Consider the following 144179-nt stretch of genomic DNA (forward strand, 5'->3'; position numbering starts at 1 on the left):
AAGTCTCTTATTCTCTATGTGGATTAGTTGTTGGGTCTCTCTCAAGAAGAAGCAGCTTCTCTGGTGAGGGTTAAGTGGTGTCATTTTAATGTGATGTCCATTTTACAGATTAGTAATAGTAGGTTTTCCCCAGGGCCCTAGCCACAGGTTCTTGGTTTTCTTGGCACTCTCAGGTGTGGGTTCCCCTGAAAGTTCACTGAGGGAAGTCAGGGCAGGCAGTCAAGGCAGGAATCTGGAGGCAGGAACTGACGCAGAAGCCATGAAGGTGTGTTGTTGTTTTGTTTGCTCCCCATGACTGGCTCAGCCTATTTTCTCATACGACACGGGGCCATCTGCCCAGGAGTGGGTTGGGCCCTCCCCTCCCACATCACTCATTAATTAAGAAATACCCCCACAGACTTGCCTAAGGTCAATCCAGTCTTATGGAGGCATTTTCTCACTTGAGATTTTTCTCTACCCAGGTGACCCCAGCTTATGGCAAGTTGGAAAACCAAACACAAACAAACAAAACTATAAAATCTTGCCTTGTTTTTTCATGTCTCAGTTTCCTCTTCAGAAGGACACAGGGAATAATAACACATTACTATTGGTCAACATGACCCGTAAGGCTAATGGAGTTTGTAGCCTGGAACCTGCCATGTAGTGGGTATTAAGTAAATGGTAGCCATTGCTTTTCCTATGAAGATGGTGCCAGAATTAGCTAGGATTTAGCACAAATTAACACTGCGTCTTCGCAACAACTTTGTGACGCTTGTCAAATGGATGAATGTAAAATTCAGTGTGATCCCACAGATTGTCCAAGGTCAAATCCTAGTAAGATGCAGCTATCGGTTGACCGATCCTCCAGGTGCTCTTCCCAATGCTGTCAGCTGTGAGCATTTAGAAATTAAAGGGGGGGGGGAACCCAATTACGATACTTTTCAGTTACTTCCATGGCTTATGGTGACCACTGAAATCAAAGCATTTTGGGGGTTACGTCTCAAGCCCCTTGAGCCATACTCCAGTTGATCTTGCTCAGTTTTCAGCAGCCCAAAGAGAGATGCATATAGCTAAGGGCCTTCTCTGTAGGTGAGGGGGGAACTGTACTCAGAGCAGTTGGTTGGTTATTCATAAAGAGCCAGCAATTAGGCTCTAATGAGATAATCAAAGCTGTGCCAAGGGAGACAGTGACCGATTTGTACTGTCAAGGGGGAACGCTGAGCACCAGACATTTCATACATCCACGCTTCTCCTGATTCAAGCACATCAGAATTCATTTAGTTAGTAGTGGGCAGAGGCACCCTACTGGCTCCCTTAATTACAACACTGGGGCATTCTATATACACACTAGAGGAATGCTATATCTGGAAACTCATAAATCACGTGACTGTATCTCCTCATGGGTGGACATTTGCTTGCAGACCAGGGCAGATTTTTTTTTTTTTTCTTTCTGGACATGCAAACTTCCTTCATTTAATCATTAAGCATGAGAGCACTGTGTTACTTGGGGTGATTTTTTTTCTCCACAACTCACAATCCTCCAGTATTTCTGTTCTTTCCCAGACCAAGGCTGAAGTACCTTTCTTTCTAAGCACCTTGTGGGGATGGATTCTGAGCTGGCTCTCCTGAGTTTCGGATGGGACCTTGGAGGTAGTGGGATTCTATTCATTTCTGGCACAAGTGAAGAGAAAAAGAAGAAAAGAAAAAAAATCCCAGAGCTTCAACAAGTTTTTATTATTATTTTTTACATTTTGTCTTTTATTAACTTTCCTGATATTACATGGCTAGCTAGTAAAAGGTTAATATATGAAAGATTAAGGCTGGAGGCCACACTGTGATGAGGAGAGCCGGGCTGGCTTTGGAAGCCCATGCGGCTATTTGGGGAATGGGAGAAAGGGAAGAATTCCTGGTGTCTGGTGTCCATGGTTGTCATAGGTTGGATAGCACAGTTGATTATGTTGCAGGGTGTCAGGTGTGGAGGGGTGCTAACTAAATACTATAGTTAACATAACCGTCTTTAAATATTGCATCATAATTTTCAATGCAAAGCAGGACCACTTCAGCTCAAACCAGGTTCAGAACCGACCTGGGTTTATGGTCACAGCTCATCCCGATGAGATGTGCTCTTGTTGTTAGCAAGTTCAGGAGGATGCCAAGAGCTTTTTCTCTCCTTTATGTCCACCTCCTACCTTCAGCTCCTACCCTGCTAGGCTGACAGGCTGCCCTGTTCAGGAGGCGGAGACTTTTCTTTTCTAGCATCCCTATCTTTCTAGAACAGTGGCTCTCAACCTTCCTAGAGCAGTGGCTCTCAACCTTCCTAATGCTGCGACCCTTCATACCGTTCCTCATGCTGTGGTGACTCCCAACCTCATAAAATTATTTCGTTGCTGTATCTTCATAACCACATTTTCAGCTGTTATGATTCATCCTGCAAATAGCTGAAATGCAGGATATGTGACTCTCCAAGAGGTCATGACCCGTAGGTTGAGAACTACCGCTCGAGGGTCTTTGGCTGGGGCCATAGCCCTGATCTAGCTTGTTTCTGGTCCCAGAGAAGGGTCTACCTAAAATGCTGCTGCTGCTGCTGAGTGGCACTTGATCCCAGGACTCCCAACTCTCCATCAAGTGCCTACATTTTCTATTTATTCCAGGCCCAAGCAGAAGCAGGCACCTGAAAACACAGACTGATTAAGGGGTGTGGCGTTTCAGGGTCCTGCTTGCCCATAGACCATCATAGTAAGGTGTCTCTGCAAGAATGGGGATGGGCCAAGGTTCTTTGCTGTTTGGCATGGCCTGGGGGAGAGTCTTCTTGGTTTTTTTTTTTTTTTTTTGTTTTTTGTTTTTTGTTCTGTAAATAACTCTAACAGAACCCAAGTGATTAATTCTCTCTCCACTTTTAAGGGTGGGTTTTAGCCTGCACCCTGATTTATTTCTCAGGTTAACCTGTCTCTTGACTTCACATACGTCTCAGACTTGAAGAATGAGTCTCTTTTATGCTCGTGCCCCACACTTTGGATTTGCTCTTAAACTATCGGCTGTTGAGATAAAACATATTTTATACCATAGGCCTTGAGATTTGACCTGAGTCCTCTTAGCAAGTTTCCATTACAAAGGGATTTTTGCTCAGTGAATATATAAGCAGCAAACACAAAGTGTTTACAAAGCTACTATATTTTCACTTGTATCCAAAGATATATATATATTTTGTGTGTGTGTAACCAAGTTTCCCTTTACTCAAAATGGCATTCTTTTCTACAAAGATTTCTTTATTAATTGTTTTTATATGTTTGTGTGAGTTTATATACACCATGTTTACGCAAGATCCTACAGAGGCTGGGCGGGGGGAGGGGGGTTAAATCTTCTAGAACTGGAGTTACAGGCAGTTGTGGGCTTGCTAATGTGGGTTTTGGGAACTGATCGTGGGTCCTCTGCAATATCAGTAAGTGCTTTTAACCACTTTTATCAGACTTTATACTGGGAGTCATAGGCCACTGAAGACATCCGTGCTGCTGAATGGAAGGAAGCCAGTATGAACATTTAGTGTTGCCTTCTGAGCACTAAGGCTAAGCCCTTGGCTTTCAAGGATGCTCTAGGGACCAGGCTGAGCCACTTGTATCACAAGGCTCCAGGTTGCCTATCCTGTAGCTGCTACAGACTCGGCTCCCCACCCCTACCCCCAACCCTTGCTAGCATTAGGGTTTTTTTGGGCAAAATTCCACTGAGGCAATATTTTACAAAAGCAATCGTGTTGGATATATGACATTATTAAGTAATTTCAGGGAAAGAATAGAGGTAGAATATTTTTAAACAGCACCATAATACATGCCCTCTTTCAGCCCTGGATGCCTTCTCCTCCCTCTCTCCCTCCTACAGTAAGAAACAGAAGAAGAGTGGAGAGGAGTGTATGGGAGGGTTTGGAGTAAAGAGAGGGAAGGAAGAAATATCATGAAATAAATTAAGAATAGACAAATTTAACTTGAGAAAAGACATATAAGCTTATTAACATGAATATACACATGGATACACACATAATACAGAATTTAAAGAAAAACCAGAGGGTTGACACTTCAATACACTCTTCATAGGGGAGACAGAATGGTGTGTGTGTGTGTGTGTGTGTGTGTGTGTGTGTGTGTGTGTGTGTGTTTGTGTGTGTATAGGCTTTGAACTTTTTCAAACCTACTTTATTTGGGATTCCTTAAAGCTTATACCTCCCTTCCAACCCATCTACCCTAGATAGGAGAGAAAAGAGGTTAATGGGAACAGGAGAAGTAGACCTTCTTAGACTCAGTTCCTTGGAGCGATTCCACTGGCATAGTCATCAGGAGTCCAGCAGACACGTTAAGCAGCAAACCAGCAATACAGCAAAGGTGAGTGCAACCTCAGCAGCCAGAATCCAGAGCAGCAGCCGGAATCCAGAACTTCCGAAGCCTCTCTGGAAGTGTAATTATGTTATAATCTCAAAAATAAAAATAGCAAACACAGATTTGGGGGGGGTGGTATCTAAAATGACACATCAGTTTGTAAGCCATCTGTGGCCGGGGACAGCCAGGAAGGCAGCAAGGTTCAGCTGCTTTAGGGCTGCCAAGTGCATAAGAGGAGAAGACAGCTACACAGTCGCCTGGTTTTGATTGGTTTTTAATCACACCAGTGATTATGGCTATGGTCCACTGCTTAAGCTTTCTTTTCTAGAACCCCGTTCATCTTTGCTGTTGGTTCATCCTCTGTTCCCAAATCTGACCTCACCCCCGAAGTTCTTTCCAGCTGTGAAGTACCTTCCTTTCTCAGTCCATGAGAGTTGGTGTGGGGGAGCCCTGAGCTGGGCCTGGTTTCTGAGCTTATCAGCACGAATCACTGTAGTGTGGGGGATTTGGTGTGGATTACTGGCCAAGGGATTCGCTGAATGTGTTTAAGCGCATAACCGAGGGCCCTGGGACAGGAGCTTATTGTAGTGCAGGAGTGGAGTTGTGGATCCGAGCTCTTTCTTCAACCCTTTTGTACGTGTGTCTCCTCAGTTTACCCCCCATCATTTCTTTTTTTTTTTTTTTTTTTTAAAGATTTATTTATTATACAGCGTTCTGCCTGCACATACATTATCAGGCCAGAAGAGGGCACCAGATCTCACTATAGATGGTTGTGCGCCACCATGTGGTTGCTGGGAATTGAACTCAGGACCTTTGGAACACCAGGCAGCGTTCTTAACCACTGAGCCATCTCTCCAGCCCAAAACCATCAACTAAGGAGTCAATTCAGAGCCGTATTTTTTAGTAAGGGACTAAATTCTTTGCTTTATTCCCCAAGGATCCATCTGGCTTTTCTTTGTCCCCTCAAATGACAAGAACGCTGATGTGCTTGCTGCCACTGCTCATGTTTCTCATCCCTCTGGCCGCACAGACCACTTCTGGACCATGAGTTGTAAGTTATATTGTCAATATGACACACATCTCCAAAGATTGGCTCTCTTATTTTGTTTTATTTTTTTAGGAGATGGAATGTTGCTTTTGGTTTTGTGGTGATCTTTTTCTCACTGTTAAAAAAAAAAAAAAAAAAAAAAAAAAAAAAAAAAAAAAAAAAAAAGATGTTCCAGTTAATTGAATCCTCAGGAAGCCTTAGCTGTTTTCTCTTGTTAGACTTGTGACAGAACACCACGCTAAGTGGCCTTCATGCCTGGAAGCCCCAGAGGCATTAATTAGTTAATAATGAGACTTTTATGGTTTGAGAAAGTTTCATTCATCTAGCTGAATTTACACTGGCTGAACTGAGAACCGAAGGAAAGGGCTCAAAATAGAACAAACCAGAGTATTTCTTCTGAAGTCTGTGCTGAGAGAAGAGCAGAAGGGAAGGTTGTTTCACAGTGAGGTCAGTTGAGAAGCCAGTAGCAAGACCAGGCGTGCCCAAGGAGCTTGCAGGAAGTGATGAGATGACTCGAGTTTTGTTCTGTATTTGTATACAGTTGTACATTTTCAGCTGTGGCAGTGGCTCTAAAAATAAGCAAAAGAACCGTCCCTCTTACGGAAGGAAAGGGAGAGGGGACAAGGACAGACACCTCCCTCTTCTCCATCCCCTGACACACACTGGATGGGTGTGACAAGGTGGTGTTCTTTCTGAGGCCTGTGCTTCCTGCATTGGAAGCTTCATTTAAACCTTCCCACAACCCTATTATAAAGCAGGCACATTCACATCCCATTTTTAAGCCTCTAAAACCACATAAACATCCCATTTTATTTGTTTATTTTGTGTTTTTTGAGACATGGTTTCTCTGTGTAGCCTTGGCTGTCCTGGACTCACTTTGTAGACCAGGCTGGCCTCGAACTCACAGTGATCTACCTGCCTCTGCCTCCCGAGTGCTGGGTTTAAAGGCGTGCGCCACCACGCCCGGCTAAACATCCCATTTTAAAGACTCTAAAACTGAGGGCTAAAGGAGTTGAATGTCCATTGTTGTACGACTAGGAAGCAGAGAACTGATCTGCCTGATTTTAGCCCGCGTGCTCTGGAGCACGTCTGCGTTCTTGGCTCAGGTGGTCAGTCCTGTGTACCAGTGTACGAGTCAGACCAGTGCCCTGTCCAGCTGTCATAGAGTGGGAAGGCAGCTTTAGGTTCACAAGGAGAACAGAAGGTCACCTCTGAAACCCGCCACCCAACTCTGCCGCCTCTCACAGGGCACAAGATGCAGACCTTTGTCAAAACAAGATGCTGGTCCTTTTAGGTGAATTATTTGGAAAAAAGCTTAGTAATATGACACGGCACACTGAACATTGTGGATGTCCGAGTGCACATGGATGTTTAAAGACACATGGAGGGCCTTAAGTAACTTTAGGGCTTCAGTGCTGGAAGAGAAGACTATTAAGGTTCAAGAGGCATTCCTGTAAGTATTATGATTCTCTGACAGTGATGCCTAGAGAAGAGGAAAGCTTGACCGGGGCTCTAGTATGCTATTTGAAGAATGCAGAACTACTGTATCTTAGAGAACAGAAGGAAGTTACACAGTAGAAGAGACTGGAACACAAGAGAGCAGCAGTTGTTATTATTGGTCACACTCTGGCTGCACACCCATGGGTGAGCCAGGTACACAGGGAGGAAGTACTGGAAACACCCGGAAAGGCCCAGAACCGGCAGACACTTGCTTCCCACACACAAGACAGTGTGTAGCTGATCAGGTCATTGTCATCTGTGTCAACATCAGGATAACAGAGTGTGTTCAGTGGCACTAGCAAAATGTTTGGTTTAAAATCTTAGTAATGAAAGTCTAGCTTGTTAACCTCTTGTGTTATAGAGGGAGGTGACTGAGTCCTTTTGAGCCAAACACGATTAGAGATTATAGTTCTATCTGAGAAAGATGGGACAGGGTCCCTACTTATTTGACAGGGCTGTGCCCATCTGTATCAGCTGCTTCTCCAGCGCAGAAAGTGGATAAGGGGTCTAGGGAATCTCTCTGTGAAGTGCTACTCAGTTGAATTAATTCTGTACAATACTCTTTCACTTTTGCGCTCTCTCTCTCTCTCTCTCTCTCTCTCTCTCTCTCTTTCTCTCTTTCTCTTTCTCTCGTATAAGTGTGTATGTGTACACATTTTGGGGTGGTGGTAGCGGCCATTTCTCATCATCTAGAAATGAAGAAACCCAGGAAACAAGATAAAAATTTTCAATGTCCTTGATGACTTAAGCTCGAAAGTCATGCTCTACCTTCTAAAGTATCACAGTGTTCAAGGAAATGAAGGGACTTCGAAGACGTGAGAGAAGTTACAATACATCCCATAACTTGGTGGAGGAAGCTAACATCTGCCTTACTTCCTTTGTTACTGTGATGAAATACCTGCCCAAAGCAAGCTGAAGAGTTCATTCTAGCTCACAGTTCAAGGTTATAGGTCATCACTGTGGGAAGCTCACAGTGGGCAAGGGCTTGGTATACCAGTCATCCTGCAGCCACAGTCAGAGAAAGATAGATGCTTACGCTTAGCTCACTTTCTCCTTTTTGAGCAGCCTAGGACCTCAGCCGAGGGAATGGTGCCACCCATAGTGGCAGTGTCTTCCCATCCCAACCTAATTAAAATGACATCCGACAGGTGTGCCTGAGGGAGGGACCTGTCTCTCAGGTGATTCTAGATTCCATTAAGTTGCCCCTTGAGATTAACTGTCACAGCTTCACACTGTCAGCAGAGCACGCACAGTGGGATGTCTGTTGGTAGGGAAGTATTTAGAAACTACCTGCGGCCGTGAAGCCATGCAGAACTGTTCACAGGCTTCATACAGGTAACACTCAATGTTTCTTAAAGGAGAAATCTCCATATATTCTCATTTGGTTAAGACATGAAGTTATCGTTAAAAGAGCATTGGAACTGTAAATTTGAGCTTGTATCACGTGCCCTTACTGGACATCCACATACTAGACCCCTTGAATTAGAAGAATTAAAAATTTTTTTTTTACCTTGAATCCATCTCAAATTTATAAAATATTGAGAGTACAAAGATTTCACCTCTATTCATCTATCTAGTTACATCCATTTTAACATTTTGCCTCACTTTCTTCTATGTCTTCCTCTCATTTAACTTTTTTAGTCCCCTAGCATTGTCATCAAATTCACCAAGGTTAAAATAGATATAAAGTTACTACCTAATATGTAGATAGGATTTAAATTTCCTAAGTTGCACTAGTAATGTTTTCATTTTGATTTTTTTTTCCTCCCTGAACCAGCATCCCAATCTGGGACCCCAGGCTGTATTTATTTCTCATATATCTCGCTATGTAGCCTAGGCTGGCCTGAGTCTAGTAACATATCTCAGACTGGCCTTAAATTCCCCATTTCACTGCCTCTACTATCCAAATGCTAGGATTGCAAAAGCAAGCTACTCTTCTGGCACTGCGGCACTTCTTGTTTAAGATAGTCCATGCACGATTTTATTTCTATTCTCAGAGAATCACAAAGCAATAGAATCTAAGCCACAGTGGTGTCCTTAATGGACGGGAGGGTCTGTTGGACCCTGAGCCAGGAGGGTGGAGCCCATATAAGTCGGCAAGGAGTCTGATCGCAGGGGGAGGTCTGGCATGGATGAGGTACGTTCTGAAAAAGCCGGTCAGCACCAGCAAACACGGAGCCCCATGTTGAAATAGTGTTTATGCCATCTGGACCCAACCAATCCTGAAACTCATACTATTGCGAGCCTCCCATGATTTTGGCAGAGAGTTGTTGCTCTTGGCTTCAGGCCCACTTCAAGGAGTCCAGTCCATCTGTGTGGACTCAGACTTCTCCACCTCACGTGGACCTGGGACAATTCTTGCCAGTCCTAGGACTTTCTGTGACTTAGTCTCCTAGTTCTTAAGCTGGGGGAAACTAGGAAAGACTGAGAAAGCCCTGGCCTTGACACTTTCTAATCGCACCCTTTTCAGCAATTCTGGCTGACTTATCATGTATCTTCAAGTCCTTTATGCACTTGAACTTGACCTCAGTTTTCTGATTTGTAATATAAGGGATTGTGGCTGAATCACCTTCTGGTTTTTGTATTCTGGGAAACCTTTTTTTTTTTTTTTCCCTAAATCTTTAAAGTGCGAATTAAACTCACAGATCAAGATAAATTACCCAAGGGGCTGGACGCATTATAGAAACGAAGCCCTCAGAGCCCTAGCAAGCCTGCTCTTTGGAGCATACTTTCTTTTTACAGCTGCGGAGAGAGCTATCTGCACGCAAGCTATAACTTCATATGACTTAATGGTAACCATGGCGACCACTAAATATTCCTTCTAGACCTTGCATCTGCACAGCTCACTGGAGCAGAGGAAATAAATGTAGCTGCTTTGAAGAAAAAAAAAAAATGATAAAAATAATCCCAGCTAGCTACAGGCTGGGAAAGAAAGGCAAGATCTTACACATGAAGGTCAAGCCATTTCCTCTCTTTTTCTGCTCAAGGCTTTTCTAAACCTGAGGAAGTTTGGTACCCACTGAATGGGGAGGCCTCAGGCCCAAGGGCTGATCATTAGGAGAAGCACCCAAATAATTTTTAAAGAGTATTCTGGGGTCCCAACAATATGCGGCGTGTTAGCGTGATGACCCCTGTGTTGAAAATTAGCAATGTGAACGTTAGAACACAAGGAAACACCCCTTCCCCCCAGGAACCCAGCGGCTGGGATGTCAGGTTGTGTTATTGGTTTAAGGGAAGAATAACTACAAGACTGGCCAAGGTCAAGTGGAGGCCTGATGAAACAGCGCCCAAGAATGAGGAGGTTTGCCTGAGAAAGCAGGGGGTGGGGAAACACGGAGGCAGAGAGAATAGCAAAGAATAATGCTCAGTGGACAGAAACCTGCCCAGGGCAGCCGGGCACATAACATCTGTGAATTAGAGTGGAGGATAGGTTGATAGCATCTTGGGTAAACATGGGGCACCAGCCAGGAAATTAAAAAACCCACCAGAACAGCCCAGGGCAGCCATGCAGAAATATGAATGAACCCATCAGTCATTGGCGATAGATGCGGGTATGAGGCCCTGGGGATGGCGTGGTCTGTCTCAAGAGATTAGCCCATTATTAGCAGGAGAGAAGACATATCCCGAGCTCTCACATTTTGATTCAAGCAAGAAATTTGGATTTGTTTAAATGTAAAATTTTCTTAATTCTCAATGCAGACACGGTATGGCTTGCTGTTTTGCACCCTCTCAACTTTCAGGCGACATTTTGAGAATGAAGGTAGAAAATACTAAAGAAATGACTAAGACCGCAAACCTTACCAGTTTTATCAGATTGATGTGGGTGTCCATGATGGTCTCTGAAACCTTACTCTTTGGTTGGTAGTTATGTAGTGCGTAGTTTGGAGAAAGTTGCCTACAGAAAGAGAAATTTGGTATGGCAGATTTGAATGTGGGGTGCAGAGAAATATACACCACTGCCTGTCTCCAAAACAAGACACCTTTTAAATGGCTGGTCTGTCTTTCATGGCACCCTTCTTTGCACCTACTTCCAACCTGAGTTGCAATAGATTTGTACAATGTTGATAAAACTGGATACTGCAGTAAAACATAGAACTCACTCGACGCTGAGCCACTCGTTTGCTGGGCTCCACAGATAAATGAAAAACACTCGGAAGCAGTGAAGAGCAAAGGAACGGATGGGATAGCCAGTGTCTGAAAGAAGCCAAAAGCCAGCACACACAGCCTTGACCGCAAAGGTACCTGTGGCTGTTGCCAAACAGAACTGAGCATTTGGGCTCTCATAGGAAGCAGAGGATCAGTTGGTCCTTTTGAAGACCAAGGTGGCCCTACAGGTCACTGAATAACTAAGGGGAAATCTGAGAACTTGAGGAAATAAGAGTAACTTGTAATCCCAAGTCCAGATAGAGCTGAAGAGACGTTTCACAGAGTGAGGCCAGCCTCCTGGGAAACGGTGTCTAATGCGGAATTGCTTTGATGTAATATAGGAGTCAAAGAGAATTTCTCCTCCTTTTTTTTTGAAGGATTGAAGCTTCAAATATGATGAAATAAATTGAGAACAGACAAATTTAACTTTAGAAAAGACATACGAGCTTATTAACATGAATATGCACACGGATACATACATAATACGGAATTCAAAGAAAAACCAGAGGGTTGAAGCTTCAATACACTTTTCATAGGGGAGACAGAATGGGGTGTGTATGTATATAGGCTTTGAACTTTTCAAACCTACTTTATTTGGGGTTCCTTAAAGTTATACCTCCCTTCCAACCCATCTACCCTAGATAGGAGAGAAAAGAGGTTAATGGGAACAGGAGAAGTAGACCTTTTTAGACTCAGTTCCTTGGAGCAATTCCATTGGCCTAGTCATTAGGAGTCCAGCAGACCCGTTAAACAACCAACCAGCAATTCAGCAAAGGTGACTGCAACCTTAGTAGACAGAATCCAGAGCAGCATCCAGAGCCCAGAACTTCTGAAACCTTCTCTGGAGCATTTCTTTCGAGGAGCATCTCGAAGAACAATAAACAGCCAAGTGATGGAAAGCAATGCCAAAGCCGAAAGGCCCAGCCTATAGTTTGGGTATACATACACACACACACACACACACACACACACACACACACACACACACACACACACACACACACACACACACACACACTCTCTCTCAGAGTCCATACTAGGATGTTTATCAGCTGGCAAAGACCATGTCTCTGCAAGAGGCAGTTCCTCTTTTAGTAGACAAGTACCTCATGTCCTCTCACAAGTCTGTTTTCAGTGGATAGACACTGCACACCCTCATACAAGTCTCTTTCACATCCCACACTTGGGACCAAAATAGAAACATGTTTACATCCATGACGTGTGTGTGTGTGTGTGTGTGTGTGTGTATGTAGGCATATCTAAAGGGAGAGCTAATATATGTTAGCATAAATAAGTGGGCCTTGCCCAATTTGGTTTTAGAATGTCTTACAGGAGCTCAGGTGTTAGCTGCTTGCTTTCCAGCTTCGTGTTACTGAAAGGCGATGTGAAATTTATGAGGTGGGAACTCTTGGTGGCCTACTAGTCAATGCTACCGTGTCTTTGGAGGGAATTTCAGAACACAGGCCATGGGGTAAATAGCTTTGCTGTGCCATGTGCACCTGCCATGAAGTACTGCCTCAGACCCAAGGTAACTGGACCAGTCAGCAGTGGACAGCAACATGGATGGACACTGTAGAGGTCCTGGCAAATAAGGACCTTAAGCAAGGCACTTACCCTCCCCTCTGGCTATCATGCTATTGACACAAGGGACTCCAAGAACTCAGAATTTTCCTAGGAATCTCATGCTTAAGCCTGGTACCAGCCAGGAGCTTGTTTCTTGTAAAAAGATTTCACATACTGTAGCTCTGACGACTTATTAGACCCCCTCCCGAGAGAGTCTGCCGCTGAGGCAATGACAGGTTGCTGATGAGAGGGACTGCATCTTGACCCACTTGGCTGTATATCTCTATTTAGTCTAAATCTCAGCAGCAGCAGCAGATGGAGTTGTCCTTCTAGGGGACACTGAACTTTCTTATTTGGTCACTGTATTAGTCACCTTAGTTACCTTTTTGTTGCTGTGATAAAACACCATGGCCAGTAACAACTTAAGGACTCATGGTTTCAAAGGTTAAGAGTCTGTCATGGTGAGGAGGCATAGAAGCATGCATTACGCATGGCCCTGGGGGACAGGAAGCTGAGAATTCACATTTCAACCATGAGCCCAGAGAAAACTTGAAACACGCTGAGGCTTTAAAAGCTCTCAAAACCTGCCCCCAGGGACATAGATCTTCCAGCCAGCCTTCATCTCCTAAACCTCCCCAAACAGTGCCATCAACTGGGGACCACATGTTCAAATACAAGCACCTATGGGGGACATTTCTCATTTAAACCAACATAGCCATGAGGTCTAAATATCCGACTTTCATATTCCTTGTCTCTTTAACTAATCAAAGACAAATGGCTAAGCATTGCTTTTTAGGGCTGTCAGGGCTCAAACTCTGACCATGAAAAGTTTGGAAGCAAAATCTTTAAAATGGAGTCCCATATAAGCCTTTTCTCTTTATAAATTGATTTTTCCCCCAAGGGCTTATTTCAGTTATGGAGAGATGACTAATTCAAGTCTGAAAAATAGACAATAAGTGGTCTTAGATAAAGTTCCTCAGGGCTGTAGGTGTGACGAATGGCTTTCAGTCTCTCTCTCTCTCTCTCTTTCTCGCTCTCTCGCTCTCTCACTCTCTCTCTCTCTCGCTCTCTCTCTAGACCAGGCTGGCCTCAAACTCACAGAGATCCACCTGCTTCTGCCTCCTGAGTGCTGGGATTAAAGGTGTGTGCTATTACCTCCCAGCTTCAGTCTCTTCTGTAGTATGAATTTCGTCTTCCTTTGTTGATGAAATTTCAGCAAGAAGTCTTCCTTGTTGATCCAGTCTTTGGGGGCAAATAAGAGAGCTTTACAGAGAGCCCATTCCTGCCCTGCAAAAGAGAAGCAGCTTTGAGAGAACAGATCGGGCAAGACAGAAAGACTTTGAATCTGCATCTTGAGCTAAGCATATCAGACACCATACATTGGGGTATCATTTGCTGATCCCCAATACCATGGTAGCTTGCAAGCACTATGGCAAGCAAGTTTTCACAAAAGTAATGGAACAAAAAGACTCCCAGAGTAAACCATACTGGGGTTGTTTGGCTCATTGCACGAGCCTAGGGCAAGAAACAAGGAGAAAGAACAAAACCCAGGGCGGGGTGCACATACGGGGAAAGACAGCAGGCTAGCTGTCAGAATACAGAATGTCCTCAGTATGCTCACGCTTTGAAATCTTGGTTCTCATTTGCTGGTGCTCAGGTAGGCTGTGGACCTTACTGAATGGGTACCTGCCTGGAAGCATTCCTTCGAAGGTCTGTTCTGACATCATCCAACCCTTGCTTGATGGGAGGCGAAGACTCTTTCTCTGCTACTTACTTCTGCCTCAGCCTCATTTTCCAAGCCTGCGGGGCCCCAGGGCCCCAGTAGACTGAACTCCTTGAAACTGTGAGGCAAAATAAATGCTTCCTGGTTTAATTTGTATCTAGTCCCATTTGCACAGAAGCTTGAGCCGATAGCATATTGCCCAGATCTGATGCTACTCAGCGTTGTAAGATCCCTCTTGGCTGCATCACCTTTTCTCCTCGTGATGTGCATCTGAGGACCAGAATTAAGGAATAGCAGGAGCACCCCCAAAGATGCTGGGAAGATGCCTAAAGCTTGGGCGTATGTCTTCTTCGAGGAAGGAGTGTGGGCAAGTCTATCTGGGCTCAGCTGAGGCTCAAATTTACCCGATGAACACTTGTATGTATGTTTTCTCTATGTGGTAGGTATATGGGATGGCATAGCCCTTGGCTAGTAAGTGGTATATACGACTTGGTTAATGGTTAGATGTATAGTTGATTCTAGTGTGTATAATGTGTCCTGGTCAGGCTTGTGGTGGTGGTGGTAGCATGTTTTAGCTATTTCTTAGGACTTCTGCAGCCAGGAATAGAATGCCTGCTTCCTGTGAAGGGTATGTGATATTTTCCATGAAACTGGAATGGCTCCATATAGAAAACGAGTCTGAGTTAGATGGGTCTAGGATGAGTCCCCTTTCTTAAGGAAGTAGATCAGCACCATTTGTGTGTAGTCTTTAGACCCATAAACACTCTAGACGTGCAAATACACGGCAGGATGAGAGCTAAGAGAAATGAAGGGCACACCCATGTACAAGGGCGGAGAGACCAAGCCGCCTTCATCAGGGAGGTGGAAGATGCTGTGTAGAAGGCGCTGTGCTCTACAAGTCCTTGCTGAACTTGGAGAGACGACCTAAACCGCTACATGTATTTAGAGAGAATGATGGGGGCAAAGCCAAGGACACTGCTGCCATTCAGGGTGTATTGTCTAATCTCCAGTGTGTCCACTGCAAAGGACAGCGATGTGAGGGAGGCTAAGGTGTGGGCCACCAACTCAAGAGCACAGCTCCCCAGACTGGGACTTAACAGCATCCTGCTACCTGCTCCTCTTTCCTCGGCACTTCTAGGGGGTTTGCCTGTGTGCACTTTCAATTTCAGATGTCTAATTCCGACTCAGAAAATTGCTAGTTTCGACTCCTTTGCCAGATGGCTGAGGAAAGAGCAATTGACTGTTAGCGCTAAATGTCTGTGTCAGAGCCCAAAGCAGCCGATTCCAATTAACATAAAGAGCGGAGCGGTTTCTCCTAACAAATGGAAGCCATGTAATATGAAAGGGTGAAATTGTAAAAGTGAAATTATGGGATGTAAAGTGGGGAGAATGTGACCTCCTAGCAGGGAAAGGCAGACACTTGTCTCAGATGCCCGCCGCACAGTTGGGGTGCTGGGGGGGTCTATGGAATGAGAGGGGAATATCAATCAGTCTCTATGAGAGACTTTAATATCTGAGGACCCCCTGTGCCCTTGGTTTCTTTCTGCTTAACTGAGCAGAAAGAGAGTAGATCTGGGAGTCACATGGCAGACATGTTCTGTTTGTTTGGGTGGACTGAGCCCGCCATGGCTGGTTCAGTGCACTCAGATGTAAGGCATCTCATGGGAGAGGTAATGGTCTTTTTAATAGTTGAGGTGGATCAAATTCCCTGTTTTTAAAGTTTTTTAAAAAATAGGTATTCTTAGGGATGAAAATTTTTAAAAATTTGACAGACTGTTAGTCTATTCCTCTATCATCTAGTGTTTCTTTGTTCCTTTTCATAGTGCTTGCATATGTCAACATACATATTTTCACTTCCCTTCTGTTCTTTTCTCCACATAGGTGGCATATTATATATCCCATTTTGCCCTTTTTGGGGGCCGCTAAACGATACATTTTTGGGTCCTTTCCATATTGATGCATGGAGGACACTGCCTCTCCTTCCCTTATATTGAATTCTATTAGATGAATCCCACGGTTCACTTGGCTAGGGTTGCCTTATGTTTGGACCCTGCATTTCCAAGTTGTTGTTGTTGTTGTGTTGCTATAGTAAGCATCCCTCCAGTATACAACTTCTGCAATTGTGGGCTTTGACCCCACTGGGGTCACCTGACTTAGTGTAGGTAGGGGTCACGAAGAATGTTGCAACGGTGAAAGGTTTGTGCGTGTTCAGTCACTGAAAGTGAATTCAAAATTAAGCGCATAATCTGAGATGTGCCCGGCCGTGCTCTTCCATGTTGCAACATATGACCTCATGACAACACGGGTCCTGAACATGCCGCACACTGTCTGATGTGTCTTGGCTCAGATTAAAGATTTCAAAAGTAACTTTTATTCTCCTGCCTCAATTGTTGTCTGGGAGGCTTACTGCCTCCTCCTTCTTACCTAGGCCTAGTCCCAGAAGCTTCTAGCCTCCATACAATCTAACCTAGGCCTAGAATGTTTTCAGCCTCTGAGACTCACTGCTGAATAAGCCCACCCTTTCTTGTTCTTTCTGAGCTCTGGGCTGGCTGGTTCAACTCAGCTGTTCTGGTTCAAACTCTTCTCCCAGCTGACTTATTCAGTCTGGCTTCTCTCTTGGCCTGGAATTGCTCTGCTTGGCCTCAAGCTAACTCACCAGTCTGCTCTAATCCTCTGGCTTCTTCTCATTTTCTGGCTTATTCTGTCATCACCTGAGTTCTCTCTCCCTGCAACCTATCTCTCTATTACTGTCCTGATAAAAACTGCCTCCTCTCTCTCTGAAAAACTGCCTAAGTAGCTTCCCTTTCCTCTCTCTTCTCTTGAGAGTTGAGCACATCCCACTCTGTCAAATCTTTGATTCATCACCTTTTCTGCCACTCAATTAGACATCACTTTCAAACATGGGTGCTTCCTTCTACAAACTAATTTTACCTTCATTGTTTGGAATGAAAGGCAGTTACCATCACACCTGGACCTATGCTTTTCTTTACCTGAAACTTGCTCTATATCAGGCTGGCCTTGAACACAGATCTGTTTGCCTGTCTCCTGGATTAAAGGCGTGTTTGTATTTTAGCTAGACCACATGGACCTAGAAGATCTTTGGATGTGATCTCTTGCCAGAACAGTGATGTTCTGAATTGACATTCCTCTACAAAAGACTATGAGTTGCAGTGTCTTTTCTGCATAGCATTTTCTGCCGTTATAGAAACATGGTTTAGTAACAGAAAACAAGGACTTTGAAAAGGGTTTTTTATTTTTTAAACCTTCACTCATAAAAGTGACACCATGTGTTGTCAAATCACTAGGCACTGTGTCTTGGGAGTGCATTTTGTTAGAATGTTTGATTTTAAAACTTACCGTTTGAGTTGGGGACTTGAATTTTGTCTTGGCATTGGGACAGAATTTCTAACAAAGCCGAGCTCCATCAATTTCTGCTATGTGATGTGGTGTGGTACTCTCCGTCTGATAGTTGTAAAACCAAAGTAGCAGTGGACTCAGAATAATGTTGAAAATGGTCTGGGTCCTGTAGTGCTGTGTGTTCACCAGACTTTAGCAACAAACCGTCATTTCCACCTCATTGGGATGCAAACTTACACTCACCTTTAACTAACAACCAAATGATATAGACATACCAAAAGATGGCAAAATTATATCTATACATACATTCATATATATATATTGCGTGTATATGTGTGAATGTATGCATATGCATACCAAAGGATTATCTTAAATTAAGATTTGCTGTGTGTTTTATTTGTTATGTGTATCTGTTTTTATGGTCATGTAAAATTCCTTGGGTGAATAAAGGGGCTGTAACTGGAGAAAGTTTAGGGAGCCTGGCTCTAGTGGGTACCTTTATACCTACAGCCTGGGCTACATCTGCAAAAGTAACCACAGGACACATTCCCAGGGGAGGCATTTTGGCTCAGATGCATCTGGGATTTGGGTTATTAGCAGGTACTTCCATGGGTCTGTAATTTTGCCTTCCTTCCAGTACCAAGGGAAAAGATTTTTTTCTTGAATCTGACTTGTTTATTCATTGATCTGGACTACTAAAAAGCTACAAACTCCCTCTGCCCCCCAATAACCAACAACCACCCACCCCACCTATGGGGGCCATTGTATTTATATACCCTCTGAAAAATTCCCAGAATTGCAAATGGCATACAATTGCAGAAACTACCTGTAGCTAGCAAAACCACGCATCTACTAGACCACAAGGCAGATCGTGGTCATCTGCTGTGGACAGTTAGAAGCAGCCTATATCCTCACATTGGGGATTAAAATGAAAATATATTCTTATGATATTTCTGTTGTTGTTGTTGGTTTTTGTTCTTTGTTTTGTTTTGTTTTGACAGGGTTTCTCTGTGTAGCCTTTGCTGTCCTGGACTTGCTTTGTAGACCAGGCTGACCTAGAACTCATGGTGAGCTGCCTGCCTCTGCCTTCTGAGGGCTGGGATTAAAGGCATGGGCTACCACACCCATTCTCTCGTTTCTTGAGGGGGTAACATAGGTTTTGTTTTTTTTTGTTTTCACGATCTCTCAGAGAAGGATTAGGACACGAGGATGGCCAGGTTAAAAAATAGATAAATACATAGACAAAAGTAAAACAAGGCAACCCTGGGATGGTGGGACCAATAGTACACTAACTTCATTGACAAAGAGACACTAAAAGAGTTGCTTAAAGGAAAGTAGACTGAAACTCAGCTGTCTGCGAAGCCCATGAGTATTTTGCCTGGATTATATTTGATTTCGAACTGGACTGTTAATGACTATGGTTAAGAAACCCTGGACAAACCCCCAGAGTCTGAATCCTTGACTGCTGCAAGAGAAGCTGATTCTTAACCCAGTTGGTTTGTAGTTCTAGGAGTGGGGTAGTGGGCAGCCAGGGTGGAGAGAAACAAGGGAGTCCCACCAGGATCCTCGGGAAGGAGTGGCCCCATTTAAACATGTCGATGCTGTGAAGAGCAGAGAAAGGCTCTGTTCATATTGGGGAATCAGAACCCTGCATCTTGTGCAAGCCCGGCTCAAACTCTCAGGGTGTAAGAGCTGAAACGTTAAAGGTGGATAAGTGTGTCTGACTTGCTTCAAACACAGGCTTTTGGAAATCTTTCTGGCCAGAGCTCTCAAGGTGAGCCAACACCGGGGAAGAGCCAGGCCTCTGTTAAAAGCATTTATCCCAAGTGTATGCCAAATACAAATGGGTGTAGCTCAAGGAAGGAGTTTGGGGGATCGTGAATGTGAGGTTCCCCAAAACACTCTGTCCTAGTCCCCAGACCAGCAGGGAAGATGAACCACTGTCTCTCTGATTATGTTAGGAAACCATAATCATTCTCCTTGAAATACCGAGGGCCACTGTCAAATTGAGCTAAAGACGGTAAAAAGTAGAATGCTTTCCCACCAGCCTCTGATTGCTTGGCACCAGGCAGAGATTTGCAGGGACAGAAGAGATGGCAACGCTCCCTTCCTAGAGACAGGGGGTCATCCACCTAAGAGGCTCCGGGACCAGATGTTCCTGCCTGCGGCAGTTTGAGCACATTTTCGGAGTGAAACAACTGCCTCTTTGTCTTGTTGCTCAGAGTTCATTGCTTTGTGTTAACATTGAAGTTGGTGTCTAGGCCTTGCCTGGAGAGAGTGCTGCCATCCTGAGGGAGCTGCTTTTTGTCTGTGTGACACATGACACATGCTATTAAGATGACTTGCCACGCCTTTCCTCATTAACCCTCCTCTTGCTAACAAACATTGGTCCCCAGCAAAGAACCCCCGAAGGTGGAGAAGAGAAATTATATTTTTCTCATCTTTGTTTTTAATGGCACAGTTGACCCAGAGACAAAGCGATGGTCCTGTGGGGCAGTTTGTGCACAGTGCCTTCTCTGGCTGGTGGCAAATGGGGCTGAGGTGACACTGTGGGTAGTATGTGTTTGTCTTGTTTTTTTTTTTTTTTTAAATAACAAAATACTTGAGCCAGGGAAACTTTATTAATAAAAGAAGAATATTCAACTCTTAGTTCTGGGCCTCAAGGATATAGCACGGGATCCGGTTCAACTCTATTGTATCCGCGTGTGAGCTTGTGTGGGCTGGAGATCTATCTCCCTTGGAGATGACGCGAGGTTCCCACACCACTTCTCAGTGCCTTCTATCCCTTGCACTTCTGTCCACCCACCCAGCACTATTACCTTTGCGACCAAGTCTCAACACACAAATCCTGAAGGCAGAGTGGTTCTCACCCTTCCTAATGCTGAGACCCTTTAATAACAGTTTCTCATGTTGTGGTGAACCCCCTCCCTCCCCAACGGACAGCTAAAGTAGGCCCAGGGGTGTCAGCCCTGTTCACCCCAAGACATGAGTCTGACCCATGGGCAGAATGAATTTGGAGGACAGTGCATCCCATAGCCTCCAGGTAATACCCACAATTCAGCCACACTTCGATGGTAGCATCAGGAGACCCCTAAACAGAACCGAGTGAAATCTACTTGAATTTCTGACCTGCAGAACTGTGAAAAAAAAAATACTGGATGTTGTCCCAAATTCTTCAACTTGTGGTGGTTTGTGCAGAAACAGGTAACCAGACATAGTCACCAGCCATGGTTTTGTTTGTTTGTTTGTTTTTGTTTTTGTTTTCAGAATCACGATTTTCTAGATTCTAACCTGTAGACTCCTTTGCTGCACTCAAAACTGAGGAAAATTTCTTGGCGGCCCCTCTTTCTTCATTTTCAGCGGGTGTAGGACACTGGCGGCGTGACACACTTAACTCTTTCTGGCGCTCAGTCTGCCTCACCAGTGCACTTTGTTTGAGACAGGTTTTCATGTAACCCAGAGGCTGCCCTTCAACTCTGTATTGACCTAGCTCACCTTGATCTCTAATCTTCTTGCCTCGTCCAGCTTAGTGCTAGGCTGTGCCACTCAACCCAGCTCCTCGGGGCATGCGAATTTATGTTCCGATGTCTGTCTATTTGTCCGGAACCCCCACCCCCTCACAAATACAGACGTTAAACACAGGGAAACTGAGCTTGTTTATGTAGTGTGCCATCTGTGTGCTGCCTGGACACCTGACCGTGCCATATTGTTTCTGTGATTTGCCTCTTCTGTTGAGTGATATAACCATGAAAGTAGCAATGCTTTTCCATTCTTTCTTTTGAAACGTCATGTGTGTAGAAGGCCTTATACCTGGTAAGTATTAAATCAGCACTAGAATATAGATGAAGTCTTTGCGTAGCAGCAGAGTTTTCATGGATGGGTGTCCTCTTTGTTAGTATGTGACGCATATCAGAGACATTTGACTTAAAGATCTCATAATCAGAAGAAAAAAAAAATCACTAACGGAAGTGTGTAAGAACAGACATAAGCTCCTGCTTCCTCTTTAGTAAGCCAAGTGTTACTGGCATTTTGCTCAATTCACATCATCTTCAAAGTTCTGTGGTTTCAGAAACACAAGAGTAACACTCATTATTCTGTATTAGAAATCAATATGGGGCTGGAGAGATGGCTCAGCGCTTAAGAGAACTTACTGCTCTTGCAGAGAACCCACGCTCAGTTCTTAGCACCCACGTGGCAACTCATAACCACCTGTAACTCCAGTTCTCAGGGGGTCCAACACCCTCTTCTGGTCTGTGCAGGCTCCTTCACACAAAAGTGCGCATAAACTCACCCAGCCCCACACATAAACACATAATAAATAAATAAGTATTTAAAACAAACAAAAAGGCCAATATGCAATGCTGGGACAGTATAAAAACAGTATAGCTTTTATTATCTGCAGTTAAGTAAGTTCAGTTGTTACATTTTCTCATCTCCAATAACCAAAATATTTTAAAATATATATTTGAAATATACAACATATAGAGAATATGTACATATATAATTACTCAAGTCAAGCAAGTTAGCCTTTCTACAGTATTATATAATTTCATTGTGTGTATGACCGAAATACCAAGGGCTTCACTCTTTTAGTTATTTTTCCACCATCATTATTATCTGTAGCTTTCAGGCATGCATTAGATCTCTACTCTTATTTATCCTAAATAATCAATAGATTGGTCCTTTTGACCTCTATCCCCGCCCCATGACATCTTTTTATTTCTGAGTATTTGAGCTATTTTATTTTAAAGTTTCAAATATAAGTGAGATCATGCAAAGTCCCTCCTCCCCCGAAACCTCCATGCCTAACTTAGTTTATTTGAAACTAAACAACTCTAAGAGAGAAAAGCGAAGAAAAATTCTTGATCTGATTTTGGTAGGATTTTTTTTTCAATGCTTCATCAAAAGCACATGAAACAAGAGTGAAAATAAACAAATGGACTACATAAAAAAAAAAAAAGAAAAAAAAAAAGAAGAAGAAAAAAGCACACAGCACAGAAAACAATCAAAAACTTGCAAGGCAGTCAGTGGGTTGGGAGAAGATGTTGGGGAGCCATGCATTAGCTAAGGTTGCATAGCAGAATAAAATAAAATGGAGTCCACAGAGATGGGAGATTCCAGTCAGCCCTGACACTGCTGCTGGGGAGACAAAAGTGCAGTCTGAGTTCCAGCTCAGTCAGGCAGGTGTAAGGCTGTGAGTGGCAGAAGGAGTCCTGTTATGCATTGTAGGGAAAGAGTGCTTTGTCTGGACACTGAGCACACCCGTGACTCAAGTTCAAGTCCTGAGTATGCAGGCAGGGGCTCTCACCACATGCTGCAGGTGGGACCTGGGCATGTGCTGCACGCATGCATGGAGCATGTATAAAGACAGCACTTCACGGGACTGTGTTCATTTAGACTAAACGGTTTAGAAAATCATTTGAAGGAAAATACAAACTATGTTAAGACTCATTGACTTCCTCCCCTAACAATGGGCTTTACTGCCTTTATTTAAAGAATTTACTCTTTACAAAATTTGGAGCTAGAAGATGATATTATTATTATTATTATTATAATTATTATTAGTATTATTATAACAACAGAAGCTATTTTATTTGTGAAAAAGACAAAAGGTCTTTGGTGAAATTGTCCATTTAATCCGTGGGCCCTAGTCATGAAAATGCATGTGTTAGCACCTAAGTGCCTAGCGGTTGGGCTGTCTCCATTGCCTGTTCAGAGTTCAGAGATACCTGTTGCCCCCACGCTGTTTTATGATGCTCAGAGGGCCAGTGCTGGGGAACTGAGGCTCTTTATGTCTGATCAGTCCTTATCTCAGCTCTGATTTAAAATGTTTATTGACTGACCTGCTCAACTCCGCTGTCTCTGGTTAGGTTTGGCCCATTTTTCTCTTAAAATAATTTTGTGTCTGGATCTAGGACTGGTTGTTGTCCTAAAAATGGTATGCTGGTAGAGAAACCACTCAGTATTATTAAGATGAAATGTGTAAGCTTTGAAAGAGCCGTGGCACTGTTCAGAAGCCATTAGCTTCGGGCTTTAGACTGGTCCTTCAAGTCCATAGGTCCAGGACTTGGCCCATAAAGGAGATTGTTTTTTGTTTTTTGTTTTTGGTAGTTTTACAGGATTCATTTCTTTAAAAATGTGGGCAAAGGTTGGCCTGGTGGCACACACCTTTTAATTCCAGTACTTGGGCAGTAGAGGCAGGTAGATCTCTGAGTTGAAAGGCAGCCTAATCTACATGTTGACTTCTAGGCCAGCTAGTGCTCCACAGTTTTGTCTCAAAAAACAAAAACAAATAAGACACACACACACACAAAGTTGGGCAGGAAGGTGTTGTTTGGTCTTTTCAGTTCCTGTTGCTGTGTCTCCCTCACAGTGGGCACCTTCCTCATATTAAATACTGATGGGGGTGAGGCTGGGGCTTCAATCCCATGAGACCAGGGGGCACTAGCTGGCTTTCAGCTTGGTTCCTTGTTCCTCCTGTGCTGAGTGTGACTTGCTCCTGGCACTTTTCAGGATATCCAGGCAAAACACAATGGGAAAGAACCAAACCTTCCCAGAAATTTGCAAAGCGCCTTAATCCACAAGTGGTTGTCCTTGTGACCACACTTAATCTTATCATCACTTGAACTGGGGGGGTGAGTCTGCTGAGGATAGCTAGTGTTTACACACTCAGTGGGCATAAGAATCACACTGAGCAATCTTATCACTTGACTTTTGGGTCATTGTCCACTGCACCTCAACTGGAACTGCCTGCCTGTTCTTCTGAAAAAGGCGATGACCCAGGGAACACCATTCATTTGTTCCTTTATTTGCTCAATAACTCTTATGTAGTATGTGTGAGGTCCCAGTTAGATGCTAATAGACACCAGCAGTGCAAACAAATCTCATGACATTTATGTCGCACCTGAGAGGACTGACAGTAATTAAAGTAAGGGATATGAATTATTAAGGTTGAAATGGGAGTCCATTAAGAGGAAGGTATGTGGTGAACTGAGTAACCCAGGTAAGGCACATCAGTGTCTGGCCACCCGGAAGCCTTACCTTTGCTACAGTGACTTGCCTTTGAGCTCCTCCTCTCCCCAGGCCAACGTTATCTATCATTCAAGGGGTTAAAAAAGATAAGTTGCAGAGCTTTTGATGCAGCAGTTATCTTGAGGTTTAGTTCTCTCTACTTCGTAAGTGATGAAAACGGGGGGGTGGGGGAGGCTTGTTCCCACCTCAAGCTTTGGTTGTTAGGTCTTCTCTGGGGTTGGAATGTGAGGAAGCCCTTCTTTTCTCCAGAGAGTCCCTTTAATATGATTCTTGCTATAGGTAGCTTATTGTATATATGTGCAATAGTATACATGTCTATGTAAAAAATAAAAAAAAAATGCTTAATTAATAAAAAAAAAAAGAAAAAGTAAAAGCTCACCATGGCCCACCTCCTTCAGAGTAGTTTGCTCTTCATAGTGTCATGATTCCCATCTTTGATTTCAAATTAGGCTTTATATTTACATAAGTAAAATGTTCTAAGTATGAATTTTTTAATTCTACTGTGAATAATATCTTTACTTTCAATTCAATTAGAAACAAACAAACAAACAAACAAACAAAGAACTTGACATTTTTGAGAACTTCTTCCATACCTACTCGTCAACCATCAAAATGTAAGTTCTTACTAGGCCAAATTTCCAAATGCCACCTTCTGTGGTAATCTAGAGAAATTCCCTCACTTTTTTTTTTTTTTTTTTTTTTTTTTTTTAAATCTAAAGGACTTTCCATTACAGTCTTGCAATCTTTTTTCAAAACCAAATCTTTCCTGGAAGCTTGGTTGACTTCCTTCTTCTAATCAACACTTTATCCTTAGCACTTATGTCATAAATTGGAACGGTCTTGCCATATTCCATGGTTTGCGTGTGTGTTTCTCTCCCACTTAAAAAGCACTTTACAGGCACTCTCTCTTGTCCTTCCATTCACTGTTGCCTGTGTTTGTCCACACTGCTTCATTAGACAAATACATTTCTTGGGAGACAAAAGTCAGCATTTATCCCCCAGCTATTACCCAATAGGTTATACTCACTATTTTGTCTGTTCACAGTCGCTAAGGTCCTTCCCTTGACCTTTTGGTCAATTTGTTCAAGTTTTGTGCCCGCTGCTTGTCATGTGGACTTGAGTTCCCATTTGAAGGCATGTGATCTTTAGATGCTGTGTTATCTGTGAGTTCTATTGTAAAGCCCAGCGTGAAGATGGAACATTGGGTTGCTGGAGGCTAAACAAAGACAGGGTTGTATTCCACCCCCACCCCCCCAGAAAGATCTCCTGGCCTACGAAGTGGTGAGGCATGCTGGGGGATCAGAGGAAGGTGTCTGTAATTGGAGTCTGAAAGCCATGAAAGAGATGTGGAAGCAATGGGTTCCTGAAATTAAGTAGTCTCATTGACAGGAAGAAGACGAACTAAGGGGCGGGGGGGGGGGGAGTTGAGAAGACCCAGGTCACCGTGCATCCAAGCCCAGACTGAAAACACAGACATGAGCAAGAGAGTTAGTTGGTGGGATCAAGGAAAGAAGACTGAGTTTTTCAAGCATCAGCTGAACTTACTGGGTTACCTAAAAAAAATTTTTAGGGCAGTAAAAATCAAATACGAATGTTTTTAGTATATATTTTTATGAGCTATCCTTCTAACCAACCTTACCCCATCTTTCCTTTAATATCTAATAACATGAAATTCACAGAACTTTGGTGTTTCAGGCTTTGAACTCATGAATATGCTCAAGCCAACCACCTGATTCTTCGGGCTTTTTGGTTACTTACCTATCTACGTTAAAAATCTCTGACTTGATAAATTAACAAAGTAAGCCACAGGAGAAATTAGAACCCATTATCTAATATTAAATCACATCACTGGGTGTGGAAACACCAACATATCCACACACACGGAGATGATAACGTTGACATTAGAGCTGACGGTGCTTGGTGCACTTGAGTCAAACAATGTGGGCCCCAGTCCAACCTCTACTCTTGACTATATGATCTGGCCAAATGACAAGTGCTGATTTTGAGTCTTAGTTTTCCCATCTGTTAAGTGAGGGTTGGTAATAATAGTGTTTGCCTCAGAGAGGTATTCAGAATTTTAAATATGTTAGTGCATGTAAAGCCCATGGGGAAATGCCTGGCACACAGTGCTGGGTGGATTCTATTATTAACCATCCCGTTCCCTGCTACCTGCTTTTGCTGTGACTTCATGTTTGATAGTGTTTAGGTTGGGGTGGGGGAGGGGGAGTGAAGATTTATTGCTAATCAGTTTGGCAGGCATTAAAAGTTGGATTTTCTCTTCCTGAAGAGTTACGTGTGTGCCTGTGTACGTATTATGGTTTTTATAAAGTGTGCATGTTAATTTCTATGTTGCTCAAGAGTAGACTGAATTTTCATTTTCAATTAATGCTGGAAATACTCTGCTCACGGGGCAGGTTCTTTCTCACCTTAATCAACAGGATTAGAATGTTATCCATATGTGGGAGCAATTTCCATGAGCATGTGAGCCCATGGGGCTCCCTTTATATTAGGGCCAAAGGAACGTTTTAATTTTCTCTCTGTTATGTTCAAGACACATGCTGAACTGTATTGGGAATACCACTATAAAATAAAAGCGCTCTTGCAAATTCAGCACCGCCTACACGCAGCTAATCAAATAGAACGAGAGGCCCAGAGCAGACAAGAACAAAGCTCATAAATATTACACATTTTTTATTAATAACATACAAATGAACTTAATTAAAACTGCATTTTTCCATAAGTTACAGTCTCACAAATCTATTCCCCTGTCTGAGGGCTGGGAGTGGAAATGTGCTGGCGTTTTTAATACAAGGAGACTCCCTGTGGCTTTAACACGAGGCTTGGTTATTTTGCCACCTCTCACTCAAATATCTCCAGTCTCATAGGCCCAAGTGTTTACGTCTTCTGTTTCGCTGGTACTCAGGCATAAGCATCTACATGCTGTCCCCGGGTTCCTCTGAGCTCCAGAGGAGCATCTTGGTGACAGGGCTTGACACTTTAAAGATTTGAATGAGAGGCCGGAGAGAGCTCTCAACCAGCACTTAGTGCGCAAGCCCGAAGGCCCGAGGCTAGTCCTTAGGTCTTTTTTTTTTTTTTTTTTAAATATTTTTTAAAATTAATTTATTCTTGTTACATCTCAATGGATATCCCATCCCTTGTATCCTCCCATTCTTCCCTCCCTCCCATTTTTCCCTTATTCCTCTCCCCTATGACTGTTCCTGAGGGGGATTTCCTCCCCCTGTATATGCTCATAGAGTATCAAGTCTCTTCTTGGCAACCTGCTATCCTTCCTCTGAGTGCCACCAGGTCTCCCCCTCCAGCACTCCTTGGCAAGACCCAGCTATTCCGCTCCTTGGAATATATCCAGAAGATGCTCCAGCACACAACAAGAAAATTTGCTCAACCATGTTCATAGCAGCCTTATTCATAATAGCCAGAACATGGAAACAGCCTAAGTGTCCCTCAGTAGAAGAGTGGATAAAGAAACTGTGGTACATATACACTATGGAATACTACTCAGCTATTAAAAACAAGGAATTCCCAAAATTTGTGGACAAATGGATTGAACTAGAAATGATCATAATGAGTGAGTTAACCCAGAAGCAGAAAGAATCAAATGGTATATACTCACTTATACCTGCATACTAGCCCAAGGGGCTTGTCCCACGAAAGCCTTCACTTACCAGGAAACTGGGTCCTCAGGTCTTTTTATGCCCACATTAAAAAGTCAGGTGTGAGCCAGGCATGGTGGCGCGTACCTTTAATCCCAGCACACGTAGAGACAGGTGGGTTACTGTGAGTTCGAGGCCAGCCTGGCCTACAAAGTGAGTCCAGGACAGCCAAGGCTACACAGAGAAACCCTGTCTGGAAACAACAACAACAACAACAAAAAACAAAATAAAACAAAAGAGTCAAGTGTGGTGGCAGGGTGGTGATGGGGGTATGTGGGGTGTGTACTTGAAGTCTTAGCTCCATGAGGTGGAGACAGGAGGAGATTCCTGGAGCTCGGTGGCTAGCTGGTCTTCCTAAATCAGTGAAGTCCAGGTTCAGTGAGAGATCTTCTTTCAACAAAACAAGGTAGATAGTACAATAAAAGAAACTTAATATCATCCGTCCCCCCGCCCCCTGAATTCCACATGCACACATGTACATGTGAGAGGATTGTCATAGAAATCTCTGAATCACTCTCTGGCTTCCTGTCTGCTGATACGATTCCTCGCTCCTGTTAGCGCTTTAACATGGTGCTATCTCCCAGGAGGTCTCCTCCTTGCCAGAGCTGATGGTGTCAGTACCACACTCTTGTACCTCCAGCGCTATGAGCTAAATAAATCTTGTTCCTTATAAGCTTACCCAGGGTATCAGTTCCTTTTTTGTTCCTGTGATAAAATTCCCTGACAAAAACAACTCAGAGAAGAGATTATTTTGACTTCTGGTTCCCTAGTAATAAAGTCCCTCATAGAGGGGACTGGGAAAGCATGGCAGCCGGAGCAGGAAGCTGGATGGTGATGTTTGCGGGCGTGCATGTGTGTGTGTATGTGTGTGTGTGTGTGTGTGTGTGTGTGTTTGTATGTGAGAGAGAGAGCGAGACAGAGACAGACAGACACACACACACACACACATACACACACACATGAAAGGGGAAAGGGAGGGGAAAAAGATGGCTGGGAAGAGGGACAGCTAGGGCTACACAGAGAAACACTGAGCACTGGCTGCTCTTCCAAAGGTCCTGAGTTCAATTCCCAGCAACCACATGGTGGCTCACAACCATCTTTATTGAGATCTGGTGCCCTCTTCTGGCATGTAGGTGTACATGCAGGCAAAACATTGTATAGATAATAAACATTTTTTTTTAATTAAAAAAGAAAAACAACAACAACAATCAATGAATAACAAACAAACAAACAAACAAATAAATGAAATGCCCTCGATGTGAAATCCCGACTTCTTTCTGCATTACCACCCGGCTTCTCAAGCTTGCATCCTTACCCCGCATCCCTTGCTGGTCCTTTGGCTAGTAGCTTTAACAGCACTCATTCATTTTCATTTCTTTTGAACGGGTTAGCACATAACATACCTTTCTTGACTCTTTGTGATGCAAAGGAACATTTTGGCTGTCTCAAAGTTGTAGGGATAGTTGGCAAATAAAAATGGCTGGTGTGGTGTGGGGCACAGAGTGCAGAGCGTGGTGGTGAAAGTGACTCAGAACCTGTGTGCCTTTGAAATGAAGGCACAGGAAAGGAACTGAGGCCCTTGAGCAAACCAAACCAAATTAGCTTGGCACGGAGGAAATGACTTTCCAGATTAATAGGGATGAGGTGGCAGGCGCATGGTAAACACTCCTCTTTTCAAATGACCTCGTGTCATTTTCTCAGGGCTGTGGGCAATGGGTGTATAACTTAAAAGCTGATTTCACAGCAGCAAGTTCTTGCGATGAGCTGGCGTTTTCTGGGGGAAAAATTAAAGCTATAGTGCCATGTCTCCAAATCCTAAGTTTAGCTTATCCCTTGTCAAAAATAGAGAGCATAGTGTAGAGAGGATGCCCTGTCACCCCAGACATCCCTGGAGAATAGGATGTCCTGCTTCAGAGACTTTTAGAGCGGGTGTCTTTATGGTGTTGGCTTGAATTCTTTCTGCAGGCCGGCCTTCGGGCGAGGGGGAGAGCTTGGGCTGTCCTGAGTTTATTTTGTGTTCTGAATCTGATCAGATTACTTTCTGGTGGTCTACCTTCTTTCACTGTTATTACACTCGGAACTCTCGGAAGAGAGAGTTGTGTCCCTTTCAGCCTGTGCTGGCGGAGCTTTTCTTGGGCAGGGATTTGTGTGACGTGGGCATTTGAGGTGTTTTAGGAATGAATGACCAGCAGGACTTTGTTGGTGAGAATGTGGAGTTCTAGACTATGTCTGCCTGTTTTCATCTGCTTTCAGTCTACCACTTTATTTGGAAGTGGAATTAAAGTGAAAATAATTCAGTAAATATAAGGGTAAATAATAATAATAATAATAATAATAATAATAATAATAATAATAATAAAAATAATATCCATATGCTATCATGATTCAAACCAACCTGAAGCTACAACCCTGTGTTAGGAATGACGACCCGCGCCCCACACCTGGAACCCAGATCTTGAGAAGGCTGATGGCGGAAGGTGTCGACCTCAAGGCCAGTCTCGGCTATCAAAACCAGTGACCAGTGACCAGTAAAATAGAAGAATTAAGAAAAGAGATATTATGTAAATTAGTTTTCCCTTTGTATTAACTACTGCTGCCCTAAATGCGGGTCTATCAGTCTGGTACTTTTATATAAGAAATATAATTGCAATTATATACTTAGAAATATATAGCCAAGGCTTTAATCCCAGCATTTAGAAGGAAGAGGCAGAGGCAGAGGTAGGCAAATATCTGATTTTAAAGCCAGCTTGATTTACAGAGTTTCATAACACGCAGGGCTATACAGAGCAACCCTATCTTGAAAAACAAACAAACAAACAAATATATATTATTATATTATAATTAGAATATAAATATATAAAATTCACATGTTTATATATTATGCATAAATATATAATTAGAGCATATACATATATAATTAGAAACATGTATATGTAAGTTATATAATTAGAAAAACAGTTATGCCTGGTGTTATTAGGAAGCATTGCTTCTTTTGTAGAGAAGGTAAGACTACAATTAGTTGCCTTTTACAACAACAGCAACCATCACTGATAGAGTCTGAGTCCAAAAGGGAGTTGATGTAAGATTAAACAGGCTTTGTCCAATTAGAGTATGTTAGGATCTAAGTAGGAATTCCAGATGGATGAAGTTCCTAGTGTGCCCATGTGTCCTCCCTCCTTGTGTATTGCTCTCAGTGGCTGGAGGCCTGCTGACCCCGCTCCCCCCCCCACAGGAGGGAGAGGGGAAGGGAGGGGAGGGAGGGAGGGGGGAGAGAGAGAGAGAGAGAGAGAGAGAGAGAGAGAGAGAGAGAGAGAGAGAGAGAGAGAGAGGGAGAGCGAGAGCGCTCTGTCCTTGTTTCTCTTTCCTGTGGTAGTGGATTTCTTGCTTTTTCATACCTCCTTGTTGCTGAGTAGACCAAGCTTGTCTGTGCATCCTTGCTTACCAAGGATGAATAAAAGCAGTTTGCCAAATACCCTCAAGATGAGCCAGCCCTTTCAGTTGTTCAGGGTTAGTGTATATGTGCCATTGTCCCTCTTCTTCCTCTTTCTCCTCATCCTCTACTGCCAAGACAGCGTGTCACTGTGTAGCTTTGGTTAGCCTCAAACTCATAGTGATCCTCTTGCCTCCCTGGCTTGGATGTATGTTGTTCAAGACTCAAACACCATGGTGTGGGAATTGGGGTGTTCTGACGTAATTGCAAACAGCGCTTATTGTAGACAACAGACTAATTTTATCCATGTGGCACCTGTTCGCTGAGCAGCTCATATATGCTACGTGTTAGCTACCCAGCAGTGCGTAGTCTTTGGCTGCAAGAACTTTATATCCCATCAAGGGACATAGACATTGAGGTGCAGCAAAGTTTGCTTCATTTTGCTGAGTGTTTCGGGGCGGCAACTCCTTCCTCTCTGCAGCCGGAGTCTTTACAGTGAGCCATTGCTGTAGCACGCCCAACTGTTCTGAACATGTGTAACTCGGTGCCGCTTGAGTACCTCCGTGTTGTCAGGCCCACCTACTCGGCGCTCCTACTCGGCGCTCCGGCTTTGAGTGGGGCTGAGGTTGGAGCCTTCTAGTTTCTAGTGCTGTGTATCTCCATAGATCTGTTTATTTTCCACAGTTCAGTTTAGGAGACTGAGGTGGTCTGAATGAGAATGTCCTCATAGGCTCATATGTTCGAATGTTTGGTTCCCTGTTGGTGGAACTGATTGGGAAGGATTCGGAGGTGTGGCCTCATGGGAGGAGGTGTGTCACTGGGGTGGGCTTTGATGTTTCCAAAGCCTGCGTCATTCCCCGCTAGCTTTCTTTCGCTGCCTCCTGCTTGTGGATCAGACATAAGCTCTGCTATTGCTCTACTGCCATACCTGCCTGCCGCCATGCTCCTTGACATGACAGCTATGAACCGGACTGCCCTCTGCACCAGTGAGCTCCAAATTCAACACTTTCATTTATGAGTTGCCCTTTCATGATGTCTAATCACATCAGTAAAAAAAAAGTAACCCAACCAGAAACACATTGACGTTGCTCTTATTAAAGCTCGCTTTTCTTTATTTTATTCTTGAGACAGGTTCTTACTATGCCGTCTTGACTGGCCTGGAACTAGCTATGTAGACCAGGTGGGTCTCCAACGCATAGAGGTCCCCCTGCCTCTGCCTCCAAATGCTAGGATGGAAAGGACATGTCACCAAGTCAGGTGAATTCATTGCCGCTTTTAACAATCCCCTGGCTTTCGCACTCCGTGAATCTTTGGACAGCCCTACTCTCGGTCTCACTTGGTTTGGAATGTGGACACGAATGAGTGCTTTTCTGAGTTCCCCAAATCTGAACACTGAGAAGCAAATTGGTGCTGATGCCATAGACTGATAAGATCTAGTATCCAGGCCTTTGGTTTGCAAGTTCAGCTGCAAGGGGGTGGGGGGGGGGAGGAGGACCATAGTAGGCCAGCAGGGTGAATCCCACTCCCTTCACAGCACTGGGGAGAGCATACTCACTTTTCTATCTCATACAGTGAGCTTCCATGTAAAAACCTGACCTTATAAAGCCTTAAAGCCAAGGCCTTAGACTAATAGCATACTTATATTATACCATGGTTCACAGTAATAATTAAACATGTACACACAGAGACGCACATATACACTCACATATACACACATGCACATATACACCATATATCTGTACACATGCACACACATACACATGCACGCACGCATGTATATATACATATACGCATGCACATCCTTTCCATCCTAGCATTTGGAGGCAGAGGCAGGGGGACCTCTATGAGTTGGAGACCCACCTGGCCAGTCAAGACTGCATAGTCAGAACCTGTGTCAAGAATAAAATAAAATAAAGAAAAGTGAGCTTTGATAAGAGCAACGTCAATGTGTTTCTGGTTGGGTTACCTTTTTTTTTTTTTTTTACTAATGTGATTAGACATCATGAAAAGACAACTCATAAACACACACATAAGTTCTTTGAGACAGGATTTCACTTTATAGCCCTAGAGCTCATGGCCACCTCCTGCTGTAGCCTCTTCTGTCCTGGAATAATAGGCATGTACCACCATGCCTGCCTGGCTAAATATTTACACTTTATGTTACAGAATGGCATATGTCTTATGTACGAGAGTACACTGCCCTTATAGCCTGCAATGGAGTCAATTATATTAATTTCTGTTTTATGCCACTAGGAGCAAAAGTTCAGTTGAAGCATTCTAAATTGGTTCTGCATGGTGTGAAGTCTGCACAATTCTGTGTTTGGCTGGCTATGCTCACTTTACCTAAGGGATGCTCCCTAGATAAGCTCTTAGCTACCAATGACCTGACATTCTCCCAATATATCTTCTTCTTTATGTTGTCACTTTCACAGCTTAACATATCATTTTTTGTTTTTGAATGAAAATAAATTAGGCTTAAGATAATTATGAAATTACAATCTCTTCCAGGAAGTAGTTTTCATCACAGATAATTTTTACAAGACTTTAAACAATGACAAAATAATGTATTACCTTCCAAATTGGCAAATGTTAGTAAATATGGCTCTTAAGGCTCCTATGATGTCTGTCTGTCTGTCTGTCTCCTTCTCTCTCCCTCTCTCTCTCTCTCTCTCTCTCTCTACACACACACACACACACACACACACACACTATATATATATGTATATATATATATATAACCAGATGTTGAAAGCACAGTCATCCTGCTGCAGCCTCTAGTGCTGGGATTCTAGGTGTATGTTCCCACACTCGGCACTGAGATTACTCTTACACTGTGCTACTATAACTGAACTTTTTTGTTTAGTGGGAGAGTGTCTTAGTCAGGGTTTCTATTGCTGGGTGAAACACTAAGACCCAAAAGCAAGTTAGGGAGCAAAAAGTTTATTGGACTTATGCTTCCATATCACTGTTCATCACTGACAGCCTGTTTCTTAGCTCTGTCTGTAAACAGGACACCTTCTAACTGAGAGCATCCACTGGGGGTAAGAGGAGGATCTGTCTTCAGATGGCGGGGAAGAATGCGCATGCCCAGTAAAACTTGGCCTGGGTGTAAGCCTGGCTGAATCTTTCTCGTTCCCTTCTTTTCTCTGGTGACTAGAGTCTAGTCCCTGCTTGTTCACTCAAAGAGGTGGCGGATCCAGGCACACACAGGTGCTGGACACCTTGCCAGCTCTGCTTCTCTTCCACATCCAGGCTCTCTCTGGATGAGGGACCCACAAGAATGAAGATCTAATCAAGCCAGCGCTGGCTCCCTGCCTACCGCTAACTAGTGTGATTCAGTTTTTCCATTGTTGATAATGAAACACGAGCGAGCCTTCCGTTCCTTGCCCGTTGAGCCCACTGCCAGCATCTGACTCGCGCTCTTCCTTGCCTTTTTGGCATTTGTTAACAGTGGCCAGAGCAGCCTCCCGGTCCGGTCTTTGTTCGTCGTGCACTGTCCGTGTTTAACCTCCCCGAGCTGTATTTCAAGTGGAGACCTTGACTCTTAATGTTAGCCAAGCTGAGCAATTCTCTAATTTTTATCAGTGCTGAAAGGAAAATCAGCTTGAATGAATGAGGGTTTTTGTGCTGCCATTCTAGATGACTGAAGAATTCCCACGTGGGGCGGTGGAGGATGGGCCTTCAGGGAAGCTGTAAGTCCTCAGGAAGCTTGGAGTCTGTCATTTGTGGTCCTTACCATCTGAGGTTTCTACCCTTGCCCAGCAAGTTGAGAGTGAGACAGCTGGTTGTCTCAGCGAAAGCCAGTGTGGGCTGGTCTGATAATCAGAGGGGAGCTTCCTCTTACCTTGGAGCTAAGTGGGAGCCCTGGGTCTCTGCATGTGGAGCATGGAGGCGGCAGAAATAGCCTGCAGCGTCTTCTCTGGGGTGAAGCCGGGAGAATTGTTGATTGAACGGGACGATCATAGGTGATGCATGGTGTTTTACCTCCCCATATGATGGAGGCCTGCGCCTTAGAGCGGTACCATTGTATTTCCTGTGCGTCCTAGGTCCGGTCTGAGGATGCTCCGAGCTGGAGCTACATTCTAGGCAAGGGCTGTCCGCTGAGTAGGCAAGGCCTGGGGCAAACTACATGGTCCCAGGCTTAGAGCCTGTCCTGTGGTAGGGAGAGCACCAGGGCAGGCTCAGGCAAGGTGCCGAGAGTCCTCCAGGTGGGTGGGGGCAGCATCAAGGCTACAGCACGCTAGACATTACAAGCCAGAGCCCCTAACGTGCTAGCAGAAACTACTTGGGAGTAATACGTTCTCAGCGCTTAAGTCCCAGGTCTGCAGGTCATTTTCCTGCCGAAGGCCGACAGATTGTGTTCTTTGCAGAGAGGCGGAGGCCAAGGGTACTGCCACTTTTCTCTGGCAGTCAAGTCTCCTAAAAACCCAACCCTGTGTCTGGCTCCTAGGCCAAGTTCTCCCTCTGTGCTACACAGTTGCTGTCAGTCATGGAAAGAGAAACAAGCCTAAAAATAGCCGCCAGCTGGGCCCCCCGCGAAGTTCAGTGGGTGTGCATCACAGCACGGAAGAAGTCCGAAGTCGGTTCTGGAAGCTCAGCTGTGGTACCATCGCCAGAGCACCCTTCTCAGGGCGGTCTTTGCAAGCCCTTGCTGCCCGTGAGTTAGTGAGGTCGCCCAAGGAAAGTGGCTTTAGGGAAAGCAGAAAGAATGAAATATAGTGGTGCACTTGCCCCCCCCCCCCCCCCCCCCCCCCCGCCCATGCTTCTCATCTTCCCAGCGGCCCCTTCCATGGCCACATGGCTACCTTAGCTTCCAGGTATCTTAGAAGGCCCGAGACTGCCGTGCTTCCCCATGGCCCCCTTTGCTGAACCTCACTTCTTCTTTCTTGTCAAGACTGATAAATTGAACCTTCAGAGAACGACGCTAATCTGATAAATGAATTCATAATAAGGTATAAGGAAGGCTGGTGTATAATTGCCTGTCACATGGAATATGGTTTATGGGTTTCCCTGTGTGTATGTGAGGGGGGGGGGAAGGGAGGGGGAGGGGAGAGGGAAAGAGAGAGTAGCGGTGGTGGGGATATGGTATAAGACAATGGTGTGTGGTGTTTGTGTGGACAGGCGTGTGTGCAGAGGCCCAGGAGGTTGCCTGGTGTTCTGCTCTGTCACTGTCACTGTCTATACGCTCCCTGGCGTCAGGGTCTCTCCATCAACCCGGAACCAGGCTGGTGGGCAGCAGGCTTCTGTTCCCCAGCTCCTAGGCCTGCGTTGCTGCTGCGCATGGATGGCCGTGCCTGGCGTTTTACATGTGTGCTGGGTATTACGCTCAGGCCCTCATGTTGGCACAGTGAAATGCTCCCACCTTTCACTCGTCTTCCCGGCCCCGTGGTTGCATTTCTATTTTATTATAAGATTTATCATAGGAATCATTTTCAAGGCCGGTACATAGTATATTTACATGAAGGAGAAAAAAAAAAAAAAACCCAATCCCTGGACTGTGCTTATCTTGCAGAACTGAAACCATTCACTCATTAAACCATAACTTTTCATTTCTTCCTTCTCCCAAATCAGTGTATATGTCATTTTGTTTTTAGTATCTACAAACTCCTTTGATGCCCCATAGCAGCATAATACAGTATCTATTCTCTTTTGACTGGCTATTTTAGGTAACATAATGTCCTCAGGGCTTAAACAAATCATATCACGTGATAGAGTATCTTTCCTTTTCAAGGCAGCCTACTATTTCATTGTTTGGCTATTGCGTATTTTGTGTTTTGATTGCCCATTCCGCTCCTTAGCTGTGGGAGTAGTGCTGCATTAAATGTTTGTGTTAGGATCCTGGATCCTTTTGAGATTCTTTCAATTACTTTGAATATATAGCAAGAAGTAGACTTGCTAGATTGTGTGGCAATTCTTTATCAGTATTTTTGTGGACAGCTGCATCATTTTCCATAGTAGGTGCCCCATTTTTAACACTCCCCAAACAGTGAACAAGAGCTACAGCTTCTTTATTCCTTTGCCAGCACTTGGTATTTTCTGTCTTGTTTTTGTCACTGCAAGGTTGTGGAAGAATGACTCCTTTTAGCAGGCTTTTATGTGTCCTAAGGGGTGTGGGCATCATTGGGTTTGCACTTGACACAGTCCAAAATGAGTATTAGGCTTTGGTTAGAACCATTGTGGGATCTGTCAATCCATATGCAGGCCCCGGGGCAGAGTAGCACATCACCTGAGGGGCAGCTGAGTCAGTTGCTGAGGGGTGTGTGTGTGTGTGTGTGTGTGTGTGTGTGTGTGTGTGTGTGTGTGTGTGTAGGGGGGGCGGGGAGGAGAGGGGCTATGGCTACCTTCTCCCTCCCCTTCTTGAGGACTAGAGGCAGACTCATGACGCAGGAGTTTGCAGACTTCAGGTCTATTTCTTACAGCTTTGGCTCTGGATCTTCTCACTAATGCTTCAGACTTAGTTGATTCTCTCTCTTGACCATGTCATTCCTGTGTCGTTTCTCACAAAGGCAGACCTGGAGCTTGGCTGTTTTCCTTAATTTTCCATAAGGAGGTACTGCCTCAAAGTTCGGATACTTCATAACACAGAATCTTGGCGCTCACTTTTCCAAAGCTCCTTTGGCTGCTCTGGCCCAGTGCTTTTGTTTCCTGCTCCTGTGTCTCTCTGTGCCTAAATTCACCATTTTATGGCTCCTCCTTCACCCTTATTCCTTTATCTTTCTCCCTTCTCCTTCTGCCTTCTCCCCACCTTCCTCCCTCTCCTTTTCCCTCTTGATGTCTCTTTCTGTCTCTCCTTTTTGTTTTTCTTCTTTCTGTGTGTTTATGCACAGGAAGGTGAGAGGACATCCTTTCCTGCCACCAACAGGAAAACTGTCCACCTCCGTTGAGAGCATGCTTCTCACTGGTTTAAGATCCCTAGTCAGGCCAGATTTGTAGGCCAGAGAGCCCTCGTGATCTTTTATTTCTGCCTTCGCAGTCCTGGGTTTACAAGCACATGCTGTCACACCTCTCACCTTTAGATGAGTTCTGGAGATCATATTCGTGCCCGCAAGGTGCAGGTGCCTTACAGTTGGAGCCACCATCCTAGCCCTCATGTCTGCCTTTTCTATCTCCTATTTCCCCAGATCTCTGCGCTGGTCCATCTAGAAACCATGTTGGATGAAGGGGCCTTAGCCCCACTCATGTCTCTTGTTTCCTCTTCAAGGTCTAGGAACATCCCCTTTCCCTTAGAAAGGTCAGCAGAAACCCAGAGACCCAGCCCAAGCTTCTCTCCAGATTGAATGGTATTTTAGAAGCAGGAGACTGTGCCCCGCCTCCTGGATCCAGTCTTTCTTCCATATGTCACAGTTCCTCAAATGCCATATTCCGTCATTATTATGCCCATCAAGTCAAACTCGGCTGACAGCCACCCCTGGAAGCTCCAAACCTCAAAATATTTGTCTAAATGTCATGCTTATTACCAATCTACAAGATCTTGATGGGTAGAGATGCCTAGGGATCTTGGCATTCCTGTAGCAGGCTGACTCTGCTTCCCTAGGAAGGTCAGGGTTGGAAGGAACACACGTGCTTCTGCAGATGCCCTGGAAATGCCAGGCTGGTGCTGCCAGCAACCAGGATACATTGTTCACGGGTGGTGTCTTGGAAGTGGGTGAACCTTGAAAGAACTAGGGTTCTGACGAATGAATTCCCTTTGTTTTCTCTGTGCAGTTGAAACCAGCGCTCGCTGGGGGCAGAGTTAGAAGCTCCTGCGGATATATGGCTCTGCTTACCTCGAGGACTCTTTGCCCTACCCATGGGGGACATACTTCCTGTGTCCTCACGCTGCTGACTTGCTGGCTTTCTAACTGGAACAACTGTTTTGGGCTTTGTTCCCTTGCTGTGTGGTTGCTGTGTGTGGCACGTCTGAAAGGGCTGTAAAACCCTGGTGCTCTCAGCTGCAATAATACATGCCTTGACCCCACCTACAGGGTTGAAACCTCTGCGGCCTCTCTCCAGACAGATGTCTGAGTATGGCATCTGGCCTAAATACCAAAAGCTGTCACAGAAGTCACTGTGAGTCCCTTCCTCTGACTATATATGGAAGGCTGGAAGTGGTATTAGGAGACGAATCCTGTAATCCTTTTCTTCCTACCAGAAGAGCAGTGGAATTCTGTGGGCCGGAGAAATTCAGGCAGCTGGCAGTTGAACCTTTAAGTACTGGTGTGGTCGACACCAGCCTTCCCTCTCAGTCCCGCGGGCCTTGGAGTGGTGATAAATGACACATTCAGAGCAGGTGCAGATTTCTCCAGAGCCAGACTGCAGAGCTGACTATGATGGGGAGAATATGGATGAAGCAGGAAGAATAAAAGCATATAGTTATAAAAGCTACCGAAAATATGGTAGTCAAATATGATGTATGTTAACAGAAGTTATTGTAGCTATTTCCCTTACCTCAAAAGGAGCTGTCGCTATAGCAACAGATACAGTAGTCAAATATGATGTATGTTAATGGAAGTTAGTGTAGCTATCTTGTCTACCTCAAAAGGAACTACAGATATAGCGATGGGGACAAATATCATCTTGTCCTATTGTAACAGACTTGTGGGTTTGGGAATGCACCACACTAATCCTCCATGTGACATGCCTCATCTTCCTGGCTACCCCAGCCCCCACTCCAGCCTTTCCCCTGGACTGCTTTTTTCCAGGTTTTCAGATGCCAGCAATAAATTCTCTTGGGAGATTTTTCTCTGTCCCCTGACACTGACCTGCCCATGCAGGCAACAACATGAAGTAGAACACTGGCTCTGTCCTTACTAAAAAAATTCTGTTACAGTCAAGACTAAGGACTCTGTTTAGTTCATCAGAGGGGCCACAATACCTAGCACAGAAAGTAGTCAATAAATATTTGTGAAGGAGTATATACGAAATAGTATAAAGTAAGTAACTATTTTGTCTGTGTCTTAGCCTAAGATCAAATCATGTATTGATCAAAGAGTTTCATTGGGGGAGAGGGACTTGGCTCATTCAGTTAAGTGTTTGTATTGTAGATACAAGGGCCTGAGTTCAGTATTCAGAACCCATAGAAAAATCTGGTGTGAGAGGCTAGTGAAGTCATGGATCTCAAAGGAGAACTTACAACTGCCAGCTTACTGAACCAGCAGAACCCTTAACTACATTCTAAATGTTTGTCCCTATACCCACACATAAGTTCAGTTCTTAGCCCCCATCAAGGAAACTTCCCTTTGCAAAGCAGAGACCATTACAGAAAACCACAACCAATCAAAATGCGGAGTTATTGAGCCCAGTCCCAGTGGATACTGCACAGAACAACTTCTGCCCGAGGCTCGGGGAACATTGCAGGAGAGAGGGCAGAAAGGTTACAAGAGCCAGAGGACCAGGCAGTTTGCTGTGAGAGTGTGTCACGCCAGAAGTATCACTCATAACTACGCATGAACGAGGACAACAGTAGTGGATATACCAAAGTGGATGGAGAAAGGTCATCAAGCTTCAGGCCTACACAAAGGACTATGGGTAACTGAGGAATGCTGAGAGCGGGAGGAATAGTCTTCCCCAGAGAAGAGCACACCAACTGATTATCTAAAACTAAATGGTCAGCCCTCAAAACATATACATATGAATAATGTTCTATAGACTGAGCAGGTTGTATTTACATATTTAGGAATATATATGTGCATATATATTCACATATGTGCGTATTTAATAAAAAAAAGAGGCTCTGGATTTGAAAGAGAGCAAAAAGGGTGGCAACATAAAATCACTTAGGGTTGAATATCTATTTACATAGAAGAGGAATTCTTGGACGTGAGATCTGGATGTTACTCTTTGCTGTGGAAAGTGAGTGCCCCACCCGTATGAATGAGTATTGTTGACGTGAGCACAGCCATCTTGAGGATGCCAATGTCTCAGACCCATGGATACGTTGATAGTGTGTGGAGAAAATATCAACCCCGGCTTTCTCCTCTGTGAGGGGGGCAGCCCAGAGAATGTTTCCCTGCAGAGACCAGCTCCTTCAGTTGCGCTAACAAACAAGTAACAAATGTTTCCAGGCTGCTGGTGCACCTCCACCAGAGCTCGCGCCTCACCCGATCCCAGTGTGAGCCTGTTGCTTCTTCTTTCCCTGTTGCCCCAGTCAGGTCAGCTCCAAATTGCTGCAGGCCGGGACACTTTTCGCCTTATTCTAAAAATGTTTATTCTGCAGTGGGTAATTTTGGGCTTGCTATAGATACCACAACGTTGTCTTTATGTTACTCTTGCCAATTAGAAATGATAAGAGGAATCACAGCAGTAAATTCTTGAATTTCGAGCAATCATTTAACTTTTTACAGATAATGATGACTTTTGGGTTAAAAAAAAAATTTTTTTTTTTTAGAGCAGTGGTTCTCAACCTTCATAATGCTGTGACCCTTTAATACAGTTCCTCCCTGTTGTCCTGACCTCCAACCATACAATTACTCTCATTGCTACGTCATAACTGTAGTTTTGCTACTGTTACGAATCATAATGTAAAAATCTGTGTTTCCTGATGGCCTCAGGTGACCCCTGTGAAAGGGTCATTTGAACCCACAAAGTCACAACTCACAGGTTGAAAAGTGCTGTTTTAGAGATATGGTCTCGATTTGTAGCCCAGGCTGGCCTTACTCTCACTATGTAGCTTAGGATAGCCTTGAATTTGTTGCAATACACAGCTTCAGTTTTTTGAGTACTAGAGTTTAAGTGTTTTCTGTGAGCTACTAAGATGCATGGAAAGGACAGAAGGATATTTTATATGAATATGACTAAACCTTTTGCATTCACTCAATTTTCTTTCTTATCTAGAACATGTTTTCCCTTTCTTGATGTTTGACAAAATTATCTGAGAGTATTATCTCATCTGATAAAAGCGTGATTTCTAAGATGGTTACCAGACTTTTTAAAAACATTTTGTGAAATGGTTCAAAATAAGACTGAAGCTAAATGTGGTCTCTCAAAAATATTATTTCCTGATTACATGGATCAAGATTAGAAAATAGAACCCACACATCCCATAATTACCAGAGTAAAGCCACAGTGAGTGCTTCATCTTTAAAGATCTTCCATCACGTGAACATGTTTATTTTTAAAAGGCAGGTGAGAGTAATCTGGACCAATCACAAAGTCATATGATAACTTAGTCTTTAGTGTTTTTGAAACTCAGATACCGAGAGTGTTACAATGTCTCTCGCCCCTCCTCTCCTTATTTAAAAAGAAAGATTTGTTGTATTTATGAAGACAGGGTCTCACTATGTAGCACTAGCTGGTTTGGATCTTATGTATACTAGACTGGCCTTGAGTTTCTAGAGATCTTCCTGCCTCTGCCTCCCAAGTGCTCAGATAAAAAGGTGTCCAGTACCACACCCTGCCCACTTTATTTTTTATCTATGCATTTGTGTGTATGTGTGTGTGTGTGTGTGTGTGTGTGTGTGTGTGTGTGTTTGTCTTTGTGTGAGTATATGCGGGTGAGCGTAAGTAAAGTGCAGGCCAGAAGAGGGCACCAGATCCCCTGGAACAAGAGTTACTGTCAGCTGTGATCTGGCTGAGATGAGCACTGGGAAATGAACTCTGGTCCTCTGGAAAGAAGCACTCTCAACTGCTGAGCCATATCTCTGGCCCCCTTCTCATCCTTCTTAATAGACTTTATAAGGAAGTTTATTCTTTCATTTACGAATTTGATTCATGTTGATCCCTTGCTGTGCCAGGACCTGCGCTAAGTTCCTAGAGGGGCCATTTGAGCTGGCTGTGCGTGCAGCCCTATGCTGTCTAGCAATGCTCCACCTGCCTGAGCCATGGCCTCCTGAAGACAGCACACGGATTGGAGGAGTGTCTTCATCTTTATCGTGGGGATTGTAGTGACTCCCTTCTAGAGACTACTGTAACGTTTATGTGTGATGGTTTAGAACAGCCATTGGCATGCAAGAGCTCAGAAAAACCTGCTTGAAAACAAGTCGAAGGAATCATAGAACTGTAAGGGCATGGGGGACACTTCAGTCTCTCTGACACCCACTGTCCTCACTGTGTGGCTGAGCACCCAGTCTCACTGTGGTTAAGTGTTCAGCGGAGAAATTGAGGGAACCCAAGATCTCTGGGTTTTTCTCTGTGGTGACTTGGATGAGAACGGGCCCCACAGCTTATGGAACTGAGGATTAGGGGGTGTGGCCTTGTTGGCGGAGTTAGGCTTTATGGCTTCCAACACTCATGCCGGTCCAGTTGGCTCGCTCTCTGCCTAGTGTCCATAGATCTGATCCAGGACCATGCCTGTCTGCCGTGATGGTCATGGACTCATCCTCTAAAACTTTTAAGAAAGCCTCCCAATTAAAAGCGTTCTTTTATAAGTTGCTCTGATTGTGGTGTTTTTGTCACAGCGATAGAAAAGGTAACTAAGATACCTTCTCACTGAAATTTTTGCGGCAGTAGCTGCCAGAGAGGCTGTGGGTGGGAGAGAAAGCACACTGGCTCAGAACGGGTGGCGAGTACAGCATGTGTGGTGGCAGGATTAACAAAACCATTCCCAGCAAAGTCCCAACAATGTGAGAAATTTCCCAAGCCTGTTGCACTGAGTCAGATGTTTTTATTTCAGATGAGCAGAGTCTGATTTCTTAAAGATGCCTGGTATGACTCTCTAGAGTTGAGTTCTTGGTAAAAAAGCTCCATACAAACAGCTCCCTGGCGGCTTATCAGTTGGGTGTATTTTTCTGACCCACACAAGAGACACCAGTTGTGAGGCCCGTTCACTATGACAGGAGTTTTAAGAGGTATCCTCTCAGGGAGGGAGAGTTGGAAAGCTGACGAAACATCACCCTGCTTAGCAAACTGTCCTTTTTAGTCCAGGAAGAATCTGTGCCTAAATATCAGATTCTCAATGCTTTCCTGTATGCAAGATCCTGGCACAGTGGGCCGCATCGTACAGGCAATAAACTCTTTTAGAGTCTATGAACCACAAGGGTGTTTAACCTACAGTTAGGACAGAAGGCAGCAAATAGCCTCCTTAAAGTGGGCTGTGCAATTGACACTCTGCTTGTGTGGTGTCTCCTCACACCTTCAGGGTGATTAAAGGAGTCTGAAGTGCCCTGTAGCAAACTTTGAGATCAAGCTGTCACTGCCTAAGAAACCGCACACCTCTCTTAATGCCTCAGTCACCGACTTGAAGAAAGTGAATGTCCCCAGCTAAGCACCCTGTGGCTTATTGTGAGCCATCTTCAGCCTTAGGATGAGAAAAAGGAAGAGGAAACATAGGAAGCGAAGATGAGGAGGGAAACCACACATTCTGTCTTGAATGAGAACTCATTTGATTAATGATGACATTAATCTTTGAATTTGAGTGGAGTGTTAAGCTATTCTGTAGCTATAAAGATTGCTGCCCTGTGCTTTTTTTTAAAAGTCATGGTATCATGTGGTGAATCTCAGTGGAGCTAACTTTGCCTGGAAGGAGGCATCCAGGAGGTTGAGGCCAAGGATGCTTTGGAGCATCCGCCAGTGCACAGCACAGCCCTGTGATGGCTGAGGCTAAGGATGCTCTGGAGCATCCACCAGTGTACAGCACAGCCCTGTGATGGCTGAAGCCAAGGATGCTCTGGAGCATCCACCAGTGCACAGCACAGCCCTGTAATGGATGAGGCCAAGGATGCTCTGGAGCCCTGTGATGGTTTATATTGACTGGTAAATTGACAGGATCGGAAATCCTCTAGGGACAAACTAAGGGTTGTGTGATAAGGGTCACATATCAGATACTCTGCAATATAAGATGTTTACATTATGATTTGTAACAGTGGAAAAATTGCAGTTATGAAGTAGCAATGAAATAATTTTATGGTTGGGGTGTCACCACAACACAAGGAACAATATTAAAGGGTCACAGCATTAGGAGAATTGAGAATGACTGGCCTATAGGGTCTCAGGTCATGAAGCTGTTAGTGATGTTTAGTAAATTTCTGGGGGTCATAAGGGAATTGTGTGTACATGAGTGTGAGTATTGTGTATACCACGTGTGTGCTGGTGTATGTGTGTGTGTGTGTGTGTGTGTGTGTGTGTGTGTGTGTGTGCATGTGTGTGTTCCTGTGCACATGTGGAGGCCAGAAGAGGACTTTGGGCACATTCTGCAACTCAGCTTTATTCCTTGAGACAGGGTCTCTCACTAAACCTGAAGTTAGGGTTGTGGCTAGAAAGCCTCAGCGATCCTGCCATCTCTGTCCCCCTCTCCCCAGTGCTGGGCACATCAGTCTTCTTACGGGTGCTGGGATCTGAGCTCAGGGTCTCATGCTAGCTCAGCAAGCACACAAACCCTCACCTCCAGAAATTTCCTAGGCATGATCATTGACCTATCTCTCAAGCTCCTACTTAGCAAGTTCTGTGCTCTCCGTTCTCTCTTCAATCCTACGGCTATAAAGTTGGGGTGGTAATGATACTTGTCTTATAGGATTCCTTTGGGATTCCATCACTAATCCAGATCGAGTCCCGAGAGCAGCCCCCAGAATATTAGTTACTTTCATGCCAGACAACACAAGGTGCACCCCTTGAATTGGATCACTGGACACAATTGTTTCAGAGTGGATCTTGACTCAAAAACAGCCTGGAGAGAATTCATCAGCAGGACAAACTCCATGTGACCTGTGAGACATTGGGATCCACAGGACAGCTGGTGAATTGGGTGACACTGTCATTCCTTGCCGCTAGATGCTTGCTGAAACCCTCGTGCCAGACTGTAGGAGGGGAAGAAATGACAGCGTATAGTGCTGGCATGTCACGTGTGCCGCTTACCTGGGGCTGGAGAATGGGTAGTGATTGTTTCTGCCAAGATCCCTTGAGGGTCAAAGGCATGGGGATTCCTGATGGGGAGGAGGAGCTGTGAGACTGGAGCAAAGGATCACGATGTAAAACAATGTATTTGATGATTACCCCGGCATGGTTAGGGCTGTTGGTAGCTTCAAGGCTTAGAAGCACTTGACCTTTTAAGATAACAGAGATAAAAACTCTGAAAGGCCAGAGTCTGATGAGGGACCTTGACAATGAAAGGTGGTGATATTTGCAGTCAGACTAACAAATCATCATATGATTTATTCTCCAATTAATTGTAGAGTTACAGTGGCCAAAAAGGGCTCCCTTAAGTACATGTGACAAATTATAGGTGCTCGGCAGGGAAATGGGGCCTGAGTGGGCTGAACTGATCTAAGCTGAGTACAATGCCCAGAATTATATTTACTCTAATGGTTTTCAGATTTTGAGAGTCTGAAAATATCTTTACTAAGCTCGGCTAAATGGTCCTTGACCTTGAGGCTCTTATTTTATGCTGTGGGTAATTTCAGCAGCCAGGGCACCCACTCTGGCCTTTTCTTACTCCTAGATTCTTTCTCTTGGAATGGAAGTTTTAATTAAAAAGAGACTTAGCGTTGGAGGCTGTGACACTCAAGCAGATGATTCCATGGGACCCCCCAGGAGACGAGCTTTGAAATCGCAGCTTTAGGTCAGCTCGTGGCAGGTGCCCATCCACTCCAAATATTTGTGCACACAGCAGAAGATGTGTACTCTACAACTGAGATGCCATTTGCCTTCAGGCCAGGCATGTCCTGTACATGCCTTTCTGATCTGAAAGGATAGGTCATCTTAGTTCTGGAAAGTGAAAGGGATCATGGAGAAAAAAACCAAGTAAGCGATAAGAACAACCAACTTCTCTGAATGCCTCCCATACGCACAATCAAGTGCCAGCTAACGTTAAGTGCTAGAATCATTGAAGACAATAAACAGCCAAGGTTCAAAGGATTCAGTCACGTATTCAAAATCCCATAGGCGGTAAGTTGGGAGCCAGTATTCGGCTTAAGTCTGTCTCTTCCTAAATCTGTCTCTGCTTCATGTAATTTGTCCCCCAAACACCAAGCACACGCCCAAACACATCTCTGATACTGTTTGCAAACATAATGAGGGCTCAGAGCATGACCAGTTTAAATGACTGTTCCTGTCAGGCTCATCTGGGGGCACGGCCGCTGCCCCCAGCGGGTTTCCTGTTTCTGTTCTCACACCCTTACATGCTCTTCTCAGAGGGTGAATCTCATTAGGCCCCTCTTTGCTTAGCATCTTGCAATGATCCCTTACTGTTTGGGGGATGAAATCCAAGCCTTCTACTTTAGATGTTCACTCTCCTCATTTTCCAAGCTCTTCTCTCCCCCGGGCTCTTTGTGCAGTACTTTGTGGCTCCTGGAATGTTATCTCCATAGTTTGTTGCTGGTAGAGGTGACAAGTACATGTTAACTCAAAATATGACTATTTTGACACACAAATCAGTGATAATTAATCTCTACCTGTCTTTGTACATAAGAGTGGAACCTAGATTCTTTTTTTTTTTTTAATTTTTTAAAATTAATTTATTCTTGTTACATCTCAATGTTTATCCCATCCCTTGTATCCTCCCATTCCTCCCCCCCCCATTTTCCCATTATTCCCCTCCCCTATGACTGTTCCTGAGGGGGATTACCTCCCCCTGTATATGCTCATAGGGTATCAAGTCTCTTCTTGGCTACCTGCTGTCCTTCCTCTGAGTGCCACCAGGTCTCCCCCTCCAGGGGACATGGTCAAATGTGAGGCACCAGAGTATATGAGAAAGTCATATCACACTCTCCACTCAACTGTGGAGAATATTCTGACCATTGGCTAGATCTGGGAAGGGGTTTAAAGTTTACCTCCTATATTGTCCTTGGCTGGTGCCTTAGTTTGAGCAGGACCCCTGGGCCCAAATCTGCTTATCCTATTGTTCTACTTGTAGATTTCTAGGACCCTCTGTATCCTTTTATTTTGCTATTCTCCCATGCGTCCCTCATTTAGAGTCCCAATAGGATGCCCTCCCCTCTGTCCCAGTTTCCTGGTAAGTGAAGGCTTTTGTGGGACATGCCCCTTGGGCTAGTATACAGATATAAGTGAGTATATACCATTTTATTCTTTCTGCTTCTGGGTTAACTCACTCATTATGATCATTTCTAGCTCAATCCATTTATCCACAAATTTCGGGAATTCCTTGTTTTTAATAGCTGAGTAGTATTCCATAGTGTATATGTACCACAGTTTCTTTATCCACTCTTCTATTGAGGGACACTTAGGCTGTTTCCATGTTCTGGCTATTATGAATAAGGCTGCTATGAACATGGCTGAGCAAATTTTCTTGTTGTGTGCTGGAGCATCTTCTGGGTATAGGAACCTAGATTCTTCTGGAGATGACTCTAGACTCATTAGCAGAGACTGCTATCCCGTCATGCCCCCCCAGATGCAGATGGCCGTGTCTTAGTACGGGCTTAGTGCATGATGGCTTTAACTTTACCATGGTACAGAAAGTGGTAGGCAGGCCAGTGGGAAATAGACTTCAAACTTTACATCTCAAGGTTGGGCTAAGGCATCCACAAATGATCACCTTTTGCACTATTAGACAATGGCAGTGAGCTGCAGCTGCCAGTCACGTGTGGACCATGAGATTAAACAGCCAGTCCTCTTCCCTGTTCAGCAGGCTAGTGACACCAAGTGTGTATTGACATGCAATGCTTTCAATTTACAGTATATTTTTGAGGACGCAACTAGTCTTGAGAGTCTGTGGCTACCCTCTCACCACTTCTCACTTTGAAAACCTGAGTTCCAATCATTTGCTCTATCATTTCTCCACAAATCGCTTATTCTTTATTAAAAGTTCTATATAGAATAAGCCCTGAGGTATCTCTTAAAATACTGGCCTCTGGGGTACCCTCATGTGTTACATGCATGACCCACTTGTTAACCAACAAGTTTATTTCCCTTTGTAGTAAATATGCTTAAAACACACACACACACACACACACACACACACACACACACACACACACACACAGAAAAGCCAAGTCAAACCCAAACAAAAACCAGGCCTGAGCTGAGCCTCTTGAGGGGTAGAGGAAAAGGCAGCTCTCCTGTTTTATACCTGGGACAGGCTGCTTTCTCCCAGCATGCAGGTCCTGAGTCACATATCGTAGTGGGAAGGTGACTTTCCCTTTGGTCAAACAATGTAAAAGAATCGCAACTAAGCACTGGTCACCTGATAGTGACAGTCTCCTTTATGCCACCTTCTCTGTTTGAAAGCACTTAGTACCAGCTCACACCCTCTCTTGTATCTGTGCGTTTCCCACTGATTTCCATGCTCCAAAGGGTTAAGGGTTTTGTCTTTGTCACACTGGTATTCTCCAAGGCTACAAGCTGCCTGCTTTAATAGGCAACACTTCAAAAATACCCATTAATACGGAAAGGAACACTGGATCAGGAGGCACGAGTCTTAATCATGGCTTTATTTCTGGGCTATAGGGTTTGTGAGACCAGTCAGTTTTCTTGGTTTTTGGTTTATCTTTCCCTTTATAGATTAGGGATATCTCTACAACTGTATTTAAGCTTCAAATACTGAGTTGTTTCCTTCTAGAAAAGTGGTCCTCAACCTTCCTAACGCCGAGACCCTTTAATATGTTTTGGTGACCTCCAACCATAAGATTATTTTCATTGCTACTTCATAACTATAATTTTGATTATGTTATAAATTGTAATGTAAATATTTTTGGAGATAGAAATTTATCAAAGAGATTGTGAGCCTCAGGTTGAGAAGCACTGCTGTAGAGCGTGGCGTGAGAGTCCTCCACACTTTTTCCGGTAGGTCCCAAAGGAAGAACCCTAACAGTGTAACCTTATTAAGAACTTTCCGTAGCTACAGTAACCTTCCTTGCAAGCCTGTGAGAAGGAAGCTTTGTTCTGTGAAGTTAGGGCGGAATATGGGGCCCTGAGGTGAACTGTGAGTGTGGAAAAGACCACACAGGTTTTTTCCTGGTAATGCTAATAGTCAACTGAATACAATTATAGGTAAAAATTTAGTTCTGTTGGGTTTTAGTCCAATTTGAAAATTTTGTTTTATGAGTCTAAAGGCCTGTAATAGTCATTTTAATAGACTCCTTGAATAGTACTTGTTCTCATTCAAAATGTAGTCTTTTAAGTGCCATTTTCACGTCAGTTACAAATTTTATAGCTATGAAAACTTCTGAAAGACATTAACTGACTATCAAAACTTCTGGATAAATACCTCAAAAGTATATTCATAAATATATCAAAACTTAAAAGCTTTAAAAAAGATGGAGTACTGTACAAAAGGAAGATTTTTACTTAGACTGAACCATTTAAGTCAACTTTTCAAATATACCTTCTATTTTATTAAAAAAATATTATCTTATTTTACTTGTAGAGGTGTTTTGTCTGCGTGTATGTCTGTGCACATATGTGTGCCGTGCATTCTTGTAGGCCAGAAGGGGACATTGCATCCCCTGAAACTGGAGTTATAGACAGCTGTTAGGTACTAACTAAGTGGGTGCTACGATTTGAGTCCGGGTCTTCTGGAAGAGCGATCAGTGCTATTTAACTGCTGTGTCTCTCCCGATCCCACATATGTACTTTAAATAGGAATCAATACGCTCATCTGTTATTGTACAAGAACATCTTTCATTAAGTATTGCAAGACCGAGTGATAGCAAATACACATATTCTTTCCTCGTACAAGAATACATTTTGTCCTAGTGTATAATTTTATGCTTAATTTAGCATCGTCCTGGTGTTAAATATGCTTATTAGCAATAAGGAAATGGTTAATTCCCTACAAGCCACTTTGAGTCATGTGTGTATGTGGTGTGTGTGTGTGTGTGTGTGTGTGTGTGTATGTATGTATGTATGTGGCATGAGTGTGTGTGAGTGTGTATATGTGGTGTGTGTGGTGTATCTGTGAGTGTGTATGTGTGTGTTATGTGTGTATGTGGTATGTGTGTATCTGTGAGTGTGTATGTGTGTGTTGTGTGTATGTGGTGTGTGTGTGTAGTGTGTGTTTGATGAGTGTGTGTGTATGTGTGTGTGAGTGTGTGTGTGATATGCGTATGTGAATTTAGACTGAGTAGTAGAGATCTGAGTAGCCCAGATCAAGAATTCATACTCCAAGTGTTGTCAGTTCATGTTTGATTGGCGAGGTCACATTCCACAGGCAGCTTTTGTGAGCAGCGAGCTATCTTTATGTCAGCTTAACACCAGATATTTTGTCTAATTACTATTAGGATAGTAGAAATGTTTGGAAATAGTAGCTTGTTAGCAAAATAGATGGCAGGACTAAGCTGTTGGCGTTCTTGCTATTAAGGACATGCAGTTCAGCTAAAATATTTGAGACAATTTCCATTTTCAGTGAAGAGAATAAACAATCTTGCTAGTTGTTCACTTTGCTCTCTCACTGGATTTTGAACGAATGGCAGAATTTGATTTCAGTCTTCCTACTTACCCAACGGTGGTGTGGGTCGGTAGCTGACTGCTACTGGTTTTCTTTCTTTCTTTCTTTCTTTCTTTCTTTCTTTCTTTCTATCTTTCTTTCTTTCTTTCTTTCTTTCTTTCTATCTATCTTTCTTTCTTTCTTTCTTTCTCCTTAACAAAAAGGACCTAGAAGGTATTCTTAACTTGTCAAATGGGTTTACCCACATACTTTTGCCTGTAGCTTAAGATGGTGCAATGAGAGGCTGTCTTTTGGCAGACTTGCTGGGACCTGCTTGTAATTGCTCTGACAGTTGTCTTAGTTACGGTTCCTACAGCCTCAATGAAACACCGTGACCAAAAAGTCACTTGCAGAAGGAAGGGTTTATTCAGCTTACACTTCCACATACTAGTCCATCATCGAGGGGAGTCAGGACAGGAACTCAGACTGGCAGGGCAGGCACCTGGAGGCAGGAGCTGATGCAGAGGCCATGGAGGGGTGCTGCTCACTGGCTTGCTCCTCATGACTTGCTTAGCCTGCTTTCTTATAGAACCCAGGACCACCAGCCCAGGGATGGCACCACCACAGTGAGCTGGGCCCTCCCCCATCAATCACTAATTAAGGAAATACCTTACAAGCTTGCCCACAGCCCAGACTTACGGAGGCATTTTCTTCCTCTCAGATGACTCTAGTGTGTGTCAAGTTGACATAAAATGGGCCAGGACAACAGTCAATTTATAACCACAGAGAAGTGATGGTTTCATAGTCAGGATCTTTAACTGCCAATACAGGAGAGTCTACATCCCATAATCATTTTATTAAATGTGCTTCCTTGGCCCTAAGCATATCTACAAAGCTTTCACTGAATTTTCGCTACTATTGAATTTAATAGACTCCTTGTTTTCATCTTGTGTGTACTTAGATTGGTAGTCTTCATTTATTAAATTATAGTAAATTTTAGTTCTCTCTCCTAAGTCTTCAGCACTCAGTCATTTTACTGATAATGGGTATCAGAAGGGAACACGAGCTGTGTGTCAAGTCGTAAGCAAGGCTAGCCTGGAGTACCTGTGTGGGAGTCACAGCACCGGGCCCTGGTGATTGCCTCTCTTGAGAGGTGAAGAAGCCCAAGATTCATGAAAGGGAACCGGGTACCCGATGGTGCCAACATCTCCATTTGGAAAACAGAAAGACAGTGACAGTCTATGTGGAAGACAGGAGTGAGGGAGGCAGAGAGGAGAAAATTGCTCCTGCTGAGATTATTCCATTTAGAAGTTTCTAGACAAAATTATTTAGCCGAGAATGAAAGAGAACACCAGTTAAAGGTAATTAATCTCAAAGTTTCACTCTGTGATCCCTTTAAAAGGCAGTGTCTCTGTGGAGTCGTATTTTGATAGATTTGAATAAATGAATGATAATTATTCAGTAACCTGCTTATGCACTTTTATTACTCAAATATTTGCCATATTTGGTAATTTCAGTCAGTGTGGAGGAAATTGGGATGTCACTTAAGAATATTTTCTTTACAAACACATTTACTCAACATCATTTTGTATTTTAATGGAAATACAGATGTCCAGGCCAGGTACCATGCTATCCCAAACAGAACTCTTGTGACATGCTGCCCAAATCTCCTTTTTAGCACGTACTGTCCTCATCTCTTGGTGGGCCAGATCTCTCTCTGTTCTTTGAACTTTAGTTGGAGAAGTACTCCACTAGATATTTGGAAATATTAAAAATGACTTCCAGACCTCCCTCTAAACTGAGCTTGCAGATCCGGTGACTTCAGGCTGTGAACCTCAGAGCCGGTGTGTGATCGTACACTCAACTCAGCTGTTCAGCCTTAGGCGCTGCCCCGGCCGGAGCTCCAGTAGCTCTGACTCAGTCGACCTTTTGTCATATCTCTCTTCCTCCTGTTTATTTAAGTTACCCTCTTAGCTGGCTCCTGGAGTCAAAAGTGCGTTTGTTCTCTGCATGAATGGGCTGATTCACATCACACCAATATTGCTGCAAAGACAGAGAAGCCTCTTTACCTTTGGATAATCGCTTCTTCCTCTTGCAAATGCCACAGCCTGGCAGAGTCACTTCAAAGATTTTATATTTTAACTATTTAAGATATTCTCTCTCTCTCTCTCTCTCTCTCTCTCTCTCTCTCTCTCTCTCTCTCTCTCTCTCTCTCTCTCTCTCTCTCTCTCACACACACACACACACACACACACACACACACACACAGAGCCTGCCTGGAGGATTTCAAAGATTTTTGTGTTTTAACCGTTCCAGACTGTCCCCTGCTTGCTCACTCTCATCTAAAGAAGTCACACCCACACACAAAGGCAGCCTCCCGTATATGCTGTTATATTCCAGGCTGTCATCTACAAGTTAGATGTCTAGAAAGCCCAGATTCCTAGATTATAGGGCCACAGCGTCTGACTCGGGAGCAGTGGGCTGGAGCCTAGGGAACCTCTGAATCGGTGATCAGCCAGAAGACGTAACAGAATCACTGCCAGCAGTTGGAAGATGAGGTGGCAAATTCATGATGTCCCTTTTCTGTCCCTTGCTGGGGGATGATGGAGATAAAGGAAGAGGAAGGAACCAAAGGCCATCAGCTACTGGCCCTCTATGGAGCCTCCTGTTTCTCTCACCTCACTGCTTTTACTCCAGTCACTTGCTGTAGGTATTTTCTCTTCTGGTTTGGATTTTTTTGTTTGTTGGGTTTTTTTGTGGTTTTTTTTTTTTTTTTTTTTTGGTGCTGAATTCTCTCTTTTGCCTGGTGAACTGCAAGACCCCATTCAATCCTACCTCCTCTTGCAAAGCCTCCCCAGCACCGAGCCCTCCCTAGGCTGAGTCAGAGAAGTCTTTTCACTCACTATGCAATTAAACTTCTGTTTATGTAAGCATCATGGAGCTGAGAAATGGATGAGTGCTCAACTGCCTGTGGCTTCTTTAAAATCCACCCTCATAGGTGATGTGGTAGGGATGCATATTATATAGAAATAAACGCCATGCCGAGGGACCATTAGATAAATGTCCCGGCGAAGCGCAGTCTTAAGAAGGGATTAGGTGGCATGTTGAAGACCTCATTGCAAATTCCCTGGAGTTAGTACAGCCAAGTCACTTAGAAATTAATATCTAACTTGAGATCAAGGGATAGTAGAAGTATTTTTTCCATGGATGAAGTGAGAGGTATTTGAGATAAGCAGGTTGTCTAGAAGCTGTGACAACACATCCTGCCCTTCTAGGAGCGAGACGTAAGAATGTCTCTTGGCAGCATCCCAGTACGCTTAGGAATGTGACCCAGGGCCAAGCCTTCCTTTAGCTGCGCATGCCCTCACTTAAGAGGCAGTACCTAGTTAAGCGGTGAGCTGAAACTTGCCCCTAGAACACAGTTGCGTTCGCCACAGGGAAACTTCCACGAGGGTCCTGGTCCTTCTGCACAAAGGACAGGAAACTAGGACTTTCCTTTGCTTACAGGGTAGGTTGTGTGACAGTGTGTGCTCACAGCTGATTTGTATCCATGCTAGTAATAACTTTCTAGGCTGGATTTGATCTGACTTTTATGATGACACTCAGTGGCGAGGTTGTGTGATGGGCACCAGCAGCTGTCATTGGCCTCCAGTCTAGAGGTTCAGTAGAGACCAGCAAGAGCACTTCTTTGTACCCTATGGATGTCTGGATTGTCTTGAGGCAGCTTCCTTCTTCATCTTTGCATAAATTTATGATACTTTTTCTTATAGTGGTTGCTCAATAAATGTCCCTTTTGTCTTTCACTCATTATAACTATAATATTAAAAAAGATCTAATGCTCTTTAGCTGTTTCATAGAATAATCTGCAGGAGGGGTTTCATTTAAGCAGAGTGGTGTTGGCAGTCAGTTTTGTTTTATTAATTTATACGCAGCGCTTGTACATATTAATGGGACAGTGTGTGATCACGTGATGCATGGGTACCATGTACAGCAGTCAAGCCAGGATACTTTCCATTTCTATATTCTTCAGCGTTCCCATTTACTATACTTTAGCACTTACAATCCAAACTCCCTGTTTCCCTTCTGTCTGCCATTCATAGCCTCTAGGGACCAATTCTCTACTTCAATAAAAAAAAAAAAAAAAAAAAAAATCGACATTTTAAGTTCCCACCCATGAGAAGAGCATACAGTATCTGTCTTTCCGTGCCTAGGTTATTTCACTTCATTTTTTTTGCTGTTATTTTAACTTGTGTGTATGGGTGTTTTGCATGTATATATATGTCTGTGCATGTATATATGTGTGTGCCTGATACCTGTGGGGTCCAAAGAAAGGCCTTGGATGCCCTGGAACTGGAATTACAGATGACTGTGAGCTGCCACGTGGTTGCTGAGAATTGAAATTGGATCCTCTAGAAGAACGGTCGGTTGTCCTAACCACCGAGACATTTCTTGAACCCTTATGTCACTTATAAACGACCATGTTTTGAGTAACGGCTGCTTTAACTCTTAGAGCCTAATAACGGAGAAGCTTTGAATCCAAACGCTTAATATGAGCAACGGATGAAGCCAGAGATCTCCATGAAAGACATTTGAAAATAAAAGCATAAATATATGAAGTGTAATGCTGGGACATAGCTTTATGGAGTGTCTTACGTCTCCTCCCCGCAAAAGCCCTGCAATGCATTGATTTATCTTCTCATTTCATGCAGCCTGAGCAAAGGAAGCTTTAAGAATAGCTTATGGAAATGCAAACAGTGGTGTTCATTTTTCAGCACTGTCAAGAAAATCTAAAGGCATTCTAAGCTTAAAGAACTCCGTCATTAGCCGTCTGTCACAAGCGGCGCTGGACGCTGTGGCTGGGCAGAGCAGGCTGTTAAGCATCTCCTGGAACGCTGCTCACTGCAATTGCTCGGAAAGATGATTGAATGTTACTTAAGTAGAACTTTACATACAATAAACAGTACATTTGCAGACTGCTGAGAAAATTGATGAGGAGGATTACACTCTGTTTTGGACTCTAAACAAAAGGCAATCAATTAGTAAAACCAGTTTGAGTGGTGTGAGAGAGGTTTTGCCTCTAGGAACGCCCCTGCTGAAAGCTTGCAGCCTGGGCTGTGACAACTGCCCCCATGCTCGGCAGACCTGTGGCTCAGCATTCCCACAGCACAAAGGAGAGTTAGGGCAGGGAATCCATTTCTGGACCCTGATCACCTCGCAGATCTGGGGTTCATCCAAGCCCACTCTCCTTTTGTGACCTGGCTTCAATTCTAGGCTATGCTTCAATTTCCCACTGAATTTAGAACCATATTCTGGCTCCTTGCCCACCACCAGATATTTTAAGGGACTTTCAGAGAGATCATTAATAGAAACACTGAAAGGTGCTACTGGTTTGTTTTTTTGTTTTTGTTTTTGTTTTTGCTTTTTTTTTTTTTTTTTTTAATTAGTCTTGTTCCTATTATGTGGAAATGGCTGATAGGACTATGCTTTCCTGTGAGCTTTGATGGATGGTCCCATACATCAGCATTGGCTAACATTTTCAGTTATGGTCCGGACAGTCTCTGTAGGCCATATACCTTGTGGTGACATTCTCCAAACAGCCATAGACAATATGTAATGCCTAATGAATGAATGCAATCGCGTTCCAATAAAAGAACATTGAGAAAAATGGCAGCTTCCCCAACCATATATTAAGGGACCAAAATCGCTTTGGAATTATTCACATAAAAACAGTATTACAGCTCAGGCACATGTTTGCAAGAACAAACCGTGACCTCACAGGTGATTTTGTACTATATACTGTATTCAAAAATTAAGGGGCTTTGTGTATAGAGGAAATCCAAAGTCGCAGAGCAGAAGGCAGTTTAAGAAAATAAAGCATTGCTTTGTTGAACTTGAGGATGTCAGTTAGTTCCTCTAACCGACTTCAGTTATAGCACCCACTTACTGGAGTAACAGATTCCTCTGCAAAATGGTGATCTGAGCATCATATCTCTTGGACCACTCAAATTGCAAGCTACGCTCTTATCATTTGGCCAGCCTTTAAAATCAGGAGTCCAAGGTGTTGCTCTGCTTATATTAACATCTCTTAGGGTGGAACTCAGGTGACCAGTATGTAAAAAAAAAAGATAGAGAAAATACTGTTTTAGTGTCTTGAAACTCAGAAGTGTGGTCTGCGAGGCAGGTGTAAAGGCATTGCTCAGCGCCCCTTGGACATTTAGACTCGATGGTGGTTGGGTGCACGCACCTGTAGACACCTTGCTGCTTGGAAGGGAGGTCGGATTCTCTTCAGCCTAGAAGGTTGGGTCCAGCATGGGCAACACCGGGAGACCTTGTCTCTTAAGCAAGCTGACAGACAGACAGACAGACACAAACACATCAAGCTTTGTCCTATCCCTAAGTCTAAGACATTCATATAACAGAGTTTCCAGGAGACCCATACACACAAAAGTTGGGAAACAAGCACTAGTTTGGGTCCAGGGCCTGTTACTACCACCCAAGCTGTAGTCATAGCTGATGGCTGTTTAATTTTTTTTTTTTTAAGGTGCTGGGCCAAGGCTTCTTTGTGGAGTCTGACACCAGCTTGTATATTTTTGTCATATTTAATCATAAGACAATATTAGAAAAAAGTTTTCACATAACAAGCAAAGCAGCTCCCACGAGTTACAGCAAAGCTTAGGGCTGTTAACATTCAGACTCCCTACAAAGTACACATGGTTTTGTCCATAAGGAGGGTCCTTGTTGACTTAGAAACAATGCTCAAGATAAGGTTCTTGAAAGAATGGCAGAGGTAAAACTGTATCCCAGTGCGAGTCAGGATTTGGCCTGATCCTAAGATAACATAGAATTAAATCTGTAAAGTACAAATGATATCTCTCACAAGAATGAATTTTATAGCTTAGAAGCAGTCAATGCTCAGGGCTTTTAGGGAGAAAAGGCCCGGGCATAATATTCTCGTGGGTATGAGTGAAGCTCAACAGGTTTTCTTCCATATGTTTACTTGGCTGTAACTTCAATTACAAACGCATTACATGACCTCTGACCCACCAGGACATAAAGGGAACTGTTCCATGAGAGTAACACGGGGCGTCTGAGGGGACAATGAGGCTGAATCCTGCAAGATTGCCTGCTGGGCAACAGCAAACATGACCTGTGCAATCCTGCACTGATTTTGCTGTCATCCCATTTTATAAACACAGTCTTGTAAGTTGTGTGGTGCTTATTGGAGTGAAGGAGCTTGGTGGCCCACACTGGTGATCCTGGACCTTGGGAGGCCGAGGCACTAGGACTATGGTGAATTCGAGGCCTGCCTGGGATACAAAGTAAATGTCAGGCCAGTTTGAGTTCAGGAAAGGTTTTTCTAACCAAACCAAACCAAAACACCCTAGCAAAGGAGACAAAACCAACGCTGACAAAGAATGGGAACCCATTCTGGCCCCCTCGTTTGGGCTCAGCTGAGAAGGGTTGTTTGAAACCCTAGTTGGCAAATCTATAGTCAAAGACTCACCCTATATGCTGGCACAGGCAAATAGAAGCTTAAATACAGACCTTTTTTTTTTTTTTTAATTGCATTTGGTTCTTAGTGATATTTTTGTTCACTACTAATCTGAGTCACACTGGATATAAAATCTGCCACTGCTGTTTTCCAGCTCCCATTTTCTCTCACATAATATGGCCGATCTTAGTCCGTAGGAATTACTCTTGTTCTTCTGGTTTTTAACTGACAAAATTCAGACATTTTGGGGCTTCACATAGAACTTATTACTCACTAGCTCAGAGGTTCTCAACCCTCCTAACGCCACGACCCCTTAATACAATTCTTCATGGTGTAGTGACCCCCAACCATTAAAGTTAGTTTTTGCTGCTGAGTGATGTCCTTGGAAAGATGCAAAGAGGGAACTGCAGCGCTGACAGAGCAAAGGGCGACACTTTTGTGAGCCGTTTGGACCTAGAGCACCGCTACCAAGGAAACCCTCCCTGCAGCTTGTCACTGCGACAAACCCAGGACCGAGTGTGACATGGAGGTCTTCTCCTGACACAGTTAACATATTCTTTGCACCGTGTTAAGTCTAGTAGCATGTGTCTCATTTCATTATAGGGAGTATTTTTCTGTCATCATTCCTGGGTTATGAACTGGGTCATCCACTTTTTATATCTTATACCTATGGTGGTACTTGGTATGAAGGAGTGAGGCAGTGGCTACTTGTGGAGTGACTGGATGAATAAATGTGTGGATGAATATTCATTTCACATGCATTTATGTGAAAGGAGAAAAAAAAGCCAGAAAGTATCATTGCACCCCTCATGGATTCTGCCTGAATATTTATGCTGACTTGCCAATAAAGTAGTAACATATGTCAGCGATTAAGCCCTGCAGAGTTAGCCACAAACGGTTGCATGGTTTGATTACTTCTCCATTGTGAGTCCATTTGTTGTAGTAGACTTAATTAATATTGATTTTGAGAGAGAATGTCTGGATAATAAAAGTACATTAACTGTTTTGTGGCCACGTTCCATTTTTGTTGAATAGTAACATATCATGAAGCATTGTTTTTTATGAATTTGACCAAAGAAAAATTTTTTTTAGAAATCTAAGAAATAAAAACATTAAATTCCATAATGTTTTGCTGAACTAATAGAAAATAATAGCCATAAAGAAACAGAAGTGGTCTTTACTTTAGAAGCGATATCGATGGAACCCTGAGCAACTTCAGCTGGTTCTCCTATATTTGAAATCATGTAGTTTATTTGTCTCTTTATTATTAGATGTCAGTAAGTACCAGATATGTGTGCTCATTATAACTAACCATAATGCCTTTGTAACAACACTCTTTTATAAATTTGAATCTTAGAAACCATAATATGGAATTCTTTTCAGGAACAGGGTAACATACGAAGCGCCAAGACCCCCATAATTCTCACATTTACCCTCCTGTGCCATTTGTTCCCATATCGTCTTGTAGACGCTATTGTTAATCTGTCACCTAACGTGTTGCTGGGTGCAGGGCTGACGAGGATACCCCCCCTACTGCAGACAAGCTTTCAATATGGAAACAACTGGATGTGTCAGGCGGCTGAGGCATCGGGGTAGGTTCGAAGGCAGAGCCGAATCGGGAGCAGCAGACTTGTGATATTTGTGATATTTGCCTGTCAGGATAGCACACCACCAAGAGGGCGGTGAGGAGGATGCTAGCCCAAGGTTCACTTGAAGTCGCAGTTGCCTGAAACAGGTCTGTGCATTGAAGACTGGAGGTACCTCTCTCAGCCAGGCGCATGAGTGCATTCCTGGTGTCTTAGCACTTGGTTGTCAGAAGCTGGAGGATCTTGAGCTCTGGGCCAGGGAGATGCCCTATCGATCCTGCCATCATAACGCAAAGAGCAGAAAAGGCAACTCTGTGAAGCGCAATGCAGCTTTACTTTTCCTGAAAGGATGGTATAGTTTTTGTTTTCATGTCATGGTTTTTTTTTGGTCGTTGGAGGCCTGTGGAACTCAAGACCCTACAGATGACAGGAAATGATGTCATTTGTTTTGACTTCTGCTGACTCATCTGATGCGTGTTATGTGTTAAACATTGTGTTTCATACGCAGGGTGTAAGATAGAGGCAAAGAAGGTCCCTCGTTCCACAAAACATATTACACTCTGGCTTGAATGTGAAAAATCTAAGAAAAAAGTTAACATTCAGTTAAATTTCTTTTTTTCTGTAACCACGGTTTATAAAGGCGATAACATCCACAGAGGGAGCTGAGGTCTACGCTGATCTAGCGAGTCTCCCTGAGGATCTGGGGAGCGATCAGAATCTGAGTCTCTAGCTCAGGCACTTCAGGATGCTGGCGAGGAGGCATCAGTGGCCCTGTCTTGATGCTACAGCCTTAAGGGATGCCTAGAAGACGGGTTCACCTTTCATGATGTTCGCCCTCCTTAGCTTCAGGAGGCAAATTTGAATTTTCTAAGCTATTCACTGTCTTTTGAAGCTCTCCCCAGTAATCGTTTCCAATGGCCCAAGGGTAAAGTTCTGGATTGCATTCTTACTACAATGATAACAGTGATCGGCTGTCACCTTTACAGCTTCATTTGCTGTAAAGTTTAATGAAAAAAATGTGCCACGTCGGTGATACCAAAGAAACCCACAAACAGGATACAGAAAATTACACGGTTACTCTGGTAATGGCTTCTCCTTGGCAGCTGGAGGAAACCAGTTAACAAAGTTATAAAACTGTAGTAAATGTTGGGCAGCTTTATGGAAATGTAATAAACCAAAGTCATGTATCCCAATGCACTAAGGCTTATTTGACATTTATGGCACATAGCAAAATTATAAAGCAGACGAGGACTAAAAGACCTATCAATGCTAACCACATAGTCTAACATGGACTATGTCAACCAGGGCCTCTGTGGCTTTTCTGGGTAATATACTCGAGTTAGATGAAAGAAACACTGCCTGTTTCTAGCCCATTTACACTGTTTCCTTTCAAAGACAGATATAGAGCAAAAATCATATCCACTTTTCTTGTGGATAATCAGGTAAGATATAATGGGAAACTGGCAAGCCCTTGTGTTTGCATGCTTGCATATGAATTTAGCAAGGTAAACGCTGGCAGCCTTGTTATCCAGGCCCTGTTACTGCCCAACCTGATCCAAAAATGTAATTGCATTTTGTGTTGCTTGTCACGCACTCTGCTTTGTGAGAAAACCATTGATTTCACCCCAGAAACTCAGCTATTGCTTTCTAGTCTGTAGATACCTCTGTGAAGAGCAGTGCTTGAGGGTGACTTGGGTAACGTGTCCCTGGGATGGAAAAGCTTTTCATTTTTCAGGGAACATTTATCCCACTGGGAAAATGGTGTCTCCCCAGCTGGCTGGTTCAGCTCTCCTGTGGAAGGTACTGGGTCCCCTCAAGGGTCCGAAGAGGAGCCACTTCCAGCGAGAGAATGGAGAACGAATGTGCACATGGTTTTGGCATGTAATTTGAGCACCTGCTGTATGATTGGGAAGATACACTGCATTCATAGGATGATCCAGTAGCTATGTCAAGTAGTTAGCTAGTCTGTTTTCAAAATACAAAACAATCGCATCACCCGATCAGGCACAGCAAAGCCATCAGTCTAAGAACCCCATCACCACAGGACCCTTAGCCTTTTCACACTTGGTCCTAGGTCTGTTGCAGTGACAAGCCGAATGGAGGGTTTCCGAATGGAGGTGGCGCTTAAGCTCCCAGTGGTTCACAAAAGCGTCGCCCATTGCCTCTGTCATCGCTGCTGGTCCCTCTTTTTCCAAGGACATCACTCAGCACATGCCCTAACCTCATGTAAAAGAGGCTTATGGGCCAGTACTGCTTACAGGAACTGATTGCACGGACGAATTGAAAATAGCATTTCTTTAAGAAGTGTTCTTACACAAAATTGCTGATTTGGCAGGTGACAAGCACAGACCAAAAACCTTTAATAAAATTAATTACTTGTAAAGTGTTCTGGGTGTCTCCTATAAAATTTAAACACATACTTGGATGTGAGCAGCTATGATAAGTGAGGTTGCTATTAGGTAGACAATAACAGGAGCCTCTTTTAAGTGCAAGGTGCTAAGAGCTTTGCATGGATCATTTCATTTAATCGTTACAAAGCTTAAGGTAGGCGTTAATATTAGCTGTATTTTCCAGACGAGGAAGGAGATGAAAAGAATAACTTGCTGAAGGTCATGCAAGAACTAGGTGACAGTCCCGGGACTCAGATTTCAGTGTATGGAACCCACGTCGTGTTGTAAACTTGTCCGCCATGCTGAGATCTCTCTGGCCTAAGTATTGTCCTGGATATTTTAGCAATCCTGTTAATGCACATAAAGGCATACATAGTGTTAGGACTCATGAGAGACTGAACCACGAGATATAGTCACATCACTAAGTCCCAGGATTGATGTGCAGCATGCCTGGGGCTGCCATTGGGCTGTGCAGAAGGCCTATTGCAAGGCTGCAATGAGAGAGAAAAGCAAAGTATGCCGAGCCCAGGTCCATGCTGATCTGGACATGAGAGGTGAGTGGTGAGCTGGGCAGTGACACCATGGTGTGGAGATGGAGAGAAGGTGACACTCCAGACAGGGATGCTGTGGATGATAAAAGGCTGATTTGGAAAGAAAATTTTAAAATTGGAATTCTAGCTAACATTCTGTATTGAGCCGTGATCAGTAACCCCAGGGAGAAAAGCTGAGTAAGAGAATCAAAACACGATCCTAGCTTCCACCTCATATAGCATAGCTCCCTTTAGTCTTTTTCCACTGGGCGGGGAGGTGGGCGGGATTTGCATACACAGCTGCCTCAGGTAGTATGTTATCCCTCCCCCTCCCCTAGCTCCATATAGCCGTATGCTTAATGCTTTTTGCATATTAAAAATTTTATTGTGGGCTGTGGAAAAATGTGTTTCTCTTTGGTTTCAGGTGTCACCCTGATACTAGCATGTGTTTCCATCCCACTTTCTTCCCAGTTTCTACGGGTGGAAAATTCATTCTTAGTATCAACTTTGGCAACCTTGGCTTGCACTCTTCCCTTCCTTATTGAGATGTTCACCTTTTCAGTGGGAAAAAAAAAAAAAAAAAAAAAGCACTTACGATTTTCCTTTGGCATATAGGAATTGCCAGCATCGCTACACTTGGGCTTTGGGGTCATTATCGGGTACAATAAGAACTAATGAGTTTGTAAGGGCTAAATGAACGGTTCCCAAGCATGGGCACTGCACACAGGGTGGATACATCAAGTCAGGGACAATTCCCTAATGGGTAGGATGAAGAGGAGCACTGAGATCTCATCACACTACTCAGATCAGTACACAAGTTAAAATTTATTGTTTTATTTAAAATAATGTTTTTTAGGTAGTTGAAACCCTGGCCATTGACTCTGTAGGGAGCAAAACCAAGGATAAGGAGAGACCACTGTGTATAAGGAAGAGTGCATACATACAAGATATGTGCTTGATGGGAGAACTCTATATATACAGAAAACGTCTTCTCAACTGTGGCTCATGCTGAAAAACATCAGACACACTGTTCCCCCCCCCCCCCCCCCCCCCCCCCCCCCGCCTTGATGATCATTTTCTTACTACTCCCTTTATTTGTGTGGCATACTTGGGCATTTGTGAGATTTAGTTGTACTTTCTTTTGAAGCCTGGTTTTCTTTGCTCCATATTTTGTTTGTAGGAGCCATCCTTGTTGCTGCCTGAGCATTAATGGGTCAAAGTATTACTATATCCATTCATTTCAAGGCTATAACACCCGATTGAATGTTCTTTTCTGTTATATTGAGACAAATATGTTCTTGTAGTTTCTTTGACATTGGTTTCATTTGACAAGGCGACATTGGTGTGAGTTTGGTAATACTGACAGGGCTTTTCCTCTTATGATATTGTTCACTCCTTGGAAACTTAGAAGATCCTACTCCACGGTGCCCATGTCTGCCCTTATTTGAGCTCTATTGAGCTTTGGATTCTTTTTCTTTTATTCTTTTCTTTTTAAGAAGGAAAACCTTTACTGCTTTAGTCCACCTGTATTTATTTTGGTTTATGTTCTGATTTGACATTTAGGTTGATTTTTCTTTCCAAATAATTAACTAATTATTTAAAAAAATTTTTTTAGTTAACTAATTATTAAACCATCCTTTCCCATGATTCTTTGTACTTCTTTCTTTGTATAGTGGCAATGAGCCAGAGGCAGGCATAGGTGAGTATGTGCATGAGTGTGTGTGTGTGTGTGTGTGTGTGTGTGTGTGTGTGTGTTTGTGTAAGGCAAGAATCCCTTAAGTCCAGGTATCGTGCTGGCCAGAAGAGAGGTCAGGTAGGGTCCAAGAGGGATAATTGGATTGTGGTTTGGTTTTGTAGGTTGAACAGGCACCTGCTACAGAGCGAGGGTAGGGGAGAGTGTGGTTATTTCAGACAGAGAAGGTTGGGAGTGTTTGATCATCTGTGGTTCTAATCCTGAGCGCTAGAATCAGAGTTCCAGGCCTTCAAACCAGCTTTTTCTGGTGTCTCACAACTTAGCTTTTCTGTCTCGTTTAACCTTGATAATGAGTTTGTTTGTCCCCAAGATGAGAATAGGTAGCCGTTTCACAGAATCACAGGGAGCAGTAGTAAGACAGCGCATGACACAGTACTCAACACTCAGAAGCAAGTGATAAAGCTTCGCTGCTGATGTTGTTCATCCCAGACACAGGGTCACTCAACACTCCGCCCCAGCTGCCCACACGGAGGTGTGAGAACTCCTGCCTAATGGCTCACACGGAGGGGCCATAGGAAGAACAGGAACACGAGTGCAGCAATGCCTTTGGGAATGGGGACGTCATCTGGTCTTCTGGAAATAAAAGTGAGTGGTGTGGCACGAAACCATGCGGGAATGGCCTCAGAATCACCGCGTGGACTTTTTTTGTTTTTCTTTTCTAAGCAACAGGATGGCAATATCCAAAGAAAACAGTCACCTTAGCATCATCTCTTCTATAGTAACAGAGCACAGTTTGTTTGTTTTTCAAGAAAGAGTTTCTCTGTGTAGCCCCGCCTGCCCTAGACTCTCTTTGTAGACCAGGTTGGCCTTGAACTCAGAGATCCACCTGCCTCTGCCTCTCAAGTACTGGGATTACAGGCGTGTGCCACCACACCCGGCTTAAAGCATAGTTTGTAGCTTGATATTTGAATCTCTGGGATTGGGACTACAACTCCAAGCCCCTCTTTTAGTCAGCTGTAACCATGTGACTGGCCAGTGAGGTGAAGTGCCCTGTACAATTCCTGAGATATGTTCATAAAGAAAAGGGGCACGGATGGTTTCTTTTCTGTTCCCTCCCTCCTTTTGCGTATGTGTGTGTAATATCTGCAGTGTTCGAAGCCACTTTGGACAATGAAGTGGAGGCCACATGCTACAGATGTAAAGCACCTTACGCACCATGCCTTGCCCTCACCCTCGCCCAGGCTTTGCTCACATGAGAAGTACGCATGATCACCGCAAGTGTGTTATTTCTGTAATTCTCAGCTGAACTACAAAAAAAAAAAAAAAATCTTTCTGATAAGAAAGAAGAATTATTAGGTTTCTTCTGCATCTTTCATGGTCAACTCTAAAGCACCCTTTAGTTGTCTCCTCCTTCCATAGTAGTGGCTGAAAGGGTTTTGCTTTGAAAGAGTATCTCAGCAATCAGGGAGGCGGGGGCAAGGAATGCTACAAAAATCACACCATACAACAATCCTCACATAAGAGATTTATTGGGGAGGTGGTGTGTGTGTGTGTGTGTGTCTGCCTCTAAGCTGGGGACGGCCATGGACCAGGTCACAATGCTGGGCTTTATTATAGGCGGTTTAGGCAGTTTGGAGCATGCGCATAGGGAAAACACTGGACAGTGGTGATGGTGGAAACACGTTGCATTGGCCCTTAGTGATGACGGGATGTTGGTGATGAGTCACTGAAGGCGGAAGGAACCTGGTCCAGAATGTGGGCAAAGGACTTTTGGAGGTTCTCAGTTCAAGTGAGCATGACAGTTAAGAAAATAAGTTCCTCTGTTGCTACGTTACACAGAACTTTTCTCAGCTATAAACAACAAAGAGATGGATGCAACTGGAGACAATCAAACTAAGCTAAGGCTACCTCAGGAAGACAAATACTGTGTGCTTTCTTTTGAGGTGCCTGAACTTTGTATAGATGCATGAAAACATGTAGATACAATCAAAACAGTCTAGGAGGACAAAGAGATTAATGAGAGGGGTAGGCAGTATGGCGGGCAATGGGTTCACCATACAGTATACACGTGTGTATATGAAAGTGTCCTTGGCTGGGCATGGTGGTGCATGCCTTTAATCCCAGCACTTGGGAGGCAGAGGCAGGTGGATTGCTGTGAGTTCGAGGCCAGCCTGGTGTACAAAGTGAGTCCAGGATAGCCAAGGCTACACAGAGAAACCCTGTCTCAACCCCCCCCCAAAAAAAAGAAAAAGAAAAAAGAAAGTGTCCTTGTACAACACTGTACCATGTAAAATGTACATGCACAATGAAAAATTTAAAAAAAAAAAAAAAGAAAGGAAAATAAATGAAAAGAAAAGAAGGAAGGAAAAAAGTCTCTGCTTCTCGGTGGCTCGTTTGTTCATTTCTAGCTTGTGTGCATTCTGAGTCAGTAAACAATGACCTGGCCAGCAGTTGACTTCTTAATATGTACACAGAGCCAGAACATAATAATATTATTAGAGGGCGGTCCAAAGAGAAGGCTTCGAGAACTGGAGTTGACAGAATGGGCAGATTGCTCATTAGGGCTCCACGCCTACATCAGAGTGATGCTTTAGAAGTGTGTGGGGTAAGTAGCTCAGTGTTTGGAGCAACTGTGTGTCCGTTTCAGTAGGAATTGCAACTCGGAAGTGAGTTGAGGACATAAACACTGAATAGCACAAGTCCTGGGGCTGGAGCTGGGACTGTTCCTTCATCTCTTCTCTGTGGGTGAGATGGGAATCAGGCCGTTGTAGGTGGGGTCGCTGCATTGCAGGCTTGCAAATTCCATTTTCTCCCTTATTTACTACTCTTCCGGACTGGTTTGTTTATTGTACAGAGTTCCGGCCCGGATTTTACTGTTAAAACATCGGGGTGAATAGTGTTCATAGCCACAGAGACCAGAAAAATGATGAGGCTTTCTAGCGGTGTGATATTGGAGTGTCGGTTTTGGCATCAGCAATGCCTGGCTCAAAGCCTGTGCCTGCAGCTCACAAGCCACTTGACCTTGGGCAGTCTGCTCCATATCCCACAGAAATCTTTCTTTCTTTATTTATAAATGGAAATATTCGTATCTTCTTCCCAGTGTTGTTCTGATAATTTATCTCCATTTTAGCCTCTCTTGGTCCTTCTTCTCTCTCCCCCCTTGCCTCCCCCCAAATGTCTTCTCCTTCCCGTCCCCACTTTCTTGTCAGTGCTGAGAATCGATCCAGTGTCAATTGTTAGGCAGGTAGGTGTCTTCCCACTGAGACAGTGGGTCTCAACCTTCCTAATGCGGGGACCCTTTAATACAGTTCTCCATGTGGTGGTGACCCACACACATAAAATTATTTTCATTATTACTTCATTACTATAATTTTGCTACTCTTATGAATCTTAATGTGAATATATGATACGCAGGCCCCAGGATTTCTAAGTTAGTAGACCGTGGATAACCTTGGAACCAACTGATCCTATTTCACCTGCATGTAGCGAAGAGCCACCGTCAGCTGTTGAGCAGAAGGCATGTGGACACATGGCTGTATTTTTTTTTTTTTTTTTTAATTTATTTACTTTCCCTTAGCATCTAGTTCCCATAAGACAGCGGCAACAGGCTGCTACTGAATGGTCTTGCTGGCCAGGAATGGGTAAGGGCTAGGTCGAGGAATAAAGGGAGGAAGGATTGTGTGTGTGTGTGTGTGTGTGTGTGTGTGTGTGTATCCCAAGACCATCAACAGTTTCTGACTTGTTTTGGTATTTCATTCACATGAGGCAGTTTAACCAGAAGGCTATGTTTAGTTATGACTTTTAGAAGCCACTAACCTGCTTCCGGTGTCAGGTGGCATACAGTTTTGACACTGGCTTTCACCCGCTGAGACATACAACCCCTCTTAGGGTGCAGCATTTCAGAAATTAGGTTTTCACCCCTGGTTCTGAACCAGAGGGCAAGAGCCGCGAGGACTAGTGGGGCCAAGAGCACAGACACGAAGGTGACCTTAATGGAAAGGAAGGGCAGCTAGCTCCAGCACTCCCAAATCCCATGGCCAGGGCTTCCTCCACTCCCCCCTCACAGAAGACTGCTTGCAAATGGCTTCAGCAGGCTTTTCCACACAGCCGTTACTGAAGATGATTTCCTTGATTACACATCTGGCAAGTTCAGCATCTTCAAAAACACCAGGTATTCACAGTATGACAAGCACACTAATTTCATTTCAGCACAAACCGATGAGAACGGGTAGTGTTGCTATGGCTCCGTACAATTATTATTGAGAGGCACCGACTATACGGCTAACCTTTCTGCTCTCATGTCTTCGACTCTGTGCTGGCTTTAGCTAGATGAAATGGGGGAATGAAGACACGGAAATTCCATTTTATTCCAAGCAAAGGTCTGTGCACACATCAGAATAATTGTTGATTTATTTGGTTATCTAAATCAACCCACAACTTGGGCAAGAGGCAGTCAGTAAATGCTTTTAAAATTCAATCTGATTTTTCCTCTTTAAGCTTTTTCTTGACATTCAAGTCTGCTTAAAACACACACACATTTCTTCTTAAAGTTTTTGATATCTGGTCCCTTTGCATTCTCACTGCCTCCAATGGGACCCTCTCCTCTACTTTATAAACATTCTGTTTTCATTTCACCCATGGCCTGGCTTAGACTCCACCAATCTGAAGGGTGAGACCAGTACTCTCTCTGAGATGAGGTGATGATGTGTACAAAAAGGGGAAAAAGCAATTGTTCTACATGTCCTAGCTTCCTTACGTCATTGGGCCATAGTTCATGCTTTCTTATATTCACTGTCCTGCATAGTTTTATGTCAACTTGACACAAGCTAGAGTTATCTTAAAGGAGGAACCTCAATTTAGAAAATGCACCTACAAGACCCATCTGTAAGGCATCTTTAAAGTTAGTAATTGGTAGGGGGAGAACCTAGCCCATTATAGGCAGTACCATACCTGGGCTAAGGTCCTAGGTTCTGTAAGAAAGGAGGCTGAGCAAGCCATGATGAGTAAGCTAGTAAGCAACACCCCTTCATGGCTTCTGTAGTAGCTCCTTCCTCCAGGTTCCTGCCCAGTTTTAGTTCCTACCCTGACTGTAGTTGGATACTATTATGTTTCAGGGGTGGTTTTTTCCCCCATCCCCAAGCTCCCGGAATAACAACTCATGAGCCTCATTAAATATTATACACATATCTAGGCTGTAGAGCTAGGCTCTTCTCTGACCAGCTCATAACCACTATACTAATCTACATTCTGCTACATGGCTGGTTACCTGAGCTCACGCACCATGTGTTCATCTGCCTCATGTCTTGCTGGCTCAATCTTCCTGTGCCTGGCTCTATCTCAGAATCTTTTCTGCCTACCGGATGTCCCACCCCTATTTCCTGCCTAAGCTATAGGCTGTAGGTGTTTTTAATTGACAGGTGTTACAGCCATACAATACACAAGAGACTCCTTCGACACCTGACTTCCTTCAGTGATTTGGAATCATAACCAAATAAATACACTTCTCCCTCAAATTGCTTTGGTCATGGAGTTTCATCATAGCAATAGAAACCCTAACTAGGAAATTCACTGAAAAAGTACTCAGAGGATCTCTTTACTTTGCTGTAGGTTTTCATGGCTAAACAAAAAGAAATTATTCAAGCATTTTAAATATCTCTCAAATTTGAAATGGGAAACTGTTGAAGATGAAGCAAACTGAAGTACCAAACTCGTAGTAAATCTCACGGAATTGTTAGAATTCAGAGACTTAATCGGATTGTTCTTTAAATCAGTAACATGCTGTCTTAGTGACTTCTCTATCACTGTGAAGAAACCTCAGGCCAAGGCAATATATAGAAAAAGCAGTTTGGGGAGTCGTAGGTTCAGAGGGTTAGAGTTCACCCACCATGACCACCATGGCAGCTTGCAGGCAGAAGTGGTGCTGGAGAGGTAGCTGAGAGCGTACATTGATCCACATCATGAGTTAGAGGGAGCTAACTGGGAACGGTGTGAGCTTTTGAAACCCCAAAGCTCACCCTAGTAACACACCTCCTCCGGCAAGGCCACACCTCCTCCAACAAGGCCACACCTCCTCCAACAAGGCCACACCTCCTCCAACAAGGCCACACCTCCTCCAACAAGGCCACACCTCCTAATCCTTACCAAACAGTTCTATCTACTGGGGACCAAACATCCCAATATATGAGTCTCCAGGGGCCATTTGAATTAAAACCACCACATTGATAATACAATCATACATTCAAGATGATTGAGTCACAGTTCCAGTGTGTCTTGGGAAGACCCAGGACCATCCAGACATGGCTTCAGGATGCAGACTCTGTTCAGAACACAGATACGTGCCCAGAGTTTCTTGTGTGCCATGCTGTATGTGATCCATACAGGAACTGTAGTAGAAATGGAATGAGAAAATGTCCCCCAAACACTGGGACACATGTAGACCCATCCATGGATATGTCTACACAGAGAAATGAAAGGGAAAAAGGGTTGTTCTCTGGTTTCTGTGGGGGCCCAAACTGAAATATACAAGGACTTCAACACACTACTGGAAGGGCTATCAAGTGACAGTCATGTCCTGTGAAGAGGAGTTTCTGGAATAATCTTCTTGACAGGAGTAGAATAAAGGAAGAAGAGACTTTCTGAGGTTATAGTTTTGGCAAAGACCAAGGAAAAGTAACTTTAAAAATCGTGAATCTGAGCTAAAAATGCATAGTTCTGGAAGCTTTAGGTTATGGATAAAACTGACAATTATAATGGGAGAGTAAAAAAAGTACCTGTACGCATAAACACACATACAAACATATGCATGTATACCCACACTACAAAGGGTAAGAAATTATACTGTATCTACGACTCTCCCATCAATGCTTTTAGTCTGCCCATGACCATCTGAATGTTTCACAAGCACCTCAAAATCACCATGTCACAGCTAAATCCATTCTCTCCTCCCTCTAGACACCCCAAGTTGTCATTTTTTGTCCTTTCCTTATATCAATAACATCTTTAATCTTCAAGCCATCTGGGCTTAAAAATGGTTACATGTTAATTCTCCCCTTTCATTTCTGGCAAGCAATCAGCTGATGAGTCTCATTTACCTCTGAAGTCTGATTTCATGTATCTCTTTACTCTGTTACCATGGCACTGCTTATGATTTCTAAATAAGTTTCCAAATTGGCCTCTGACGCCTGTCTCTTGGCTCTCCTCTTTATTTGTACGTGAAAGTCAGTCCTTGAAACACACGTGCGTTCCTGCCATGTCTCCCTATCGCTTGCCAGCTTCTGGAAGTGTCATTCAGTGAATTGACTTCAAGCTTCTTAACCCCATCCAACGCCCCCTCCCCTCCACCAAAGCCCAGTCCTGTCTACCTTTCCCTGTGCTCACCTGTATTCAACTCCTACGTGAGCTGTATGGCGTTCATACCCTCAGTATGCTATTTACCATAACGTTTTCTTCTAGTAAGATCTACCTCCAACACCACCTTCTTGAAGTCTTTTTTTTTCCTACTCTGCAACCCCAGTCAGCTCTGAGCTGTCTGACACCCTAGTGTCCCAATTTGTATTAGTATTGCAGCATGCATGGCCCTGCTAGTATTACTGCTGCTGTGGTATATGATCTGTTGATATGATGTGATGCACTTTGCATTGTGTTAAGGACTTTATTTACATCGTTTCATTTAAATTTTAGGACATCAAGTCAACTCTAACGCGCAATCTCCCTTTAACAATCAAGGAAAACAGTACTGAATAATGTACCTAGTGACAGGTAGTATATTAAATCCAGATCTATTTTGTCCTAAAGCACACACTTTTCCATTAGACCATCCTGCCTTTGTGTGGTCAACAACTCTCTGTCTGACATGTATGCTTCCTGTAATTCCTAAAGCAAATGACCACAATTTGCATGTGGTGGGCTTTCGTGGATGAAACCTTGGAGCTGCTGACAGATATGGGGCCAAGGAGCTATGCAACTGGGGGAGCAAGAGTGAGCTTGAGGCATGTCCAAACCCTGAAAATCTTGTCCCAAGACTGGCAGGAGTAGGACTCCTCCCTCCCTGCCCTGGGCCTGTGTGTTCCAGCTTATGTAGCCTTCCGACACCCCACCGCTGCCACCCTTGAGGTCATCACTGCACCCCGGTGGACACGTTACAGGTTAAACTTCCTCTCTTCTTATAAAGTTATGCCCAGGAAACACCTGGAATTCATCTTTATGAAAGTAAGGTGTCCCCAACACTTTAGCCCCCGCCAAGTATACTCACCCTGAAAGCCTCTACTTACTCCCCAAAAGTTTAAATAGCCTTTGTTACCCCCAACTAAATGAGCTGTTTATTGAAGCCTGCCCCCGGAGAGTCTGTTCTCCTCCTCAGGCTCACAGCCTCCTGAGATCTCACCATAACCCCCTGACAGTTCCTGCCTCGCTTTTCCTCTCAGGCCTCCAGTCTGATTTGTGGGCGATCATGCCCTGAATGGACGGGGAGCAGAGTAGGAACAACAGACCTCATTTCAGGCAGTGTCTGAGACTAGGAAGCATTGAACCAGGAAGTGCAGGGACCGGTTCCTGGTGACATTGCTTGAGCATCTTTCTCAACCTAGTTCTAGCTTTGAAACTTCTCAGGTCCGTGAGCCAGTGCATTCCTCTGTGAGTTGGGTTTTCTGTCAAATAATTAAGTTACTGTAATGATGGAGCAAGGAGAATGGTGTCCAACATGGCCTCAGCAAGATAATGAACAAAATTGATCCTATAGGCCTATGGGCAAGAGGGTAAATTATGGGTTGTTTAATGTACATTCAAACTGTCTTAGAGATCAATCATTCTGCAGAAGTCCTGTTTTTTTATTGAGTATTTTTGCAAATTTTACCAGTATCTTAGAAGAAAATATCCATGGATAAATGTAAATGCCTAAAGATCTTGCAGATAATCCATGTATTGTACACCCCAAACTAAATAGATAGGAAGCACTGAATCCAGCTCTGCAAAGGGAAAAAAATGGGGTACCCAAGTGAGTGCTGAAGATCAGAAGCTAAGTGAAAGGGTCTCTCTGAGACCAGAGAGGCAAGGCTAACGGTAGGAAGCCAGAGCCGTTAGATACCCAGCATCCCCCAAGGCAGCAATAAGATTATGATCTCTCCGGTACAGGTTCAAATCTTGTCCTGTTGATTACTGATCATGGGTATTAAGGATATTCTGCAAGCCTCTGTCCATCTCCCATCAACATAGTGAGAATGACAGCCACCCACTAGATGCTTCGGTAGTCTCAGCTATCTGGAAATGTAGATACATGGCAGCCGTTCAAAATCTAGAGTTTGTGTTATTTACTTAGAGTTGGTTTGATAGGTCTTTATCAACAGGGAGGGAAGCTGAGGGCCTAGGAAGGAAAAAAAAATCATGATGGAGCCTTGAGCCATTTTGCAGAACATGCTCTTCACACCCAAGGAGTGATTCCCCACAACAGTGTTTCCAGAACTCTCCTCAGCATCTGATGAGAAAGAAGATACTGGCTTGTTGCAACCAAACCTGACAGAGTTAAATGTTAAGTTCTACATTAAAAAGTCCTTTAGTAATTCTAAGACACAGTAAATTTGGTGGCTTAGAGTAGTGTTAGATTGATTGGTCCCCAGAGTGATACAAGTTCTAATCCATTTTATATACTTAGGGTGATAAGAAAACCAAGATGCTTAGCCTAAGACTTACCGAATAGCATATTATTTGGCCAAGAGCAAGTTGGCCGTGACTACGCCATCAACAATTCCTTGAATGACAGTGATAGAATGAAACTGGAATTCCTTAGCAATGTATTTTGGAACACTGAGACTTTTAGTGTCCCATTTTCAGTGGCATGACTCAATGTGCTGTCTTGATTTTTAGAGTGAAAAAAACCCCCCCTCAATTTTAGTATTTGAATTCTTTATGGTTTTAATACATTTTTTTCTTATAGCTGTAAACCATTTACAGAAAAGTTACAAAATGCAAATGAATAAAAAAAAAGCCACAAAAATCTCACAATCACACCCTTTCATGGGTGACTATTTATTGACAGATGAAGGGGCCAATCTGCAGGCAGAGTCCCAACTATCAAGTTCTAGATGGAAATGGGAAAGTCTACCAGAGATGTGCACCAAAGCTTTGCAAAGAAGAGAGTTTGGATTTTATTTATTTATTTATTTATTTATTTTGAGAGTTTGAATTTAATAACATCCAATTTTGAACTTCTGGATTCTAAGAAAAAAAATACAATGTATGTCACTTGGGTATCTTTAATTTCCATTCATTAAAAAAAATAGTTGGCTGAAAAAGAACTTCTAATCTCCCAGCTCTGATGTGTGAGCCACTCCGTTGTTTCCCAAGATATTGGTTCCAGTGCCTGCATTTGATTTCTGTACTTGGATAAACCCACCCACACGGCACACTGCTCCTCAGTGGGTTTGGCATTTTCTCTTTTGAGCAACTCCAGCAGAATGCAGCTTACTGGAAAAGTCGCCGCAGGATGACTCAGGCAGTCTGGAAGCATTTCTTTCTGTGGGATTGTTCCCTTATTCTAAGAATGAACACAGAGCACATTATTTGGGGATAAACAGATCTGCACGCATTTCCAGTAATATCTTTTTTTGTGTACAGGCTGCGGAAGGCTAACTAGAAGTGCTTGACTGGGATCTTGCTTTCTACCTAAATACTTCAGGAAGCAGTCTCACTGAATAGATTTTCAAATTTTCCAACTGAACATGGAAATGAAACTGCTTTCCCAGAGGGAAAAAAATTGCACTTGGTTTGACTTCAAAGATGTCTAGAATTTACCCAACATAATGCCACCTGCAAAGTACACACTTGATGTCTCTAAACAAAGTCTTGCTAAGTCACATCACGTCTCATGAGAAGACACGTGGGCTGCAGGGTGATGACAACCTTCATTCTTCCTCCTTTGCTTCCTTTGTTTCCTGATAAATTTCGCAAAACATTCCCAAGAAAGTATGGCTTTGTTAATGCTCATAATTTGAAATCCTTTCGTCATTTAAAGGAGTTGTATGTTGTATGTGCTACCAAGCAAGGACCATGCATAGACTGGAGCTAGGTCCTCTACACAGATGTAGCCGATGGGCAGCTCAGGCTTCATGTGGGTCCTCTAGTAAGGAGAACGGGTGCTCTCTCTGTCATGGACTCTGTTCCCTGCTTTTTGATCACTTCCCCCTGGGGGACTGCCTTGACTTGATGAGCTGGGGTAGGTGGGTAAGGGGCTCCCCTTTTATGAGGATTAGGAGAAGGGGGATAGGGGAGTAAGGGTAGGGCTGGGAGGAGAGAAGGGAGGGGGTACAGTTGGAATGTAAAGTGAATAAAATCAATCAATCAATCAATCAATCAATCCCTCATGGTTTGAGGTGAACATACACATTTGAGAAATTTTCATTATCATTTAAAATGGATTAGTGTGTGTGTGTGTGTGTGTGTGTGTGTGTGTGTGTGTGTGTGCGCGCGCACAGTGTATATGTGTGGGCGTGTGTAGCACAGTGTATGTGGAGGTCAGTGGACAACTTTGTTGAGTCGGTTTCTCTCCTAACACCTTTACGTGGGTTCCATGACTAGAACTCAGGTGGCCAGACAACGCCTTTACCTGATGAACCTCTTGCTAAGCCCCATTTATTTATTTTTAAGGTCAGAGTCTTAAGTAGCACAGGCTGGCCTCCAAGCTGCTGGGTAGGCAAGACTGAACTTTTGATCCTCCCATCTCTGTCCCATCCAGAGTGCTGTGATTACAGAATCAGCCACCACACCGAGTTCATGTGGTACTAGGGATTGGACCCAAGGTTTTCACGCATGCTAAACAACAATTCTACAGAGTTGCCCGCCCCCCCACTCCTGCATTGCTCTTTAGGTAGAAGTTTTTTGTTTTGTTTTGTTTTTTTGCAACTGGGCAAGTGCTTTTAAAATGATTGACTGCTGGTCTCATCCTGGCAATAGAGAAGACAGGACCATAAAGTTTGAGAGGATGGGAATGGAAAAGAAAGAAGCTACAGAACATTTTCTCAGTAAATAATAATAATGGCCATTCTCAGAAGTGTACCGCTGTATGTGTGTAGACCATGAGTAAAGTCTGAACTGCTTTCTCCAATGTCTCTGGAAGCCATGAAATTAGGGACTGCGGCAAAGGGAAGGTCTGCAGGCGGAGTGGCTGTGGTGTTTACAATTGGATTCTAGAAGTCTTAGGCTTCCTTTCAATGGAAGAGTTACTGGGCGCAGGAAGTCCCAGCAGTGAGTCATTCAGCTCTCCAGAGCAGAGATAGTTTCCCCCCATTTTGTTTTAGGAGTACGAACCTAAGTGAGGACTGTGCTGTGAACCCCAAATCCTCCATGAGTCCCTCCTCATCTCTGAACCTCTGGGACAACCCTGCAACTCTTTGTGATGTTTAAGCCTTCTCTACATTTCCAAAGGGGAGCGACCATCAGCCAGGAAGTGTAACAGACTCTGCCCTCTGCACTATCCATTTTGCAGTCGTCCCCCTGCCCCATCAACCGAGGGCTTAGCACCTGACCTGCAAGGGGCTGCTCAGGAGAAAACTACTTTGTTCAGATCCTTATTTCCCCCTTCCTGCCTCATAACTTGTAGTTCTTCTCTCTCTCTCTCTCTCTCTCTCTCTCTCTCTCTCTCTCTCTCTCTCTCTCTCTCTCTGTCTCTCTCTCTCCTCTCTCGTCTCTCTCCTCTCGCTCTCTCTCTCGTCTCTCTCTCTGTCTCTCTCTCTGTGTTTGTGTGTGTACATGTGTGCCGTGCATATATAAGGAGGTCAGAGAACGGTTTGCAGGAATTGGCTCCCCCCCCCCCCCGCTATGTGGTCTCCTGGGATTGAACTCGGGTCATCAGTACTGGCAGCAAGCACCCTTAACTGCTAAGCCATCTTCCTGGAACCTCTTTTATATTTTCATCATGTGTGCTTTATTCCAAGAACAAGCGTCAATAAGCTTTTGTAAAGGACCAGATATAAAGCATTTTAGTATTTACCAGCCATACAGTCTTTGCTATAACCACTCAACTCTGCCATTCAACTTTACATTGAATGTAAAAGTAGGCCCAGACCATATATTACTCAGTGGACATGTGCTTCAACAAAGCTACACTTGTAGACACTGGTATATACTGATATTTGGACTTCATGCAATTTCATGTGTTGTGAAATAATGACCCTCCATGTGAGTCCCCATTGTTCTTAATTCAGAAAGTATTTAAAAAGGGGTAGGAAATCAGATTACTCTAGTAGACTACGGTTTGCCAACCCTTCCAGTAGAAAGTTAACTGGGAAGCCATAACTTGGACTGGTGCTTCCAGACAGCATGTCCTGAGCTTCAGTGTGTATGCAAATGACCCTGGGTTCTGTGAAAATGGAGATTCCGTTGTGCACATCTAACAAGTTGCCAGGTGATACAGCTGCTGGGGACCTGCCCATCATACCTTGAGCAGCAAGGTTTACAAATATCATGGTTAGGTTCCTCCATGGGAAAGATCCAGAACTTAAGAGAAATTGAGTGGAAGTGAGGGGCTTTGTGATACTCCAGGGGTGGGCTGATGCAGGCCTGTCTAAGTCAGGCTTGCTGAGGTTAGAGGCAGGAAGACTTGGGGATATGGGTTTGGCAGGGTGTTTTGATTACTTTTTCTCAACCATTGTGGTAGTATTTGGCAAAAGAAATTTAAGGAAGAAGGGGTTTGTTTTGGCACACTCTATTCTTGTCTGACAAAGGACTTCATTGCACAAAGCCAAATTTTGCTCACAAGCATCCTCAGTCTCTTGTTTGTGGGCCAGCTTATGTTGACTCTTCTGCCATCAGGCCTGTCTTCTCCAGGGCTTCTCCTAGTGCTTGTTTAATTTATTCTGCTAAGAATTTGTTCTTTGCATGAGATCAAAACTTCTTCAGATGAAATGAGTTTTCCTTTCTCTCCTTAAGCACAGTTTTAGCTTTGCAAACTCTGAGGAAAGAGTTTGAATTTGTTAGAAGACAGTACGCCCTTGACTGAAATGAACCCCAAGTACAGTGGTGATGTGGTAGTCTCTGCCCTCAGTCTCCCCTTTTCATCCATTCTAGACACTGTTGTACAATTAATATTTGTGAAGCACATCCATAATTCTATTGTTACCACCCCCACGTAATAAACTTAAATGTTTCTCCATGGTCTGCAATGAAGACCTCACTCTGCCTGTTTTTCAGGAGCACATAAGTTCCATTGCTCACATTGGACCAACCTTATTCAATCACCAAAATGAATTCACTGCTTCCTCTCTGATTCAGTCCTTTCCTGTATATAGGCCAGGCTGTTATAGCCACCCGAAGCCTACCACAGAGCTCTGGGCCCTGCAGTCCTCTAAGACCAGACCAAGGATTCCCCAACTCCCTGTTTGTTTGAGAAGGCATAGCTGGGAGCCTGTGGATCTGCCTCTAGAATGTAAGTTCAAGGCAGAGTTTGGTCCATCTTAGCTGATGCTGGCTCTCCAGTGCCTAGACAAACCATTAGTGCAGAGAAGGTGCTAAATAAATGCTTATGGGATAAATGAATGGGTGGGTGGGGGAAGGTATATGTTACTTAAATTTAAGTGCCATCGTACAATGCCTAAAAATGGGATGAAATGAAGTGGGCTTTTGAAGCTAGATTTTTTCTTACTTTTATTTCTCCCTTGAAGGCAGTTGTAAACGCCAAATACATCTATTTGAACAGTGCCCGGGTCCTGGCTATAGAAGTGATCTATACATCTATTGAGTTGCTATTATCTCTCAGCTTTTGTGCTGTGCACCTTATAACGCACCTTATTTTAATTGCCCATCGCAATTCTGTAAGGTAGATATAACTCTTCCCACGCTCAGAGAAACGTGTCCTCGTCACAGAATGAGTGAGTAGCAGAGCAGGACTTTTAAAAGCCACGTCATTCTGATGCTCACAGCATCTGTTTATGCCAGTTTTGTTATTAACAAATAAACTGCAAAAGCAGGAAGCCAAGCCATGTATACTTGACTCAAAAAAAAAGTTCACATCTTCCTCCCAATATTGTGTGGTCTCAGTATGATTCCATAAAGCAAGTGCTAAATGATTTTTTTAAATAAGCAAGTGAAGTTGTCAGTGAATTAATGAAATAACTAGAGAGTTACAGGGTTGATGATTAAGAATAAGCTATTTTTAGATTAGGGATTTAGCTCAACTAGTAGAGAGCCTGTTTAGGAAGCACAAAGCCATGGGTTCGATTCCCATTATCACATAAAACCAGGAATGGTGGCATACATCTGTAATACCAGCCCTTGGTGGGATAGAAACAGGAAGGTCATAAGTTCAAGGACATCTTTAGCTCACATAGAGAATTCCATGCCAGCCCAGAAACATAATACCCCATCAGGAAATAAATACTTAAATGAACAATAAGAAAAGAACTAGCCACTCTTTTCCTATAAGAAAATAGTCAGGTGGTTGGTGTGCAAGCACCAGCTGCTTCCCCGCCCCCAAAACAAGACTAATTGCAAAATAGAAGTAAGTCCAAATTAACAAAGAGTAGGTCACTGCTGTCAGGAGAGTGACAGGTTCTGCAGCCCATGTCTTTAATCTTGGCTCTATGAGTGCCCTTTGGGAGACGGTGTATGATTACAGGCCTGCAACTGCAGCAGCGGATGGGGCCTGCAGCCTTGAGTCACCATCAGCGATAGATCCCAGGACTGGGGCCATCCCAGCTGCAGCAGAAAGTCTATTTGAATCACCAAAGGTATCTGAATTTAAAACTTCCACATGAGAAACTTGTGAGAAATTCAAGTTGTTCATAGGATGTCAACAGGAGTTCTCACACCATCAAAACAAAACAACAACAACAAAAACAAGTAACAGTGATTCTGCATCTATTTTCTTTCTTTCTTTCTTTCTTTTTTTTTTTTTTTTTTTTGAGACAAGGTTTCTCTGTGTAGATTTGACTGTCCTGGACTCACGTTGTAGACCAGCCTGGTCTGGAACTCACAGTGATCCACCTGCCTCTGTCTCCTGAGATTAAAGGTGTGCACCACCATACCAAACAAGTTTTTTTGTTTTGTTTTGTTTTCTGTTTTTCAAGACAGGGTTTCTCTATTATATAGAGCCCTGGCTGCCTTGGACTCTCTTTGTAGACCAGGATGGCCTTGAACTCATAGCTATCCTGCCTCTGCCTTCTGAGTGCTGGGATTAAAGGCGTGTGCCACCACGCCCATCTTGATTCTGCATCTTAAGACCCTTCTGAAAACCAAGAGCGTGCCACGCCTCTCTGGATTCCAACTCAGTGAGTCCTGGATCACTTGGCTTTAGTGATTAAGTAAGAACTGCAGGGATAGCATTTACCACCCTGATCAATATGGTCTTTAGTAATTAAATTGAGTCTGTGCTGTATTAACCATATTATGTTCACCACATTTGAGAACTTCCCCCAAGGCCTAAGAGGCTAGATGGAAAGATAAGGACTTGCTCCTGATATTGAAAAGACACCCATACATATTTTCTTTGAAACACCCTCGTAGGAAATTTGAGTTCTTAGAGTCATTTTTCAGGTGTGTTCCATTATTCTCAGATATTTGAAAGAGACCTCAGAGTCTGTTTCAGAGGGCACACTGACTGAACTGCTATTGATTCTGATCTTATTTGAGTAGGAATAAATTTTTAACTCTCACTACTGATACAATAATAAAAATTCTCCATGCTTGTTATATAAACCTGAGACCGTCTCTGCAGGGTAAAGACTATTGTCATCACTTGCAGATACACAACCTGCATTCCAATTAGACTATGTACCTTGTCATCCACACGACAAAGACCAGAAGTGACAAAGCTATGTCCTAAGCCCGGACCTGCCTGAGTCCAGGCACGTTCTTTGGTCTGAACCACACAGAGGTGTCATTCTTAACCTCATGGTCGGAGGCTGACATGTTCATCTCACTAACGGGCATCAGGTGTAGGAGCAGTGGGAGCATTCTGCTGAAGGCCGAATACAAGAACGAGCAAAACACGCTTCTCTAAGAAAGCCCTAACTCCCGAGGGGAAACAAACAAGACTTACAACATGAGGTGAGCCTGCCTGCTGTGTCTGTTGGGAGAGATTTGGGGGAGGGCAGACTTTTGGGTAGGTGATACCACGGCTTCCTTGGTTTTGGAGAATGTAGACATCAGCCGAGTGAATGACATGCCGTGGTCGATGGTGGGAGAGAAGAATGTTCTGGTAAGAAGGCACAGTATTTGAGATAGTCTATAGGGAGGGGGATGAAAGGCCCATTTGGAGAGAGAGAACGGACACCCTGGGGGTCTGAGGTAAAATTAAGAAAGCTAGGCTTCACGTGGGGGATTTTCATATTGTTGCAGAAAGGGATTCGGTAGAGTAAAGAAGAAATAAGAAACTAGAAAGAAGTAGCAGGCATTGAGTAGAAAGCAATGCCAGTTTAGATGGAGAGGCACACAGAGGCTGGGGGTGGGCTGGAGTGATGGCAACCTGACACAATGTTCCCTGGAAAGTCCAGGCGCATTCCTTGACAGACCTCCTATGACCCCATGTGTCACATCCTGGTCCATGGTAGAAGTAAGCCTATAGAGTTTTTAATGGGACATTGCTGAGGGGCTCATCATAGCCGTCTTTCTACCCAGTCTTAGTTAGGGTTTCTGTTGCTGAGGCAGAACACCATGACCCAAAGCTGTTCATCATGGCAGGAAATCAGGGCAGGAACTCAAACAGGGCAGGAACCCAGAAGCAGGCGCTGATGCAGAGGCTACGGAGGAGTGCTGCCTACAGGCTTGCTCCCCACGGTTTGCTGAGCCTGCTCTCTTATGGAACCCAAGACCACCAGTACAGGGATGGCATCACCCACAATGAGCTGCACTCTCCCTCATCAATAACTAATTAAGAAAGCGCCTTACAGCTGGATCTTATGGAGGCATTTCTTCTTTTAGGGTTTCCTCCTTTCAGATATCTCTAGTTTGTGTTGTGTCAGGTTGACATAAGATCAGCCAGCATGCAGTCTTTTTTAAATTTAATTTATTTTATTTTTATTATTTATTTTTTTCAGCATGCAGTCTTAATCTAGGACCTAGAGTAATAGAAGAATTTCTATACCTACTTATGTGGAGATTGTCTTTGCTAGAAACTGGGGAGCTGAGTCATGGTGAATTCTAGCACCATAAGTGAGGTCTTGCAAAATTGAACCACAGGCAATCCTGAGGACAGATCAGTAGGCAGGCATCTCTTTATGTGCCAAGTTCTCTTGAAAAAGATGTATGAAAATAATTTTTCTTCTAGACATTGTGACATTGGCTTAGGGAAGACAGCATCTAGATGCCTCAGTAGAACTTGCATTAAAAACAGCAGAAGGTAATTATTCACATTTCTTGAAGCAAGGGGTGGCTTTAGAGAAGATCCAGTAACTAGGAAAACACACACACACGCACGCACGCATGCACGCACGCACGCGCACGCATGCACACGCACACGCACGCACACGACAAAAGAAAACAAATTGCAGAAATATCGTAAGCTATTAGCTCAGGACATTCTGTAGATAAAACTTGTGTTCTTATTCTTTATAACTTTTTAGGATTTTGTTTCTTGTGGGCTCTTGCACTTGGGTTGTAAGTTGGATATGGTTGAAGGAACCACACTGCCTTACATGGGCAACATTTTCATTGTGCATAATATGGGTTTTTATATTTTTTTGGTGTGTGTGTGTGTGTGTGTGTGTGTGTGTGTGTACATGCACCTTCGAGCACACATGGAGACCAGAAGACAACTTGTGGGAACTGTTTGTCTCCCTCCACCTAGTCTGTTCTGGAGATCAAACCTCAGGCCACCAGACTTGGAGGGCCACGTTTCAACCCACTGAGCTGTCTCCTTGATTCTCTCTTAGAATTAGTGTCCAAAGTTACTGAATAACTTTAGAATTCTACAAGGCACAGGCTGTAGTTATCATTATTGGTTTCAAGATGAAGAACCAGAGGCAGCTTGGCTCCACAGTTCCCACTTGAAACCTGGCAAGCATGAACTTGAATGCACAGAGGCCGTGAATAAAGGCACAGACTCCCAGGCCACACTCTCAGGGGCTCTGACTTATTGCCTGCCCCCTAGGCTCACATACACTGTTCTCAGTGGTGACAGTGATCCCCAAACTGGCAAGGATTCATACATCCCACCCTTCTCCCTTCAGGCCCTTGTCCTTTGACCTGATGGAGCACAGCTTTGCTGGGCTAACTCCTGCCACCTCCTTAACTAAGAGAAGTGGAGTGAGAGATGGGAACTTTGGCTTGGGGAAAGGAAGGGAAGGCACTGAGGTTACCGAGAGGATCAAAGGCTTGTGAGCAAAGCTGGCTGCCTCTGAGGGAGGAGGAGAGGCGTGAGCCCAAGTGAAGGTGAAGCCAAAAGCTTTGAGTGACAGTGGGTGGGAATCCTCTCCATGGCCTCATACTCTCATGGAGTCAACACTCTGTGTGGTCAAGAATCTCCAAAGAAGTGTGGCGTTTCTCTTACCACTTTTTGGTAGGTGGCTTTGTGGGAGGAAGCTCTGCATCTCTAGGCCTAAAGACTGAAGAGAGACATCCCGAAATGGCTCTTGTACTATTGAAGAGGCCTGCATGGATCTCATCCAGCTCATAAACTCTCCTGTGAGAATTAGCTTATTTCTACTTATCTATCTTCTTTAGGTAAGGGTGTGTCATTGAACTAAATATTTTTTTAAAAGAACACATTGACTCCCTGGGGGCAAGAAGGAATAGTTGAGACCATTTTTATGTTTCCGACTGAATCACTGAAAAAAAAATCAGGCAAAAATGCATGACACAAAGGTAATTGCTGGGAGACCAGACAATGAAGTCTTCAGTATCAGCGTGTGGGAGTCAATGTGTGCTTAACGTGTTAGCTGTGTTTCTTTTATGAACTTGAGTGCCCTGCTCTTTGGTGCATAGATGCTTAGAACTGCAGTATCTTCTTGGTGGAGTTTTCTTCTGGTGTAGTGTCCTTCCCTATTGTTTTTGATTAGTTTTGGTTTGAAGTCAATTTTTGTCACATATTAAAATGGCTTCCCCTGTTTGATTCTTGGGTCCACGTGCTTGGGATATCTTTTTCCAGTCTTCTACCCTGAGGTGATATCTCTCCTTGATGCTAAGGTGTGTTTCTTGGCTGCAGCAGAAGGATGGATGCTGATTTTTACACCCATCCTGTTAGTCTGTGTCTTTTTGGAGAATCAGATTATTGATGTTATCAGTAAGTGTTGGTTGGTTCCTGTTAGCTTGTTGCTCTCCCTTCTTTGGATTTGCTTGTCTGTGATTATTTTCCTGTGTTTTGTCAGGTGTGGTTAACATCTCCAGGTTGAAGTTTCCTTCTAGAGCCTTCTGCAGAGCTAGATTTGTAGACAGATTGCTGCTTGTATAAGTAACAAACCACTATCTGATTTGACTTCAGGTCTACTCCGTGGGACAGAACCCATCTTCATCACTGCTCAGGAGGCTGAGACTCTGAGACTGGATAGGCCAGGGACCTAGAGAAAAACCAAATACTACTGTTTTGCTAGAGAAATACAATAATAAAATGACTCCTAGTGACACTCTGCTACATATAGATATCAGTGTGTGACTCAGCCATCATCAGAGAAGCCTTCTCTAGAACTGGATAGGAGCAGATACAGAGACCTACGCCTGGACAGTGTGCATAAAAATCAGAGACTGTGAAACACTCAGTTGTAATTAGATGTCTTCATCAAATACTCCTCTTCCCCCAGGGCTCAGGGAACTCTGAAAAAAGAGGAGGCAGAAAAATTATCAGAGGCAGTGGGTGTTAAAATATCTTTTATTCTCCTGGCTCAATTGTTGTCTGGGAGTCTTTCTGCTAATGTAGGCCTAGAATGTTTTCAGCCTCTGAGACTTACTGCTTAATAAGCTCACCCTTACTGTTCTTTCTGAGCTCTGGGCTGGCTGTTTCAATTCAGCTGTTCTGGCTCAAACTCTTCTCCTGGCTGATTTATTTAATCTGGCTTCTCTCTCTGTCTGAAATTGCTCTGCTTGACCTCAAACTAACTCACCAATCTGCTCTCATCTCTGGCTTCTCATTTTCTGCCTCATTCCATCTTCACCTGAGTTTTCTCTCTGCAACCCAACTCTCTATTACTGTCCTGGTAAAAAACTGCCTCTTCTGTCTGTAAAACTGCCTCTTAAGTAGCTTCCCTTTCCTCTCTCTTCTCGTGAGAGTTGGGTGTATCCTATTCTGTCAAATCTTCTCTGATTCGTCACCTTTTCTGTAACTCACTTAGACATCACTTTCAAACATGGGTTCTTCCTTCTACAAACTAACTTTACTTTTATTTGGCATTAAGGCATGTACCACCATGCCTGACCCTAAGCTTTTCTTTACCTGATACTTGCTTTATACCAGGCTGGGCTTGAACACAGATTTGTTTGCCTCTTCTCTTGGCTCAAAGGCATGTTTGTATTATAGCCAGGTCACAAAGACCTAGAAGGTCTTTGGATGCGATCTCTTGGCAGAACTGCCATGTTCTGAACTAACATTCCTCTACAAGAAGGGATGAAGGACAGGTAGGAAACCAGGCTTTGTAAGCTCAGCAGGACTGACATATGAACGCAACAAGACTAGCAACATGCACAGAGCTTGCACAGGTCTGAGCCATATGAGGTCCCAGTGCTGAGAGGGCAAGAGGACAAAGACATGTGTCCCAAGCCTAACCCAGAAGCTCTCTCCAACTGATCATCACTCACAGAAGGAAAGTTAATTTTTCCCAACAGAGTCTCACTGGGCATACAAACCACTTCTTTTCGTTTGTTTGTTTGTTTGTTTGTTCTATTGCTGCCCCAAGACAGGGTTTCTCTGTGTAGCCCTGGATGTCCTGGAACTCATCTGTAGACTAGACTGGCCTCGAACTCAGAGATCTTTCTGTTATTGTCTCCTGAGTGTTGGGATTAAAGGTGTGTGCTACCACCCATCTGGCTACAAACTACACTTAAAGCCCATAAATACCCTATGCCCAGCAGTAGATAGCCAACACGAAGTGCACCCAGTAGTATTTTTGGAGGTTGTTTGTCTCATAATGCTTTGTCAGGATGATGACGACGACGACAACTATGATGATGACGATGACGACGATGACGACAACTACCACCACCACCACTACAACTAGTAGTAATATTAGTGCTTGTTGTTGTTGTTCTTCTTCTCTTCTCTTCCTCCTCCTCTTCCTCTGCCTCCTCATCCTCCTTTTCTTATAGGCCCTTTGCATATATATTATTGTTCCAGTTTTGTGTTTTTATGAGATTTATGTGTGTGTGACTATGTGTCGCACTGTGTTTATATGTGTTTCTTGAACTTTTTCATTTGCTCTTTTTCTTCTGTTTATTATGTTTTATTCTGATTTGTTTGTTTTTGTTTTATATTATTTTATCATCATCACCACCATCATCATATGCCTGTTTGTATTTTAATGAGAAAGAGAAAGAAAGGGTGTGGATTTAGGTGGGTGGGAAAAAAGGGAGGATATGGAGGGAGGGGCAGCCATAATCAGAATATATTGTAGGAAAAAAAATCTATTTTCAATTAAAAAAAAAAAAACCATACAAACCATGATCTAACCACTCCATTTGTTCACACAAAGACTTACTCATAAATATTTATAGAAGTTTCTTGTACTTACTCAAACCCAAAGCAACCGAAATATACATCAGTGTTGTTAGTGGAGAGCACATCATCCCTGTGCGAGCATACCCAGATAATGAGCATCACGGCAGGAATGAAAGGAGCAAGCAAGCAAGCGATGTAGTAAGAGATATAAAGGGGGCTCAGGCTGGAAGTGCACCCCAGGATGGAGCACACACTAGCAACGGAGTGCTCACTGGCACACAGAAAAATCCTAGTTCAGTCTTGTGCACTGTGATATGCAGTGGCACAGAAAAGCTTTGCAGTAATGGAAACATTCTCCTCTTTATGGTCTCATGAATTCATGTAGATGTTAAGAGCCACCAAGTTTTGTACTTTAAATGTGTGCCATTTATTTCACACTAGTTGTGAATATATTGAAGTTATTAAAAGTACAGTAACCTTTTTCCAAACTAGAAAGCATATATCTGTATTAAAAACTCCAGGATCATTTAAAATGTAGACAGACATTGTTTCCATTTCACAGTAATTGGTAAGGGAAGCCTTTTCTTCAAAGCATAAGCTGGTGTTTGAGGCCTAGGCTTTGGGGATCTAAGGAAGGATGTGTGTGTGTGTGTGTGTGTGTGTGTGAGAGAGAGAGAGAGAGAGAGAGAGAGAGAGAGGGGCTCTAGGCTGAAACAGCTCAGGATGGGCATAGGGAGACCATCTCAGGCCTAGGAGAAGGATACATGTGGATGGTAGGCAAATGTGCTGAGAGACGGGAGACAAGTATAGCCCAGAGAGGAAAGGTAGGGTTGCAACACAAATGGAACAGGGGTCAGGATATGATAGAAGCCAGATCAGAGAGAATGAAGGTTGAGGATGGGAGATCAGGGGCTGTACATGATCAAATAAAGTGGAGAGAGACAGGTAGACACAGGTGAGGCTGAGTAAGAACCTCTAAATCAGCGGTTCTCAACCTTCCTGATGCTACGATCTTTTATACAGTTCCTCATGTTATGGTGACCACCCCCCCCACCATAAAATTATTTTTGTTGCTACATCATAACTGTAATTTTGCTACTGTTATGAATCATGGCGTAAATATCTGATATGTAGTTTATCTGATATGCAAATGACCCTGTGAAAGGGGTCATGACTCACAAGTTGAGAACTGTTACCCTAGAGAATTAAGAGTCGCCCCTGCAAGCGGAGGTGAAAGGCAGAGTTGAACAGTTCTATAGTGTTATGCCATAGAGCGTCATCTGTCTGCACAGAAACGTGGCAGAGGATAGAAAGAAAAAAATCTGTTAAGTATCAATGGGAGAAGATACTGAGAAAGTGTTAGGTACCATAGCCTCCCATAGGGTCCTATCTAGTTGTTCTCAGTGGTCTGGTTATGGAATGGAACACCTTTCAGGCTGTCTGTGCCAGCCAGTGTTCGGCATAGCTGTATACAGATTTCCTTAGTTATGCTTCCTATTTTCCAACACTTGAATTTATAAAATCCATTCATGTATATTTTATCTTGTTTGTGTAGATGCAATGTTTAAATTGTTTTACATTTATTCAGTATTATGTAGATAGCATTACGTTTATTCATACCAGATACTTTGTGTAATTATTTTTACTGGAGAAAGAATAAATAGAATAGGTCACTGGGACTCATCAGCTGGGGTAGAAAAATCATCACAACATAACTTTTGGGAAGGAGTTTTGGCAATAATCAGCCCTATACTGTTCAATGTAGAGGAATTTAATCCAGCAACATGGCTCTCTGGCAAGGGATCACATCCAGAGACCTTCTAGGTCTGTGTGATCTGGCTGGAATGCAGACACACCCTTAGTATATACCTTTAATCCCAGACACTGAAGGCAAGGTTAGTCTATAGAAGCATCTAATTGAGAGGCAGACAAAGTGCTGAATCAGAGAAAGATCTGGCAGAATGAGTCAGAGATAAGATACACCCAGCTCTCATGAGAACAGCACAAGAAAGAGAAGCCACTTAAGAGCAGCACAGGGAGAAGGAAGAGATTCCCCTCGCCCCTCCCACCCCCTACTGCCCCCCCCCCCCACGACAGTCTTACAGAGACAGGTTGCAGAGAGAACAAGCTAGACACAGGTGAAGACAGAACGAGCCAGAGGATGCAAAGGAGACACAAGATTGAAATATATTGCCAGAGCTAGTTTGAGGTCAGGCAGAGCAATTCTGTCAGAACCTAGGAGAGCCCACTTTGAATCAGTCAGCTTGGAGAAGAGTTTCGGCCTGAATTGCTGAGTTGAACCAGCCATCCAGAGGACCACGAGAGATAGAAAGACTTGGGAACAGCTTTCACCTTGTCCCACATTGGAGTAAATAAAAACGTTTACAGTCCAGTATAGGTGCTAGCTGGCATATGTTTGCTTGACATTTAATTTGATTGAAATTGAAGTCACAGTCGGGTGGTGCAGTCATAGATAGGACCCACATCGTCAGCATTCCCTGTGTGTGGGCACTGTCAGTGGAAGATGCAGCCTGCATTTCCTGTACTGTAGATGGTTCCAGCAGGAAGTACTGCAGCAAGTACTTCCCCTCAGTTTTAGGGTGCAAAAACGCCTTGGCTCAGCTTTACTTTGGGGTTAGGGAACTTGAAACATAGAAAGTTCAACTGAGCCAGGTATAGTGGTGCATGTCTACAATTCTATCACTTAGAAGGCAGAAACAGGAGGAGCAAGAGCTTGAGGGAATCCTGAGCTACTTACAGGGACCTTGTCACACACACAAAAAACCAACCCTACCACACCAATAACAACAACATGCACGCGCGCGCGCGCACACACACACACACACACACACACACACACACACACACACGGTGAGCATCTCCAAATGACCAACAACACACACAGACACACACACACACGCACACACACACACATGGTGAGCATCTCCAAATGACCAACAACACACATACACACACACACACACCCAGTGAGCATCTCCAAATGACCAACAACAACAGCACATGCGTGCGCGCGCGCACACACACACACACCCTGTGAGCATCTCCAAATGACTCCTTTCCCTTACAGTAAGTGTGCTTATTTCAGAACTATGCGCCACCAATCTTTAATAAGCGTACTTGCTATTGCAAATCCGAGGCCTGGCTACTCCAGGCTGACAAGCCATCGATCATTTAATTTTTAATTTGCATGTTAGGCCTGTATTTGAATTTAAGTGCAGCAGAAGCCCAGAAAAAAATAAAAATAAAAAAGCCCTTCACTTTAAAGAAAATAATGATGTCACACTGTAAAGACATGGTAGAGGGAGGCTGAATTTTACCCCCTCCACATCCCCCGCCTCAGCTCCACACACACACACACACACACACACACACACACACACACACACACACACACACACGTGCACGCGCGCGCGCACACACACACACAACCCCGCTGTTCTAACCCTTTCTACAGGTCTGGTTGAAGCTATTCTACTCCATGCTGGGACCAGACAATTTGTTCTTTGGTTGTAACAGAAGAACACGCTGAGCTGCTCCCTCCTTTTTAAAATGTCCTCAAAGCACCGGGTGGGAGAGGGCACAGATTTTCAAAGGTTGCTCAGCAGGGCATTGAAGATTGGAGAGCTGGTTGAGATGTGGAGAAGGTGTGCAGTTCACGTGTGTGTGTGTGTGTGTGTAATGCTTTGCCTGGGTGAATTCTTGATGAGCAAGCATTAACCAGTAGGCTGCGGGTCAAGCTCAGCCCCAGATCTGTCCACACCAGCTGTAGTACTAGCCCTGCAATACTAGCACGTTAACCCCCAGTGATCCCCGGGACCTGCTTTCATGATTGGATCAATATCTTTATTCTTCTGTAACTGGGTAGAGAAAGAAATCGAGATATATTTATAGAACTGGTGATTGATACAGAGCAGCCTTGTGAAGAGCAAAAGAGACAATCTGTCCCTTCCCTGGCCTCAGCAGGGTGGAGGTGGGGTGGGGAGGTCACTTCCATATTTGTTTTCAGTGAACGTTGTTTTTCCTGGATCATAGTTAAATTTCTTCCAGCTTTTGGCAGTCACTGCCTTCCTGGCCCCCCGCTGGTGCTGGTTGACATGTCACTCCTTCTACAGGGCAACAACTGCTCCAAAGAATTCTGGGAGAGCCGCCTATTCTTGTTACCAGACATTGAAGGACGGGTGACATGTCATCAACCTTCAAACTGGCTCTGCCCAAGAGTGTCGTCAACAGACAGTGACTCGGATTCTCTCTTCTCTCTTCCCCAGGTTATCTTCTGGGCAGGGGACGTTCACTGGTTTCAAAGGGAACCCTACGTGCGACCCAGACATTGTAGAATGTGGATGTTAGGAGTTTCGTGGGCAGTGTCTGTGGGACAACAAGGCCTGCCTGTGATGACAGGACTTGTGTGTTGTGAGGCTGGAAAGGTGTCTGCCTAGCACTGGGCAGAAAAGTTCGAAGCCAGATTGAACTCACAGTTTCCCTTTCAAAGATCCTTTGTGGCCCTTTTCAGTGCCACTAGGGGAAGTCTATAGTGATCAGAACACCAATTATCAGCTAACCAAAATCCCATCCTGGTAATGGAAGATGGTCTGTCTGTGCAGTAAACACTATAGGGTGCTTATAATATGGCGGACTCTGGGGGTAGGATAAGAAGTAAAGCTACATGCCTGTTAGCAGGAGGCTGACCATAGTCAGAAGGTTGCCGCGTAGCCTCTCTGATAGCCTTTCATGGAAACACACAGACAAAAGGGGAGCTCTGTCACCCTGGATGCAGAGATGCCGCGGGGTACCATGGTCTTTGAGGGTGCATGGTCACGTGTCAAAATGTATCACGTCTCCCAAAAGCATCTGTGTCATTGAACAGGAGATTCAAACCAGTTACCTCAAAACAGATGGTAATGAGAAGAAATGCATTTCTTTTGCTCTGTCTGTCCACCCTTCTCACAGTGAAAACATTTAGGGAGAGGTTGGGCTGCGGTGATCAGCTTTGGTGTAGGAGTCTTAGAAGCCCAAATAAGTTCCCTGAGTGTCCCCTTGTCCTTTGTGCTAGGGTAATTGGTCTCCTGCTACTTACATTCACAGGATGCAGTGTCGTTTACAAAATGCATTAAATGCCTTTGCTCTTTCAGTAAGTCAGTGCGCTCCCCCCACCTTGGTGGTGAGGGAGTTAGGGAGTTAGAGTTAGGCATAGCTGTGAGGTGAATTCATTTCAGGGGCTGATAAAAGTTGCGGACTTGACACACCGGCAAAATCAGACTTGCCTTCAGACCCCAAACCCATTATTTCTTCTTTGTTGGATCACATCTCTGTCTACCAATTGAAACATTAGAAGACCTAAGGAAAGGATGTCTAGTCACCTGGTGGCTTGTCTCTCTTTTCCAGCTGTCTCTGTGGGAATGGAGAGCAGAGGTGGGAAAGTGACCTTCAGGTGATGCTGGCCGTGTTGCTCCCAGGGCCCTGGAGGAGGTGATGCTCTTTTTCATATCTGGAAACCCTAAGGTCAGTGGTTCTCAATCTTCCTAAGGCTGCGACCCTTTAATACAGTTCCTCATGTTGTGGTAAACTCCGCCCCCCCGTGATAAAATTATTTTGTTGCTACTTTCATAACTAATTTTGCTACTGTTAGAGATGATAATGTAAATATCCGATACACAGGATATCTGATATGTAACCTCTGTGAACTGTTCAACACTCAAGGAGGTCGGGACCCACAGGTTGAGAACCACTGGTTTGGGTGAAGTGACATGGGCATTAATGAGAGGAAACGTTGATTGCACAGGGAACACAGTGGGGACAATTTGGGGAACCATCATGAAAGGCTCAAAGAGTCAGCTGACATCCTTCGCCTCCTGGCCTTTCTAGCCTTTGGTATAGACTTTACTAATTTTTCCACAGATACTTGTGACTTGGGATTACTGTTTTGTTGCTATTTCAGAAAGCCATAACATCATGAAAATGGTTAAGATCCCCCATCTTAAATTAGGCAACCTTAAACATACCATGTTGATACTTACCGACAAGCAATGGGGGCACATATAAGCTGGCAATGTTAAACTCTTGAATTACATATATATTATCTATGTCTATATATTATATAACTATATTCCTTTTTGTCATCAGATTAATACAGCATTTTAGATCAAGTGAGAACGATATAATGTAGTCCAAGACTTAAAAATTAAGTGGCAGAACCTAAGAGGTGCAAAACTAAAGGAGACAGGGCACTCCTTGGTGGGAGGCACACCTGCCAATTGTTCTTGGTGGGAGGAGGGTGATTTGTCCTGAACATGAGCACTCGTCAATAGGACAACAGGCCATGATTACTGCCTTCACATACTCAATAGTGTGAACGTATGTGCCAGTTTGTAGGAGACTGGTTAAATGCGACTGCTCACTAGTGAGGTCCCTGGAGTGACTGTAATTTCCTGTGAGAAACCTGATGAACACTGTGTGAGAAAGATATAAGGGATGATTTTCACTAGGGTCACTAGGGGAGACCGGCATGATGAACGCCAGGGGAGGAGGGGGTGAGCAACTCCAGAAGTTCAGCAGGAAATGGAGCAGTGCCATCGGGAGACTTGACCTGTTGCCCAGAGGGAGCGAACAGGATTAGTGTATTTGGGCTGCAGGAGAATGAGGATGTTTCTGGAATCTTCCTTAATGGCACTCTGACCAGCTGTTGTCTCCTCTAGGAATACACAAGAAATAAAGAGAGGGAAAGATGCTACCTTGGTCTAAACTCCATGAATTGGATGAGAGTTGTTCAGAACTGAGGAAGATTGGGAGAGGGCAGAGGGCATTGTGTGTGTGTGTGTGTGTGTGTGTGTGTGTGTGTGTGTGTGTGTAGGCAAGAGTACATGGGGCATTTCTGTATCTGCTGCTCAATATTGTTGTAAACTTAAAACTGCCATAGAAATTAAAATTCTATTAAAAACAAAACAAAAAGACTAGGATATAACAGAGAGCAAGCCAGCCAGGGTTAGAGTAGTAAGCAAGGCTTGGGTTTCATGCCTACCTGGCTCTGTAAGCTGGTGTAAGACTGCCTTTCTGGCCCTTTGCTTCTGTATCTATTTTCTCGATTATCCTCAGGGTCCTTTCTGGCTGGCAGATGCTGTGATTCGCCACCGCAGAAGAAAGATCTGTGTGCACACAGCAGTCTCTGAGGAAGGCACAGCGCTGCCAGCTGATAAACAGCCTGAGTCATTTTCCCATTCCCCCAGGGAACTCGCCACTCTGTTATTATGGCTCTGCAAGAACAGGTGTGCGCATGGGCGTGGAGTGCAAGCTGAAGGAAATGGTTATTGTGAGCAGGGTGAGGAGGAGAGGATTAGTCATGAAGGCTGAGCTGGGAATGGCTTTTTTGCTGTAACCCTAGCCTCTCCTGTCCCCAGGGAGACCCTAGGTAGGCATTTTCTCACTTTACTTTGCAACCCAGAAAATGGCTGTTTAGCAGGGGCGGCCTTCGTAAAAGCAACTACTCTAAGATTCCTGAATTGTTAAAGGAAAACAGGAGAGGTCAGAGTGTCATGTGGACAGCGCCTCTCTCCCTGTCTGCAAAGACACAGGCAGAAGCTTTTCTGTTGGGTTTGGCGTATTTCTTGCAAGCACCTGTATTAGTGTCGTAGGGATCATCTCAAGAAAATCACAGAGCATCAGGTTACCCCACCACCACCCAAGGAGACTTGTGGGAAAATCCTTGCCACAGTCTTGGACTGCCTCTATACATCCTCCCACCTCATTCTCTCAAGCACAGGGCTCTTCACTCACAATCATGGCGCTGCATCTCAGCCTTCAGGATGCTCCAGCAGGCAGAATTGTTGTTGCTGCTGTTTTCAAACACCCCTCTGTGCTTGCTTGTTTTGGAGGAGGAATATTCTTGACAAGGGCTCTCCCCAAGGACTGCGTTGTAATTCAGCCTCTCTGAAGTGCTTGCCTGGCCTTTTTACTCTATCAGACTGCAGAGAGGAGTGAGTGGGCCTGCCTGAAGGCCTGGCTGCACATGGAATGCTGGAAACGGAGGCTGCACTTGCCTCTCAGGGGTCCTTACATCCCAGTGGCTCTTTCCAGTTTTATGTTGGTTAATTCGGCATGTAGAGACCTGTCAGGTAATGTGGAGAACAGATGTTGGTTTATTCACTCGAGTCTCCAAGGTTCTGAACTTATGAATATTGATCTTTGTGATATTTATCTCATACTGCCTGGGATTGGCTTGGTTTTTGGTTAATTTTTCTTGGAAAAGAGAGAGAGAAAGACTGTCTATCTGTCTGTCTGTCTGTCTGTCTCTCTCTTTCTCACACACATACACATATCCCACATTCCCATGCATGTGCGTGTGTGCACGTGCGCGTGCACAGCGTGCACACACACACACACACACACACAGAGAGAGAGAGAGAACAATGTTTTTTCAAACTTCAGTGTATACGGGGTCATCTGTGGGGACCTTGAGGAGATGGCTCAGCAGGCAAGTACTTAGCATCAAGTGTGATCCCCAACACTTACATAGACAGAGGCTTGGCGGTGTGCATGTGTAATGGCAGCTCTGGGGGAGCCAGAGAAAGGCAGGTCCATGGGACTCACTGGGCAGCCAGCCTAGTCTTACCAGTGAGCTCCAGGTCCTCGTAAGAGATCCCACTCAATGATGTGGGTAACTCCTCAGGAATGACACCCATGGTTGTCCTCTGTCCTCTACACACATGCGTATCCATGTGCTCTCTCACACACGAGTCATCTAAAGTATTAGTGAACAGCAAACGTGCCTTAGAAGGTCTGAGGTGAGGCCAAACCTTTCAACTGATGTTCAGTTAGGCATTATAGCATTAAGTTATCACATCCAGGAACCTGTTCCTACCTTCATGCATGGCTCATTTAATTTACATGCATATGGGCCCACATACATACACATGCACACACACACCTGCACACACATGCACACAAATAGACATGCACACATGCAGAGAAATGCACACACATGTGTACACACACATGCACACACACACACACTATACCCACTAACCACCCAGAAAATGGAATATTTGTTATGCCCTTTTCCAGAAACCTCTGCCTCATCTGTTCAGAGACATTTTCCTGTTTCCAACATTCCAAGTCATCTACATTTTTTTTTATCAGCTGCTCAAATAATCCTAATTGAGAAACTTGATTTTTTTTTCATATTTTGAAAATTAGTGTTTGGCTCTATCAGGTGCACAATAATCTCAAAACTAGGCACTAGGAACTCCAGAAAAGTTTGCCGTAAGCTCTATACAGGATATATATAAATTCAGTATTAAGGCATTATGAAGTCATAAAGGTCAATATGAGCTCTACCACTGTGGTATTAGCTACACAGAGAAACACTGTGAGATACATCAGAACACTATGTACTCCGAATCCAAATGCACTATGAGCAGGCAGATGGGGCACCATGAGCTCCATACAGGGCACTGTGAGCTCTATACAGGGCACTGTGAGCTCCATACAGGGCACTGTGAGCTCCATATAGGGCACTGTGAGCTCCATACACGGCACTGTGAAATCTATATGGGGCACTGTGAGCTCCATACATGACACTGTGAGCTCCATACAGGGCACTGTGAGCTCCATACAGGGCACTGTGAAATCTATATGGGGCACTGTGAGCTCCATACAGGGCACTGTGAGCTCCATATGGGGCACTGTGAGCTCCATATGGGGTACACTGTGAGTTCCATATGGGGTACACTGTGAGCCCCATATGGGGCACTGTGAGCTCCATACCTGGCACTGTGAGCTCCAAAAAGGGCACTATGAAGTTTAGGCTGTGTCCTATGAACTCTATAACGGGCAGTATATGTTTTACAGGGCACCATGAGCTCTATAAATGCGATACTCAATACAGGGAAGCGTGAGATGGGTACTATACCATCTGTACATTGCACTGTGATTTGCTGAGGAGAACTATGAGCTTTACACCTATCATTTATGTTATCTGTATTTATTTTTATGAACGGAGTATTAAGAGTTGTATGCAGAACATTATGACATCTTAACAGGGAAATAGTTTAGTACAGGAAAGATAATCAATGAGTTAATATCATGGCATAGAAAATTCACCTGCAAGCTTTGAAGCTTATAGGCTATATAATTAATAAGCCAAGCAACCTTATTTCCTTGAGAGATCTAGAAAACCCCTCAGAATGAGAGGCAGGTGTGCCTGGAAGGTGGCTGGTGAGAAAGGAAGCCCCATAGGTGACTTGCAACTTGCCTATTACGATGACAGGGTAGTCAAGGTTGGTTCATGAAAACAATTTTGACAGTGAAAAGATCTGTCAAAGTCTACCACCCATTTGTAGGAAGATGCACTATCTAGTTCTTTGTCTAGACATTGCTGTGAAGGCAGGCTTTCATCCCAAAACCCCCGGAACCTACTCCCTCCGCTAGGAAATCAATGCTGAACACAGACTGTGTACTTTCTAGGGATCAACCATTGCTCCAAAGTCTTTGAGTGGATCCCTCCACCGCCATGTTTATGCAGAAGAGTGACTGGGCACTAGCAAGCTTCTCTAAGATTAGTCAAAGTGGTAGGTGGCCCTTAAACCTAAGCCTTGTTTCACTCAAATGCTAAACACTTAGTTTCTGGACTGCTCTGTTTCCTTAACAAAATACAATTAAGGCTTTTGGTTTTTTTTTTTTTTCTTTTAGTCTCTGTGTACGTGTATTCATGTGTGTGCTAGTGCACATATGCATGTGAGATGAGTACATTTGCATATGAGTGCACATGCACATAGAGGGCAGAGGACAACCTGGGTCTTGTTTCTTATTTACCTTATTTTTGAGGTAAGGTCTCCACTAGGCCACTAAGATCATCAGGTGAGCTCTCCAGGAATCTACCTGTCTTTGTCTTCCCAGCACTAGATTCCCAAGTACCTACTGATGTGCCCAGCTTTTCTCACGGGTCCTGGGAATCAAACTCATGTCCTTAAGCTTTCAAAACAACGACTTTATGATAGAGTCATCTTCTCAGTACACAGTTGCTTTATTTATGATGATGACAGAACACTAATGTCTTCAGATGTGCCAATTTTCAAGTCCCATTTCCTTTCTTCCCCTTCCTTCCAGTTCTAGGAATTGAACCCCAGACCTTGTGTGTCTGAGGCACCCTGTATCTTGTGTATCAGCATTGTTCCTGAACTATGCTCCAAGTCCAAGTCCATTGGCTCTAGCTCATGCCTTTTGATATATAATTTGGAGGTCCAAGTGTCCATAGCCATCAGAAAGCATGTACTCCATCTCAGAGAAAAAAATCCTATGTAGATTCATAAGTTGGCAAACTTGTGTATTGGCCAGAATTGTTTGGCTTTCATTGGTATCTAAGTGGGTCCCTAAAGCCTTGCACAGCTGGGTGCCATGATAGTAATTATGTTTCAGAACATGCAAACCTGAGGACAGTACCTGGCCCAGGGCAAACTCACCATGACATTTCCAGCAAACCCAGTTCTGTCCCTTAATCAGCTCCCCTATGCTCTGGTCCCTCCAGCTATCCAAGAGTTTGTTGGGTTTTATTTTCCTTTTTTTTTTTTTTCTTACTTAATTCAAAGAAAGTCTATAGGTGTGAAGGAAAACCTTACTCTATGTCTACTTTTATTTTTGAAATGCACATTCATGGTAGCAAATATTAGCATTTAAAAGTGAGTGCTTCATTGATTTAGCAGTAGTGTGAGTGGGAGAATAAAACCAGCTCAAGGGTATTTCCCAAGTGAGCCCTAAAAAATAGCCAATAGGTGCTGTCATCTGGGTCATGAATGATTTAATTTCCTTTTTGTTTCTTGGTGCTAAAGAAAACTTGAATGTAGTGTAATGGCTGGCCTGATCAACATTAGTTTTCTGTTCTGCAATATTTCAGTGGACTGTGAACGTGGACTTTGAGGATGTTCCTGTTTTCCCTCTAAGGAAGAAAAACACCCCTTTCATGTCCCCACTGATTTAATCTTGAGCTCTCTCCATGCATCTGACGTACACCATTGTAAAGGAAGGACTGTTCCATCTCTATAGCAAAGTGATGCTAACTACTTGGGTCTATCCCAGTTAAGGCACATGTACCCTTCTTGTTGCTGAGAACTTTGAACAATTAGGAACTCTCACGCCTATTTGGAATTTAGTCAGTTATCACGTCACTAGGATATGCTCACCATGTGGAAGGGGGTTTTATGTTGGATAGGTTCTGGGTCCTCAGTACCAGGAAGTCAGTAAGCACCTGATGAAAGTATACTGGGTGAATTGATTCAGGCATCCATCTATGCATTTTTTACCACGCAGCCTCAGCTGTGGTAGATGAACTTTTAGATGCACGGGAAGAAAAATGGCCTGCCTCCTGTAAGATGCCTGGTATGTAGTTCCCCACACTCCATGCACACACATGTCCGTGCACACATACTGAAGTTTATCATGGGGCTTTATTTTCATGCCTACTCGGGGTAGCTCTCATAGTGCTCCATGCTACTGGAGGAGAAAAGCCATCATCAGTCACAACCAAACTATTGTCGCTGCCAGCTACATTAATGACTGACCTTGTAAGTCGTGCCCACAAGTACAACAGTGGCACAAACACAATGGGAATAACGAACCACCTTCTAATTAGATTTAAGTCCCATTCCACAAGACAAAATTTATACCTGGGACCATTATCGGGCCAAGTACTTGTGGCTGTATAGGTCATGGGCCCTAGGGGAGAACTTATACTATTATGCTGCTAAATGGACACAGTATTAAACTGTCTCCTAATGACTTATCTCTATACCCGTAGATCAGTGCATCTCTCAACCCTCATCTGAGATGCTTCTACTTGCAATAGATGCTGATTAACACTGAGACTCACATCTGGCCAGGGTGCCGAGAATAAGGGACTTCAGAGTACTCAGCTATAAAAGGAAGATATATAATGCATCCTTCATACACACAGACACACACACACACACACACACGCACACACACACACACATACACGCACACGCACACACACACACACGCACACGTACACACACATGCTCAGGGCTCTTTGCAGAAGAGGGTAAAAAGGGTATAAGAGCTAGAGGTGGTGAATAACTTGAAGGAAATAGTGTCCTCTAGACCCAGCAGGGCAGCTGCATTTATAAATTCATAGTAGTTATGACAGCAACCCCAAAACCTGTACAGGCTCAAATCCCAGCATGGAGAGGGCAGTTGGGCACACAATCCCACTCCTAGATGTGGAAGTTTAGGTGATTGTTAGGTGTTGCCAGACAGACAGAGAGACAGAGTGAGACAGAGAGACAGAGGGAGACAGACAGAGAGACAGAGGGAGACAGACAGAGAGACAGAGGGAGACAGAGAGACAGAGGGAGACAGAGACAGAGGGAGACAGAGTGAGACAGGGAGACAGAGAGACAGAGGGAGACAGAGACAAAGGGAGACAGAGACAGAGGGAGACAGAGAGACAGAGGGAGACAGAGAGACAGAGACAGAGGGAGACAGATACAGAGACAGAAAAAGAAAGACAGAGAGACACAGATTTCTCAGAGTGTAACCCCTGGTAAGGTGACTACTTTCACATGGAAGACCACACAATCAAGAATATTTGAGCTGCTCAGGAGCAGTGAGGGACATCTCAGTGCCTCTCTGCAACTGCATCACCATCATGATACAAATGAGGTCTCCGAGAGACAGTTTGAATGGCTGTGTCAGTGTCTTTTATGTCCCTGTATTGAGCCAGGGCCATGCGCCTGTCGGGCAAGCACTCTACCACTGACTTACATTTCCAGTTCTTGGTTTTGTGGAACGGTCAGTGTCATATTAGACAGCCCAGGCTGGCCACGAACTTGAGATCCTCCCTCCTCGGCGCTCCCCTGAACAAGCGCCTGGGTTATAGGTAAGCATCATCAGGCCTGACTCTCTTGTATTTCTTTACGACGTCGGAAAGCGCTAGGATGCCCTTCTTCTAATAAATGACACTTAGTGTGTTTGAATCTTCCACCAGCCTGTAAAATAAATATGTTTTCAGATACATTTAAATGATTTTTTTTTTGAATGAACTGGATTTGCCCCAGGCTATACAAGGGGGACAGGAGTTCTGAACCTGCAACCATGGGATTACTGTCATTGAAACAATAGCTGCTGTGGAAGCTGGGGTGCTGTTAAATCTCATGTCTCATTTGCATATCTCATGGGATTTTTGCTTCCCTGGCTGTAAAGTTAATTATCCCAAAAGCTCAGAGGCATAGTCTTATAGAGCCTTGCAGCCATGGATAACTAAACTCCTTGCAAAGTCAAATCTTCGTAGATCATTCAAGTTAATTAATACTGATTGATGAACGCTGCTAATAATTCAAGCCTCGTGCTTGGCGGGTTTCTGTTTTGCTGGTATTGTGGTACTGGGCAAGCAGGCTGGCGAGCACTGGGACATGTTAGTCACAGGGGCAGGGTGAGTGCAATGGTCTGGAACGCAGGTAGATTATTATCACAGGCTGTCTTAGCTAGCGGGCAAGCACTGGGCCCTGCTTTATTGACCGCTCGGGGAGTTTGCTCTCAGTATGTGCTGATGAAGCATCTCCTTTGGGATTAGGTCTCATTCTTGGACTCAGGTTCCATATTTCATAGGAAGGGACACTGTACCTGACCCTGAAGCACAGTCTGAAGGCTCAGATGTCCCAGCAAAACCAGCTCAGACCTCTAGCCTGTCTCCTTGTCCAACCTGGCTGGACCACGCTGGCCAATTGGCTTCCCCTCTCTGAGCTGTGAGGCATGGTGATGGTAGTGCTTGTTACAGAGGGTTAAAGGAGATGTTACCTTCTTCATGCTCAGCGCAGTATGTGGGACTCAGGAAATCCTCAATAATTCTGTTGTTATATTACTCTTCTTATTCATATGGACATAGACTCTGAATAGAAAGTGAGGATAGATGAGGAAGAGAAAAATGAATCTTGGTAAAGATGTCCGCTTGTCATTTTTTTAGTCTGTTCCATGGCTTGGAGTATAAAAGAGGGAGGGTGCGCTTTCCCATCCCATAGAGCATTGTATTCCACTGGTGGGGTGGAATATAATGCAATATTTAAGCAACAACTTGCTAAAGTTATACTAAATTGCAGTGTGGTATTATGAATAAAGATAAACCAAGTTTAGTGGAAAGAGTCAGCACCCGAGGGGTGGGGAGAACCGCACGAAATAAGATGTTCTGCTGTTCTGCTAATAACAAGAGCCTGAGTGTGTCAGCTCTTCGGGCCCTGAGTCCGGAACAGGACTGGATTTGTTTCTAACAAGGGCATCAGACAGAAATCACTGACTAAAAGCTTACACCATGGCCAGCTCTGTTCGAAGAGTATCACATCTAATACCCTTTAAGTCCTTACAAAGGCAGACATTATTATTTTTCCCATCCTACAGAAGTTGGGACTAAAGGGGAGGATGTGCAGTAAACTGCCAAGGGTCACAGTGGACAGCTGGGCCTAGCACCTGTATCTCAGCACTAAGTTGTCCTGTCCCCACACAGTAAGGAGTTAGGATGCATTGTGATACAGATTCAGGCTGCAGGGAGGACTCTGCTTTTCAAAATGATGCGTACCTCAACACGCAGACCTCTCTTTTCTATTTTCTGAGTGTAAACACTGTTAGCGTAAAATAATTGGTATTCATGTGGTAATGTGAAAAACCTAAAGGTGACTTTATCATACATAATATGTATGTATATATGTATGCATGCATGCATGTATATTGCAGGGAATCAAACTAAGGACCGTGCACATTTTAAGCATGTGCTCCATTACTAAGTTATGCTATAGGCCCATCAGAGAAGTTGTTTTAGAATATCTGTGTTATTATTCCTTTTAGGAACCCCTATCTGCTTACTCAGAGGCTAGACACATACTGTGCTTGATGTACCGTGGATTTGCAGTAAGTAAATAGTGTCCTTGGGATTTGTGACCTAAAGGATTTGTATTATATTGGTTTTTATTGTTGTGATAGAATCCTACATTGCTCAGGGCTGGACTCAAACTCACTGAATAGCTGAGAATGACTGTGAACTTTGGGTTCTTCAGCTGTGACTTTAGGCATGTGTCCTCATACCCATGTAGGAAAGATCTTTAAAGTAAGCACCTTGTTGGATTTTTAAGATTGTTTTTGCATTAGAGATGGACGACCTTGTCCAATAGGAGGGGAAAGACATAGTATTTCTTTTGCAGGTATTTCCCTAAAAGGCTATTGTTTCTGTTAAGTAGGTTCCAGTGGAACACTTTCTTATTCGAACTTTTCTCAGCTCAGAGGAGTTCCTGTTAGCAACCTTGTAAGAAGTAGTGTAGCAACAGAGGTGAGGTAAAACTCAGGCCAGATGGATCAGTAGTTGTATCTTAGCTACTTGATTGCTGGATGGTTTCTGAAGGCTTCTATTTTTCTACTGTGAAATGGGAGTCATCATTGCTATGATGGGGGTAGTCATCGTTGCTATGACTACCACCAGCACCAGCACCAGCACCACCAGCACCACTAACACCTTCCTTTTCTGGGATTTTGGTGAAAAGTACATGAGCTGTTACAAACAGAACAATACCATGAACATACTCAACAGTCAATGAGTGTTCATAGTTGTAATTAATAAACACAATATGGCTGAGGAGGTGGTCCTGCTGGTTCAAGCACTTGCTGAGCAAGCATGAGAGCCTGAGCTCAGCTCCCAAGTAGCCACATAGAAAGCTGAGTTTGCAACATACATGTGTAATCCCAGTGCTGGGGATGCTGAGATAGCTAGTTCCCTGGACTAGCGACGTTAGTTGATTCAGTGACCTCCAAGTTCAGTAAGAAACCTTGTCTTGGCCTGCAGTGGTGGTAGACGCCTTTATTTGGGAGGCAGAGGCAGGTGGTGGTGGCACACGCCATTATTTGGGAAGCAGGGGCAGGCGGATCTATTGAGTTTGAGGCCAGCCCCGTCTACAGAGTGAGTGCTAGGACAGCCAAGGCTACACAGAGAAACCTTGCCTCAAAAACAAAAAAAGCAAAACAACCAAACAACCAAACAAATCTTGTCTCAAAAAATAAGGTAGAGTGACTGAGGGAGACATCTGACATTGGCTCTGGCCTCTACATGCACACTCATACATTTGCATGCACACTCATAATCACATGTACACACAGACAGACATGTACATACACCACACATTCATGCAACACCAACCCCATGAGTGTGTGCATATGCACACACATGAACAGCCACTGACATACTTAGCATTTGTGTGAGTACAGGCTTTGCAGAATAAAGAGAAATGCTACAAGTGAGTGGCTGGCTTTGATTATGACTTGGCATTAGGTACATCAAAGTTTCAAATGATTAGTCATCCAATCTATTTCTAACTCAAGCTTTCTGAATAGAAAGACACACACACACACACACAGCACACACACACACAGCACACACACACACACACAGAGTGGGTGGGGGGGAATTTTCAGTAGAGAAGAAAGCTCTTATCAAAGTAGAACATGGTGGCGTTGACAAGTTCCCTATAGTCAGGAGGAGAGAAAGGGAAAAACAGGAAGAAGTCATAGGCAGAAGCAAAGGGACAAGCTGGGAAGGAGTGGTGGCTGTGGGAGCAGGCGGAAGGCATCCATGGGGCCACAGGAGGAGCCCTACCTGCACAGGCAGCAGAGAGGGCTACTGCAGAGCTGTGGCTCCCGTCCCAGTGGGGCCAGAGGCACCAGGCACTCTTCTTCTTGTGGTTGCATGTGGTATCTGGTGCATTTTATAACATACCTTGATTTTAAAATCGTATTAATTATTGCTCAGCTGTGTTTTCCATGCTGTACAGAGTCTAGTATTCTCACCTTGTAAAGGCAGAAACTGAGACACATTCAACAAGTAAGTAGTAGAAAAGGCAGCACCTGCACATGTCTTCCCTTGACAGGTTTGACGTTTCAGATAGTCAGCAGTGTGGTATCAGGAAACTCCCAGGGAGAAGGGCTCATTGTGGAGGAGGGAGTGGAGGAAGGAGGGAGAGGAAGAGAGGCTTCTCTTGTCATTTTCTTTCTGTTTTCTAATACAAACACCTTTTAAAAGAAAGTGGGGGGAAAAAAGACTAGCATCTAACGCTGCAAATCTGGCATTTGATTAATTTTCAGTTAATTACGGATGACATTTGCTTAACATTTAGGCAAGTCAAAAAGGAGTTACTGAGTGGTAGCAGACACAGTAGCAAGAGCTAGTCTAGGCTCCTGGAACCGGGAGTCAAAGTAAATAGAAATCCTTTGATTAGTAAAGGGCACCAGAAAAGCCTCTGGATGCTGTCCAGCCCGTCTCTGACTTAATACAGCCTGGAGAGCTTGCCCGCTTTCAGGGTGGGGCTGTCAGGACAGGAAATGCAGATGACAGTTTGGGGAAACATGGGCTTTCAGTTGTGTTCACAACCTGAAAGGCCGTAAGGGAAGCTAGCTGTGATCCCAAAACTACAGAAGCAAACGTCGGAAGGGAGTCGTGACTGAGTGATCCTTTGTGGAAGATAGACATTCTACATAGCAAATGTATTAACAAAATAGTAACACGCATCCTATAAACAGTGAAAAGAAGCCTAAGGTACCGATCAGGTATAAACCCTGGAGAAACTGAAATGGAGTACTCGTCTTTGACCTCATTACGTAAAAAATAATTATCCACCTATAGCAGTGAGCATTTTGAGAAGCCTGCATGTTGTCACGCCACACGAAGAGCTTTACTGTGAGTGAAAGCTGAGCTGCATGCAAATCAGGACAAATAAGCAAGTTGCACAAGATGACTTTTACTTTGCCTTTGCTTCCAGTTTGAATTTTTCAGACCCTAATCTTAGTAATGGCCTCGACATTTGATGATCTAACAAAAGAAAATGGGGGATCTTGGAAGAAAATCAGAGGAGCCAACTTTGGGTCTGCGAGTAGTCCATCCAGCTTGCGTTTCCTATGGGCACACTCCCAGACTCACTCCACAGTTCAGTTTGCAAAGTAAGCTGTGCAAAGGACAATTCGCACATCCTCTCCTCTCTCTCCTTAGTGAATAAGCCTAAATCAGAGATGCCACAAGCAGCGTTTCTTCCTCCTACCACACAGCTGAAGGAGCAAGACGTTCCTATAAGCAGATAATTCAGCTGTTGTGGTTGATCTAATTCAACCAGAGACAGAGCTGAGTTTAAGTTCCACGTTCCAGTAAAGGAGCTGGCCTTTTACACTGAGCCATCGGCCCGTGGTCCTGACTCATACCACCACTTCTTTGTAATTAAAGGGAACACCCAGACATGATCCACGATGCCCAAACAAATTTGTCTGACTGACCTCTATCAGTGTGGAGCGGCTGAGCAAGGGGCCATTCGACAGGAATCCTATGTGGCAAGCGCTAAACTGGGGGCCCATTTATTTAGGGAATAGGGACCTAACTCACTGGATCCAAATGTTTAATGTCTGCACACACATTTCTCTCTGTTTTGGGACATTTTGAGGCATGGCTAGACTAAACTGTTGGCCGACCACAGATGGTTGGTGCCTTCTTTGTTTATACGCTGGCTCATTTTGTGGGTCTATGTGGCACTGATGACTTTTTCCATGTCACTGAATGCCATTGCCTGAATAGCATTGCAAGGTAGCAGAGGACAGCTAGAGAAGCAAATACATGCATGCCACAGTGGAAAGGCGGTCAGACAGCTAGTCTGGGGGGGTAGTTCCCATCAGCATCTGGACTCTTGACCTGGACAGCAAAGCCTTCTGGAAGAGCAGCAGGCATCTGGGGTACCAAACGGGCACTGGCAAAGAGGTACACACGCTCCTAGCTCTGTAAAGGAAGACAGAAAATAGTATTTGCTGCACTATAACATCCCAATTTTCTGGGGAAATGTTGCTTCTGATTTTCATAAACGTAACTCATGCCATCTCTCCATCCTGTGAGGACTTTCATTTCTTCACATATTTTTATGATTGTGGGAGCTAAAGACAGAAGGACATTTTCAGTCTGATAGAGAGGTCTCATCAGGCCCAAAGCATTAACTTCTCTGTAAAAAACAAACTTAAACTTCTATGAAGTGTCCCATTAAAAAAAAAATAATCAAAACCTTATCAAAACTGGTCTGAATGCAGGGTTTTTGAAGGAAAAGTATGTCACATCTATGTGGTCAGGTATGAAATTCATCTCTTGTATTATGTTATCTCAAGCTGGGTGGAATGTATTTCCCAGGGAACTCTGTGCCCCTGTGGGAATAGGAGTGGCCAGAGAGAGCATACTATCATTTGGGATGGGGAGTGTGGGGATGTGGGGGGAGAGGCTACTCAGAGAGCGCATCCTTTTGATTGTCCCGAGCAGCTTTGCAGCTGCATATGGGTGAAGTGTATGGTGCCTATCCATTGACCAGACATAGAGGGCTATTCTTTAAATATAACATGAAGCTAGTGGCTTCGTTCCACCAGCCACAGGCATGTGCTTGGTTTTGTTCATCTGGCAATGAAAACAAGTGTGCTGACCCATGGCTTCTGACTGGTTCCAGAAAGGATGAGTTTCTCCCATGGCTGGGTAGAATGAACTCTGCAGTTTGGCTGTAGAACGGAGGATGCTCAGGCAGACTGAAATCCTGGTCCTGGTTTCACTATTGCTCAGCTCCTGCCTATGTAAATAACCATGCTGTGATTCCAGCTTTAATTTGAGCCTCATCCTGGCCTGGGTCCAACTCACCTACGCAAGGCTGTGGAAACACAAAGAAATGAGTGTTTCTGAAATCTGCTGTTTTCTTCTGTGTGTTAAGCTTATCCCTGTCCAGCTTAAAGATGTGAACCCCAAGCTCTCCTGATGTCTCCTGCCTTCCCCGTTTCTTCCTGGCCTTAGAAGGAAACATACTAGTTCCGTCGCGTACTGGAATGAGTGTGGGAGTGCAAAACTCAGAATTCGAGTTTAAGCTTTGTCGTATGCTGCTTTGTAACTTTAGCAAATTTTAACCTCTTAGGGCCCCTGTTTATGCATTTGTAATATAAGAGTGGGTAGGGTGGGGTGGAGAAGCAACATTAGTGTTAGGAACAGAGGGAATGGGTTTGAATACTGGTCGCTTAGCCTCTGTGGCCGAAACAACAGCAATAGTGTCTACTTTGTGTGAGGATTAAATCATCTGTTTTATGAGTTCACAATAGTTGAATGGAGAGGCGTGAAAGTATCTAGGAAAAATGTCCAATGTGGTTCAAGGAACACACGGATATAATTTTCTTTATTCATCCTTTGGGCAGTTTAATGGGAGGTCCAAACACTTTTGGTTTTCTGAAGCCCAGCCCTTCTACTCATGCCATTGATAAGTTCTATGAGCTGAAGAATTAGAACAGGTCAGAGAGTCCATTTACCTGCCTTGCTCAGTGGAAGGGAACTCTATGGGGTAGAAACCCAGGAAAACACATCTAAACAGCTTAAGGATGTTACGTTCTGCTCACTTTCGTGGCTTCATTCACAGTATATAGTAGTGCAAAGTTACAATGAGCTAAGCACGCGGTACAGCTTTCCCATCAGTCTCTGCGCAGGCAACTGACCCAACTCCCCTGATAACATCGCCCAGGATAATCTCCTCTTAGTCCACTCACTACAGGCATCATTTAAAACCTGGCAAGCCTTCCCCTGTGTTCTCAAGCTTGAAGGCCACTCATCAGTGGCGTTTGGGTATTTAGTGAGATGAAGGCTTCCTGAAGGTAGTTTGCTCCTCTTTGTGGGTGGCACAGAGAAGGCAATTGTAAGCAAGCTGCTGTTGTGAAGACTTGGGGGGCAGGGCGGAGTGCATAGGAGTGACTTGTATTCAGACGCAGCTGCTTTGAGGACTCCCTGCTAAGAAATGTTTCCCCAGTGTAATTGTTATTTTCCTTACATTGATAAGCTACCGAGCACTCTTAACCAACCGAGGCGCTTTGATATGTAGGCGTTGGGCGAATGAAGGCTGAAGGGACAGTAAAAAGGTCTCTGCCTCTCCCGAGCCAGATACGCCTAGAGCAGGAGTGGAGTAGAAAGGAGTTCAAGAAGGAGTGCATGATCAGCTGCGCTAGGAACACCATAAGCAACACTAAGACTGAGAACATAGATCCGGCAAAACCACAGAGCCCGTGTGTCAGTGTTGGGGTCAAGAGCTGCCGGGGTGGATTTAGGAGAGGACAAGAAGTCAAGACAGTTACCATAGACAGCTCTTGAGTTCTGCCATTCTCTGATTCACGTTGTCCTTAATGTGTGATGGTTTTTTAAATGTCATTATGTAACCGACAGTGTATTTGTGATACAGAACTGGCGTTCTCTGTTTTTTTTTGTTCTCATCATTTCAGTGCCACAAATACAGGTCCCTGGGACAATGTACGAGAACCAAACATAGGGCAGGGGAGATGGGTATTTTAGTGGCTAAGGGCTTGTAGAAGACTGCTGCTCTTGTAGAAGATCCAACTTCAGTTCCTAGCACCCACAACAGGCGGCTCAATACTGCCTGTAAATTCAGTTCCAGGGGGCAGCTGGGTGCAAGCGCACGCGCGCGTACATGCACGCATACACACACACACACACACACACACACACACACACACGCCATGTCAAAATGACTTCAAGATCTTTCCCAACTGGATTATGGTAGTGAATTCTATCTTCATCCACTTCCTGCCTGATTGTTTTAGTGGTGCCTATTGCCTCTTAGAAGCTTGTAAAGGTGACACATCACAACATTACTTAGGTATGTATCATAAAAATCTGAGGGCCAAGGGCCTTGATACAGCCACAGCTTTGAAAGTTGCCTTCCCCAGGATATGTGTCTCCAGCTGCCACACAGCCAACTTCATGGAGTCCTATTGAGGAGAAGTGAGAGTGAGTGATCTCAGGGACCAAACCTGGAATTTTCCTCCCTTTCAGCATGGGGGAGCTATTTTAAAGAAACCTGGTAAGGTATGTATCTCTAGGCACTTGCCCAGGTGCTGATGGTAACACCTACATAATTTTCGCACTAGGAAAATTCTTCAATTCTCTATGAAAAGGCTCTCATGTTATAGAAAAAGAGCCTATTTTCCTATTTATGCTATACTCGCTGGTGCATATTTTTCTAAGCATTTGTATATTTTTCCCTGCTGAATTGATTTAAAAAAAAAAAATCATCCATTCTAAATACAGTTCCTGGTGTTCTGTTTTATGTCATTGTGAGCCTGGCTGCTATGCAGAAGTGGGCCCTACAGTGTTGAAAGCCTGTTTATTACAGACAGATAAATTTGTTTTCAGCAAACTGTGCATTCCACAGCAGCCTTGGCATATCTGACTCTTAAACAATCTCTTTGTTTATTCCCCAAACAGAAGGCGGCCAAGTCAACCAATGTGTTCTTCTAGCATTGCTAGGGCACTCCCATGCGTTTGCCTAACTTTTGCTTTGATTTTTTTTTGGGGGGGGTCCTGCTGTTGTAAAAGTTTAGTGTGCTTTGGGATGTGTCATCTCTTCTTTTTTAAGGGGTCAACAGTGCTGAGAGATTGAAGGTCAGCTTACAGAGCTCTGGGATTTCATTTCGGGAAATTCCAGGCCACAGCCCAGCTTGCTGTGTGCACATCCATCTATCCAGTCTCAGCCCGCTGTTGTTGCAGCTGCTGAGGGACACAAAGCTCATTTATTTTCAGTCAGCCGGAGCTTCCTGTATGTGCTGCGCAGGTACTTTCCTATTGCTACTCCACTGGGATTTTTTTTTCCCCCTTCTAAAATTCAGGCGGAATGCTCACTGCAAATTATGAGATGCCAGATGCCTCCTGTAGCTCTCTACCTCTGCCATTGGTGGGTAGCTCTGTGCAGAATGGAGAAAGGAAGTGAGGGTTTGCATGAATAAGTACACACACACACACACACACACACACACACACACACACACACACACACATTTCCTTGTATTCTGGTGTCAGCTGTGCTCCTGAGAGACCTATGTGAGACAGAAGGGGATGTCAGTCAGAACCTTGACACCAGCTCCCTTGTCTTAAGCTCAGACTTCTAGTGTCTTGCCCATAGTCATGTGTCTGATCATACTTTGACCCTCATGTGACACTTTTGCTATATTTGATGGGGTTAAAAGTCTGAAGATGATAAGCAAGAGACTAGGAGTTTCTGCCATAATGGAATATTATTTTTATAATTGTTTATCTAAGGCTCTGGGAACCTTATGTTTAATGGCGATAGCTTTAATATGACCTGTTCATTCTGACTTTGTCAGAATTTGTGTTTTCCTAAGATAAAAGTGTGGGGTCTGAGGTGCACGCGCTTGCGAGAAGAGCGGTTGGCTGGTGCTTGACAAATGGCGGCAGTGGCTGAGCCTGGGCTGGCGTAGACAGCTGCACGCAGAGGAAGAAGGGTCCTTGACCTGTGGCCACGGCATACCTAGTCATCTACAATGTGGTGGTGACAGCGGGGTGGCTGGTGATAGCATACCTGGCTAAGGGGAGCTGCCATAGTCTCTTTATTATTCAATAGAAAAGCCTTTGAAGTTCTTCAAATAGGAGCCTTACTGGAGAATTCACATTGTGCTATGGGAACTGTGCTGTCTTCTGGTGTCCTGACTTCTTTCCAGGCGATGCCAAGAGTTTCTCTCATATGGGAAGTAACACATAGTGTCAGAGAGGCGCAGAGTGAAGACAGTGTCCTTCTGTTTGTTACTGCCTTACAGAAATTATCCGTTCCTCCTTTTACACATTCAGACTGTTAAACCATCATCAAATGGGCCAGCGACACACTTTTCATCCTGCTGTACCCAAAGGGAGTGACAGGAGAACTGCTCGCAATATATGCAGCCCTGCCCTCTGTCAGACAGGCTGGCCTGTACTCCGTCGGCTTACCTAACAAATAGGACTTCTCCTTTGACTACTATGTATTCCTGACTCTGGTAGTGATCTACTTTCCACTCCTTTCCCAGTTGCACTTCCACACGATACACCGGAGAAGAAAGATCCTTTCTCGCACTGAGGAACACAAGAAGTTTGGCTAGCTCGCCACACCACCACCCTAAACCAAAAGTTTCAATGATCAAAAAATGCTGCAGACTTCCTTGAGTTCCCAATAAGGATTTTTTTTAAAACACTAAAAGCAAACCAAAATAAAAACCAAAATCCAGTGTCACATGGGCCTGGGGTTTTATAGAAAATAAATGCAAAATTATAGAAATTAAAATGCAAAAAGCTGTCACATAAAGCATCCTAGCTGGCCCTTTGAGCATGCTCTAAGCCGAAGTTCCCAATATCTATGGTGATGCTGGAAGGGGATTGGCATTCTCTCTACTCCGAGTATCTGGCAATTAAGACCTGTAACCCTGAAAAAAAAAAAAAAAGATAAAAGTGCACATTTATAGTCTATCTATTTAACAGTCATATGCACATTCATATGCACATATGTATTTGCTTGTATCAATAGTTCATTTGTCTTAGGGACAGGAGGCAAATGTGTGTCTGGATTTGCAAAAATTAACAGCAAAGGAGTGAAATTAATGTTTCCAGCATGTAACGAGGCACATATGGTCTAGTGCTTTATGTCTGTTGCAGACAGTAACATCATGCAATGCCCCCGTTAACCTTTGTGAAAGCTGAGGCGAAGTGCTTATGCTCTAAAATAAAATGCCATGAAAAAGTTCAGATGTCACCTCTCACCCCATCTTTCTGCTTTGTCCCTATGTCTTACCATTGAGTAGTGTTTTGGTGTAAATCATCCTGTGAGATAGAACATCTCTGCTTTCAGAATCATGTGCTGTTTGTTCTCTTGGCCAAGCTTAGCCCCAAACCAACCAGCTATACTCTTGGCAAGGCTAGCTGCACTTCAGTGCTACTGCCCCACCCCAGTCCATTAACCTACCAGTGGTTAGAATTGCATACTGTAGGGTCCTTACCCCGGTTGGTAGTGCAGCCTTTCCTCTTGTTAGCTAGACATTGTGAGCGTCATTTTTACATTTGTGACACTGTGGCAGCTCCTCTCTCACCTCGGGATTGTTGGGATGTGTGAATGAGATTCAACATGCAAGTTAAAAACTGTATAATTAGTAGATATTTCTGTTACTGTATCTGAAATTACAATGTGTGTGTGGGGGGGGGCAATGTCAAAGCACCTAGATCAGTGGTTCTCAACCGGTGGGTGATGACCCTCAACCTGCAAAAATATTTACATTATGATTCATAGCTAGCAAAATTGCAGTTATGAAGCAGCAAGAAAACTATTTTATGGTTGGGGGTCACTACAACATAAGTCACTATATATTAAATGGTCACAGCATTAGGAAGGTTGAGAACCCTTGGCTTGGATTTGCCAAAGGTTCACATGAATGGAACTGAGGCCCCCAGGCTGTCTGCGCAGGTGTTCAGCGGGATTCTGTGGGCCTGCCAGTCATGGCGCTGTTATTCTGTCCTGTTTCCTTGGCTTCTAAAGGACTCAAAGGCAGGCACGTTGTTCTCCTCCTAAGGATGTCCATTGGCCCGAGTATCTGACCAGAGTCACTTACTGAACAAAACCACTATTCTTTATTCATCGTCATAACTTCCTGCCCAGAAAGGAAAACAGTGCCGCAGACAGCAGCCCTTTGTCTAAGGTGCACTCAGGCTCGCTGAACAGGTAAAGAGAGCTGTGCCCACTTCTTTCCTCCTTTCTACCATTCACGTGAGCGTGCAGGATTACCCCTCTGAAGTCTCCGTTTCTCAGGCTGGAAGCCCTTCCTGCGGGTGTGAGGCTCACACTTGCGTAGTCCCAGGAAAACAGCTACCTCCGCCAAGGCGACGACTCTTAGTCCTTTTTTTTTTTTTTTTTTTTTAAATCTTAGCTTTCTTGAACTTCGTATTACTTAACCGCGCCATGCGTCATTTCCTGGCCTCTTCAGACCATGGGGCGTGGTTGGTTTCACGGAAGTTACTCAGTGGTTAAAAACATTTGCTGTTTTTGCAGAGGACCTGAGTTTGGTTTTCAGTACCTACCACGTCAGGAGGCTCGTAAGTGTCTAACCCCAGCTCAGGGTGATCCTATACCCTCCCTGCCCTCCACACCCATGCACACACACACACACACACACACACACACACACACACACACACAAAAGATACGTCTTAAAATACCACAATTATCTGAATTGATGTACTATAAATAGAGTAGAGGGTTATTGATTTTGTGACAACTATTTAATTTAATAGAAAATTGTAATACATTAGGTAGCTAAAAATATGTACAATTTCGCTGGGCATGGTGGCACATGCCTTTAATACCAGTATTTGACAAGTGGAGGCAAGCTCAAGGTCTGTTCTACATACTGAGTTCCAAATCAGCCAGGGAAACCGTGTCTCAACAAACAAACAAACAAACAAACGAATGAAAATGTCCAATGAGACTTATAGAGAAAAGCAAAAGGCTATTTGGGAAACTGTTAACAATGCAGGATTTTGCACAATGATGGTTTTACAAGAAATCTTTAAGTTGTTTTACCACTTTAAATGCAAGGCAAATGAAATGTGTGGGGTCATAGATGCCATAATTACTGACAACACAGGGCATACATCAGGAAATTTGAGAATATATGTTTTTCTCTATATTTTGTTTTTAAAGTTTCTTTATTGCAGAAAACTTTATATATATGCACACACACACACATATATATGTACCTACATTCATACATACATACATACAAGGAGCTGGAGAGATAGCTAGGTGGCTAAGAGTGCTGGCTGCTTTCTTTCCTAGAGAAAGTACTTTCTTCATGGAAATAGCGAATGTTGCATATTTTTCTGTTCCTCGGAGTCAGCTGTCAGCACAGCACTGCAGTCCTTCATGCGACTGAGTGAGTTAGTAGTGCAGTCCTTACATTGCCCAGTCGTGTTTCTCGGATCTCCATGACTTTTCTGTGTATGCATATATGTATATGTGGCATATTCTGGTCTCACTATTTTTATTTTAGGTTAGGCTTTTTACAAAAACCTTTTGTCTAATCGTAACTCATGTATTTCAAACTGTATTATTGGCTCTGTAAAAGATTATAGTTTTGAAAAAAAAAAAAGATTAGAGTTTTGTCCTTGTTCATTGGTCAATGGAGCCTTTGACACTTTTATTATTACTATTATTAATAGTATTAGTTATTAAATGCTACTTTTAAGAATAAAATATTTACTTTTATTTATGCATGTGTGTGTGCGCAAGCACATATATATGTACACTCTATGGGTATGCAGGTACTGAGGAAACCAGTAGAAGACCTTACATCCCCTAGAGATGGAATTACAGACTTGTGAGCTGCCTATTGTGTGCTGGGAACAGAACTCAGATTCTCTGAAAGAGGCTCAAATATTTTTAACCACTGACCCATCTCTTTCAGCTACTAAATATCATTTTTAATATATACTTACTTTCAATAGAGCTTAATTTCCTTTGGATGTTGTTTTTAGTCTTACCTACTCTTTCATTTTATCTGTTTTTTATTTGAGTATTTTCTTATATTTAACATGCTGTTAAGTTTTGCTATTTAAATCTATTCTAATAGTTTATCACTTAATTGAAGCATCTAGTATGTACGCTTACTGGAATTTAGACGCACCTGAACTTAAATCTGCCTTCCTCCTGTTTGTCCTGTCTTCTATTTATTCTCCCATTCTGGATTGATATATTTAGTGCTTTTCACTTCCCTTCTCCATTAGCTTGGATATATACTGTTAAGTCCTGTTATATTCTTGGATATATACTTTTGTCATATACTATTACTGTTAATCTGGCAATTGTAAGGGTAGCCTTGACTTATCAAATATTAACTGTTACTTTTAACATATTTCAGGAAGCATAGAAATCTTAGGATATATTAATACTCTTTACCATCTCCCAAGTTACTTTTGTTGTTGATTTACAGTATTTTATATAATCAAGAATCAAGGACATTTACTCACTAATTTACCTCATCCTCTTTCCTTCCCCCTCTCTGTTTCTCCTTCCTCTTCCCTTCTCTTTTCTCTCTTCTCCTTTTTTATCTCCCTCTCTTCCTCCCCTCCCTTTTCCTCCTCCTCCCTCTCCTTCCTTCTCTCCTTCCTCCTCCCTCCCCTTCCTCCTCCCCTTCCTCCTCCCCTTCCTCCTCCCTCCCCTTCCTCCTCCCTCCCCTTCTTCCTCCCTACCCTTCCTCCTCCCTCCCCTTCCTTCTCTCTCCCCTTCCTCCTCCCTCCCCTACCTCCTCCCTCCCCTTCCTTCTCTCTCCTCATCTTTGTCTTTTAACTTCATCTGGTTTTTTTTTTTTCTTCTGCTAAGATTGCCCTTGAGTATTTCCCTCAGCACCTGCCTGCTGGCAGCTCATTCTCAGAGGTTTTATTGCTCTAAAAATGTTTCAATCTTACCTTCATTTGAACAACAAAATGTCACGGATGCTAGCTTTCCATTACTGTACCAGCTATCTGAGATAATGGAAAGAGAAAACGCTTCCTTGGCCTCAGACGTTTCAGTCCTTGGTTGGCTGGTTTTAACGTATTTGGGTCTCTGGTGCAGCTACACATCCTTGTGGTGGCTAGAGAGAAAAAGAGGAGAGCCATCCAACATGGCTGAAAGACCTTCTGCTAGGCCTCAGGTCTTAAAGGCCCCACCTCTCAACTAGCAGCATTCTGGGGATAAACCTTTAATGGGTGCTCCACGTGCAAACCATGACAACACTAACATTCAGCTATGGTCAACTCAGGCACCCTGAGGCTCAGGGTGAGGCAGTTAAAATACTTCTTTTTTCGTGCTTCTGGTTGGTCAAGACAATGGCCAATTGGTTCCTGGAGAGAATTCGTTTTCTCACTGTTAAAATGGCAGCTAAGATTCTGACATCTCTTCATTTCTTAAGAAGTATCAGATTAACCACTTCTCCACACACACGTCTCCCAGGACCCTGTAGAGGCTTATAGTACCTGCATTGAGTTCACAGTGCCCTGTATGGAGCTCACAGTGCCCAGTGTAAACCATTAGTGTCCTATATAGAGTCCTGTATGGAGCTCATAATGTTCTATATGAAATTCATAGTCCCATGAATAGAGTTTATGGTGCCGTGTATATAGCTCATAGTTCCCTGATTAGAGGACATAGTGCTCTGATGGGGTCCACGGTGCCATATACAGAACTTACAGTGCCCATGTGGAGACCAGAGTTTTCTGTATGGAGCTCAAAGCACCCTGTATAGAGGTCATATTCACTACGTGTAACTCATAGGGCCAGGATGATGCTCACAGTTGCCTGGATGGTGTCCTATATGTGTATTTCAGGAACGTTCCAGGCTTCAGCATATAGGTTGTATGGGGTGGGGGAAGCTCAACACTATTCCACCCTCAACATCATCTTCCAGCATTTTAAATACTTTGTCTCCTTGTTTGCTTGTGGGTTTTTTTTTGTTGTTGTTGTTGTTTTGTTTTCTTGGTTTTTATTTTTGTTTTTGGTTTTTTTTTTTTTTACTTTTTTTCTGTTAAAACATCAATTCTCTTTGTATCCAAGTTATCTCTTTTCTCTGGTTGTTTCACAGATAATTTTTAAAAATCTAGATCCTATCAATTTTACTAATATAGGTCTAAGCATGGCTTTTTTAAAAAGTTGCTTACTTATGTTTGTAGTGTTTCTGCATGCACATCGTTCAGCTGCTGCTTTGTTAAATTCTTTATTATTATCCAAACATGTTTTCTGGCCTCTCTCTTTCCCTTCCTCTCCTGGTAATCTAAATTACACATAATTTGAATTTCTCACTTTATTCTTTGTTTCTCTTATATTTACTCACTTTTTCCTCCTTAGGCCTCATTCTACATTTTTTTTTTAGATCTGTATGTCACTTCACTAATTCTCTCTTTACCTGTATCTAAGCTAGTCTTAAACCTACCATTCTGCTCTTGATTTGTTTTTAGCTGCATTTTAATTTCTAGAATTGTGGCAGGGTTTTGTTTTGTCTTTTAGAAGACTAGCTATGCCATTTTCCAGAATTTTCAGCCTTGTTGAAGTTCAGTTGTATGTTTATAATCCAAGTTATAGAAAGAAAAGGTGTTTTAAAGTCCATATTTGATGATACCAACATATGCACCCCTAAATGCCCTTTAGATGTTCAGTTGGTTTGTTGGTGCACAGTTATTTTCTTTTGTGTTTTCACACATGTAGATTTTTACAATTGAAGTCAGGCATTGTAATTAAAAAGCTGTTTTTAGAAAGGAAGATCCAGTATGTCTTCATTTAGAAATTATTTGGTTTTGCTCCAATGGTTGCTTCTGAATATTAGCATTTTGGGATCCTCACAGTTTATTTTCTAGAATGAGAGAAGCATAGACTTGGCTGTTGTTATAATGGCTGGTCACTTCTGGTTGACTATTCCAGAGTCCTGGCCCTCTTTGCTTGCAGAGGACCCAATTTCAGCTCTGAGGGCCCAAGTTTAGATCCTAGCACTCACAGGACAGCCGTAACCACCAATAACCCTATGCACCCGCATATCTGGCGCCCTCTCCTGGACTCAGGTGGCACTAAGCACACACATGCTGTACATACATGCAAGAAGAAAAACATTCATACACACAAAATAGGACAATACAGCTTTTAAAAAATAAAACCTGTGTTAGTCTATTAATCTTTATTAGCTTTTATATTATTTGCAAACTTTTAAGCCACTCTGTGATAATATTCCCAGATATCTGACTAGTTGTGCAAGCTCTTTATTCCTGAAGATTGGGTAAGAAATGCTTAATGATCCTGTGGTATGTGTCTCATTAAATTTGTATTGGGACCTAAATTATATATAAGTATACTAGATGGATATCTATATTATATAGAATCATGCTAAAAATATAATATTTTGTAACTTCCCTTGGTGGTTTGTATTTTTCAATTAAGCAAACGTTGATTAAAACTCACATTGTGGAACAGAAACATACTTCAAGTTATTTGGGATAAACTGTAGTATCAAGTAGGTCTTCTTTCTGAAGAGAGAAACTCTGACACACAAATATTTCCTAATCTGTCATCCCAGGATATATCACTATTCAATCTACAGTCTTCATTTGTCTAGGCTTGTTCCATACAAATTGTACTAGTTTTCTACATTAGAATTCTTGATTCTATTGGAGCTTGAAAAAAAAAAAAAACCAAGTTAAGAAATACCATAAAAATTACTGTTTTTAGAAAGCTCAAGAATAAATTGTCCCATAAAGATTGGTTCAGATATTAGGTGGTAAACTTACTACAGAGTCAGATTCATAAAGCTGATTGATGCTTCCATTGTGAAATATTTGATCAGTGGCATGCTTAAAAGTCAAAACTGTGTCCAAATAACCAATCTCAAAATGAGTATAGTCTTCATTTAGAAAAGAAAATGAACATATCAATGCAGAAAGTGCCAAGAGAATATTGTAATGACAAAAGCACATTTAGTCAACTTTGCTCTTTTCTAAGTTGCTTAAATCTCATGGTACCTGCAAATGTGCCTGAAAGATCTCAACAGTTGGGGTCCTCTGTTTCCAGTCTCTTCCCAGTGAATAGTTCTAGAGGGTTACATTTTGTCCATTCATGCATTCTGCCGCATGGGTATCCGAATACCATGGAACTCATTTAATCTGGTCATGTGATGTCATAATGAAAGGATGACCAGGCCCTGGGATGTAGCACAGTTGGTCAAACTCTTGAATAGCACACAAGAAGCCCTGAGCTTCATCCCCAGCACCGCAGAATATTGGATATGGGCGGCACTTACCTGTTAGGCAGGCCCAGCATATGGGAGGATAGTTGTAGGGGAATCAGAAGGTCAAGGACACCTTCAGCTACATAGTGAGCCCATCCTGGGCTACATGTACCATGTCTCAAAAGCGTACAACAAGAGCAAGAGTGTGCAACTGAGAACAGCTCACAGGCATCACAGTTTCACAACACTAAGACACAAGACACAAGCGCTGTTGCTTCTTCTTTGACCTGAGGCATAACAGTGTTCTATTGCTGGAAATCAGTGACAGTTGACGTCTGAAAGGGAAATGCTGAGGGGAATGTCCAAGGTGACAGGACTTACTGAGCTCAGGACATTTATGCTAAATCTCCCAACTTAGATCCCGTGGTTTAAAAAAAAAAAAGTCTTTCCAGAATGTTGCTCAGCAAGTTAGTAAAGGCGTGGCACTCCATTGGAGGTTGGTGGCTAAAGAACATAGCATAGCCTGTGCTTTCCATACACGTCAGCATCTTCCCCATCTATAATTCCTTATGAGTTTTCCATGCCAATATTTAGGGTTTAAAAAAATTTAATTCGTTTTCCTCATTTATCTTCCAAAAGAGCCCATACCAATACAAAGGAGGCCGCGTTCTCATGTCTTTAAAGGAAAAATAAGCCAAGAACCTCCCCTCCTCTTCCCAATTTGGAGTATAAGATTAATACATGAACCCACATGGTCTTAACTGGAGGGATTTGGGAAGGAGACACCACAGTGAGGGATGAGACTAAAGGACTCTACATGCAGGGATGATGGGTAAAACAGTCGCACACAGATGACAACTGGGATCATTCTCTTAAAACCACTCGACTTGAGGAAGAAAAACTTTAATCGCTATGGCAACAACATTCATACAAAGTAGAAATTGGTTTTTTTAATAACATTAGTAGAGACTATTGTAGAAAGTAGAAGTAAGTGCTTATAAATTCTGGCAGCAATTTAATAGAGTAGGCCCAAATGGTTAGCTCAGGCCAACATCTAACAAGGACACGAGCCTCCCATCTCTGGGGAGCTTTGGAGGGTACCCTCAGAGATACCATATTGCACATTAACTAAATTGAAAAATTTTCCACACTGGCAAGTTTCGTATAGTAGAAGGATTTTCTTCCATGCACTACAATTCCACAGCAAAGCTGGCATAGAACACCTGACCACAGAAGAGAACACTTGTGCAAGATATGGAACCCCTCTCAAGGCCAACCTCAGCTGCCTAGCAAGTGCGAGGCTGGCCTGGGATACAGGAGGCTCCATCTCAATATAAATTACATCTCAACATAAATTAAGGCTGAGTTTCATCTCTTTCTGCTGCTGCTATGGATTTACCCAACTGTATTCAGGTTCCCTTTTTTATTATAATTTTGTATTACCGTATTTTCCAGTGTATAAGATGACTACCAGCTTTAACTTTTCCAATTAAAATATAGAGGTTTGATACTACTCAGCTATTAAAAACAAGGAATTCCTGAAATTTGTGGACAAATGGATTGAACTAGAAATGATCATAATGAGTGAGTTAACCCAGAAGCAGAGAGACTCAAATGGTATATACTCACTTATAACTGGACACTAGCCCAAGGGGCAGGTCCCATGAAAATCTGCACCTACCAGGAAAGTGGGATAGAGGTGAGAATATTCTATTGAGACTCTACGTGAGAAAAATATAGGGGATAGGCAAGTAGGTGGATCCAGAGGGCCCTAGAAACCTACAAGAGGAACATTATGATGGGTGGATCTGAGCCCAGGGGTTCTGCTTGATCAAAGGCACCAACCAAGGACAAAACGTGCAGCCATCATCAAACCCCTACCCAGATCTAACCAAGGGACAGAACATTCTCCACAGTTAAGTGGAGACCGGGGACTGACTTTCACAGGATCTCTGGTGCCCCATATTTGGCCATGTCCCTTTGATGGGGAGTCCCAATGGCACTTGGAGGAAGGATAGCAGACTACCAAGAAGGGACTTGATACCCTAGCACCATATTCAGGGGGAGGAGGTCTCCCTTGGTCACAGTCATAGGGAAGGGGGATTGGGGTGAAAGTGGGAGGGAGGGAGGAATGGGAGGATGTATGGGATGGGATAGAAAATGAGATGTAATATGAATTATTTTATTTTTCAATAAAAAAATAAAAATAAAATAAAATATAGAGATTTGGAATAAACTCCCTGTATAAGACTACCCCTCGTCCAACACACACCCTGTACAGCAGACTCAGGCTGCAAACTCTATATTTTAACTTGGAAAGTTAAAAGTTAAAGTTGGGGGTCTTCTTATATATTGGAAAATACAGTATTTTTTAAAAATAGAGCAAACATTGTCATATTAAACTATATACTTTATATAATTACATATTTAATGTAATTTGCTATAATAATGATATAATGACGTTATTATATACTTGATGCTTAAATTTCATAATGGTTATATTGTCTCTACACTCATATTTTCCTGCAACTACCGTGCAATGGTCTCACAAAGCCAACAATTTCTATGTGTTTTCTAGTTTTGTTCTTCATTTTTTTTTTTTTTTTTTTCGTAATCAGCTCTGCTCTTTCTGGTTCTTAGCAGAAATGGCAAAAAGCAAAATTGTCATAATTGGACACAGTGCTCTGGGAAATTGAAATATTTAAAACTTTCAGTCTTATAGGGTAAAAGGCACTGTGCAGCATTGAGAACTGTTCACCAAATAGTCGTAGGTCAGTAGGAGGTCTGGTTTATGCTTGTCTCAAAGCCAACACTCAGATGTCCTGGTTCTGGGAACCATACAGATAGTCCAATAAGTCCGATGGCATGCCATTCTATTCATGCCATTCCCATGAGGATAGGGCAGTGTGCCATCAACAACAGACTCTACTTTCAGGCCCTAGATTTCACTCTCATGGGTGACGACATCACTAGGGACGACATCATTGGTGGGTGACATCATCATGAGAAATCACAACCTCTTTCATATATAGAACTGGTCCATAAGTAGGTCAGTCTCACTCATCCTTCTAGGCTTCATTTGGTCAACTAAATACAAACTATATTAGGTACAGCATTCCTGTAGCCCACACAATGTGTGCTCTACTGGGGAAAATTGGGATTGAGAAACTATTTCTTCCTGGAAATTGTGGTGCTGTTGGTACCTTCGGTGGGAAGGCTTCGTGCAGTTCGTGTGAGGAAATAAGAAAGCTTTGAAGTAGTTCCCAGGAAGCCTCACGAGGAAGCCAGTTTGCTTTCAGCAATGTGACTTTTCCCAGAGGCAAACACATTGCTCTTGTTGAGCACACAGCTCCGTCCTTGTCAGTTTTTGTCACACTTAGAATGAATGGAACATTTCACATCCTTCAGATGTGCACCCCAGACAAACCTCCTGAGAGTGGGAAGGTCCCCAGATCCTTGATCAGCGTCACATTTGCTTTCTGGAGACCCAAACCTCCAACAATATCTCAGTCCTTTTGAAAAACATGTGCAGCTTCCATCACCATGAGACTAGAGAACCGTTGACAATTACAGAGAAACAACTCAATTAAGTCTCCTGCTGCTGCTGCTGCTGCTGCTGCTGCTGCCTTCTCTAGAGGAACCACTGAAGTTTGTTTTCTTTATGCGATCATTTTTATTAACTTAAAATAATATGATTAATCAAGTTGTGTGTGTGTGTGTGTGTGTGTGTGTGTTTGGGTGGAAATTGAGCATGAGTATAGGCAAATACAGTGTCTTGCAGCCAGCCCTCTGTTTCCCAGTAGAGAGTACAATGGACATATGGCCAACCACACTGTGTTAGCCCAAGGTTTGTTATTAATTGAAAGATTTTCCCTAATAATTCTGGAAATAATTGTTTTCATGTTTTCTGAACTATCCATTTCATGATCTATATACACACATGCTGTTCCAGACTTACTGAACTTGATTTCCGTCTTCTTCCCATTATCCTTTGTGAGTTAGTGTATCTCAGAGGTTAGAAATGCACTGTTGAAGATGTGGTGTTTTACGGATTGTCTACGAAGAGAGGGAGCTGCCTGAGAATAATGCAGAATTAGTCATGCAGAAGAACAAAGGAAATGTATGCTTTCGTGCCCCTTTAACCTTGTAATTTATCTTTTTAAAGTGGTAAAAATGGGCATCCTTGTTCCAGACCTTAGAAAAACTTTCTAAGAAACTCACTAGAGTTAGCTATTGGCTTGTCGGATGTGGCCTTCTTTGTGTCGGCAAGCGTAACTTTTCTTGAACTGTTTTTTTTAACATGGATGCTGTTAGGTTGTTATCAGATGCCTTTTCTGTGTCTCTTGAGGTAGCCATATATTTTTATACTTCATTATAGCTGGCAAGTGCATCCTATTTGTTGATTTGCATGTCTTTAACCATCTTTATATCCCTGGAATCAATTACTGCTGATCATGGGTGAAGATCTTTAAATGTATTGTTAGACTCAGTATGCTTAAGATGCTTTAAGCATAAAGCACCGAGGAGTATTCCCTGTCAGTTAGCAACCAGAAAGTGAGGTGAGGCAGCCTGGGTCTGTCCTGAAGAAATGGTGATCCTATGCTTTGCCAGAAGTGTTTGTGGGCTTGGCATGGCTTTGTGCTCGTTAATTCTGTTATTTCTTCAGGGCCCTTTGCCACAGCCATTGGCATTTTTATCTGCTTAGAATTTATAGCACGAGTGATGCTGGATTTCTACCAATGCCTTCTCTGCGTCTACTGAGATAGTCATGTGTTCTTATATTCATTGTATTTGATAAGGGCACCACATTTACTGATTTGGGGGTGTTTAACCAGGCACTGAAGCAGGGTAGAGAAAGGGACAAACACTAATGAGTGCCTGTGGAGATCCTATTGAGAACGCTCCAGAGTTTCTCAGATGTCATTAAGTAAATACTAAGATGAATATGTGGAGTGGAGTAGCCGCCCTGACATGGACTGGCAAAGAGGACTTTCACACCTAGTATAATTTCATACTTAGATTTTGTGATTAAGATGTTTTTTTTTTTTTAGCACAGGGATAATTACTTACACTTTTATTTTGGAGGTCTGGAACATTCAGTCAATAGTTGATGGGGGAACTAGTGATGGCCAAACCAAAAAAAAAAAAAAAGAAAGAAAGTATATGAAGTTGGGGTGGCAGGAGAAATGGGCAGCCTATGCTATTTTTAAAAATTTGCATGCTCAGGTTGAAGTTTTTTTTCCCTCCTGTAGCTAATAAAAGCTGTAATTTTCATTATAAACACCTTACTACATGGGTTTTTAAAGGACAGTCCAGCTTGCATTTTAATCATTAATGCTTTTTTTTCACATTACAATTATATTCTTAATCCCTGTCCTGCTAGCTGGCAATTTCCTGATGGATTGAGTTTTCATTCTTCTCTGTTTCATTAATTGTAAGTTGTAGAGCGGATGATAATAAAATCTTCAGAGCAGCACTTTGCTGACCCGCAAAGGTTATCAGATGCTAATGAGCTCTTTTAAACGGCTGTCAGCTCATTACGCGGCTTCCCAGGCCTCCATATTCCCTTTAATTATTTTATTTTCTATACATTCTTATTGGAGAAGTATTTTTTTTTCAAGATTATCTTAAATAGCCTTAGAAAGAAATGAACAGACTTGATGGCTTTTCTGTACATAAGCATGCTCATATAAACATCCTGTTTATTCCAGCATACGGTGAGTACCAGTCTCCGCCCTGTGTCTTCTCCAATATGGTGCTTCAAGGGCCTTGCTAAACATTCACCATAAAAGCAAAATCAGCTAAAATAAGGAAAACTACCCCAAACCACAGTGGGAGGACAATTGCCTACTTCATCACAATTTGTTGTGTTCTACCTTTTATTTAAAAAATAATCCCTCTTCTCTTTATTTCTTTAAATAGATACAACATGGCTTTCCCTCTGTTTTCCTACTAATATATTGTAACTATGTCATGCTCATTCACTATGCATGTAAATGTTATATGCTGCCCAAACTTGCCACTTACTATTTTGTCTTCACTCGATTGCATATGCCAACATGGGAAAAAATGAATATATCACAATTTATATAATGGATTTCATGCAGCTGGTATAAATTGTACCTCCTACATCAGTGGTTCTCAACTTGTGGGTTGCAACCCTTTCATAGGGGTCACCGAAGACCATTGGAAAACACAGATATCTATATTATAACTCTTAACAGTAGTAAAATTACAGCTAGGAAATGAAAGCAAAATAATTTTGTGGTTGAGGGTGAGCACAACATGAGGCGCGGTCTTAAAGGAACTGTCCCAGTGTTAGGAAGGTTGGGAGAACCGCCGTCCTACATGGAGACAAACAGAATCCCATTTTATCTTTCCCACTGGCTGCCCAGGACAACCTCCTTAGCTTCCAGCAGTGTAATCTGAGTCATCTTCTGTGTACCTCCAGTGCGCCCCTTCTTTGGCGCTCAGCATTCTGAAATTAGCAGCTGGTCCCATCTGCAAACAGGTAGAGCGGGAGTGAAAGTGCAAGCAGATCCTGGAGATCACTGCATCTGTCTCATCTCACCGCCTCTGCTGTAAATGCTTCCCACAAAACAGACAGACTGCACTCACTGCTGTGGATTTTTACCTCTGTTTTAGGTCTTTGACATTTGAACACACTATTATAACGTTTTCAGTGTGCTCTTCCCAACCTTGGCCAAAGACGCTCCTGTGGACCATCATGTCACTGTGGCTGGGAGGGGCTGAGCTTGCAGGCTTAGCTGTGGTTGTCTTAGAGTCTGCCTTTTCTTATTAACCTCTGGATGGGGAATGACCCGGGTTGCTAACTGCCCAGGCCCCTATTCCAGAACTTTATTTCACACCTCTGATGCCCTTGGCAAGATTGAGTCTGTGAAGTGAAATGATACAAAATACTTAGAATATTTATAGTATAAATTATTATTATTATTTAAATGTATTATGTGTATATGCATGTGTGCATGTGCACATGCACCGTGGAGTGCATGTGGAGATCAGAGGATAATTTTTGGCAATCAATTCTCTCCTTCCACAGTAATGTGTGATTTCATTATATATGTCATGAGATTAGTCATGTTACTAGTGTTATTAAGGGCCGAGAATTTAAAATAAAAAACTTTAATGAGTATTTACTTGGAGAGTAAATGTACCTTAAAATAGGATGGAATATGGGGTAGGATAACTAACATGAAAGGCCTTTTTAAATATTTACATGGAAATCTACTATAGTAGGCACTTCCTAAAACATAAATATCTATAAAAAGAGTTAAGTGGAATTACCCTATAACAGAGAAGGGTCGGGGGAGCAATACCCTAACTAGACACCACATGCTAACAAATAAAAATACCAGTGCCAAAAATGCTTTCTCTCTTTTGAAGTCATTGACCAATGGTGTCCCATAGACTCCTAAACATTACAGACTATTGACGGTTCTCTTGATTATCCTCTGAAACGTGATATTAAGACTGTGTTGTTGAAGATCCAATATTTTTGAGTCATAGAACAAGGACAAATCAATCTGGCACTGACCTGGAAGCTTCATACCTATGTTCTAGCTTTCAGAATGCTGGAAGGTCCTATGCACACTACAGGAGAAGACAGGTAAGCTAACAGTCTTACCCAGGTGTGAGCAACGACTGACCTGATAAGATAGCCCTACCAGTTCAATAGTGCCGTGAATGTTATGGAAGTAACCAACCACTTGATGACTGAATCTAAGGCTCACTGCATGAGATAGAACCCAAACCAGGCACTATTAATAAGGCCAAAAGCCTGGGCCTAGGTATGTCATAGGCCCTATGGAAGAACCTAGTATTATTACTCTGCTAAATGGATAAAGTATTCAAATGATCCCCAGTGACTTCTTGCTATACTCAGTGTATCAGTGCATGTATCACCTCTCATCAGAGAAGCTGCTTCTTAAAGTATATGGCAATTAACATGAGACTCTCAACTGGCAAACACATAGAACACAAGGGGCTGTAGAGTGCCGAGACCCAAATGGGATGTACATATCACACCCGTTTCACCACGACTCAGGAATCATTGCAGAAGTGAGGCAGACAGATCATATGAGCCGGAGGTGGTAGAAAACTTCAAGGAAACGGCATTTTCTTGGCTCAGCAGGCCAGTTGTACACGTGAACTCACAGAGGTCGCGGCGGCACATGTAAGACCTGCACAAGCTCAAGCCAGACAAAATCCCAACGTGGAAAGGCTTCAAGTGGGCACAACGTCCCACACCGAGCTGAGGACTAATGACACGTGGTAGCTGCTAGGAGAAGGAGAGTCCGTTTTCTTTAATGGTGTGGCCTCTGCCGGGTTAGCTACACTCCCAGGCAGGCCCCACTCCCTAGAGCAGTTGAGCAACACACAGTGGACGTGATGGCCTTGAAAAGAAGAAAACTCAGAGGTTGGCTGGGTAGGGAGGTCAGGGTACAGGGGTTGGCGCTGGGGGAAGTTTGAGGAGGGTTAGGGTAAAGATGATTAAGATTAATTGTATAAAACTCTCAAAGAACTAATAAAAATACCACCCCTATCTCAAAAAAGTATAAATATAATAATATATGCCATTCCCATCAAAATTGTTAGTAAATGTTAAATTCTTTTGAAAATGTGTTTTATTTGCATAGACTTTAAGTTTTGCCCCTAAAATATGAGCCGTGAGAAAAGAATTGTTATTTGCCAGCATTTATTGTCAAATAAAATATTTTGTTGGAGATAATCTTTAATCTTATTAAACAAAATACAAATTTCATATTGTTGGCAAAATGTCTATCCTTTTACTAAGATTATATAGAACTATAGAGTCCTTTCAATGTACTATATAAATACTTTCATTAGTTAAATATAGTGTGTGAATTTAGAAAGAAAAATGCTGAGAAAATTTATAGAATTATGTTTTTAAAAAAGATTTATTATTTTATTTATTGCATATGAGTGCTTTATCTGCAGAAGAGGGCATCAGATTACATTATAGATGGTTGTGAGCCACCATGTGGTTGTGAGGAATTGAACTCAGGACCTCTGGAAGAGCAGACGGCGCTCTTAACCACTGAGCCATCTCTCCAGCCCCTAGAATTATGTTTTTACCATTTCTTATAAATGAGTATTTCAGCATCAGTGAACTTTTGCTTCCTGTCTTTAGCCAATGATCCACCACGGATATAGACTAAACAATGGATGACGATCAAAACTATTTAGAACTCCATAATGGTGCAAGCCACCTTGATGGTGTGCTGTGACTCACCAACCTTAGAACATGTGCACTCGGCACTATTGGGAAGGCTCTGAGGTCATTCTCACCTCTTGTTGCATAGGGTCTAAGGGCAGGGGCGGTTCTAAGGGCAGGGGCGGTTATAACCACAGGCTCAAGATGCCAACTTCCCCAGCACCTGTCTGTAACTCATCTATGCCTGCCACACTGACTCTGTGATAATGTCACATGGTGGACACAACTTCTGCCAACAAGATCACTGCTACAAAAGCCATCTCGACCTTGGAAAAGGACAGACAGCTCCACTAATCAACTGCATGCCACAAGTGGGTCTGGTCTTTTCTTCAGTTTACCTTCTCAAAGCAAAGTCCTTCAAGACATTTTTCTCACTTTAAGAATTTTAAGGTTTGGGGTCGAAGAGATGGCTCAGCAGATGAGAGCACTGGCTGCTCTACCAGAGGACCCTGGTTCAACTCCCTGCACCCACATTGTGCGCACAACCATCTGTGACCCCAGTCCCATTGAAGATTGTTTGTGGAGAAAAGAAGGGGTGTGCTGCCTGTAGGGCCCATCTTAAAGTTTCTGCCCCTAGTCCAAAGCTCATGGGATTCCCTTTGTCATAGGCATTTGCTTCATTTCCCGTTGCCAGGGAAAATCTACCATCTACAAAGGCATTTGCCTTACTCTACCAGCATTTAGGCTCCTGTGATACTGAGATCAACAAAAGGAAGTAGATACTCCTTATTCTCAGGGACTGCGGTCTCCCAACCCCTCCTTTCTAGTGTTAGGATTGATCTTTTTGAGGATTGACAATGGGGATGCCAATTCTTTTTCCCAGGGACGTTACCCACTCCCACACGCCCCCCCCCCCCCAATTTGCAGTGTATCAAAGTCCTCCAGTTATACTTCAGGCAAATTTTCCCTAATGATAGAAAAATGCAACTTTTGAGTTACAGGAAATCCTATCCAGATGATGCTAGTTCAAATTCAAGTTGCTTTCTTCCTGTCAGTCAAATTACTTGGGGATCTAGTTTTAACCATGCTAACTTTAGTAATAATAATAACCCAGAAGTTGAGTTAATCGCCCCAAACACTTCAGTTGGTTTTCTCTTATTATATTGCCATTGTGTGTGTGTGTGTGTGTGTGTGTGTGTGTGTTGGGGCAGGGTTAGTTTTTTGAAAGCCATTTTCATGTGTTCTGCAGGTAGAGCATGAATTGGATTACAATCAGATCAGATTTAGTTTCATAATCTTCAAAGAACGCTGCACTTTTTCTGTGGTCTGTGCTGACGGATGAATTTTTCAGAGGCAATGCTGAAGTGACCAGCATAGAATCTCAACTCTGCTGCTCATGTTGCACCTCGTCCTGCAATGCCACTATCAAGGAGAGCTGGCTGAAGGGCTGGGCTGTGCAAGGCTGTGCTACAGGCTTTCAGATGAGAGATCCTGGGCAAAGAAGTCTCAGAGGGGATGTCTAAGCCTGGAGAACATCATCTTGTGGGCGTAAGTGCAAGAACCAATCTTAAATGCTGACCCATCAAACTCATACCAGCCACATGCTCTGAAACATTGCTGATGAAAAGAATGTGTCTTTGTCAACCTACCATTTCAGAAAGCCAAGGTCAACTTAAGAGCTCTGTAGAAGGGAGGCCTGGGTTAATAACATGCGTGGAAAACTCAGGACTGAGCAAAATCAAGTGATTCCCGGAAAGGACCTTCAGTCAGACCAGCTCACTCACTCCACGTCACCTACAGAGGCTGATGGGACTCAGGACAGTGTGCAGTTGTGGGGTTGCCTGTTCCTAAATGATGCCTAAATACGTCCACATTTGCTCCGTCACAGGTGGTGAAAGAATGTACCAACGTGTGAAGTCAGGAGCATCAACTTGTACTGGGATAATTGGGTTGAGAAACTATTTTAGGCGCAGTTGTCTTTCACCGGATTATGCTAACAAGCTCTAATTGGTCTACTAGCTGGCACGAGTAATTTTTTTTCCTGAGACATGTATCTATCTGTCATTCCTAACAAAATCTTTTTTTGTTTCCATTTGCCTTGCAGATTGCCAGCCAGCACAGCCTTTAGGGAAATGTGGCTCCCATTCTCTAGGTCAGTGTTGCCTCTGGCCACACTTTCCTCTGGACTCACTCTTCAACAATTGAAGAGGAAATCTTGTTTCTACCACTTTCCTTCTGTTGCCTCCTCAAACCCTTTGTCCCACTTTGCCATCTGCTGTATTTTAGGTTTTGACTTAGTCTTTTTCTCCAAGGGCTTTTCTCCTCACCAGCCCAGGTGGGTTAGATGTGTGGCCAATGCGTACCACTGTCCTCAAGGTCCTTGGTATGGTCTGTTGGAAAAGCCACTTGGTGCACATATACCAGGGGGTGCCCTAATCTATGTTGTACCTCCTATATATTGCCTCCTTCTGTAATCATATGCTTAATATTAGTGATGAATGGATAGTGCGCTGGATGTGGGCAATCCCTCCTCAGATAAGAGGAAAGGCTAAAAACAATATTAGAAAAAACATGGATCCAAAATACAAAGGAAAGAAGAACTCACTACCTCTGGTAGACAGTCATTTATAGTTAGATAAAACAGGGTGAAATGGAAAAGAGAGGGTTGGGGGAGAGAGACAGATAGAAATGGTGTTGTGGTGGGGAGGGGGAAGTTGGGGAGGTTCGTTGGCTTTATATTTTTTTGGCTCCGAAAGCTTGGCTATGTGCCCACTGTCTATCTTTTATGTTTTGTTTTGCTTATCTATCATGAGCTCTTTTACTACATAATTTGGGGCTGGGGACATGGGTCAGTGGGAAAAACACTTGTCCCACAGGAGTGAGGCTGAGTTTGAGTCCCCAGAACCCACATAAAAGAAAGCTGGATACATAGTGCTAGGGTCTGTAATCTCAGCATTCTGACAGGGAGACGAGGGATGGAGACAGAAGAACCCCAGGATTCTTGTGAGCCAGTGTGTGTGCATCAGAGAAGCAATCAAGAAACTGTGTCAGATATGGTAGAAAGTGAGGACCTATACTCAAGCTTGTCCTCTGATGTACATGAGCACCTAGCTTATGTGTACCCAGATTCATACGTCTACACACATGACTTCCTCATCCACATCCACATCCACACACATGCACACCATGTATACTCACAAGTATCATTTATAGTTCATGAGATAACAAGAGTCCCTACTTTGTAATATCCAGCAGATATGATAATTGAATTTCTGGACACACGTGCACATATAAACACACTGTAAAATATTTTACCTGGCATGTCTAGGAAAAATATAGATTAGGAAGTCAGAGGCCTGATGTTTCATCTTATTTAGATCGTTGCCTGTGTATCTGACATTAGGACACCAGGCTTCCTCTGCTTAATGGCATTTATGACAATAAAGGCTTCTGACACAAGAAGTAAAGGATATATATAATTAAAAGATGCTAAAATGCATGATAATAAAGAGTAAATAGTTAAAGTTAGACATCAAGGAGGCCACCATTTACAATATTATCTCCTTCACCAATTGCCGTCTCATGACACCACGTAAAATATAAAACAGGCTGTACAGGAAGTTGTCTTGAAATTTCTTACATAGTATTCTATCCATATAGGAGACTTGAAATAAGCATTCTGTACATTGCCCTATTACATTTCCAAAGGACTCCGTTAAACAATACTGCTGAGTTCACTCTTCCATCCCATGGGCTGCTAGAGCTCCATGGCTATCTCTTTTCTTCTCTTTGCATCTAGTCATGCTTTGATTGTCCCAGATGTGCACTCTCTGCTTTGATGTGTCCTGTTGGTGTCTTAGAACAGACTGCTTAAAATCTACCCAGGAAACAGTGCTCGCTCAAAGCTTGCTGTGTCACTCCGCTGCCACTGAAGATGTCTTCAGTGATAATGTTCTTTAGGACTCAACGGGTGCCATGTCACCCGAAGTGTCCATTCTTGTCTCTCGGCTGTTACGTTGCTGCTCAGAGTACTCATTCCCCAGTGCTCAGGCAGGAAGGAGGGCAGATTTCTGTCCTCCTCCTAAAGCTAAGCAAAAGAGGCCAGGTTCAACAAAACTGCCTGGAAGACGCTGCTTGAACGGGAGTATGAGTGTCTCTCAAAGCTAGAACATCTGTCCTTAGGCCATGTGTGCCTTTCTGTTCTCATGCTGTGTGAAGGATGGGTGTCTGGCAAAACAAAAAAGAATTTGGCAAGAATGGATGAAACATAACTCCTTTTTCAGGGTGAAAAAAAAAATCACTTCACTGGGGCGCCTGCTAAGTCTCATTGCATTTCAGGTGTACCGGCCATGGTTGGTGTGTTGAACAAGCTTTTCAGTGCATATGCACAGTTTCAGTGAGACCATTAATCACTACTTGGAATATTTGTTCTTAATCTTATCCAAGTGGATAAGCATAGCTGTAGGGGAATCTAGGCAGAAATTCTAATTTCCGAAGTTTTGGCAGTTTCTCTTTAATTGGTCCTTGGAGTATCTCAGGTTTCTCTAGTTTATCTTTAACTAGATGGGCAAAATTCTGGCAGTGGAAGCAATTTCGGCTGGCCCCACAAATTGGAGGAAATCATCGTCCAGGAATGCAACCCTCTTGCAAATACAACCCATGATATGTCCCCTTCCAAACAGAGAAGAGCCCTAAAATAACATCCAGGCATGGACACAAAAGTCATTCTTCAAATATAAAAATATCCCCAGCTGTGTTTTTGCATGCTGCATTGACTCTGTTCTTACAGCAAGACCCACAAGGGGAGAAATGATACTTCAAAGCCAAAGAAAACAGGTCCCCAAAGGAATTATGGTCAAGCTGTGTGTGACTCGAGGGGCCAAATGAAAGATAGTTTGACGAAGTTTCCAGAGTGTCTTCCACGTGGTGCTCACAACCAGGAATGAGGTAGCATACTCCACAAATGTTCGTGGTTGGAAGTGCCCCTTCCTGGGTAGATGTGGGTATTTAGAAAGAGCCATGCCAAAGAACTGGGCCCTTGAAGATGACGACATCATCTGTAGAGACGTATCCAGGCTACACATCCAGAGTTGGATAGGCATGGCTTTTAAGAATCTTACGTCCAATCCCTTGCCTGTGTCACTTGGCAATTTTATGATGCAGCTTTTCTTGTTTATAAAATGGAACCATAACGAGCCCCGAGTCATAAAGTTGTTCTGAAAAATTAAGAAATGCTTGTAAGGCACTTGGTGAGTGTCAATAATTCATGTGTGCTACCACTAGTGTTATAGCAAGATGTTCTGGGCCTGAACTCCATCTAGTTCCAGAACATTCGGTCATGGACTGAGCATATCTAAATACTTCAGTTGGCTGTATCCGTCACATTTTTGTGTTGGCTATTTTTTTGTGTTTGGTGTATTTTCAAAGAACATAAGCATGTTAGTCATACTTTTCAAGGACAGTTACGATAGTGTTTCTCCTTTCATGTATTATAGAGGATTTGCCTTTGGGTAGACTTGTGACTGAGTCAACCAACAAAATGATAGGAGTGAGGCTGACTTCAGAGTCTAGGTCAGGAGGGCTGACACTTGAGTGACTGGCCATTTTGTCTGTCTTCCCTGTACTAACTATGCTGTGTAGATGCCTCGTCACGTAGGTGTGCCACCTACAAGTGCTCCAGTCAATGGTCTTAGACCGTGAATCATTCCCACTCAAGCAAGAGCCATGTGGTGGAAATAAGACAATTCCAGCTGAGGCTGCTGAATTTGTCTCAGCCTTTGTCTTCTCAGTCCTCAGGGAACAAGAGCTGCCCAATGTGCCCTTTTCAATTTGCTAACCAACCGTTGGGTATGGTATAAGGGGTGGTAGAAACTACTAAGTTCCAGGGTAGTTACACACACACACACACACACACACACACACACACACACACACACACACACACACACACACACACACACACAATTGATATAGAAGTTCTTCCTTATCTGGCCAAGTCTCTGTGTATGATTTTCTCCAAGCACTCATTTAATCCGACACCTACCATGTGTGTGGTGAGCAAAGTACCATGTGACAGCAGGTATAATGTATGATCAGCAAACTGTAACCCAGGGCACACCGGGTGTGTTTCTGTTATTGAATAAAAATGCCTGACAAGAAGCAATGTAAGGAAGGAAAGATTTATTCTGCCACTGCCCCCCCTCCAATGCTTTCTTCAGTACCTTCAGAGAGGCTCCACCTCCTCAAGGTTCCAGATTCTTCCAAAAGAATGCCACCAGGTGGGGACAAAGTGTCCAATACCTGAATCTATGGAAGACATTTTATAGTCACACCACAGCATAGAGGGAATGAAACTAGTATGGAAATTGTGTGATAAAGACTGCGTGGGATAGAGCAATACAACATGACTATGATATAAACATGGAAGAAGTAACCACAAAGGCTATGGCAAGGGGGCTCACCCGGGGCTTTGAAGGACAGGTGTGACTTAGTTAACTAGAAAAGAGGAAGAGACCAAGTCCTGGGGGACGGGGAAATAAAACTTGAAAAATGAGGTTTGGTACTATACCTTAAGACTGCTATGTAATTAATTAGGTCATATTTATTTTACTTGAAAAATAATATTTATAAGGAAGTATGTTTTTGGAAGCACCTCTCTTTAATCATTTGTTTATTAATTATACTTTATACAGGCTAAATTGTATCAGCTGTGTCTTAAACTGGATTAATTTTTTGCAAGATTGATGAGTAAACTGTCTCTTCTAAAAAAAATATAATTTCAAATTAACTGTAACAGTGAAATTTACAACAAAATGCCTAGAAATATGAAGTCAAACATCAATATTTACTGTTTTAAAGTTATGCAGCAGTAGGCATAGGAACAATGCAACAAGGGTGTTGCTTTTCTCTTTTAGGCAAAATACTTAGATATAAGTACAAGATAAATCTGATGACAGATAACAACTGAGTAAATATTCCTAAAACTTACCCTTCGCGTTCCCCCAAACAACAAAGAATTGCTACCCCAGCATAGGGGGTTGTTTATTCCTGAGGGTTTTTAAAAAAAATGTGCATTGGTGTTTTACCTGCATATATGTCTGTGTGAGGATGTGGGATCCCCTGGAACTAGAGTTACAGACAGTTGTGAGCTGCTGTGTGGGTGCTGGAATTGAGTCTTGGTCCTCTGGGAAAGGAGCCAACGTCCTCAACCGCTGTGCCATCTCCCAGGCCCCATTCTTTAGGACTCAAAACATCCTTCCCTACCCTCCAGAACATCAAAACACATGAACTCTGGATTTAAGTATGATTTCAGGTTTTGGAATGTTAGATTCTTCTCTGTTTTGAACACAATTTATGCTCGGAGTTAGTCACTTTTTCAGCAATAAATTCTGCTGGGTTGCTCACCCTCTGTGGTTGCCTCTCCAGCTCTGCCTGTAGATTTTAGCCCCACTCTTTGTAACAGTGCAGAATAGCCCAATTCCCTCTCGCACGTGGGAAGCACTGAACTGCTTGAAGGCAGGGGCATACTGCGTACCTTCCTCTCCTGGCTAGCGTTTCATGGACTACTTTCTTTATCTGATTGTTGTCTTCTGAATCATTCTGTCTTTCTTAAAGTCTTGCCTATGACAGCGTAATGTTCTAGCTGTTGAGGGAGATGAGCTGATTATCAGAGAGTAAATATGCACTTTGATTTTTTTTTTTAAAAAGACTCACTCCCCAGATAGAGGTTTTTGATGCTTTTAAAAAAGTGTGGTGTGTGTGTGTATGTGTGAGTGTGTGTGTGTGAGTGTGTGTGTGTGTGTGTGTGTGTGTGTGTGTGTGTGTGCGCGCGCGTGCATGTGTATGGGGGTGGGCACCCATGCATGAGTATGTCAAAGTGAAAGATTGATGTCGGATGGCCACATCTATTAGTCTTGGAGGTAGGATTCTCATTATTTTTTTAAATAATTTATTCTTATTTTATGTGTGTTGTTGTTTTGGCTACATATGTCTGAGTGAGGGAGTCAGGTCCCCTGGAACTGGAGTTACAGACAGTTGTGAACTCCCATGTGGGTGCTGGGAATCGAACCACAGGTCCTCTGGGTCCAGCCAAACCTGATCATCAAGCTCCCATGAGCCTCTCTGCCTCTGCTGGCCAGTTCTGGGATTCCAGGTGCACTGTGGCATGGATGGTTTTTTGTTTTGTTTTTTTTTTTACCCTTGGGTGCTTAAGGATTCTAACTCAGACCCTCATGTTTGTATAGCAAACATTTCACCCATGGAGTCATGCACTGAACCCCACAACTGCTTGATAACTAATTTGGGAGTAAAAATATGGTCATCTGCTTGAATTCATAAGGATGGTCCAATATATGGACAGTCCTTACTTGTTTTCTCAGAGGGAATCCCTGAAATTTTGACAGCACCTTAGCTTATAAGCAGATTTTCTTAGGAGTTTTTGTGGCTGAGATGAGCCAACTAGCTCCTACCTGATTTACATCTTCCTCCTTCAGGTAACATGGAAACTGTGATATATCTGCAGCCCGTGGTATACCAACACCTACCAGTTGGCAGGTAGGACAAGAGAAGACTACCATAATAGTTGATGATTCCAACACGTTATCTACAAGTCACTTAAGACTATTTAAAAGTGATGTCAAATTAAATTATAGTTTTAGCCCCTCATTGGTAGGAGCCACATTTAAGCATTTAAGTGTTTCACAGTTACATGTGACTCGTAGCTACTGTATTGAATGTCACAGTTCAGAGATTTTTTTCTATCACTGTTGAAATTTGTTTTTTTTAAATGCAGATAGATCCATATTTATCACCCTGCTCAAAACTAAAGTCCTAGTGAATTAAAGACCTCAACATAAAACTAGACACACTATATCTGTTAGAAGAAAAAGTGGGGAAGAGCCTTGAACTCATTGGCACAGGAGACAACTTCCTGAACATATATATGTATGTATGGAAGGGTTAGAGGATGGAAGGACGAGGTGGGGGATGGGTGGGGTGGGGATGAGATGCCAGGAGCTCCACACAAGGAGACTATCAAGGCTGGTGGATCTGGGCCTGGGGGGTCGGGTGGGGGTGGCGCTGCACAAACTGATGCACCAACCAAGGCCATTGCAAGCAGAGAACCTAGACTCCTGCTCAGATGTAGCTGATGGACAGCTCATTCTCCACGTGGGGAAGGGGGAGAGAGGCAGGGGACTGCCTCTGAACGCTGGTGCCTGTGATTTGATCACTGCCCCCTTGGTGCAGCAGGCCTGTGGGAACCCGGAGGAAGTGTGATGCAGGCTATCCAGATGCCACCTGATAGGCTGTAGTCAGACGGTGGGGGAGGAAGACCCACCTGTCAGAGGTCTAGGAGAGGGGAATTGGGTGGAAGAGGGAGGGAGTGTGGGAATAGGAAGATAAGAAAGAGGGGATTATGATCAGGATGTAATGTGAGTAAATTATAATAATTTTTTAAAAAGAAAAAATTTTAGCCAGGTGTGGTGGCGCACGCCTTTAATCCCAGCACTTGGGAGGCAGAGGCAGGTGGATCGCTATGAGTTTGAGGCCAGCCTGGTCTACAAAGGGAGTCTAGGACAGCCAAGGCTACACAGAGAAACCTTGTCTCAAAAAACCAAAAAAAAAAAAATTTTTTTTTTATCATGTAGATAAAAGTGTTTGCATGAGACTTTTACATATCTTAAAAAGAAAATAATAATGTGATAAATGGATATAGGGCAGATGTAGACACAAAAAGCATTAGGTATTTTATTGTTTTACATGCTGCCTCGTCCGGTGTTCTTCAGGGGATGCCTATTGGTCAAATTGGTCCGACTTAGGTTTTGGAGATTGACTAGGTTCAGGTTCTGTTTTTATTATTAGCTGAAAGATTGGTTGAGTGAGCTAACTGCAAGATGGGTAGAGTCAGTTTCTGATGAGTATTAAGCTCAAATGAGAACACTTGTACAAATATTTTTACAGTATTTATTTGTGCAAATGTTTGCACAGTGTCTGACATATACATGCCGTCAGCTAAACATAAGGTGTGGTTGCATTGCTACGGCTGGAGATGAAAATGTTAGTCTCAAGACGCCATGCCTAGAAAGTCTGAGCAAACATAAAGCAATGGTGCCTCCGATGAGCTGTACCTGCCCGAAGCAAGTGGCCAGCAGCAGCCCACCCTTCCTTACACCTAACCCTTCAAATCTGTCCTCTTGAAATTGTTCTTTTCTTTCCTTGAGTCAAACCTCAGGCATACTCCACAGTTTTGTAATGTTCCATCGCATTATGGTAGAATATGATTACTTCCCCTTTACACCCCCCCCTTTTTTTTTTTTTTTGGTTTTTTGAGACAGGGTTTCTCTGTGTAGGCCTGCATGTCCTGGACTTGCTTTGTAGAACAAGCTGGCCTGGAACTCACAGAGATCCACCCTCCTCTGCCACCATGCCTGGTTGAATACGATTGCTACCATGGTGACACACTTCTCACTCCACCCACAGGACCACTGAATTAGCTTTCATATTGTTGTCCTTTTTCCCCTCCAAGGCTTAAGTCAGATAGAACAGATCATGACATAACATTCAGGGTACCTGGTACAGAGTTCTGGATGGTTCTCTGACACATTCTTCATTTGGGTGTGTTGGTTGGTAGTGGTGTTGACATGCCTCCAGCCACTAATACCATTGTCTAGGGATCTAGGGCCTACTGACAAGTTTCTCCTAGGAAATGTTCCCCATTCAAAGTCTTAAAGTAGGGGGCTAGAGAGATGGCACAGCCATTAAAAAGCACTTGCTGCTCTTCCAGAGGACCCAGGTTCGATTCACAGCATCCACATGGTGGTTTATAACTTTCTGTAACTCCAGTTACAGAGGTTCCAATACACTCTTCTAGCCTCCAAGAGTACCAGGCATGCACACGGTACACACCCAAATATGTGGGCAACACATAAGATAAAAGTAATAAAATTAAAAAATATTCTGTAAAGAAAAGTAGAGGTCACGAGCCCAACTCTCTATTTGGGTGCATCATCGAGGATTACATAACAAGCAATACAGGGTCCCAGCTCGGGAATGGTGCTGTCTACTTAACTAGTGGGTACCAATTTTGCTCAGCAGTTGTGCTTCTATTGATAATCTAAGATAACAGAGAAATCCATTTAACAGTCTGTAACCATGGTACTCAGGGAGCTTGGAAGATGGACTTTTAAGTGGACCAAATAGAAAACAGTTGGTTTTAGGCCCTTGGAAATCAGCTCAAGGATCTATCTGGACTAGATCTTCCAGAGGACTGGGAGCAGCAGGGTTGTGGTCTGCCAAAGTCACAGACACTGATCCAGGATTACAAGAGTCTTGGGCGGCCTCCCTGGGCCCCCAAACAACCTTTCACATTGTTAGCTATTTCTGCCTTTGAACGACACTGACCCTGATCTCTGGCTTTTAATTTGCAGCACCAGTTAGGGACATTCATCTCTGCTTCATACTGGTCATTAAAAAAATGTTGATCAGGCAACAAAGACAAATGACTTCTCTTAGTCCTTGGCCGTGACAGAGCATGCAAATGTCATAGACCTGCTGAAGCGATTCTAGAGCAGTGTTTCACAGTCCCCCTGTGTGAGCGCAATGCAGTGCCCTCCTGTACCTGACTAGCCATCTTCTCGAGCCCCACGAGTATAGCCTGGGGCTTAGGATATTTCTTTTTTAAGCATTCCTCCAAGCATATCATGCAGTAATCAGCTAGCCATATTCATTTGCCACTGAGTAGATTTAGCTACACCGTAATACTTGGGTCTCACTGTAAAGAAGCTAAAGCCTGTAAATGTGCTGACGGTAGAGGAGACTTGTAGCAACAGAAACAAGCTTTATTCGTGCTATGAGAATTCCTTCCCTGGGGGGACATAAACCGTGTCTACCCGCTCCTTACAAGGTCAATAACAAACAAAAATATGATTCTGCTGAAGTTCATCCAGAGGAAGCAGGGCTTGCCTACAGAGCGTGAGCAAGAGGTGCTTACAACCCCAAAGCTGCTGCACCAGAAGGCCTTTGCCCAGCATTGATGAAGACTTTCCTATGGTCTCACTGATGGGGCACCCACTTCAGCTAAGCTTCCTGTGCTGGCTGGTTTTATGTCAGTTTGACTCAAGCTAAAGTTATCTGAAAGGAGGGAACCTCAAACGAGAAAATACCTTTATAAGAGTGGGCTGTAGGGCATTTTCTTACTTAGCAATTGATGGGGGAAGGGTTCAGGCCATCATGGGTGGTGCCATCCCTAGGCTGGTGGTCCTGGGTTCTATAAGGAAGCAGGCTAAGCAAGTCATCTGGAGCAAGTCAGTAAGCAGCACCCCTTCAAGGCCTCTGCATCAGCTCCTGCCGCCAGGTTCTCACTCTGTTTGAGTTCCTGTCCTGATTTAAATGATGAACAGCGCTTTGGAAGTGTAAGCCAAATAACCCATTTCCTCCCCAAGTTGCTTCTTGGCCCTGGTGTTTTATCATCGCAATAGAAACCCTGACTGAGACGCTTCCCCTGTCTCTGTCACATCCTAAGACCTCTAGGTCCCATTTATTAGGGCAGACTTGTATGCAAATGGCTGGAGTGTGCAGAAAGCAGCATCTGGAATCTCCGGTGAGGCCACAGTGATGCTCCCCACCTCCCCTCCCTACGAGCGAATGTCAAGATGAGGATGATCGCTCACAAGCAGGCACAGCTGATCCAATGAAGGTGGCAGCTGTTTTGTTGAGAGGACACATTCTACAATAATCTGCCTTTCCTGTAGCTGCAGCTATTCACCCACTTGGGAAAAGTTTTCCTAATCGGGTACTTGAAGGACAAGAAGCCACGAGTTTCTGCTCTCCGATGCACATGAACAGGGAGGAAAGTCATTTCAAGAATTTGCAGGCGCTATTTATAGTCTCAAGAGCAGCTTACAGTCGGAATAAGAGAGCACCATTTGGCTTCTGGGTAAACTGAACTCCTGATTTTGGAAAGCCCTGTTAGGAAAAATCTCCCAGAGATGGTATGTGGGAAGGGGCCTTGGTAGGAACAGCTCAGCTCAACCTGAGCTCCTTCATTCAAATATATGCAGATTTAGGCAGCCTTCTATGCTAACTTATTCACCTATAAAGCAGAGCCAGTGCTCAGTAAAGATGTGATAATTATTAATATAGTACATGTGTCTTAGTTAAGGTTTCATTGCTGTAAAGCAGCACCGTGACCGCGGCACCTCTTATAAAGGAAAGCATTTCATTGGGGCTGGCTTACAGTTTCAAATGTTTACTCCAGTATCGTCATGGCAGGAAACATGACAGCAAGCAGGCTGACTTGGTGATGGAGAGGGAGCTGAGAGTTCTACATCTTGAGCTGCAGGCAGTGGAAGGAGACTGCGTCACAATGGCCAGACCTGAGCATTTAAGACCTCAGAGCCCACCTCCACAGTGACACACTTCCTTAAAAAGGACCACACCTTCTCTAACAAGGCCACTCCTCCTAATAGTGCCACTCCCTATGGACCAAGTATTCAAACACAAGAGGCTACGGAGGCCACACCTCCGTAAAACACGGCATCATGCAATGTATATTAGTTACTCTGTAAAGTTTTATCAATTGGGCCAGCCGCTGTTAGACCACACTAAGAAGACCTAATCCCACTCCAACAGTTCATTGGGGTATCTTGACAAGCTATGCGAGGAAGGCTGTGTGTTCTTCCTCTGAAAACCTTCCCGAGTGTGCTCAGCTGCCTCCCTCCTGGCATGCACTCAGCTCCAGTGGTTTATACCGTGTAAGTCCCAGCAGGATTTCTGTTTTGTGCAGAGACCACTTGATTCTGGAGAAGAACATTTCTGTCCTCAAGAAGCAGCCCTGACTTTCCCAAGTTACTGATGTACTGTTACTTTTAGCTGTTGGTCACTACGACAAACCTGTCCAGGTGTAGCACTAGTGGTTCCATTGCAATGCTCCCTTTCCTGGATTAGAAGCATTTTCAAAGATTGGGTCTTTTTCAGATTTGGGGGAAAGTGCACAGGTGACCAGCCTCATGCCAGATACGGTTGTGACTAACAGTGGGAATCGCTGCCGGGCCTCCGTGACCCTCTCCCCCTCTCCAATG

The 144179-nt window shown here is 43.5% G+C and overlaps 1 pseudogene; it reads left to right on the forward strand.

Moving 5' to 3' along the window:
* The first annotated feature begins 32753 nt into the window (after nucleotides 1–32753).
* On the forward strand, nucleotides 32754–113276 carry LOC127183622 (very-long-chain (3R)-3-hydroxyacyl-CoA dehydratase 2-like; annotated as a pseudogene).
* Nucleotides 113277–144179: the final 30903 nt, after the last annotated feature.

Source organism: Acomys russatus, chromosome 31 (assembly GCF_903995435.1).
Source record: "Acomys russatus chromosome 31, mAcoRus1.1, whole genome shotgun sequence".
Taxonomy (NCBI): domain Eukaryota; kingdom Metazoa; phylum Chordata; class Mammalia; order Rodentia; family Muridae; genus Acomys; species Acomys russatus.